Here is a 144,179-nt window from a genome sequence, read left to right on the forward strand (position 1 = left end):
CAACATCTGGTATACTATATCTATATCTTGAAACACCACATAATTCTCACCAAGTGCACCTGCAAATGCTATATATCAGGCTTTTCATCGTGCAACGTGTAATCATAGATCCAACAATATGCCTCAGAGGTAGAAACATATGGTGCATACAAATACTTTGAATCTCATCCACCTCGTGAACATTGCCACCATTTTGTGCCAAATCAACCCCAATAGAAAATTTGAAGGTTGCACGGTCATGCCCCTTGTACACATACTTATACAATACTTAACAACTGCTACTATCGAGCACACCTCCACATTTATGTGTGCATTGTATTTCTTACTCAAGTAAAGGTTATATGGAACAACCCATTGATTATTGATAAAATTACCAGTTATGATCACATAGTTTCCATTGTCTCATCTTCAATAGATGGGATAGCCACCAAAACTATCAACTGTTGTCATGCCCACTAATTTTCGCGGATAGTCTTTAGTACATCTACCCTTTTCCATGCAGGGTCTCTTGGGATTTAATCCTATGTAAGGGCCATGAATGTTGCATTTTGAAATTGTCTCAAATAAGGCTAGAAACTTAACTCTATTCTACAGCTCAGCACAAACTAGTCTATCGTAGTGACATGCTTCAGAAGGTTTAAAAGATCGCTCTAAAATTAGCAAAGTATGAGAATGTGGTAGCCCCCTCTTCTAGAATTCAATCACAGTAACATATAGCACGCAACCTTTCCAAAGAGGTCCTTCTACAATAACGTGTACATTAAATCAGCATGTTTTTTCTAAAACACGCGAGCAATCAAATCCAGATAGTCATAAGCACTCTATCTAGGCAACAAAGCATTAGTTATCTCCAACCACTTTGGATTGCATGTCATTGTTATAAAAAGGTAAAGTTTCCCCTTGCATCGCACTATAGCCATGGCATCCTGATATAATTGATACATGTGCCTTGGCCCACCTGTGAAAGACGATGGTAAAACTATCATGTTGCCAACAGAGGCACCAACAATCTGCATTGGCCCATTATCGTTTGTCCCCCACCATGTTTGTTAGGCCTTTGTAGGCCTCCAATTGCAACACTAACTGATTTTGGTGACACCAAGTTAGCCTACATTGCTCTGTACTACAATAAGCATCAACAATAAATTACTGCAATAGTCAACCACCACTGCACAATATGCACACCTTAGTATCTTCGCACACCTGAAGATGGAATGCATAAAATTACATTTAGGTGAAATAATTTTTATTGGACAATTCATATATGTTAATAGGAACACTGACATTACTTTAGGGAACCTTTATATGCCAACCATCATCTTCTATAGGAAAAAGGAGGACATATAGCATTGGCATATATGCTCTATGCAACTTTGAAATAGCAACACGTCGACCACTCTGAGTGTAAACATGAATATCTCTATGATCAAGAGTATTCTCGTCACCCTGCCCCAACATGATAGCTACAGCCTCAGTAGTAGCTCAGGAGCACAAAACTATATGTTGGTTCTTTAAATACAAAAAATACTCAGTATTAGTTCTTGCACAATATTATTTTGTAGTTTCATACCCATAGACCTAAAAGCCAGTGCATATATCTTGTGTCGATGCATTATACTTTGAAGCTTCCTAGCAAATCTAATAATAAATCATGCATAACCCCCAGTTGATTAAACAACTCATGCTCAGTATCATAAACATAGAGTTGTGCAAATCTTGGCCTTTGTTGACACAAACTACAGAATTTTCCACATTGTGATGATTTCCAATATCACAACCATTTGTTGATGTTAACATATATTGCACAACACGATCAGCATGCATTGCAACCAAATCTATATCAACATGATGTTCAACTGGCTCACTATCCCCATTTACAATTTCAGCATGGCGAGACACTCTCATAAATCACTCCATTATGATTTTTCCCATTTTGGTAGTTAGACATTGAAACATTATTAACATGTGACTCGATAATCACATGATCAAGGCCATTGCAACCACCTGCTGATGGCAATGCATTCGTCAAATCCACACCAAACCGTTGTCGAGCTAGTTCACTATCGCCACACTTGCAATCTCAGCATGAAAAGGCATACTCCGAACATTATGCATGATTCTCTCGGAGTTAAATGTCAAAACATTATTAACATGTGACTTACCAATCACATGATTCTCTACATCCATGTGATGGCAGCACTATAACTAACCGATGATGGCAAAGCATTAGCCATGTCTGATGACCACTTGGAATCTCTTAATGAAAAGGCAAGTTCTCAACATCCCAATGAATGGGTCTACCATGATTTAAAATCCCTTCCCGAGCCCTGAGCCTAGCAATATGCCATCGCTCATACCTTGTGGAAGTAAGCACTCGATGCGAAGATCCCATATTGATTGTGTGGCCATAGAATCTGATATCAACACATTCCATTGAAGGCATGACTCAGCATATGCGTACACGCACATTAAATATCAAGATACATAGTACCAAGTAAATGTATCTATTCCAACTAACAAACAAAACAAAGTAAACATGTAACTACAGAAATGGTTATTAACACGTTTTATCAAAGGCATAGTTTGGTTTCAAATTTAATTGTATTGGATATATTCAAATATCAAATATAAAATCTCAAATGTAAATATACCAACCATCACTGGATTATCAAAACTGCTCCATGTAAACCTCAAGAAAGAGACATCACATTGTATGTACTCAATACATTTTACTCAAACACAGTACAAAGTCAATATATCTAAGTCAATGTATCTATTCCAACAACTAACAAAAAAAACAAAGTAAACATGCAACCACAGGAAAGGTTATCAACACATGTTGTCAAAGGCATAATTTGGTTTCAATTTTAAATGTATTGAATATATTCAAATATCAAATATCGAATGTAAATATACCAACCATCATTGGATTATCAAAACTACTCCATGTAAACCTCGAGAAAGAGACATCACATTGTATGTACTCAATACATTTTACTCAAATATGCATTGTCATATCAAAAGCATTGCACATCTTAGCACACTACATGTAGGCTTCACAAAAGAGAAGCATATATTATCACAAAAAAGTGCTAGCCCAAGCACTTTAAAACGTGCAAGACAATCTAGACTTATAAGTTCCACCCAAGCAATTCTTTCTCCTTAGTTGTGACCATTCATTTGATGACTCAAATGTTGCAGCAATGCATTAAACCTACTAACATTCATTTGAAACTACAAGGACAACACAACTAACAACCCCTTTGGTGAATCACAGGCTCGTGTTCATCTCCAAGATCCCAAAATGATGCCCACATATTATTCACCGGTAGATTCATTAACTTGCTTGTCTCAGAAATAATTGTTGAAAATTCCCTTACTTCACCATCTAGATCAGTCGCCACTTGCTAAACAACGCTCTATGTGTGCTTTGTCTCACACACAACACTATACAAATCTTTAGCATGTTCGTGTAACTCCATTGAGTATAGGGCAAGTGCATGATCAACACGCTTGCATAAATCCATCTGCATTTCCATTAACTCATTCATCTTGGCCTCAAGATTTTTAAAGTCCAAAGAACTTGAAGTAGTCCTCACATTACTTTGAATCTTTGCAGTTCTTGTACATTTGGAAACATGCATCCCTTGTCCCCTTGCCACCTCTCTCATTTTTCGCACATTCATTCTATTCGAGCCCATACGTTGGTTGCAACAAAATATATAAATGATTGTCTCCATGTGTGTGTGTGTGTGTGTGTGTGTGTGTGTGTGTGTGTGTGTGTGTGAAGAAGAATGAGAGAGAGAGAGAGAGAGAGAGAGAGAGAGAGAGAGAGAGAGAGAGAGAGAGAGAGAGAGAGAGAGGCATATGTACCCTAATTACAAAACCAAACTATACAAAGTGTCCCAACATGTCTAAGCTTCAACCATTTTATGTATCTAATCTTATCTAAGTTACAAAAGCACTTTACAAAAATTGTATAGTAATCGAGAGAGAGATAGAGAGAAAGAGGGACTATTAAAATGGTTTAAAAATAGTTTTATAATTTGCAAGAGACAAACAATGTGTTTTAAAATGGGGATTTTCATCAAATAACTCATTTAAGAAGTCTTGTAGGGATTACATATAACAACCAAACCATGGCAAAGAAGCATGGATTAACATTACCAAAAACCTATTATGATAAACTTTCAAAGAAGCAAGCTGCATATCAAGGGCAATGTTCTCTAGTGTAAGAAAACAAGCCTGCACGGTGATTCATCTGCATTAACATTGTTGAAAATATATTAAGATTAAATTTCAAAGAAGTAAGTTACACATCAAGAGCAATGTTATCCAGTGCAACCAAGCTCTCGTTCTTGTGAGCAATTAACTCGCATACTCCATCCTCTATACGACCCGCACTATTAAGAAGGTCTTTAAACTTCTCTTCTTGATCATTTGAAGATCCAGCACACGTGGCCACCAATTTTTTTGAATATGTTCATAAATGTCACCTATATAACCCCTAATCTCTTCTAACTCGCCCTATATCATTACTCCATCGGCAATGTGCCCTACATATTTCTCTTCCAACATTCTCTCGATCCTCTATAGACGGTCACCAATGTTCTCACAAAGAGAAATCGAAGCTTTTTGACACCTAAACAATGCTTTCAATTGCCTTTCAATCTCATCCAAGTGACGAATGAACCTCAAGAAACCATTGGAACTATCATGTCCTCCAACATACTTGAGTGCACGACGAATTGCCTTCTTCTTTATGACCTCCTTCATTTTATGTATATTCATTTGCACATTAGGAGTGCATTGTATAATATCTTCTACGGACATATTGTTGTTTGCTGCAGAAGCCTCTATATACTGGACAAAAAGCACACATTAACCTTTAGGGATATATAAAATATTCTCAAAATTTAGAAATAGCGAAAACTCCTAGATCTAATACCAACAAAGGTCAACTAACCCTCTCTCTCTCTACACCTAACCAACCAACCAACATACTAACTAACCAACGTAACCAATCTACTCTCTCTCTCTCTCTCTCTCTCATTAACACAAAGAAGAATGAGAGAAGAGAGTGTGTGTATGTGTATGTGAGAGAGAAGAAGAATGAGAGAGAGAGAGAGAGACAGAGAGAGAGAGAGAGAGAGAGAGATCACCAACTTGAATAATAGTCGCAAAAAACTAGCCAAACAACCAACCCTCGCAAACAAACTGTAGCAAGAAAATCAAAACACCAACCTATCGTCTCTCTCTCTCTCACTCACATTACTAACCCATAACAAAATCTAATCTAATCTACATCCATAAACTAAAACCAAAAATAAAACTAACCCTAAACTATATCCATAAATAAAAAAGTAATATAACACACATAATCTAAAGTGACTAACTAACCAACTAACTAACTTACTATATCTATCATCAATCATTCATCAATTGATAAAAAATATCTCACTAAAGTAATCTAAGGTAAGTAACTAAAACAAAAAATTAAACTAACCCTAAACTATATCCACAAATTAAAAAATTAAAGTTTGAAGATACTTACTTACAAACCTACAAACCTATCTAACTAAACTATCTAATCTAATCTAATCTATCAATAAACTAAAACAAAAAATTAAACTAACTATTGTGACACGCTGCCATAATGACGTCACCCCCCCTTTTGGATTCCAACATCATCGCCATCATTTCCCTCCCATTTATTTACTAAATAAAAACGAATAATTTTTTTTCTAATCTTTCTCCCCCCTACCACTGCCGTTAGTAGGTGGCAGGAGAGGGAGTTAAACTACAAGAGGAAGAGGGAAGTCGATCTAAGGTTGACGAGGCAGGAGGCCGTTTTGATGATAACGAAAGGGAGGAGACAAACTCGAAAATAATGAAGGTGAGAGTAGAGGTGATAGGCATTCGCCAGCGGTAGAGGAGGAGATCACAATAAGTGGCATGGTAGCAGAGGAGGCCGGTGATCACCACACTAGACGATATTAACAAGAACCTCCCCCCATCCTTACCCACCTCACCCTTATAAAACCCCCCTCCCTGAGAGGGCGGACAATTTCCTCTCTTCCTTTCCTCCCTACCTATTGCCCTTCCTTCCTTGTAAATCTCCCCCTTCCTTCCCTACCACGAATACACTACTCTTCCCCTTCCCTTGCAGCCATCTTGTGAGAAAGAGAAAAGAGGGAGTGGTAGTGAAGGAGAGTAAGAGAGAGAGAGAGGGAGAGAGTAAGAGAGACAGGGAGAAGAGGCTCAAGAACAAACCCCTTCCTTGGGCAAAGGCTCGAGTACCATCTTTCCCCCATCACGAGCCTTGTAACCTCTCCATCAATTGCCTCAAATTGACAAGGAGACCACGAAAGGGAAGACAATGCGTAGGTAACTCCGGCACCAAGGAGCCCTTTGAAGGAAGTAAAGGCTGACTCCAACTACACAATGGCCCCAAAGCGTAAGCTCTCCTAGGAGACTGGAAAAGCCGTGACTATGGAGGAAGGGTCGGGAAAAGATGCCACTATCAACATGAACGGTTTATTAGGCAGAAATGCTAACTCGACTCTCCAAAACCAGGTACCGCTACCATGTTAGAAAACTGAAATCGAATATTTAAGCATAGGCATTATTAGAAATAAAGTCATGCCTTGCATCGGGTAGTTTGCATATTTTGAAAGGCAACCGAAAAGGGATTTAATAATCATGGAATGTCAAATAAATTGGGTATCTACAGGTATAGTGAAAACAAGTCAAGAAATAAGATCTAACTTCCGCAAATGCATCATAGATTATCAGGGTACATAAATATTTCGTCTAGGTCAATTGTACTCCATAGACCATCGTAGAGAATTAACTTGCATTTTCAATGGATGCATGTACACTCACATTTGAGTAATTAAGTCATGCCTTTTGAGTTGCATAAATGTACTGGAAGGGATTTCTACAAATAGGGACCTCGCATCGCATTAACAACTTAGGGGAGACTTGCATTGGGACTTGCATGGCATCATGAATAGCTTCAATTGCACCACATAATGGGGTATGCATCTAAAAATGTAGATTAGGATGCGCACATGAATTGTTGAGCTTGTTTGAAAGGAATAGTTTGGTAAATAAGGTCCTGACCGATAAGCGAAGCAAAGGTTTAGCTCGACCCACCTAGGACCTTAATCGCAAGATAAATCGGCTTGTCCTTACGACCATATTTTGAGTTGAAGCCAACACGCTCGTTGGTCTCTACCCCAATAGCCAACCGCGATAAGCCCAAAACACGCTCAGGTTATATCATTTTCGGAATATGAAACATCCCAAAACTAACACAAGGAAGCTCGAATGTAGTACCCAAAAGGAGAATGACTACTCGCCAAGCTACATTCGATGCTCGTATCTATCTCAGAATGGTAAGTAGACTTGGTTTACATTGTCTTGCAAAAAAAGAGTAAATATAAGTATCTGTTATCTTGAAGACGAGGAGAGCCTAGGGTGAACCTAGAACCCAATAGAGTTCTAAGATAGGAAAACATAATTACCAATTGACCCAACAAAAACCCTAGACCAATATCTTAAGATAGGGGGGATCAAAGGATAGTAACCCAGGGAAGCCATCATTTAAAACTATAATGAAATTACTCTACCCTAATACATAGTAGTGAGGTTGAGCAGAGGGTATTCCTCATCCCCCGAGAAATAATGGAAAATGATGCCAATGCAAGAATGATCAAGAAAGGCAACATTAACGTCAAAGATGAGGACTCCACCTTAGCGGATGTCTTGAGAGCACTCGCCTTCATTGTTTGTTTATGCTTGTAAATCTAGGTTCAATGTCTATGAAAGGAATGAATGACCCAAGCTCACAACGAGAAATTGAATAATGAATCAGGTTGAATTCAAGGAGGGTGGGCCAAGCTACCCTTCGCTAGCCGCCAACCCTAGCCAAGGGGGTTCCAAATAACCGTGACGGGAACGTGGACCGAACCCGCCACGAGAGGTCTCTCGGTAGATTAGTTTGAATGTAGGAGGACACTTGGATCCCAGGGGGGGCTCTAGCTATAAATTCCCTGCCTCTGGGTCCTACTCAAACAATCTACGTGACTCGGGATAGAATCTTGAGGCCCTGTTACTAGTGCAAGGGTGGATACTTGGAGGAAATAAGACACATCCTCACAGATCGCGGAATCCATCCCTTTTGGACAAGACTTGTATTTCAGTTAAGATGATATTATAAAGTTTACTACTAAAGAACTTGTCTGAATTGTTTTTGTGTCAGTGCCATAAGTTATGCAAACAAACCCTGTTTCTTAAAAGGCTTAATTAAGGAAGTTGTTTTTAAATGTCCCACATAAATGTGATAGGACCTAATTAGGTAACTAAAGAACACCCATTGAGGGAAGCGGGTGGGCGGAACCCCTGGCAGGTCCGTCCTACGAAAGGGTGGTCCCAAAGAGCTAGGAGGCTTCTCACAAGGTTCTATAGACGAACGATCTTTAGGTAATAGTAGATTAGAACCCAATTCATGCCATTTTAGGGGACCGGAATGGGACTGTGCCTTATGGACAAAGAGGTTGAGCGATGCATCCCTCTCGTTTTCCATTCTCTTTGAACCAAGTGCGGTATGGATTTGCTTCGGCTTGGGTATCCCGGCGTAAAGTAGGATGTCCAGGACCCGACGATAGAATGCAGTCAGGAGACCTTAACCCTTAGGAACCCAGATTTCAGGTTGATCCTAGTGGGTTCGGCCGCGAACGTTCTATTGTTGTGAGGTGGACTTGGGAGACCCTAAGTGACAAACGGCACGCTACAACTATATCTATAAACTCTGTAAATAAAAAATTAAAATAACATAAGAAATTAATTAACTAGCTAACTTACTAATCTAATCAAATAATACAAACCTACTAACTTACTAATCAATCTAACTAAACTATCTAAACATTAAAAACTTACTAATAATCAATCAATAAATAAAATAACTAATTAAGTAAACTAACTTACCATCCTCTAATCAATTTAGCTAACTAACTAAACTAATTTACAATTTAAAGTAAACTATCTAACTAAACTAATCTATTCTAATCTAAGGTAAGTAACTAAAACAAAAAAAGTTAACTAAAATAAACTAACTAACTAAACTAAGTAAACTAAATCAATAGATAATAAACTAAAATAAACTAATCTATTCCGATATAAGGTTAGTAACTAAAATAAAAAATTAAAATAACATAAGAAACTAATCTACTAACTTACTATATCTATAAATATTTAATCTATTAAAAAATAAAATAACCATTAAAATTAAAGTAAAAAAGTAATTAAAACCTAACCCTAAGAAAACTAAAACAATAAAATTAAACTAATCGTAAATAAAAGTTAAAAAATAACATAACATAAAAAACTTACTAATCTAAACTAACTCAACTAAACCAACTTACCCCTCTCTCTCTCTCTCTCTCTCTCTCTCTCTCTCTCTCTCTCTCTCTCTCTCTCTCTCTCTCTCTCTCTCTCTCTCTCTCTCTCTCTCTCTCTCTCTCTCTCTCTCTCTCTCTCTCTGTGCGTGCAAGTTGGGGAGGTGTCAACTTCCTCAACATCCTCTCAAGCTCCAATCGCCCTGATTCAATCACTCCCCCCCACCCCCCAAGTCCCTGAGTGGTGGCCCTTGGCCCACTGGCATTGGGCGGTGCCTCCTGGATGAAAGGTGAGAAGGATCAAAGCTTGCTTGGAAGTGAGGTATGGCGGAGAGCAAGAGCAAGAAGAGAGAGAGATACAAATGGGAACTCCAATAGTCACAATGTGTGACTGGGCCTTCCTTTATTCAATCTGTCACTAAAAGAATAAAGAATAAAGTGACAGTGATGGGTGCCCACCACCTGTAGTGTGCAATGGTTGGCGGGTACTGTTAGTGTAGTAATACACGAGTGGCTAGGCACAGGCACCTTTACCCCCAACAACCTCCCACTTAAAGGTGAATCTGTCCCAGTGAGAGGAGGGAAAAGAAAAAGAAAAGACAATACAATGTACACATGTACAATAGGATGAGGAAAAGCGTCATCTCATCCAATGCCCATCAATCTCCTGAGGAAGGCAAAGCGCTCAGTAGTGAGGCTTTTTGTGAGCAAATCTGCACAATTTTCGTCAGTGGAGATCTTGACAAGGTCAACAGACTTGTCCTCCACGATCCCACGTATGAAGTGATACCTCACCTCAATGTGTTTCATCTTCGCATGGAAGACCGAATTCTTGGCTAGCTGAATAGCACTCATAGAATCCGAATGTAGCATAAGTATAGTATCAATCCCAAGGTCATGAACCAAACGGCCCAACCATATGGCCTCCTTGCAAGCCTCACTGGCTGCAACATACTCAGCCTCAGTGGTAGAGAGAGCCATACACTTCTGAACCCTGGACATCCAAGAAATAGCACCTCCAGCATAGGTGAATACATAGCCAGAAGTGGACTTCCTATTATCTGCATGTCCTGCATAATCGGAGTCTATGTACCCCACAACTCCACTATCCTGGCTGCCATAGCAAATACACATATCTGCTGTGCCTTTTAGGTATCGCATGATACCCTTCACGGCATCCCAATGTTTCTTGCCAGGTGTAGCCATATAGTGTGCCACAACACCAATTGCAAAGGCAATATCTAGACGAGTGGCTATCATGGTATACATCAAACTGCCCACGGCTGATGCATAAGGGATCTTGGCCATCTCGGCCCTCTGCTCATCTATCTGCGGACAATCGGCCTGTGAAACCTTCACATAAGAAGGTAATGGACAACCAATAGGCTTTACATCCTACATGCAAAAGCGCTCAAGGACTTTATGAACGCACTCCCTCTATAAGAGGTAGAGTAGTCCCTGATGCCTATCGCGCTTAATGCACATACTAAGAATATGAGAGGCCTGTCCCAAATCCTTCATCTCAAAGCTCTTCTTCAACTCAAATTTAAGAGTATTCAGCTCATTATGAGCTTTTCCTGCTATCACATATCATCCACATAAAGTACCCAAATAAGCAAGGAGCCATCACGAGCTCTCTTTGTGTAAAGACACGGATCCATAGCACTCCTGTTGTAGCCATGTGACTGCATAAAGACATCAAACTTATGATACCACTCCCTAGGTGCCTCCTTCAAGCCATAAAGGCTTTTTTGCAACTTGCACACTAGGTGCTTCCTGCCAGGTTCTGCAAAGCCCTGAGGCTGCTCCATATATATCTCATCATGCAAATTCCCATGTAAGAATGCAGTCTTGACATCCATCTGATACATGTCCAAGTCAAGTTGTGCGACTAAGGCCAAAACCAAGCGTAGGGTGGTCATTTTGACCAGAGGAGAAAAGACTTCATCAAAGTCAACTCCATGCTCCTATTTAAAACCCTTAGTGACTAGTCTTGCCTTATAAGCCGGCTTGGGGTTTCCAGGGGTACTTTTCAGCTTGTACACCCATTTGCATGGCAAAGCCTTCTTGCCATGAGGCAATGCAATCAAATCCCAAGTCATATTCTTGTGCAAGGAGTCTATCTCACACTGCATAGCCCTCTCCCAAGAGTGACTATCACCCCTGCGCATAGCCTCATAATAGGTAAGAGACTCTCTTGCATCGGTAACCAAGACATAATGCATCGAGGGCTCAAATCTATCAAGTGGATGTCTATCTCTAGTAGACCCTCTCACGGTAGGCTCTGTTGCCTATCCAACACTCTGGTAGTGTGTACCAACTACTGCTGTGCAGCCTGTCCAACTGGTTGTGCAGGAGCTCGTGGCTCCTCCTGGAATATAACCCTGCGTATCTCTACCACCTTCTCAGGCTGCCTATGCATCTTGTCTTCATGGAAGACTACATCATGGCTACGGATGACTTTTCGCATCTGCGTATCCCAGAGGCAATAACCCATCTCGCCTACATCTCCATAGCCAAGAAAAATGCATTTGATACTCTTAGAATCCAGCTTAGTTTGCTTGTCCTTGGGCACATGGCAAAATGCCTCACATCCAAAGACATGTAGATGCGCATAAGACGGAGGTTTCCCAGTCCATACCTCCTCTGCAACCTAGAAATTCAAACCACTAGAAGGTGATCTATTTATGACATGCACAGCTGTATTGACTGCCTCAACCCAAAAGCTCTGTGGTAAGCCTGCATGGCTAAGCATATTGCGTACACACTCCTGGATGGTTCTATTCATCCGCTCAACCAAACCATTCAGGGGTGGGGTATAGGGGCAGTCAACTAACACTTAATACCCCTCTCATCACATAGTTGCTCAAAAGCATGTGACACATATTCTCCCCCATTGTCAATTCTAAGGCATTTCAGCCTATGCCTAGTCTGGTTCTCAATCAATGCAAACCATCTCTAAAACACAGCCAAGACTTCGGACTTAAGCTTAATAATCGTCAATGAACGTCACAATATACTTTGCACCACCCATAGACTAACATGGCATGGGTCCACAGACATCCGAATGTACCAATGTTAGGGGCTCACTCATCCGTGTCCTACCAGACTTCTGATGTGTATTCCTAGTCTGTCTGCCATAAAGACAATGCTCACATAAATCAAAACATGTGTAGTCAAGGGGCGGTAAAAATTGCAAACCAGAAAGCATCTTCATTCCCTTCAAGGACATATGGCCCAAAAACGGGCATGCCAAAGAGATACATGTGGGATGGAACCCACTGACAGAACATGGTTAAGAGAGGATCCATCAACTATAAGAGGATAGAGGCTACCAGCTTTGACACCTCTAGCAAGCACAAGTCTGCCATGGGTGATCTTCCAGGCAGAATCCCCAAATGAAACATGAAACCCAGCATCATCAAGCTGCCCTGCAGACATAAGACTACATGTAAGTTCAGGTACATGGTGTACATTCTATAACAGAAAAGTAATTCCAGTAGAGAACTGCAGTCGTACATCCCCAATGCCAACAATAGCAAGTCTGAGCGAATTGAACCAGAGACAGTGCGGTAGGAGTGGAACCACTCACGGCATGGTGTAACATGAAATGAAGCACCAAAATCCAAAAGCCAGCACTGCGCATACATAGAGTGAATATCGGTCAACGATGTAGCATCACAAGAACTAGCTGCAAGTATGTACTCTCCATCAGAGTCATCAACCTGCATGACATTTATCTCCTCGATTTTCACACTGGATATTGCATGCATAATGCTGCGATTAGAGGATTTTTCTTGTACTTTGTCTTTCCCCTTCTCTTTGTGCTTCTCATTGTGCAACTCATGACACTGTGGGCATATATGACCCTTTTTGCCGCAATGATGACATGTCACATTAGCATTTCTCCCACAAGACTTGTTGCGCGACTTACCACGCAACTTAGACCTAGACTTCTGCGAGTCTCTGCCAAGGCCATTCCCACGGTCATTCTTGCCATTACCATCTTTGCCTCTAACAATCAAAGCATGCGATACACGAGGTATCCAAGTTCTTACGGTTGATCTCTTCCTACAGAAGAGCACTCTCTACATCAGGCAAGTTCAAAATAGTAGTAGGGGCACATAAGGTAGTGCGAAATACATCCCATGACTCACTCTAAGTCCCAAGCAAAAACATAGAGTAACCTCATCATTAGAGGTAATACCCTGCGAAGTCAAGTTCTTGAGAATAGCATGGAACTGGCTCAAGTGAGCAGACATTGTCCGATTCTCCTTCATGCGGAGGTCCATAAGATGCTTCAGCCAATACATCTGACTTGCTAGACTTTTCTTATCATAGAGGTTTTTAATTTTATCCCAAAGCTACCAAGCACTCTGTGCTTCCTCAACCACATTGTAATGCACATGTTCAGTGAGAGATAAGATGAGGGTGGACTTGCATAACTCATCAAGCTCATCCCACTCGTCATCAATCATAGTTTCAGGCTGCCCGCCATGCATCCTTAGTGGCTTTATCTATCATTTTTGCACCAATACATGCCAAACTTAGCTCTTCCAAGGCATAATTCGTACCATCAAGCTTAGTGATGTTGAAGATAGCACTGTTAGTGGAAGAAGAACCCATAATGCAATCTAAAACAATGCAGACAATCCAAAAATGCTTGTTGTTTTCTACTGTAAGCAGCCAAAATACCACCAAAACCAAGGCAAAATGACCACAAACCGATAGCTAATGATACTGCCCACCAAGTACTATCAAAAGTACATAAAATCATGATGATTTAGCATGAAAATTCCACATTAGTCCATACATAATTGCTTACTGTAATAAATTACAGCCAGGTACAATGAGAGCAAACTGTAGGCAAAATCAATGCACCAAGTCAACCACTGACTGTCAAAGCATAACCAGCATTAAGCGGGCATAAATCAGCATATGATAGTCATATGGACATTAAACAAACACCCAAGCATGTCAAACGAATCCATCAGTAAGCCAGCACACCCCTTCTATAATAGGGCAAAGTGTACACAACACTGGCAAGACCTGACACAAAGAGGTGTATGCTCAATAAGTGCAAAGCCCAAATCAGCCCAAGTACATGTATGTGGACCATGGCATATCAACCATGCAACATTCAAGTGAAGAAGATCCCACTCTCAGAAGACTCAAAGCTCAATAGCATAAACCACCTACTCAATGTCTGTCAAACATCCAACGATGCTCCCACTAGCACAAAAGCAATATGGATCAAGCCAAGAAGATCAACAAAGGCTTATGAGAGCACCGGTGATGAAAGATCTAAGACCAAGCATCAATAAGACATCATGAGCATATAGGCTTTGTAGCCTCCAAGTATAGTATCCATAAATAGCAATTGTAGCCCAAATACTACTCTAGAAAGCCAAAAAATACCCCAAGTAAGCTATGGGAAGCCCAATGCATGCCAAGACAAGGCACTAGTAGCAGTTGGCTCCAAACAATGTAACAAGCATGTAATAGTGGCATAGGCCAAGCATGCCAAGATCGGTCAGACATAGGTAACATACATGCCATATTTACATCCAAGACGGAGTATCAAATGCATTCCAAATCCGAGCTCGAGTGCAAATAAATATCTGAAACCAAAGACAAGATCGATGTCGTACCCCGAAGGTCAACACTTCATTGCATATCCCAAAGACATAGCTCGAAACCAATAGGCATAACCAAATATGAGATAATAGGCTTTAGCCCACTGTGGTACAGCAGTGATTTAGTGTTCAAAACTGAGTATTTTTAGCAAGAAAATCAGTCCAAAATGATGGCATAACATGTGCCTTGCATCCCCCAAACATTCGAGCATCAATAGGTACCAAACCAGTTAAGTAGAAGTACCCAAACAAGCATAGCATTAGATACTAATGTTACTTCTACATAACATGACTGTGGGACTACTGTAAACAATCCTAGGAATGTACAGACCAGACCCAAAACCAATGCCAATGATCAAGGAGGCTTCAACTGAAGTTAGAGACCATTGCCAAGTGCATTGCCAAGCTCGAAGAAGCATGACATAGCCATCAATCAGGAGTAGGTGAGCTACTGTAGTGTGCTGTCCAGAACAACCAAAAAAATGGTGCAAATTAGTTAATCCCTTCTTCTACTCCTGTGCATCCACATGGCCTCAATGGTAGTGGTTGCAGACTCCAGGAGGTGCCCAGGGAGGCCCACAACAAGCTTCAAGTGGCCAAATGCAAGAGGGAGCTTGCAAGATCCAAGCTCCAAGGTTTTGAGCTATGGTTGCCCTGTTTGATTGCAATCTGAGAACTAAAGAAGAACACTAAAAGAACACTTCAATACCTCTATGGCAATGCTTGAGGGTGTCTCAATAGGCTAGGAAGGTGCTCGGGAAGTTGGGGAGTGACGGGAGCTCGGGAAGGTGTAATGAAGCATTCAACCAAGAAAAGAAATCTAACTAAAATTGGAATAGACATGAAATAACAAGAGAGCTATTGCACCAAGACATCTTGCCATGTATTAATGATGAGAGTTCCAAAAATACATGATAGCCATGGCTGATGCTTCATCTAGCAAGAAGGAAGCTAACATCAAGAAAGTGAACAGCCAAACTTAGTGAATGAGCCAAAAGATTTCTTCTCTTAGCCTCTTTCCTTCTTTATCCTAACCCCTCATCTCCAAAGTTAAAGACACATTTACATAGGCAAGGGCTGAATTTACAAGGGCTCGAAATTACAAGGTATGGAATTAGCATGATTCCAAAGTACAAAAATATCAATGTATTTTTCCTTCATGACAAACCATCTCGTCCTAAGATGGTTTTGTCCTCAAAACCAAGGATAAATGGACCAAAATCCATACCAAGGATGATGGTAATCATGCCCATGTAGCTCCAATATGATAGGAAAGCATTTTCCATGTAAGAGAGACCTTTATGTATACCAAACTGTGAGTATAAATTGGCTGTTGTCCAAACAGGGCTGATTTACAACAAAAATTGTCATAACTTTTGATAGAGTGGTCCAAATGACACATATGAGGTATAGAAATGAAGCATAAAATCCTTAGTATTACCCCGTAATATTAACCAAGGAAAATCATTCACATACGTGGATGGTTTCCAAGAAGATTCCTCTATAGGTAGGCTCTTCCACTTAATGAGGTACTCAATAAGAGTACGATTTCTGAGCACTTTTTCTCTCTTTCCAATAATGCTTTCAGGTTCATATATGACAAGTCCTGCTTCATCCATTGGTGGCAACTCTTCCAATACCTACACATCAGGTCCAACATACTTCTTAAGTTGTGAAACATGAAATACATCATGTATTCTAGTGGAAGAAGGTAGTTGGAGCTTATAAGCAAGCTCTGCAACTTTGTCCACTACCAAATATGGTCCATAAAATCTACGAGCAAGCTTAGTGTTCCTACTCTTCAATGAAGCATACTATGTCTTGGGCACTTTAAGAAACACCCAACCTCCAACTTTGAAGTCCAAATGTCTTCTCTTCTCATTGGCATAGACTTTCATTACTTCTTGTGCTTTTCTTATCCTGTCCTTGCATTGTCTCATGAGCATCTCCATCCTTTCCAACTCTTCCTTTGTTTGGAGGTTGATATCTTCATGAAACAAAACTGATGGGATTTGGACTTTGTACCCATAAAGTGCTTCAAATGGGGACATACCTATGCTCATGTGATACGTGTTGTTATAGCAAAATTCAGCAAGGTGGATCCAACGATCCCGTAAAGCTTGTGTGCCATGACAATAATGCCTAAGGTACACTTCCATGAAGTGATTGACTCTCTCCGTTTGCCCATCGGTTTGGGGGTGATAGACTGTACTAGGAGTGAGAAAAGTACCCATAGAAGAGAATAGACTTCTCCAAAAGTTGCCCATGAATTGTGTATCTCTATCTTTTACTATTCTCATTGGCATACCATGCAGCTTGAACACACCTTCCATAAATTGCTCAACCACTTGCCTTGCTGAATATTTTATTTTGGTTGGAATAAAGTGGGCTGATTTAGTCAATCTATCAACAACCACATAGATACTATTCCATCCATGACTAGTAGTAGGTAATCCCGTTATAAAGTCTATGGAAATGTAGATCCGTTTGCCCGTAGGAATAGGTAAAGGCTGAAGGAGTCCGGTTGGTGATAAGGTGGAGTCCTTATTTTGTTGGCACTCTAAACACTTGGATGCATGCTCCTTGACGTCCTTCCATAAACCCTTCTAATAAAAACTTTTATGGACCTTGACAAAGGTCTTGAAAAGACCCAAATGACCAGCCATTGGTGATGAGTGCATCTCATGGAGCACTTTCAGCTTGAATTTACTGTTAGGAACCAAGTACACTTTACCCTTAAACCATAAGAGTCCATTACGCACTTTGAAATTTGAAAATTCTTCATCATGTCCTTGCTGTAATTTTTGTAAAATTTGGACAGCATGCTTATCCAGCACATATTCTTCTTGGATGTCATTTATCCAACCCTTATAACTTGTAGACACTATAGATAAACTACATGCCCACATTCTAGATAATGCATCAGCCACAACATTATCCTTTCCAACCATGTATGCTATTTCAAAATCATATGACTGCAAGGTAGTCAGCCATCTCTTTTGCTTGGGAGAAAGGTTAGGCTGTGAGAGAAAATACCTCAACACCCTATGATCGCTTTTGACTTTAAAATGTGTTCCATAGAGATAATGATGCCATTTCTTGATCACATGTAGAATAGCAAGCATCTCTTGCTTGTACACATGCATCTCCCTCTCTTTATCATTGAATTTTCTGCTCTCAAATGCAATGACACCATGCTCCTAAACCAAAATAGCCCCTAAACCTCTACCACTAGCATCCGCGTAGATGGTAAAAGTCTTGGAAAAATCAGGGTAAACTAGTATTGGTGTTGAAACAAGCAATTGCTTCAGCTCATTAAAGCTCTTGTCGGCGATTTCGTCCCAAAAGGCCTTTTTTTTCAGCCGATCGGTAAGAGGAGCTGCAACATGAGCATAATTCTTCATAAACCTACGGTAAAAGGATGATAACCCAAGAAAGCCTCTTAAAGAAGTGGCATTAGTTGGAGTAGGCCATTCTTTGATGCATTGCACCTTCTTAGGATCCACTTTGATTCCATCTTCTCCCACTATATGACCCAAGTATTCAACTTACTTTGTCATGAATGAATACTTAGTTGCCTTGGCAAATAGTTTATGCTTCCTCAATATATCGAAGACCTCTTTTACATGCTGTAAATGGTCCTCTTTGTTCTTGCTATAGATCAAAATGTCATCAAAGAACACCAAAACTATCCGAAATAGCAAGGGCTGAAGTATCTTATTCATAAGAGATTGGAATGTGGCTGGAGCATTGGATAAACCAAAAGGCATAACCATGAATTGATACAGGCCTCTTTTCGTCCTAAAAGCTGTTTTAAACTCATCCCCTTCCTTCATGCGTATTTGATGATACCCCGATCTCAAGTCAATCTTGGAGAACACCTTAGCATCCTTCAATTCATCTAGGAGGTCATCTATTCTAGGTATTGGATACCTATTCTTGATAGTGATCTTGTTAAGATCGCGGTAGTTGATACACATGCGAAAAGAGCCATCTTTCTTCTTTATAAGAAGGACCAGAGAGGCAAAAGGCGATTGGCTTGCCTTGATGAGACCCATTTCTAATAGCTCTGCTGCAAAAGAAAGGTCCAATCAATGGAACTTTGCTGGAAAACCCTGTTCCAACTCTTTTATTACTGACCCAATTAACAAATGCCAACAATAGCATTCATAATGCTCAGCATAACTCTGTCCCCATTTGCCACTTGCATTGCATTATGTTGCCATACATTTGCCTTTGCATAATGTAACCCATGCCAAATATACCATGTTGAAGGCTGAATTTTTGTTCCCTTGAGTGGTACCTGTACCTGAACTTTAAATGTGTGGGATCCGAGACTTGAGGGGTGTGCAATTTTCCCTCTCAAGCCGGTTTGTGCTCCCCTTCAAGGTCCTTGTCAGTAGGGGAGGGTCACCTCTCTTTTGTCCTACCAACTCACTCGGCATCCACTTTTCCTTGTGGGTAGATACAACATGGCAGTTCAATGCTAGGCTCTAAAAATAAGCATGAAATGCATGGAATGAAAAGAATTTGATTGCCCTTTTATGATATGCAATAACTCGAATGGAATAGGCTGAAATTAAAATGGGGATGGGTAAGGGATAACCTCAGCAGTGACTCACTACTTAACAATTCTTATTCCACTTACCATTGGGTAAAATTTCACTCATGTCAATGAAACAAAAAAGGAAAAAAATTCAATATCAGGGTTAGGTAAATGAAATGAGAATTTGAGGCACTTGGAAGTGATTATTTCAGTGAATGAGAGTGATTATGCAATGATCAATCACTAAGATATCTCTATGGATTTCCCATGAAATGCATTTGATAGAATGGATGGGATTCTTTATCATTTAATCCCTCTTTCATCAATTGGACTTAGCTCAGTAAGAGGATTTAAAGAGAGATTAAAGATGATTAGAGTACCTCTTAAGCTTGTAGGAGAAGAGTGTTGTTGTTGATGAAGGAATCTCCCACAAATAAAGCTTGACTTCAGCTTCAAATCCATCCAAGAATTCCCAAATTTCAAGAATGCTCCATAAAGAAATAGGCCTCGACTTCATTGAGTTCCATGGTTGCTCCAATAGCTTCAAGAATGGTTGATGTAGGTAAAACTCTTCTTCTACTTGTTGTAGAGCTTGAAGGACCAATGAAAGAAGCTCCAATGTAGTGTGTACTCCAAAATTTGAAGAGAGAAGCCAAGATTTCAGTGACGTTGAAGATACATGCTGTCCATTACCTTTCCTTGATCAATGTTGGATCGACGTTGATGAAGGCTTGAGGGTAAATGCTTGAGGATGCTCCAGGGATGATGTACCACTAAAACCCCCTTCATTTGCTTCAAGAATTTAGAAATTCTTTGGTGCTGTCCCAAACAGTCATGTCTAGGGTTTCATGAGAGAAGGGAAAGATCAAAGATGGAAGAAAGGTTGTCAAGGCTTAAAGGAAAGCTTGGCCATTGGTACTTGAGCATTATTCATGGATGATTTGAGCTCCATAGCTCATCATTTGGACGAAATAGGCAAGAGGATGCTGCTAGCACAATTTACGCTGCTGCTGTCCACGTGTTGGAGAGAGGAAGAAGAAGGCTAATAAAGCCAAATAACCATTCTACTTGAAGCTCATGAGATGGATAAGAAGGCTATGGAGTCCTTTTGCATGATAGAAGTCATGGGCAAGAGATCTTGCTCAGCCTTTGGCCATGGATTCTTGAGGGAAGCTTGAAGGGAAAAGGGAAGAAACCCCTGTTCTTGAAAAGTAACTTAAGTTTGAACCAAACTAAGTCTTGTAACCTTCGTTTTGTCCAACTTACCCCAATTTTTGGTCCAAAACTTGGTCACGAGTTGCCAAATTGGTTGGAGCCCACCATTGTCCACTGGTTCATGCCAAGAACCTCCATCTTAGTCACGGTTTGTAAGAGATCTCCATGTCAGACCACGGTTATGGAAGAACTAACTCTTGTGAGACTGAATTTTAACTGCGGTTTTCACTCCCTAGTCACTACAACTAAATCTATTGCATGAAAATGACTTCTGACAGGATCTAAACTAATGCTCTGATACCAATGTAAAGAAGCATTCAACCATGAAAAGAAATCTAACTAAAATTGGAATAGATATGAAATAACAAGAGAACTATTGCACCAAGACATCTTGCCATGTATTAATGATGAGAGTTCCAAAAATACATGACAGCCATGACTGATGCTTCATCTAGCAAGAAGGAAGCTAACATCAAGAAAGTGAACAACCAAACTTAGTGAATGAGCCAAAAGATCTCTTCTCTTAGCCTCTTGCCTTCTTTAACCTAACCCCTCATCTCCAAAGTTAAGGGCACATTTACATATGCAAGGGCTAAATTTTCAAGGATTGGAAATTACAAGGTATGGAATTAGCATGATTCCAAAGTACAAATATATCAAGGTATTTTTCCTTCATGATAGAAGGTCAGCTATGGCTGCCGGGAAGGAGACCCAATGCTGTAGGTATTTGAATGGAAGCTAAGAATGCCACGAACCAAGCTTGGGAAGTTGAGAAGCCTTGCTCTGATACCAGTTGAAAGGTGAGAAGGATCGAAGCTTGCTTGGAAGTGAGCTATGGCGGAGAGCAAGAGCAAGAAGAGAGAGAGAGACACACAAATGGGAACTCCAACAGTCACAATGTGTGATCAGGCCTTCCTTTTTTCAAACTATCACTAAAAGAATAAAGAATAAAGTGACGATGATGGGTGTTCGCTACCTGCAGTGTGCAGTGGCAAGTACTATTAGTGTAGTAATACACGGGTGGCTAGGCAGAGGCACCTCCAAATTTGTGAAAAGTTGGCACACTCCAATCCTCTCATTAAGGCCTTTCCAATGATATTTACATGATATAGTTTTGAGGTACAATCGATATAATTATCAGTGGACCCCCTTTTTTAATAAGATGATGACATTGAAATTCTTACAAGGCCCAAAAGTTAGTCCAAATCTCCCCTAATGATCGCCTTGAGTCCCACAATAATCACATGGTCTTCCTTGTGTTTCTTGCTATTCCTCCCTTCTGCTCTAGGGTTAATGAGGGGAAAACCTCCTTGGTCCTAGAAATCCATATTGTTATCTACCATCACGAATCACCCAACTTACCCGAGTGAGTCCCTAGGTAGTAGCATGCTAGCTTCTTATGACCAACTCTCTCTCTCTCTCTCTCTCTCTCTCTCTCTCTCTCTCTCTCTCTCTCTCTCTAGCTTGATTTGTCCCTTTTCAAGGCACCCCATAGAGTAGGTTGAGAAAGAGAAACTAGACTCCACCGTTATTGGGTAGAAAGCCACCAAGAACGTCCCTTTGACTAAAGCTCAGACTGTGGTAAGTGTGGGGGTGAGCTTTGAGCCAAGGGGGATGATGTTGGCAACAACATGTAGATAAGTAGGCTACAACCTCTCTCTCTCTCTCTCTCTCTCTCTCTCTCTCTCTGTGTTGAGTAGGTTAGAGTATCCTTCCTCACACACTTACGCTCCTCCCTGTCAAGGAACATCTCAGTCATGGCGTCGCCAAGGGGATTGATGTGCAGGTTTTGCCACACATGCAACTGGATGTGCAAGTTCCGCTCACCTCTTTATGACAAGTAGAGAATACAAAATCGGGCGAGAGCACCATTGTGCAAAAGGGACCGCCGCCTAGTGGGATTTAGCGGCGGCCCTCCTGGCCCAGAGAGAGAGAGAGAGAGAGAGAGAGAGAGAGAGAGAGAGAGAGAGAGAGAGAGAGAGAGAGTCCACCAACTTTCTCATGATTGCCTTGGTTTTCACCACCCATCACTCTCACCAATTCAAATTTGCCTTGTTTTGAGAGTTGCAAGTTCGAGAGCTCTTTGGTGCTTTGATGCATCCCATACTTGTAGCTTAAACAACAAATTAGTATAGACGTTATGACTCTCATTTGTTTTTCACATAGTTTTTTGGTGTTGCTTTTTAATAATTGAATAAGGAGACGCGACCAAGTGCTTATGAATTAAAGAGCCCACATTATCAAATGATAATTCATATGGCAAGGCAAAATCATCTTACATTTCAAGTACTGAATCAATTGGTTGGTACATTTTAATTGGAAAGCAAATTTGTCATTTTTCCCATAAGATCCTTAGATCTTTAGAAAATTCCTATGCTAGAGCCAAAAAGATGATTGTGGTGGCCAAAAATTGCCAATTGGTTACTTAGAAAAAGTCAAAGCTAGGGTTCAAAAACTTGGAAGGTTTGAGAGTAAATTTTTGGAGAAGGATTTGAAAGAGGAGCATTGGAGAGTAGTGTGGTAGTGAAGTTAATTATTGAAAAGGAGAAGTTAAAGTTAAATACCAATCTCTTTATCAGATCACAATGTATTTGTTAGTGGTGTTGATTATTGGGCAACCCAATCCTTTCAAGCAAAGGCTATTGCGGATCCGGAAATGACAAAATAAGTGAAGGTGATCCGTCACACTAGTGCGGGTCACTACAGCACGGGCGTGCCCAAGGTTTAGGCCGTGACTTGCCTGTTAGTTCGGCAAGCAAACTGCTGACACACACACACACACACACACACACACACACACAGACAGAGAGCAACCATGTCGGTGCAGGAGTACCTAGAGAAGCACAAGTTGTCTCAGCGCATCGAGGATGCTGTGAATGCAGCGGTGCGTGCAAAGGCCCCCGATCCCGTCATCTTCATTGTAAGACCTACCCCCGTGACCCGTCTCGCAGCATCAATTCTTTTCATAGCCATTATTTCTTCTGCTATCATGGCGCTCTTCTTGGTTCGCTTTCTTCCATCGAGACTGAAAACTGTTCTTTTTCATGATCGTATATTAAAATCCTACGCAGATACATGGCACATGCATATGATCCCAGCGCAGCGCGCAGCGTGATAGTCAGGCAGGCTCGCTCCGCTGCATTTATTTTAGTTAGTTTTGAGTTCTTCTTTGCTTGGCACGCATTTCCGGCACTTCTATCATCAAGAAAAGAACAAGACTGCACTGCATTGCTGACTTGATCGGGTTACGGAGACGTGCATGTATACCGATCTCAAACTATGTGGTGGCTCAAAACTTGACACACAAACTGAGGGCCATATTTTTCTTGCTTCGAGGTAGCATAATTCAAATAGGTCCATTTTATAAGGTCCGGTTTTGAAATATGACATGTCCAACAGATCTCATATGCACTGTAGAGTGTTCACGAAAAACATTCTCCGCAACCCATGGATAAAAGGAGAGAACTGAGAAGAGATTGTCGTGGTATTTCTTATGAGACCTTTGCAAGTAGTCAGCTCGTATAACTAAAAGCACTAAAGAATGGTCGATTTTTCCTACAGAAGAAAAGGAAAATTTAGCTAGGATTCTCAAAACTTTGTATTTAGTGTTCTCGGCTATATAGACTGTACTAGATTCCGCAAAACAGCAAGCCAACAGTGACTTGGTTTGAGGTCGGCGATTTTAGCTTTTTTGCTTGCTTAAGTTAAGCCATTCAGCCTATGTTGTTTCTACTCCTAGAATCCCTCTAGCAGAATCCCAGTGTGTCAGAAGAAGGGCCGTGGGGAGAAGAAGATCATTGAAAGCCACCAATCGGTAACATGCACGGTCTTCTACCTTCGCAATTCTAAAAAGTGAAGGATTAGTGCTTCGTACGTGATTTTAAATGGAGCCACGATAGTAATCATCTTTTGGGGGGTAATAGGTTGCTGGCACGGCTATCCTAAAGGTTGGTTTCTACAAACGTTGGTGGTAGATCACATTTGGTAAAAGGTTGCTGACATGGCTACCCTAAAGGTTGGTTTCTGCCAACCTTGGCAGTAAATCACATTTGTTAGTCCGCTTGTTGAACCGTGAGATAAGAGTAAAAGGCTTGACCTGTAACAATCCTTTGGGGGACATAATATGTTCTTCCTTGCATTTCTTTGTTTATGTTGTAAGTTTGGACAGATGGAGTTAATGGTTTATCAAAAGAGGTCCCTTTAGAGACCTCAATGGTTTGTAAGAGAGTGATGCAGCCTTGATGCCAGCTGTTGCAAGCGTTGGGTTTAGACAATGTATCTCTTCACCTTTTTTAATTGACTTTGGAGGAGATTAGATGACAAACCTCAAACCTAGGATGCTCTCACTCTTCCATAGTTAGTAGCACAAATGAGCTTGCACATGGCTTGTGGCTTTGCTAAGCTTCTAGTAGATTGGGTTGATGCTAAGATCTATAGGAGAAATTGAGGCATTGCTTATGCGATTGCCCCAAGGTCAAGGAGGTTATGGAAAAGAGCCCTCAAGTTGGTCTTTTATGGTACATATAAGACTGATATTGATTTAGGGATCCTAGTTTCATCAACATATAGCCATGTGGATATTCAAGAGGGCTAGTTGGTTGTCATTTACAAATAGCAATCAAACATGATTCCAAGTCTTTCTTATAGAGTGGATTGAAGGACAAGTTGATTGCTTGTGTTAATTGCCCGGTTCATATTGATAGATAAATAGTTGTTGCTAATGATATGTTTCTATCGAAACAAGTGGAAATCCAAACAAAGAGCAATAAGCAGATCTCTCTTTTAGTGCTAAAACAAAGCTTAAGAAAAGAAGTCGCGAGGGCCCAATGCAAGCACAAGACTAGACCACAAGGTGTAAAGAAGTATGTGGATCAACTCAAAAGAGCATAGTATGTATAAGGCTGCCTTTATTTTTTTACCACATGCAATAATGAGTGTCCACTAAAAGTAGATCACTAAGCCAACATGTCCAAGTCGATTGAAAGGTTAGAATAGTACCAATGGTAGATAGATAGGCATGCAAGCTTGGTGCTGTCAATGTTTTGTAGAAATTACATGGTGTAGTGGACAAAATGTGAGCAAGGAATGGAGAATACACAACAAATATGAGAAGAAAAGAAATTGCTTTATTTCAAACGAATTGATACAAAGATGGCTTTGTTCACGTGTGCACTTCCATTGTGAAGCTTAGATGGCGATTGGGATAGATGATAGTTAAAGAGCTTAAGGCTAACTAGAAGAACTCTGACTGGGTGAAAGATAGATTAATGATGGCTTTGGAGGGGTTTTCCTTTTATAGCTTGGAAAGGTAGTCTTGTCAGCTTGTCCGACCATATTATGAAGATTTTCTAGTCAACCAGGGAATATTCCCTTTACTGTCGAGTTGGGGGCGTTGTCTTTGAACCCCCATCAAGGGGGCCATTGGCTCCCTTGAGATGCCCCCAAAATAGGGGTCCTTGATAACTCCCACACCATGCAACTCAATGCATTGTACCTCGAGTTGCTACTAGCATAACTACTCTATTTAACCCAAAGGCTAGATCCAGAAAGGTCACCTTTTTTTTTTGGCCATCTCGTCATATACAAGTCAGCAGGACCCAACCAATGTCTGGGCTCACATGTGGCTTCTCCTCATAATAGGTGCCTTACAACTTAAGAGTAGCATCGCTCATTGGTGGCACCTTACGAGGGTGGGACATTGAGCATATCTAATATGTTTGCAGATCATAGTTTTCAAGGAATGCATTTCTAATTAGTAGGAAACATGAAAAATGTTTATAGGCTTCTAAAATTGTGTGATGTGAAAATTCTAGAGTTGTGGTGTGTAGTCGGTTAGAAAACATAAAAATCCCCATCACCTATTAAATACAACAATTATCCTTTACACTATGCATTTTGATTTTAGGGATGACTTGAGAGAAATTGGGCTTTTGCAACAAAAGTAGCTTGAAGCTAGTCTTTTGCCTCCATGCAATAGTCAAAAGTATACACTACATTGAGTTATTGTCTCTTTTTGAATGTCTTATCTTTAAGTAATTGTCTCTTTTTTGCATCTTGTGTCTTTTGAGGCTTGAATTAATGTTGATCGCTCATAGGAACATGGATTATAATTCATAGCAACATGGAATGGGAAACAAGAATGGGGAATACCATGAATTGCCATTCCATGTGGCTATATAGTCACATCGAATAGGGAAGAATAGGGATGGGGAATGGGGGCGGGGGACTCAAAATTGGCCATTTCATGTTGGTTATGGGATTATTATTACTAAGAGTGTTATAATCTATTGCTTGAGTTGTTTTTCATCTATGGCATATGCTGCTTCTACATTTAAGGTTATCATTGGTCATGGATGGTGTAGGGTGGAACATGATGTATGTAAGTGGTCGGTCTCTTGAATATACAATTGTATTTTGTATGCAATGATGAATCGTGTCCAATATGTATTTGCTGTGGAACATAATGGTTTGCTTTGATACCATGTCAAGGAGCAGTATTTGTTGTAGAGCATATGGCAAACATTGTGACAATGAAAACTCACATAGTAGAAGAAGAATAAAGAACGATGAACATTGATTCATGGTAAATGAGTCATGCTATTACCATGAAAAGGAGCTTAGAGATGACTGCATTGTCTTGATTGAACAAGCAACATCATGTCGAAGGGGTTTGCATTGTGAAGGGAGTGAAACACAATCTCAAGCAGAGTTATTGATAATGAGGAAAATAGTTGCTCTATGGAGGGAGTGAAATGCAGTCCTCTAGGCAATGGAATGTTGGAATAGACATTGGAAGATGAAGGACATCGTAGAGGGAGCTAAATGCAGTCCTCTGAACTGTCAAAGAGGAAGGATATGCTGAAATCTCTTTGGGATCATGGCCATTGTCAAGGTAACTGCTGGGCAGCCCTTCAGGAGTGAAGAAAACACAAAAACGCAGGTATTTGATGTAGGGCTGATAAAAAGGGTGTAACCTGCTTTAGATGGCCTGAATTTGCTGTAAACAAAGCCTCCATAAAACGGCTAATGGCTTGCAACTGTCGTATGGGTGCTAGGGTGGCAATAGGAGCTGGAAACCCACAACAATGATGAAGAGAGGAGTGAACCAGCAAATGCAGCAATGGAAATGATGAAGAACAAGTTGCCAAGTGGAAAACACGGGTTGGGCAGCTCCTTTGACAAGGTGGTAGGCTGGGCAGCAGCCAACTGAATCAAGGTGGCAGCAAATCAGCTCTAGAAGGCAGCACACAAGCCACTCTTGCGGGGAGCATCCACCAAACATTGGAGAGGTGAAGGTAATCAACAATTGGTGAAGAGGGAGATTGACTAAAGAATGAGAGTGAAGTGTAAAGTGATGAATGCCCATGCCCTATTTATAGGCACATGAGTCACAGAATTGTCTATGGTGGTGCCTTGTCTCCCTTGGGTGGCACCCAGACACTAATAAATGATAGAAATAAAGCCGTTATGGGGATGTAAATGGAAATTAAACTTGAAATTATTGGAATAGAATAACTTAATGACTTTGATATCTCAATAGCTAAGTTGAAGAAACTCATCTTTGTTGGTTATAGGTGGTGATTTGGGATGTGATCTTGGATAAGGTTATGGCCCCCAAACCTACTGCCTATGGTGCTTCTATATCAAGTGGATCTTCTTCGACTCCACTTGCTCCTCCACTATTGGCTCCACCATTACCTTCTAGGATGACTCCTTTGCCTCCCACACCCTTGTTGGCTTCTCCTTCCCCGAGTATTTCTACTCCTTTCTCATCCCCTTACGTTTCTTTAGGGGGTGTTGAGCCACCAGAGGGGGAGCCTTCTTTCTTTGACTAGGGGAAACTATCTTTACCTAGTGAGTGGAAGTTCCATTCCTAGGTAGGTGCTTTATAGGTCTTGGAGGCCCCTAGGTTTCCTTTTGCAGTAGGATCAGCTCGTTGTTATTCCTTGGTGGTTTAGGCAGCTTATGTAGGATTTGGGAGTCACTCATTTCCTCGAGATGCTCGTGGGCCCAGAATGATCAGCTAGGCTACATGCCAAATAGGGGTGCTCACTTTGTGTGAACTATGCCCTTATGTCATGAATTTTAGAGGATAGAGAGTCTACCACTATTGAGGAGGCTCTTGCATAGGATGTTTGGCACCGAGCTATGCTAGAGGAGCTTAAGTCCATTGAGCTTCTCTTTCCTTGTTCATGTTCTCCTATTGTTGTGCACTCTCATACATTCTCTGGTTCCCTATCCCAATCCCATCCTGTCCCTAACCATCCTGGTCCCGCCCTCGTGTTAGAACCCCTTGTCTTGGTGGTAAGGGATGACAATTCGCATCCTTGTTCCCGTCCCCATCCGCATCCCCAAAACCCGTCCCATGTTACTATGGAATGAATTGCAGGATTGGTCATATGATTAGAAGCACCTGAGTCAACATACCATACATCACCATGTGCTCACTTTTCTGTAACAATACTTATCACAATGTTAGTCTATAAACTAAAATACGAACCTAGAACATAAGTACTAGAGGGACATCTAATGATCCAAATAGCTGTGCTACAATGAGTTGCTTTTGATCATGAATATAACGAATCAGCTGGAGAGACGGGAAAGTTCCCACTACCGGACGGTGGGCCAAGCTCAAGCTGTGAAAAAAGAGAGAGCAGGATCAAGAATATGCAACAAATTATGAAGGATATCCCTTTTATGAAAGAAAGTGGACTTGAGGCTTTTTAAATGCCGCACCATACCATCTTGTCACTTTCATGTGCATGACCACTATTTTAAGTTCTGCCATATAGGTGGCACTGCTGGGGTGTGGTACCTTGACAGGTGGGAATGTTTTACCTCTGAGTCCAACTGGTGGTCTCCATGTTAACAACAGGGTCCATGGAGGTCTATTTGTGCCAACTGCCTACACAACATCAACTTAACCATTGCAGGATGATCATTGAACTGATTTGATACCAAAGTGGGACTCATCTGTCCAAGTCATATTCTATTAGGTTTGTTGCACACGGATTAGTCATTAAATATTCAAGACTTGTCAGCAGATGTATCATTCAAGTCTGAACTTCATGGCCATTATGCTTGGTGTTATTGTGCACTTTATTTGCTTATCAAGGGCACGAGGCTTTTAGTATGAATTTTCTTTTTCTTTGTGTAGTTGCCATTTTTCTTACTGAATTTTGTCTTTAGGTTTGACACACGTACAAGTCATGTGCCTGATTATTAAAAGTCAAGATTTCACCTGTTTTAAGCTTCTTTTATGTTATTCAGTCCAATCATTTGAAAAGAGCCACGTCATCAAAGATTACAAAGATTTTTGCTCGCCAAATACTAGATAGTCGAGGAAATCCAACTGTGGAAGTTGATCTTCACACAGAGAAGGGATGGTTTCGAGCTGCTGTACCAAGTGGGGCATCAACTGGAGTGTACTTACTTTTTTCTGATCTTAGTGGTGTTTTATCATTCGATTGAGGTCATAAATTTGTAGTAAAGAGCTAGTGAAATTTTTCTTGCAATGTTTATAGACATGAAGCTGTGGAACTGCGTGATGGTGATAAAAGTAAATATCTTGGGAAGAGCGTGCACAAAGCTGTTGCCAATGTGAATGAAAGGATCGCAATGGCATTGATTGGGATGGATCCAACACAGCAGGCACAGATTGACAAATTAATGATTGATTTGGACAAGTCTGAGAACAAGGTTTGTAACTTTTCTGGCTAATTAATTACCTTATTTATGTCCAGTCTTGCTTTTGACTCTTAGCTTAATTTCTTGTCCATGTCCATGCAGCGTCAGCTAAATTTCTTTCACGTCTTCCTTTGTTTTTGGTCTGGGAGGGCAGGGAAATCTTGGTGCAAATTCAATCTTAGCAGTTTCTATGGCTGTTTGCAAAGCAGGTGCTGCAGAGAAAGAGGTTAGAGCATTCTAGCTTCAAGAGAATATTGAAATTGTGTGTTTTCAATGTGTGACAGTTGTTTGCATTGGCGATGAGCTTCATGACATGATTGACTGCTTTGCTTATTACATCTGAATGTGTTGCTGTATTAGCACGTTGGCTTACCATGGTAGATATGGGTTGTACTTGCATGTAGCTTGCTGGCTAACGTTACAGAGTTCCCAATATGCAAGCTAAGCCATTTGACTGCCAGTTAAGGTGCTGATTAGGGTTGGAAGGTGAGAACTGTTAGAAGTGGATGCAGCAATGGAAGTATAGAAAGATGCCGAACAAACTGCTGAACACAATATAGAAGAGAGAGAAAAGAGAAAACACAAGAACACTCCAAAAAAGAACTTAGAGATGTGCTCAAGAAATGAAATCCATATACCAAACACGAGAGAGTTGCGTATAACAATGAGTCATTGGTTGCAGGGCACTGGCACCGACTCCCTCTCTCCACAAGGCATGCATTGGATCTGCAAGTGACAAATGACAGAGTGTGGAGGAAGAGCTTGAATAAATGGGCCAAGAATAATGCAATAACTATATCAGGCTGGCTAGCCATAGTAATAGGGGACACCCGTCCCGGGCCCGTGGGACACTAGAACGCCGTCTCGAGACAGGACGCTTGTGCGGGATGCGGAGGTGGAACGGGGGATGTCCCCGTTTAGATTGATCACAAGGGGACGGCCATCCTTACGTCCTCAAGACGTCTTACCTGTCGGGGATGGGACTGTCGAGAGACGGACAGTCACCGTTTCCCGCTCCTTGCGCAACTCCTGCCCACCTGACTCGCAGTCGCGCATCTCCCGCTCCGACACCTACTCCTTCGACACCTCCTCCAGCTCCCCCTGTAGCCCGCCTTACCTGTTCCAACTTCCAACTCCTACTCCCCCCGCAGCCCGCCCTACTGCCCGCTATGCAGCCTGCCTTATTGCCCGCCTTGCAGCCCCTCCCCCCCCCCCCCCCCCCCCCCGCGCAGCCCTTCTTCATCATCTTCTTCTTCTTTCTCTCGTCTCCTCCCCATCTCCTCTTCTTCATTATTATCATCATCATCTTCTCTTCCTTCTTGCTCCTTGCAGTTTGGGCTCCTAGCCTCCCTACATCGGGCACCTGGGTCCCGCAGTTAGCAACAAAGGAACCAACATGGCTTCTTCACAATCGGCTTGTTGAGTCGGAGGGAGAGGCAAACGCTCCGACACATGGTCATGGTGGGATGAGGTAAATGCTGAATGCCCATCAAGTGGAGGCGGATCACGCCCTTGGTCATGCAAGCTGTGTCCATATTGGCGTACGAGTGGTGCAAGTAAAGTAAGGGTCCATTTATTGCATGAGCCAAGATTGAAAGTGCAATTTTGTCCCAATGTCACTCTGGAGAAGAGAAGGGAGCTTCTAGATCGTGTGGCTAGACAAGAGGCTCTATTGCATCGAGGCGTGCACGAGTGGCGGTCGATCTAGCTACACTTGCGGCAACGGCAGTAGTAGTAGCTGATAGGCGTAGAGCTTTATCTATAGTAGCGAGTGTGGCATCCACACCACATGGAGTTGCTGGATTGAGTTTATATTCACCATCAGTGTCTTCGTCCTCGACCATTAGACGTTGGACTACTCTCGAGGGAAATTGGGACCCAATAAAAAAAGAGGAGACAGATTTAGCAGTGGCTCGTTTCTTCTACCACGACCATATTGCCTTTCATACAGCTAGGTTTTGAGTCTTGACAAATTGATATGCTTGAATCTTTACTATTTATATTTTTTTCCCCTTAAATAATATAATTTTTAAATTTATAAATTGGGTATAACTTATATAATATAAACTTATAACTTGTTCTAAAATCACGTCATCATGATAATTATTGTGTTTATTATTTTATGTCCCCAAGTCGGAGTACTTTAGAGCCATGTTGAAGAAGGTTGGAGAGTATGGGCCTCACTATGTGCCCCCCTCTTCTGAGACTTTACGCACTACCTTGCTCGATAAGAAAAAGCGTGTTGTGGAGCAAGTTGTAGCAAACATAAAGAGAGATTGGGAGAAAAATGGTGTCACACTTATGGCTGATGGGTGGAGTGACACGAGGAAGAGTTCTATCCATGACATTGTAGCTTATTCTCAAGGGGAGATGTATTTATGTCATCCCATGATGCTTTAGGGACTGGGAAGTCTGCAGATCAGCTTGCAGCAGAGTGGATCTCTGCTATTGAGATTGTTGGGCCACATTTGGTGGTTGGTTTTGTGGCTGATGGTGAGCCCACAAATAGGCCAACAGGTGCCATTGTTCAGGGAGTGTATAAGCATATCATATTTTCTTATTGCATGACGCATTGGTTGAATAACCTTTTGAAGGATATTGGTGTGATACATGATGCAAATCAAATGGTTACTTTTATTTTAAATCACCAATATCTTCGCTATGAGTTTACAAAAATGTCAAAAAAGATGTTGTTGAAGTATTCAGACACACGGTTTGCCTATAACTTTTTGATATTGGGACACCTAGAGAATGTATGGGTGCAGTGAGACAGTTGTTTGTCAGTGATGAGTTTAGTATTTCTTCATTAGTAGTCACTCCTATGGACATAACATGCAGAGAAAATGCAAAGAGCAATGAATTTTGGGATAATGTAAAAAAAATTGATGCAATGGTTGTGCCAATTGTACAGTTGTTGAGACTCGTTGATGGTATGCAGCCATGTATTGGCAAAGTGTACGAGGCAATGGATAGGATGATTGAAAAGTTAAAAGATTAGTGCCTGATGCTGAGCAATATGAGGAGATAGATGATTTGTATATTGAGAGGCGGAATGCCTATAGCTCACCTTTGCATTTAGCTGCATTTGTTTTGGACCTTGAGTTTCAGGGTAAGGATCAAGAAAATGATGCCGAGGTCAATCTCCATTGGAGGCAAATTCTTGAGTGCATGGTGCTTGATATTGACACTAGGTGCAAAATTAGATATTAGCTTGCTCTCTATAGAAGAGCAAAAAACTCTTATGGCTGTGCGGATGCTCCACATGACTGATGTAGGTTTGGGGCACCTTTGTGGTGGGAGGATTTTGGATCAGATGGGCCGGAGTTGCAGAAGTTGGCTGTTTGTATCTTAAGTCAAGCAGTGAGGTCCTCTTGCTTGGAGCAATTATGGAGCAGCTACAGTCATATTGCTTCAAAGAAGAGGAATCGCCTTGGAGTAGAAAAAGCAAATGATTTGGTCTTTGTTAGTGCCAACTTGAGAATGCTTTGCAGAAGTGTTACATCACAGGCCGATCCATTTACCAAGTGGGAGATGGAGCAGGAGGAGGAGCATACTCGTTTTATGGAGACTATGCATAGCACCCATGATCATGAGGCTAGCACTTCAAGAGTTGCAAATGCGCATTTTGTTGGAGATGATGATGATTCCCTCTAGATTTGGCCTTATTCCTTGCTAGAGTTCATTTTGTATGTTGGCTTTAGGTTTATAGCTTGGTATCCAGTTGCCAACTGCCTATATGATGTCATGACCTATTGCCACATGGCACAGCTTTGTAGATGCTCATTTTGTTGCAGATGATGATAATTTCCTTTAGATTTGTTCTCCTTGGACATTTGCTTTTAGTTTCTATCTTTGAAGTTTGAAGTTTGAACTCTTTTGTAATACATTGATTGTTAAAGTTTATCCATACGGTTTGTATTTGTCATTTGCTCATCTCATGTTTGTTATGTGATTTTGATAAAATTCAATGAAAAATGATGTTTTTAAAGCTCAAATTGTGCTTGTTTACACATTTCATTGCAGTAGAGTCCATTGTGATGAGCTGAAAACTGTTTTATATGTGAAAATTCATTTTTTAATATGCCATTTCCCCCCGTCCCCGTTTCTTGGTTTTGGCCAACCCCTGTTACCGACCCCGTCCTCGACCCTGTTCCGGTCCCCCGTCCCTTGTTTCTATGTGGCCAGCTTAAAATGCATAAATCAGAATCAAAATGACCAATAAAAAATACCTAAAATAAATACCTAGTGCCCAGCCCACTCTAGCATGCACATACTCACATATGAGCTGACAATACTACTAACACACTCTCAGATCATGGGTGATTTGATACAATACAATGATGCAAAGATAATGAGTCATCTGTCAGAAGTGGAGCAGCGGTGGAAGCATAAACATGTGCTGAAATAAACTGCTGAAACACAAGACAAAAAGAGAAAAGAAAAGAACACGATACAGATGAGAACTCAGATGTATGCACGGGAAATGGAATCCATATATCTGAACACGAGACAGTCGCATACAACAGTGAGTCACTGGCTGCGTGGGCACTGGCACTGGCTCCTCTCTCCACAGAGTCTGCAGATGGTGAAAATGAAGTGACTGACTGAGGAGGAGCCACTGAGTATAAATAGGCTAAAAAAGTGGGGAGCAACAATGCTGGTCGGACAGCATTAATGCTGGCCAATTGGTGCATAAAATGTCCCACTAGCATAAAATGCCACACCAGAAAAATACCTAAAATACCTAATAAAAATGTCCAGCCCAGATCAAGCTCAGACTCACACATGAGCTGACAAATACTCTGCTAACACCCTCTCTCAGATCATGAGTGATCTGATACAATACAATAGTACAATGAAAAGGGATCATAAACTATACAACAGAGAACCACCAAGTAGAACCATGGATACCCAAGCAGTGGGTGATCAAGCCACCACCAAGGTGCCTCGGAGAGAACCTGATGTCGATGTCGATCGTACCAAACACTTGAAAATAGAGAAGATCATAGCATGTCTCTGTGTCCATCACCAATATCTTGCAGTAGCATACAAGACCATCCTGTCAAAAATGCCCCTGAACATAGGTGACCATGGATTCCCCGCCTTTGGCCAGACCGCCAAAGTGTCCCCTCATGTGAGCTCCAGACGAAAGCCTCCCGCTCTCTGTCAAATAACCAGCTCAGCATGAACCTAGATGTCAATCCCAGCTCCAGGATTTGATTCCGCCAGACTGAAGTCGATGCGTCAGGGACGTCCCTCTCTGGAACCTGTGCACCTGTATAAAAGTATAGATGAGGCGCGACTGCCCCATCTGAACACCCGCTCACACTCCCTCTCTGGCACAAGAGAGTCATGAGGGATGACCTCATCATCACCACTAGAAAGCAGCCGAGGAAGGGGCCACCAAGCCCTTCCTGCGATCCGAAGAAGAGGATCCCTTTCGCGCCTTGGACTTCACCTTGGTCGGAGGATCGGAGTCGGAGTCTGATGAAGGAGAGGACTCATCGGTAGAGTCAGCATCCCGCTTCGTCTTCTGCTCCTTCTTCCTGGAAGCCGCTAACTTCTTGCAGTCCTTTCGCAAATGTCCCTTCTTGCCACAGTGATAACACTGGGCCTTCAACTTCTTCTTCCCGTTACCCCTCTCTGAAGCTACATAAGCCTCACCTCCATAATGTGTCGGAAGCCGCCCCTGTAATCTCAAGGATGTCTCATGCTCAAGAAGCATCGAGGTCATATGTAACTTATCATCAGTGGAAGTGCACGGAGGAGCCATATGGAGAGGATAAGAAGAGAAGTAGAGAAGAGATGGAATTGAGAGAGGAAACACAGCCAAAACACAAGCACAGACTGCAGAAAATGAGAGTTCACATGCAAGATAACCCAAAATCTGATCAATAGAAGACAAAATCTGCTGCAGAAAGTCAAAAAATCAGTCAAAAACTGCCAAAAACAGCAAAAACGGCCTGAATTAACAGTCACCCAGCCACGAGAGACGCTGAATCAGCAAAACGCAGGCTGTAAACGGGAGAAAACAGGTAGAAAACTGTCGCCAGCAGCTGCAGATGAAAAACGCAGGCAGCAGAGGGTGCGTAGGCAGCAGAGGGTGCGGAGGCAGCAGGCGATGGCAAAACTGCAAAAAACGCAGGCTGAAAACAGCCCCAAAACAGGTCGCCTGGCTGCGACAGCAGTCGTCTGATCAGCAGGGGTACAAAACAGTCCTGAAATCAGCAAGAAAACACAGCAGAAACACAAATCTTGAAAACTGATACCATGTCAGAAGTGGAGCAGCGGTGGAAGCATAAACATGTTCTGAAATAAACTGCTGAAACACAAGACAAAAAGAGAAAAGAAAAGAACACGATACAGATGAGAACTCAGATGTATGCACGGGAAATGGAATCCATATATTTGAACACGAGACAGTCGCATACAACAGTGAGTCACTGGCTGCGTGGGCACTGGCACTGGCTCCTCTCTCCACAGAGTCTGCAGATGGTGAAAATGAAGTGACTGACTGAGGAGGAGCCACTGAGTATAAATAGGCTAAAAAAGTGGGGAGCAACAATGCTGGTCGGACAGCATTAATGCTGGCCGACTGGTGCATAAAATGTCCCACTAGCATAAAATGCCACACCAGAAAAATACCTAAAATACCTAATAAAAATGTCCAGCCCAGATCAAGCTCAGACTCACACATGAGCTGACAAATACTCTGCTAACATCATCATAGTCCATATAACAAAGACCACTAGAATAGGACTATGGATTCCCAAGCAGTGGGTGATCAAGCTACTACCAAGGTGCCTCGGAGAGAACTTAATGCTGATGTTGATCGTATCAAAATCTGAAAATAGAGAAAAATCATAGCACCTCTTTGTGTCTGTCACATCAATGCCTTGCAGTAGCATACATGGTCATCTTGTCAAAAATGCCTTTGAGCATATGTAAACATGGATTCCTGGCCTTTGGCCAAGACCTCCAAAGTGTCTCCTTATGTGAGCTTAGACTAGTAGCCAATCCTACTCTTTGTCAAGTAACAACCCATTATGAACCTGGAAGTAAAATTTAGCAAGGATTTCAAACCTTGCCAGACTTTGGTTGATGCGTTAGGAATCTATGCACTTGTATACTTGTATAGATGAGGCTCACTTGCCCCACCTCACCACTCTCTTACACTCCCTCTTTGTCATTGAAGAGTTGTGAAGGATGACCATTTCACCTATACTAGAAAGTAGAAGAAGGAGGGGCTGCCAAGTCCTTTTCTCGATTTGAAGATGATGGCCCTTTTTGCACCTTGGCCGAAGGATCCGAGTTGGAGTTAAAGGAGGCGAATGACTTGGTGGAGGAGTCTATATCTTGCTACTTCTTCTTCTCCTTTTTTCTCGAAGCTGCTCATTGTTTGCAATCCTTGCGCAAATGTCCATTCTTACCACAATGATAGCACTGGGCTGTCGATTTCTTCTTCTTGTCACCCCTCTCTAAAGCGATAAATACCTCGGTGGAGCCATCATATTGAGATGAATCCTCCCTTGTAACCGCAAAGACGGCTCATGCCCAAGTAGTATTGAGGACATATGTGTAAAACTCACTAGTGTCGATGATGCTGGACTGGCAAAGCATTGGCCACTCCATCAAACTCGGAGGTAGCTTATAGAGCATTCTTCACAAGAGCTTTTGAAAGGGCAGACTACATGTGTCGAAGCGGATCTTGTATCTATGTAGCAGGAAGTAAGAATGATTAAATAGTGCCCTTTAGCTCAAACTTCATCTGTTGGTGTCATGAGGACATGTATTTTTGAAACCTTACTTAACATGTGGATTAATTTTTAATCACATGGTTAAGTAAATGTTACACATGTGAGGTGTAATTGGGATTAGAGTAAATTTACGAGTCTGGGACTTGAGGAAATTAGGGGATGTCAAAGGCAAAACTTGCTATAAGTTATGCCGCTCAAGTACTTGGTGGTATTTGGTTCCAGTTGTTGGCCTAGGTCATTCATTTGACCATAAGTGTCAGTTGGTGACACTAGGGAAGTGATGTTTAATGGTACCTAATGCCAATCTGATGGTTAATGATGGTATAGAGATACTCGGGAATGGAAGTTGCCTAGCCAATTTAATTATTGGCTAGTTAGACTATTTTCAGGGCATCGAAATAATTATTAGATTAATTTTTAGTATTTAAAGACTGAAAATTAATATTTAATCATGGATAATGTTGGAAAAACCATTTGGAAAGGTGCCACTTGTCAGAAATGCCCATGTAAAACAAAAAAACGTCTTTAGAGACTGGAGAGAAGCATGTTTAGTATATTCAGCCTGCAAGAGAGAGGGAGGAGATGTTGTTGGTTTGATTTGCAGCCATTGGAGGACCTTTTGATGTAGCGAGGGGAGGAGAAGACCAATTAACAATAGGTGACAGCATCTACAAGCAGTTGAGACAGAACAACAGCAGTAAATGATAGATTTTTTTCAATTCTTTGCATCTACAAGCTGTTGAGACAAGGTAGCAGTAGTAATGACAGATTTTCTTCACGAAGAAAGTCTGAATTTTCTCTCTCCTTAGCATTCTCTCTCATCTCCCAACCTTTCTACAACCTTGCTCCAAAGATTACATCATTGAGATCACTAGAGACTGAGAAATTTTAGATTTCTTTGATATAAACCCTAATCTGCAGAGTAGAAATTAGGGTTTAGCAGTAGCCTCGGGAAGTGTGCTAGAAATTGGAAGCTCCAAGACTTGGATTCAATAGGGCTGAAGTTATTTAGCCTATTCAAGTGGAGGAACTAGCAAATCATTGAATTTGGGGCATTTTCCATCTCCATCAAAGCAAGTGAAGGCCACTTTATTGCCCAAATCAAGGGGCAAATCAGATTGAAGACTTGCTGGTCATTTTGGACAGCAAGGGGAGTTGGAATACTGAAAGGGATTGAGAGAATCCCATTGTATATCAACTTTTTCTTCAATTAAGTTAAATAAGTACCGAAAGGGCGCTAGTTTTGGGGCCCACAGGATGTCCAATGTCCAAGATTATATGGTAAAGTGTGCATTTGAATTTTGTGAATATGTTAATTGCTGTAAATAGTGCTCAATCAGGTTATTTACCACCCTATCATCTGAGGAGGAAGGCTAGTTATAGTTGGAGCTGTTCCTAAAGGGTAAATGCATGCATGGTTGAGGGAGCCTTGTAGAACATTTGAAGCTTCACGCATATCACTGAAGCAGTCCCACAAGAGGTGACTGTTAGAAAAACTTCTTTAGAGATGCAATGAAGAATAGCAGAATATGCGCAAACATCATACTTATCCCATGTGAGCACAACTTCTTCATTATTGTCCTCGTTGAAATCAGCTAGAAGAGTAGGATGCTCAAAAGTTGCAAAAACAATGTACCATAGCTGCTTCTGCACAAACCATGCTTTCATAACAACACTTCATATTAGGTAATTAGAGCCGTGAATTTTGTCATCAATAGAACAATAGGGGGGAGCCATTTGGAGAGGATAGAAAGAGAAAATAAAGGAAAGAAGAGTTGAGAGAGAGAAAACAACCAAAGCATAGCACAAATTGCACTAATTGGATTTCACACGCAATGTAGACTCTAGAGATAACTGATCACAAAATAACTGCTGCAAAAGGACAAAATCTAATCAAACGCAGCGATAAGGTGAATATTACAACCAACTGAACCTGAAAAGACAATCGCCCAGCCCGTAGGAGTCAAAACACGGAAAAAACAGGCACTAAATGCAGCAATACCACAATAAAATAATGTAGTCAAAGGAAGACCTCTAATAAGCGAAAAACAGCAGGAAGAGCATAGATCTTGAAATTTGATACCATATCAAAAGTGGATGCAGCAATGGATCTAATGCATTTTATGTTGGTTGACCAGAAATCTGATACCATGCATAAATGCATAAATGACTACCAAAATGACCTATAAAAATAACCTAAAATAAATATCCATTGCTCAGTCCACTCTAGCATGCATAGACTTACACATGAGTTGACAATATTGCCAGCAAGAATGCCTCCTAAAAGTATCAATGTGTGCAATAAAGCATGAGGGATCCTTCTTGCATCTAGAGTTAGTATTGGAGAATGTAAGGATTATCTTAATGGGTCCTGGCACAAGTTGTCCACAAAGGAACTAGATTCACAAGTATTTCATTTGGGTCTGATTGACAAGTATTTCATTTGGGTCTGATTAACAAGTATTTCATTTGGGTCTTCCATTTGTGTGAGCTCTGCATTTGTTTCTCATTAAGTGTAGGTTGTGTAACCTTTTTAGTGTTCTTTTCATTGCGAGTCTATAGGACTACTAGATTTGGTAAGTTTCAAATTAGTCATGATTCAGGACCATAGTTGTTCATGTCTAACGCATATCCATATCGTCGTGTGTGACATATCTGATGTTGTTAAGTGAAAAAATTTTGACCAAAAAGTTGCCATTCTGATTGCATGGGGGACTGTTGGTGACTATTTGGGGCAGCTTTTGGGCTGTTTTAGATGTCCTTTAGGCTCCCTTCCCCACAATATGCGCATGGGCGTATACACACACCCCCCTTTTTCTCACATACAAACTCGCTGTCATGAGGACATGTATTTTTGAAACCTCACTTAACATGTGGATTAATTTTTAATCACATGATTAAGTAAAACTGGGGTTAAGAGTAAATTTATGAGCCCAGGACTTGAGAAAATCACGGGCTGTCAAAGACAAAAGTCGCTATAAGTTATGTTGCATAGGCACTTGGTGGTATTTGGTGTCAATTGTTAGCCTAGGCCATTCATTTGGCCATAAGTGTCAGTTTGGTGACACTAGAGATGTGGTATTTAATGGTACCTAACGCCGATCTAATGGTGAAAGATGGCACAGAGAGACTTGGAAGTGGAAGATGCCTAGCCAATTTAATTATTGGCCAGTCAGATTATTTTTTTGGATACCAAAATAATTATTAGACTAATAATAGTAATTAAAGATTGAAAATTAATATTTAATGATGGATAATGTTGGAAAAACCATTTGGCAATGCTGCCACTTGGCAAACTTGCCCATACAAGTTGGTAAAAGGCTGAAGTAGAGGAAAAACGAGATCATTTCTTGTTGTAGCAAATGTGGGAGAGCTATGAGCAGCCATGGCCAGCCTATTTTCAGCCATTGCAGCCAGCCACGAGTGAGTTTTGAGGAGGTGATTGCAAATGCGGACCCTTCACAGCTGGGCGATTGCATCTAGGTACAAGGTGACGGCTGATTTGGATGTCTCAGTTGTAGGCGACAGTATTTAATGCTGTTGTGGTAGGGCAGCAGCTGCATTTGATTGATTTTCAGTAACTCTTCTTGACAAAACCCTGAATTTTCTCTCCCCACAGCTTTCTCTCTCATCTCCCAGCCATTTCACAGCGTTGCTCCGAAGATCTTAGGATTTGGACCCTTGGAGGTTGAGTAATTGTAAATTTCTCTGCTGTAAATCCTAATTCACAACAGAAATTAGGGTTTAGCAAGCAGCCTCGGGAAGTGTGCCAAAAATTAGAAGCTCCAAGACTTGGATTTTTTAGGGTTGAAGGTGAAATTCAGCTAAGTTTAGGTGGAGGACTAGCCAACCATTGAATTTGGGACATTTTCATTGTCTATGAAGTGGGTGAAGGCCAATTAAGTACTCGAATCAAGGGGCAAAGCAGATTGAAGATTTGTTGGATACTTTGGACAGCAAGGAGAGTTTGGATTGCGAAGGGGATCAGGAGAATCCCATTGTAAATCAACTTCTTCTTCAATAAAGCTAAAGAAGTACCGAAAGGGGCAAAATTTTTGGGGCCAATCGGGTGTGCATTGTCCAAGATCAGTAGGTAAATTTGTGTTTTCAGATTTGCATTCATTGTTTGCTGCTGTAATTAAGTTGTAATTAGGGATTTACCACCCATCCACGGAAGAAAGGCTGGTTTCATGTGCACCATTCTTCTCTCTCACACATACACGCTCGTACCAAAAACACCTATATAGAGAGTAGTAGTGACTTTGAGCCTTGTTTGGTTTCCACTCTACGTGCGAATCGCGATTCCCTATACCTAGTGGTGAACCCTCATATGTGCAGTGTCACGAGAGTGTAGTCTTGGAATGTGCCTATGTTGTACCGTTTCTTTCATTGAATAATATAAGAGTATACCTTGCTCTCACATATCATGTTATCTTTCTATGCCGTGTTGGGTGAGTGAACGAGCTCAGGTGTATCATACTTGATATCATAGCAACTTTTGCTTAGTGAAAGAGTGCTCATGGAAGCAGGAGAGGAGATCTAGTGCCCCAAAAAATCACGTCGAGACGATCCACGTTGTGACGCTCCACATCTCGACGCCCCACGTCGTGTTGACCCTGGTCGCGCCGGCCCCCATTGCAATGACCCTTGGCATGGTGATTTGGACACAAGTAAACATCTAAAGACATGACGTGGCTTCATCACGACACAACCACCATCCGAGGGTGAAACACGACTTTTGCGTATCGACAACACCAAAAGCCAAGGTGTAGCTTCCCACGACAATATGGAGGACGTTAGAGAGAATGCACCCATCCCAACGGTTGAAGAGAGGAAGAAGAGCCGAGGTTAAGAATGGAGAGTAGCTCAAGAGGAGAAAGTAGTCAGCCTAGAGAGGCAGTTGGAGGACATGTCAGGCTTGTTGGACTCAATCTAAAGGAACGTGCAAATGAAGGAGGAAGAAGAGGAAAAAAGAAGAAAACTAGAAGTAAAGCAGGGTTACATAGAGTGGGTGATACAACAACAGGAAGAGGAGAAAAGACACAAACTGCAAGAAGAGATGGATAGATTGGTACATAGGTTAGCTAGAGAGGAGACTTCTAGGAGAGCTCAGGATACAAGGAAAGACAAGGAGAAGGTAGTTGAAGTAGCCAGTAAGAAGAAGGACAGAAGAAAGACAAAAGACAAACCATAAGGAAGCTGAGGAGAGCGAGAGTTCAAAAGACGACTATGGCAAGTTCAAAATGCCCTAACCCACCAAGTACAAAGGAGAGAGAGACAGGTTGATTTTAAAGAAGTGGATTGTGAAAGTAGATAGATACTTAAAGTATGCTAGGATTACTGAAGAGAGGAAGGGAGAAGTGATAGCCATCTATTTAGAGGAGGATGCTGCTAGTTGGTACCTGTTGGAATAGGAGCAAGGACACACTATCTTTTTGTGGGAAGAACTCTAAGAAGAACTCAAAAGATTACTTCATCCCAAAGATGGAGAAATTCAAAGTTAGAGATGAATGGAGAAATCTTAAGAAAACGCAAGGAAAGATAGAGTATGTTAGCAAATATATGTAGTTGATGCTGTAGCTACCGCAACATGGACATTGATACCAAGTTACATGGATTTCTATTTGGAATGTAAGAATGGGCTAGAAGAGATGTGGAGAGACAGGAGCCAACTGGTTTAGTTGAGGCCACGAGGATTGTTGAAAGACTAGTTGATCTGGAAGGGAGAAGGATAGCCCAAGGGAGCTAGACTAGATTCAACACCAACCTCACCAACTCCTCTTGGATCTCGAGACCCAATACCCCTAGAGGCCTCTTCTCGAAGGTGCGGAGTCAAGTCTCAGGAATAACCCTTCCACGTCACAATTAGTCTTGGTGCCAAGAGGAGCAGTTGGAAAATGGGGAAACAACCACTACAGATCAACTGTGAGTGCATCATATGGGCCTGTGGGATAAAATATATCATGGTGAAGACCCCAAGCCTAACCCACAGGGATTAGATGTTTTAAGTGCGGGGGACCCCACTATCAAAATTGATGCCCCATGGATGACACATCCTCATTGAGTGGGTCTAGGGTTAGCAATTACCAGTGCATATGTAGGAGAGGATCTACAACCCTCCTGCATCTAGGAAATCCCTAGTTGAAGCGAAGAGAGCCTAGACCACCCAAGGGTGGGGACAATTAGTGCTCGTGCCCAATGCACGGCGGCCTGCGTAGCAGCAGTCCAAGACTTATACCTCAAAGACAGAGTGAGTGAAGGGGATCAAGCCATCATGGTAGACATAGGAGCCACCCACAACTTCATCACCCTAGATTATGCAGCCAAATATGGACTCAAATTGTCTAAGGTCCTAGAAGGGTTAAGAGTAATCCTTTCACAAGGAGAAGCCAAGGAAGTCAAATAGGTCTTTGTAGTGCAAGTATAAGGAGGAAAATGGGAGGCCAAACTCAACTTCTTAGTCATTTCCATGGACGATTTTGAAGTCATTTTAGGCCTGGAGTTCTATGACAAGTATGCCATTGCAATGTTTGGGAAAGGAGTTAATGAAATGATGTTGGATATGCAAGGAGAGGTCATTAGAGCATCTTATGAAAGAATGCAACTTTCAGGCAAGACATCGATCAAAGTCCAGATGAAGGAGAACAAGCATGGAGTCTCATGCCAAATGATGAAACCGGTATCTAACAAACTAGGAGCACCAACCCAAGCACCGCCTCAACAAGCTACTCATATTAGGCGCCTCACATCAAAACTTATAGCGCCTAAGAAGTGGAGAAATCAGTAAAGTAGGGAGACATTCTGTATTTATGCATGATTCGGTCCATTGAGCAGGAGGTCACCAAGAAGCCCAAACCACAAGTTGGCAATAGAGAAGTGAAAGTAATACTTGAGGAATATGAGGATGTGATGCTAGTTGAACTACCCAAAGGCCTACCACCCAAAAGAGAAGTAGACCACAAGATTGAGCTAATCCTAGGGGCAGTCCCACCGGCTAAAGCCCCCTATCATATGAATCACACTGAACTTGAAGAAAGAGTTACATGAATTGGAAGAGCAAGGGTCCGTCTGACCTAGCAAGTCCCCGTTCGGTGCCCCAATGTTGTTTGTCAAGAAGAAGGATGGGGGATTGCGACTATGTGTAGACTATAGGGCTCTTAATAAGATCACCATAAGAACAAGTGTCCAATGCCGATCACTGTAAGAACAAGTGTCCCATGCCCTCTGTGCCGGTTCTATCTCGACAACCAATGGAGGCGGCACGTTCCATTGCTTCTCTCCAATGGCCCCTTCGAAGTAGAAGCCTTCCTTTGGTATCGAGAACACAAAGGTTACCCCGAGTACCTAACCAAGTGGAAAGTGCGCCCTCTCAAAAAAGCCACTTGGATTTCGGAAGCGGAGGCTCGTGAATGTGGCAATGAAGCCTTCGCTACCTAGCTCAAGGAGAATCGTGAAAATTCTTCCAATATCCCTTGAGTCATCACTTGACTTATCATAGGCCTAGTAACGCCTCCACTCCTCAAATGCGATTGAGTCGAGGGTGGATCCGCATGGTAGCAAGAATAAACCAAGCAACAAAGCAATTTGGATAGGTAGACACTAACCAACTTGATAGAAAAAGTGGTGTTAAGACTCCCAAGTTGTAGTGTGGCAGACACTGACCAGTGTCAAGTCCTAGATCGGCAGACACTGGCCAGCTTATTGAAGTTGTGTCAAGAGTGAAACTAGCCTTCCTTCCATGGATGGGCGGTAAGTCCCTGATTACAACTTAATTACAACAGCATATAATAAATGCAAATCTGAAAATACAAATTTACCTATTGATCTTGGACAATGCACACCCGATTGGTCCCAAAATTGGCGCCCCTATCAGTATTTCTTTAGCTTTATTGAAGAAAAAGTTGATTTACAATGGGATTCTCCCAATCCCTTTCAATATTTCAACTCCCCTTGCTGTCCAAAGTGACCCGCAAGTCTTCAATCTATTTTGCCCCTTGATTTGGGCACTCAATTGGCCTTCACCCGCTTTTATGGAGATGGAAAATTTCCCAAATTCAATTATTTGCTGGACCCTCCGTTTGAATAGGCTAAAAACAGTTTCAGCCTTGTTCAATCCAAGTCTTGGAGCTTCCAATTTTTGGCACGATTCTCGAGGTTACTGCTAAACCCTAATTTCTGCCGCTATTAGGGTTTACAGCAGAGAAATTTGAAATTTCTCAGCCTTCAAGGGTCCAAATGCTGAGATCTTCAGAGCAAGGCTGTGAAATGGTTGTGAGATGAGAGGGAAAGCTATAGAGAGAGAAAATTCAGAGTTTTGTCACGAAGAATGACTAAAAATCAGTCAAATGCAGCTGCTGCCCTACCACACCAGCTTATAGATGCAAAGAACTGTTGCCCTACCACACCAGCTTGTAGATGCAAAGAACTGAAGAAAATCAGTCATTTACAGCTGCTGCCTTGTCTCAATAGCTTGTAGATGTTGCCTCTTGTTGTTGATTGGTCTTCTCTTGCCCTTGGCAGCCTCAGAAGATCCTCCAATGGCTGCAAATCAGACCAGTAGCCTCTCCTCTCTCTCTCTTGCAGGCTGAATTTATAGAAATGCCTCTCTCCAGCCTCTAAATACGTTTTTTAGTCTTCCATGGGCATTTTCCACAAATGGCAGCCTTTCCAAATGGTTTTTTCAGCATTTTTCATAATTAAATATTAATTTTCAGTCTTGAAATACTGAAAATTAATCTAATAATTATTTCGGTGCCCAAGAAAATAATATGACTGACCAATAATTAAATTGGCTAGGCAACTTCCATTCTTGAGTGTCTCTGCGCCATCTTTGACCATCAGATTGGCGTTCTGTACCATTAAACGCCACTTCTCTAGTGTTACCAACTGACACTTATGGCCAAATGGATGACCTAGGTCAACAATTGGTACCAGATACCACTAAGTATCTGTGCGGCATAACTTATAGCAGCTTTTGCCTTTGACATCCCGTGATTTCTTCGGGTCCCGGGCTCGTAAATTTACTTTAACCCCAGTTGCACCTCACGTGTGCATCATTTACTTAATCATGTGATTAAAATTTAATTCACATGTTAAGTGAGTTTTCAAAAATACATGTCCTCATGATAGCCCTCCCCCTTGAAATCCTTGCAATCGTCCTTGATTGCATTGCCAAATGCATCAAAAGCAAAGTACTACATTGGAATTTTGCATAGGGCATCATAGTCAAGACAACATTGCACACTACTGTTGAAGCATTTCTATGCCCAACATATGCTGAAAATTACCAGCTAACATAACATAGCATAAGACTCACAAAGAATCTCAAAAACATTGCCAGACTATCATGTGACATGTCCATTTCTCATGAGCTCAACTCATCTAGCAAAACCAAACCATAGCATAGCATAACCAAGCATAAACCATGGCTAAAACATCAATGACATCATAACATATGTTGTTGTCCATGGAACTAGATATAAACCATTGAAAATTGAACATAATCTGATCATAAACTGATCACTTGCTGATCTGAGAACTGATCACAAACTGCTACAAATGTGACCCCAAACTGGTCACAAACTCATTGCAAAAACTGACCAGCAATCAATGCAAAAACTGATGCACAGTTGATCCAAAAAGTGACTATAAACGGCTCTCAAGTTGATAAAAAATTGAGCTGAATACCATTGAATATTAATGATCATACATTGAAAACCAACATTCGATAATCAACCCCTGATGATCATTAACTGATGCTACACCAAGCATAACCAATGCCATACCAAGCATAACTGATTACAACCTGAGCATAAGGGATGCAAATGTAAAGTTTCAGAGCTACAGTGAAAACCTAACCGATCTGCATGCCAAACATAGTGACTAGTACACTAAATAGTGATCTCCTGGCAAACATACTACTCAGCTACAGTACCCTGAATGTATGCTGAATACATTCGAGATCCACTACATACGAGAGCTGTCCATAATTGGAGGAGTGGAAGTGCTACCTTCCCCTTCAGCAACAGGCAATACTCCGGACCCTTGCTCTGTTGAACTTGACGGAGCCCGAACTAAAGTTGGCTCTAACTGAAAAGCATCTAGGTAAAGTTGCAACAACTGAGGATGGTCTGCCAAGTCATCCTCTTCCATCCATTTGGCATCCATTGGTGAATAATTTTGAAACTTCACCAAGTATCTCTTGGAAACTTTACTTTTAACATTTCTTTCCTTGTGTGCCAAAATCTGCTCAGGTACCAAAATCTCATCTAGCTCCTTAACCTCAAGCTAAATTTCAGCAGACATATCCTTTGGCATATTACCATGAAAAGGCCTCAACAAATTGGCATGAAAGGCATTGTGTATCCGCCAATGTGGAGGTAATTTAGCTGATATGCCAGATCACCGATCTTCTCCAACACCTGGAAGGGCCCATAGTATCTCATACTCAACTTCAGATACAATCTTTCTCTTCCTTTCATCTTTTTCAGCCGTGCCTTTTTAAAACACAACAATACATAATTACCCTCTGTAATCTGCAAAGCACGTCTGTGGCGATCAGCTGCCCTCTTTTGCTTATCGTGTGATCTTTGAAGTGCATACTTAACCTTTTGATAAGCTACATCCATGCTTTCCACATAGCGATCAAACTCAAAGGTCGTATCTTTTATGTGCAAAATAGAGGGTACTTTCTTACCACCCTCTACTATCTCAAATGGAGCTTTGCCCGTAGAACTATGCATTGTGTTGTTGTAAGCAAACTCAACCAAGGGCAAATACTGCTTCCACTGTGTCTTGTGGTCTAGAACATAACACCTCAAAAGATCTAACACTGTGAAATTTGCTTTCTCAGACTGACCATCTGTCTACGGATGGAAGGATGATGAGAATTTCAGCGTGGTACCCATATTCTCAAACAAGCTCTTCCAAAATAAACTGGTCATTTGGGGGTCTCGATCACTAATGATTAACTCTAGCATACCATGATACTTAAAGATGTGGTGCAAAAACAATCGTGCCATATGATTAGCCTTTATTTTCTTCCTCACCAGAATGAAATGGGCTTGTTTGCTAAACCTGCAAATGATAGTCCATATCCCATCATTCCCTGTAGGTGTCTTAGGAAGCTCAAAAATAAAGTCCATTGCAATGCTCTACCAAGGCCTATCTGGAATAGGCAAGGGCTGCAACAACTTGGCATCTTTTGCCTATCATGCTTTACCTTCTGGCATACGATGCATGTCTTAACAAACTGTTCTACATCATGCCTCAAAACTGGCCAATAAAAGAAATGCTTCACTGCCTTGACCGTTGTAGGTCCTTTGTGTAGTTGGCAATATTTGGTGCAGAGGAATTAATTCAATTTAAACAACCTAAAAATTGTTGTAATTGTTTTACAGTTGTGAGAGTATCTGGCATATCTACGAGTTTTTTCAAGACATGGTCTTGAAGTCTGATTTGTCCCTGTGAAATTTCTATACCAAGAAAATCAATAGAGGATTGAAACATTAGGGACTAAGTTGGTGATAATACCATTCCGGCGGCTTTGACTGCACTGGCAACCTGGGATAGATGATCTAGATGATCTTCAATAGTTTCAGAGAATATTAGAATATCATCTATGTATGTGAGACAAAAATGAAATTTTCCAAAAATTCCATTAGTCTACTCCTGAAATTTAGTGGGTGCAACTTTAATGCCGAAAGGAAGGACTGTCCATTGGTAGTGTCCATGAGGAACACAGAAAGCTGTGGCATACCTGTCTTCCTGTTTTAAGGGTAATTGCCAGAAACCAGATTTAAGATCAAACTTGCTAAATGCATTAGCCTTTTTTATCCTTTTTAGCAGAAGATCCTTCAGGGGAATGGGATGACCATGGCCAATGAGATATTTGTTCAATGGTTTGTAATTAATAACCATTCGTTTCTTGCCACGTTTCTGTTCTGAGTGCTTGTTGACATAGAAAGCTTGACAAGCCCAAGGAGAAGTTGTGGGTTCGATCAATCCTTTTTACAGCAGGAATTGTATCTCTTCTTTACGGAGAATCAAATCCTCTTCTTTCATCCCTTGGTGTACGGCCTTTGTAGGGATAGCATTTGGCTGTATAGGTAGAGAAATAGCATATTTCTGTCTTTTCTCCTTGTACATCATGGGATCTTCATGCATAAACTGTTGAAGCCTGTTTTTCATGTGTGTGATTTGCTCTTCATGCCTTTTCATTTCTTTCTATAGCCAAGATTCTCTGGCAATTGTTTTGTCATGACCAGTGAGTTCTGTGATTGAGTAGATTGTTCTACCAACCCTAGGGAGTAATGGAAGTTCTGCTGTCCGATGTTTGTATGTGATGCCAAATTTGTTGGACCAAAAGGTATATGCGACCAGATGCTGTAGGATATCCGTGCCAATGAGAAGATCATACCTCATTTGCCGCATAAGCTGAATTTCAATAGGTACTTTGATTTTATCAAAGTGAAGATAAGCCTGGGTTACATGGATGAGTGTAATCTTCTTATTGTTGGAGAGTTCTACTATAATAGGTGTGAAAACCTTTATACATTTTCTAGGAAAGAGCTCAAATGGGGCAATAGTAAGACTAGATCCTGTGTCTAGTAGAGCATCAACATGTAAAGAGAATTGTGGCATATTTTTTAGTTGCACACATACCATTGGGATGGGTCCACCAGTATCTAAGGCATTGACCTTGAATGTTCGTGCCTTTTGTGTTCTGATCTGGTTGACTGGGATTGTAGAAATAGGTCCTTCTTGAGAAGTAGAAGGCATTTCTTGCAGTTCCTTTAGGATACTAGTTGTACTTTCAGCTAGATCTTTCTGGTTAGAGAGAATCCTTCTGTACACTTTGCATAAGGACTTGACTTCTTGTTGCATTTGGAAAAATGCAGTGAGCATTTCTTCACCTGTATTTCTAGTGGCGTTAGTTGTTGGTGTTAAGGATTGTAGCAACTGAGATGTAGTCCTTGGTTGATGTAGACTTTTCAATTTATGTGGTATGAACATATTTGCTTGAGTTTTTGTTTCTGGGGCCAAAGTTCCTGGTTTAGGCAAATCATAAGGGTTAGAGAAAAATTCTTTTCTTACTTTTTCCTTAGTCTTTTTGGTTTTGGAAGACGATGTCTCAGTATCAGAAGTATCTGATGATTCAGAAGAATCATACTTTTTTTGTTTGCCTTTGATATCTTTTGGATATGAATTAAATGCTGAAGCCATAAATTTTTGTTTTCTTTGTCCTGGGAAATAAGACTTGTGCGCATTTACTGGATGAAAATTATGTGGCATGATTGTGTCTTCATCCGTGACTTCTGTTGCATCAGAAACAGTGTCTCTGTCGACTTTTTCTTCTTCTTGATCTATTTCTTCTTCCTCAACAGTGTGCTAAGAGTTAGAAGAGTCTGTGGTAGCAGAAGTTTCTGAGCTGTAAGATTCTGTACCATCATTGTCATACTCAATGTTAGTACCAGTATCATACTTACCAGTGTCATACTCACTATCATAGGAGTATTCAATGTCAGAGTAGCTGTCATATGAGTAACAACTGTCATAGTCAATGTGATGTTGCATCATATTGACTTTGGCTGCATTTGCTTTTGCCTGTTCTTTCTTTTTTGGACATTTGTTTGCCAGATGAGACGAACTTCCGCATATGAAACATTTCAATTTCTTTTTCTTTGTTTCATTCATATGTTCTTGTGTGTACTGTGATTTTTCTTTTGAAGATTTGTATGATTTTCTTGTGTTTCTTGAGTATCTTGAATACTTTGGATACCTATCATCTTGTTTGTTGAAAAAAGACTTACTATGAGAATAGTTTCTATGATACCTGGGGAGATGGTGATGTCTATGGTGACGATGTCTGAACTTTGATATATTGCCACATGAGCATTTGTCACATCCGAATTTCATGTCGAATTTGTGTGCTTGCTTGCATATAGATTGAGGAAACCTTTGGTTTAGCTGTGTCATCTTCTGATGCTGACAAACTTCTTTGACTGTTTGTTCTATAGTCTGGATAATCTGTCCGACACTGTTTGTGAAATCTCTGTTTTCAGTCTTCATTTTCTGTTTACAGTAAAATGGAATAGGTTCTGGAAAAGAACACACAAGATGTTCTTTCATGGTGTTATCATGGGCTCCTAAACCTTTATACAATAGATCCCTCATATATATCAAGTATTCTTTATACAAGCGAGGGTCGCAAAGCTTAGATTTGAAGAATGCTTCACGAGCTTCTAGAACATCATTAAGTTTGTTGCCTACTAGTTCTCTTAGTAGTAACTCAAAGAATATCTGTACAGGGTCTGGACTCTGTGCTATTGCAGCTTTTACCTGTGGATGTATCGATGTCCACCAATGCTTAATGCTACCGACAAATCCATGTGTAATGGCATTTAGGATGTCAATCCTGCTAGTTTGGGGTTTGTCCACTATTTTCTGTCCTGCATATGCATATATCATGTAGATTAATAGTTTTATCTCTTTAGGTGTTTTCCCATCTATAGACCATATAGGGAATGAACCAACTTTCTTTGGAACACCAATCTTAGTGTAGAAAGTGGTATGGGATGGTTTTGATGTAGACCCAGATGTAGTTGCATTCAAGGAAGCAGTTTGAGTAACAGAATGATGTGCATTCATTTGTGCTCGGAGAATACTAGTGGGAGATTTAGACCTGTGAGGATTAATGGGTGTGAACTCTTCTTCAATCACACTATTACCATCTTCGTCTGAAGATGTGAGGGTGTAGGCTAGTCTTTCTTCAAAATAAGCCTGATCCCTAGCATACCATGTAGGTGTTTCTACCGTAGGTAGATCCGGTGGTGTCTGTTGAATACTTTTACCCATATATCTGGAGTTCAATCTGTTATGAACATTCCTGGTAAGGTCTTCATCATCTTGTTGCTGAGGGTCAATGCACAAGGGCATATTTTCAAGAACTAGATTTTCTTCTCGTACTCTTTTGATCTTTTCCAGGTCAAGATCAATATCATCAAAGGCTAATTTGTAATCAGAGTCTGACCAGCCAGGAAACATCAATTTCAAATACTTTGATAGTTCTACTGCTGTAGAGCCTGGTTGTATTGTCTTTTGAAGTAGTGGGGGTTCTGTGGTGGTCTGCGACCATGAACCAATGGGTTGACAATATATGTCTTGGATTTGTTGTAAGAGATCTTCAGAATCATATTCATCTTGTAGATTTTCATAGCAAAACAAATCATTTTCATCAAGTGTATGGGCTTTAGGACTTTCAGTAGAGGTAGAAGTAGAAGTACCTTCACCTGTAGGTATAATCTCTTTTTCCTTGCCTTTGCTTGAGATATGCATATTTAATGAACCAGTTGCTGGCGAAGAAAAGTGTGAAGTCCATCCTTTATGTAGCCTTTTGTTTGAGAAAGTAGACCAATCTGTAGCCATATTTGGTGTATGTACTATTGCTGAAGATACATTAGTAGCTTGCTTTACAATAATATTTTTCTGTGTATGTTGACATAAGATAAGTAATTGATCTGCGGTTTGCTGAAGAGAATCCATTTTTTCCATAAGTCCTGAAAGAGCCAAATGTGTCCAATTGGCTGCCTGTAATTCTGGTGTCCAAGAATGACCATTTTAAGGACATAAATAAGGAGCAGCTTTATAGTTGTTCTCTTCATACTCAAAAGTCTGGATGACATTGAGAACAGATGAAGAAGCTTTTTCTATAAGCTTTTGGCAATGCTGGCAAACTCCATGGATGACTTGATCATGAGAGCAAGGCTGTGTGTGGAACTTTAGAAGATTGGTTCTCTGTGAAGGAGAAACCTTTAGTTGTGGTTGAACCACTGCCTTCGGATGTTCTGGAGTGTTCTGTCTCTATGGAAGTAGCAACGTTTTTCCTTTTATATTTTGGACTTTGATAATTTTTGGAGGAAGTAATTCCTTTTTCCTAATAGAGCTAATATCAAGGTTCCATTCTGTAGGTAATTCTATTTCTGACCAATTAACACAGTCAGGTAAGAACCTCTGAGTAACTTCATTAGATTTCATAATAATAGTCTGTCCTTTATCGGTTGAAGAATTGACTCCTTCAATCACCCTAGGTATGGCTAAAGACACACAACGAAATACCATTCTGTATTGGATGGCTAAATGTGCAGAAGATGCTTTCATTTGTAATCCTATAGTTCTAATGTGTAACATTAGAAGGTTTGAAAGATAAGGATCATCAACTGCTATGAGAGCTCACACATAGTCGTCCATGCATCATCAGAAATCCATCTCTTACACAAAGTGTCCACGCCTTTGGCCATTGCAAAACTGATCATAAACATTAGCAAAGTTCGAATCAGCAACATATTGCTCTTTCATGGCATCCAACTCAATGCGATAAACCATATTGACTGTCGATAATTGAGGTTTACGTGACAGTGCATCACTTTTCCCACTCTTTCTCTGCGATGTGTTCCTCTTTCCAGCCCTATTTTTTAGATCTGCCCTGATTTTCAGCTTTATTTCGAGATTTACCCTTTTTCTCAGCCTTTGTCTCTTTGACATGTGACTTGGTATCATCATCGTGGAATCCTGCATCCTTTCACGTATCAATGTGTCAGCTGTAGTAGCATTTTCTATAAGCTGAGACATGTTGGAAACAATGGACTTAATGCAAACATCCTTGATTCCTTTGGCAAACCACAAATGTACTCCTCCACCTGCTCATGGAGGGATACTGTGCGATAAGAAGTAAATGGCAACAATGCATCCCAAAACTTCTTATTATACTGATCCAAGTTCTTGCAGTCTTTGGAATTCAACTGATTCCAAGCTGTCATAATGTCTACTTCAAAGGTACTTGTCAACCAATTTGAAGCAAACATTTGCTTGAATTGGACCCAAGTGGTAGGTGACTTCCCTTGAATAAGGAGTGTAGACCACCACTGCAATGCATTTCCCGTAAAAAATGTGGCTGCCTTGCGTATCTTAGATGCCTTTGTGAAGTTGCCTCCAGAATATGTTGCATCAAATTGCTGAATAAAAACAAGTGCTTTCAGCCTATCTTGTGCACCACTGAAAGGCTCAAACTTCACACTTTTGCTACCTTCATCATAGTCCTTCGACGACGTCAAGTTATCATAAATGGGCTGCTGCAAAAAGGGTGCATTGGCTGTATTTGCATGAAAACCAACATTATCTGAAGCACCTATATGACCACCACCAAAGTATCCTTGCACTCCAACAGTCCCTGGTGGTGTTGATACATATCCATATGGCCCGCTTTGTGCCCCAAGCATCATACTTATGCTGCCATACATGGGATTAGGCATTCCACTTGCATTACCCGGATACATTGGGTGTTGTGAGCCATGCATTGGCTGCTGAATACCATAGGGATTTGTACCATATATTCCCATATGTGGTGCTTGTCCAACCATAGTATGAAAAATGGTACTACCACCAAAGTATTCTTGCTGTCCCATGCTTGCATGTGCATAATTGCCTTGCTATCCATGTTCCCATGTATTGGCACTACTAAGTTTGGCCATGCATTTGCACTTGCTGCCCCACGGATACCAACTGTTTGTGCTCATCAGGCATTTTGGGCTCTTCTAAAGAAGGTTAGGCGTTTCCTTCGGTTCTTGTCGCTGTCCCGAAGTTGTAGAAGGTGTCTTCTTCTCTTTGCCTTTGCTGTCCTTCTTTGGGGCATTCAAGAATTGAGTAAACTGGGGATCCTTTGCCAATTCAACGAAAAGATTTGCTGCTGTACGCATTTGATCCTTGAAGCTATCATCAAATTCTTCAGCCCCTTGCTGGTCATCAGCCTCTTAATGCATTGAAGTGCCAACATTTGGGTCATTTCCCACATTTTCAGCATGCTGTCCATGCTGAGAACCGTACCCAACATTAGTCATTGCATTTTCCCCTTCACCATGTGATTGACCAAGGAGTGATGCATCCCCTCCACTCGATCCCATATCACCATGTGAAGACATGCTTGCTGTAATTCACTGCTGAGAACAATTTCAGCAATATTGCAATAGTCCCAAGTTGCAATTAAGTACCACGGGCCCACCAATTCAAAGGATTTGATGGTATCCCGGCAATGGAACCATGAAACCAGCCTTCCTTCCGTGGATGGGTGGTAAGTCCCTGATTACAACTTAATTACAGCAGCAAATAATAAATGCAAATCTGAAAATATAAATTTACCTATTGATCTTGGACAATGCACACCCGATTGGCCCAAAATTGGCGTTCCTTTTGGTATTTCTTTAGCTTTATTGAAGAAAAAGTTGATTTTACAATGGGATTCTCCCAATCCCTTTCGATATTTCAACTCCCCTTGCTGTCCAAAGTGACTTGCAAGTCTTCAATCTATTTTGCCCCTTGATTTGGGCACTCAATTGGCCTTCATCCGCTTTGATGGAGATGGAAAATTTTCCAAATTCAATTATTTGCTGGACTCTTCATTTGAATAGGCTAAAAACAGCTTCAGCCCTGTTCAATCTAAGTCTTGGAGCTTCCAATTTCTGGCACAATTCTCGAGGTTATCGCTAAACCCTAATTTTTGATGCATATTAGGGTTTACAATAGAGAAATCTTAAATTTCTCAACCTCCAAGGGCCCAAATATTGAGATCTTCAGAGCAAGGTTGTGAAATGGCTGTGAGATGAGAGGAAAAGCTGTAGAGAGAGAAAATTCAGAGTTTTGTCGCGAAGAATGACTAAAAATTAGTCAAATGCAGTTGCTGCCCTACCACACCAGCTTGTAGATGCAAAGAATTGAAGAAAATCAGTCATTTACAGCTGCTGCCCTATCTCAACAGCCTGTAGATGATGCCTCTTGCTGTTGATTGGTTTTCTCCTGCCGTTGTCAGCCTCAGAAGATCCTCCAATGGCTGCAAATCAGACCAGTAGCCTCTCCTCCCTCTCTCTTGCAAGCTGAATTTATAGAAATGCCTCTCTCCAGCCTCTAAAGACGTTTTTTAGTCTTGCATGGGCATTTTTCACAAGTGGCAGCCTTTCCAAATGGTTTTTCCAGCATTTTTCACAATTAAATATTAATTTTCAATCTTGAAATACTGAAAATTAATCTAATAATTATTTTGATGCCTTGAAAAATAATCTGATTGGCCAATAATTAAATTGGCTGGGCAACTTCCATTCTTGAGTGTCTCTACGCCATCTTTGACGACCAGATTGTCGTTCTGTACCATTAAACGCCACTTCTCTAGTGTTACGAACTGACACTTATGGCCAAATGGATGACCTAGGCCAACAACTGGTATCGGATACCACCAAGTACTTGTGCGGCATAACGTATAACAACTTTTGCCTTTGACATCCCGTGATTTCTTCGGGTCTTGGGCTTGTAAATTTACTTTAACCCTAGTTGCACCTCACATGTGCATCATTTACTTAATCATGTGATTAAAAATTAATCCACATTTTAAGTGAGGTTTCAAAAATACATGTCCTCATGATAAAGACCCCAGATAAGTCAATAAACTCTACTCTTAGATGGTTGAGGACAACAATCCAGTAAGTAAGGGTGAGTGTAAGAGCTTTGTAGCTATACCATGGCGTTTTTACCAGAAATAGCTATATAGGGAGTAATAGTGACTCTGAGGCTTGAGCCCTGCTTGGTTTCCACTCATGTGATTTCCCATACCCAGTGGTGAAGCCTCATATATGCGGCGTCACGAGGGTATAGTCCTGGGATGTGCCTATGTTGTATTGTTTCTTTCATTGAATAATATAAGAGTACACCTTGCTCTTACATATCGTGTTACCTTTTTGTGTCGTGTTGAGTGAGTGAATGAGTGTAGTTGCATCACCCTCATATGTGCTCATCGAAGGGTTGACCGTGGGAAGCCTTAGCTAGTTTGACAATGGGATCTAAAGGAATAGCCACAAGCCATGTCTGATTAGTGCAAAATTGTTCAACTACTGAAGCACATACTTATGGTAAGAGACAAAAATGGAAACCCAAAATCTAACTATCTCCATCCACGAAAAATAAGAAATCTGATTGAGGTCAGTCATCTTAGATGTAGAACTAAGATGGACTTCAATATCTGCAATGGTAGCAAAATCTAATGTTGTAATGAGTAAATAATCAACCTACAGTAAGATATGCCCCTTTGAAGTAGATCGGTGAGGCTTACTGACTCAGTGCCTTTGCTTAGTTAGTTCAGTGCCTTTGCTTAGTTAGTATTTCAAGTACCTAAAATGCCACATTGGACTACTCGTTTGCATGTATGGAGATATGTTCGGTGTACCTATTCTTATGGACTCACTTATGGTCATGGTTTGGTTTTGTAGAGTTATACTGATTTCGATTGGGCAAGAGATCTGGATACCCAACAATTCCATGGTGGCTACATCTACTCTTTGTGCATGGTTCTCATTTCATGGTCAAAGCCGTTAGTAGGAGATAGTGGCTACTTCCACCGTTGAGGTAGAGTATTGGGCACTCTTCGATGGCACCATAGAGGCTAGGTACTTGAGAAGGTAGCTTGCAGTACTTCATTTTCCATATGCGACACCGACCGGTTTCTTTTGCGACAGCCAAAGTGTTATCGCATTAGTTGGTAAACCCATCATTAGTCTCAATGGATGAGGCATGTTGGCATGTGTTATCACTTCACCAAAGAGCAAGTTGAGCTAGGCACTATCCACCAAACTTTGTGCCATTATCAGATAAATTTGCAGATATCATGACCAAGTTGATTAATAGACCGATTTTATAGTATCTTCTACCATGGATCGGTGTGGTTGCTTGCTTTCCTTCTAGTTTAGATTAATGGGGAGAGGGACTTTACTCTGTCTTTTTCTTCACTTTAAGAGGGGGCGGCCTTATTCTCTTGGTGGTGATAGGATTTTGATTGTAGATTGCGTCATTGACTTTATTATTTTTGGTATTGTTCTATCATCATCCACATCATGAGAATGACCATGATTGTAAATGGACACTTGGCCAAGTGAACGATTCCCTTGTGAGGGCATTGTCCAAGTGGCATCGTCCCATAGCATTTTGCATGAGCATGATGTTTTGTATAGCTCTTTGCATTATCCCATGCATTGGCATTCTATTCTTGTAAACACGCATTTATGTGTATTTATTCCTTTTTAATTAGAGAGTGGTCGACTCTAGATCCACCATATTCATCAGAGCTCCCGTGGTAGTCTTCTAGGGTAGTCCCCCTTCTTGCTTTTTCACATACCCCCCAATCGCTTCCTTTATCGAGACCTAGAGGTGGTGGGGATAGCTTATCCATTTTGTGATGTGTTGGGTCTAATCATTCCTTTTGTTTTTCCCTAGAAGCACAGATTACTCGATAGGGCAAAAACTATCATTCAAATCACTTGGAAAAAAAAGAAAAGAAATTCAATGTGGTTCTGTTCGCCTTTGCAGATCTTGGTAGGCCACTAGGTATGTGACAAGCACCCTTTGTCCGAAGCCTTGGCTTCTTTGGAGTGATCACTTGGTCTCCCTTGGTTAGACTTGATAAGTCACTAGGCAGTGGATGAGCACCCTTTGCCCAATGCCTTGGCTTGGCTGCTTTGGGATGGGATCCCTTGGGTTAAAAGAAAAATTGGGCTTGAGTTATCTTAACTATCACTTATTGGCTCTAGTTTTGGGCATGAGAGGGGGTGTTGAACTAAAAATGCATAAACTTGATTAGCTCTTAATAATATCCTTAAAAACTTAAAATTACTAAAATTTATTAAAAAGAAACGCGATCCTAGAGAGTGTTTGTGTCCCATAAGCCAAACCCTAATTTGGGAGGACCCATCCATCTATATATAGATAACGTGACCACCACTCAACCTCAATCTGGTTTTACAGATTGTTAGTACTTGTATGTGCTGTTCATAACCCTTTCGCAAAGGATATTAGTTCGAGCTACTGTTCAACTTCTCTTTATAGAACTCTACTATTTCCTATCTGTTTGTTATTGATCTAGCTCTCTACTGTTGTGTTTGTTGTTGCCAGACATTTAAGAGGTTGTTTGTTGCATTTCAAGATCCATCAGAGTACGACACACTCTCCAACTCATACTCTTTACCTTAGTCCTTGAGACATGGGTGTTCCGGGGTTTATATTTCACCTTTATATAGTGTGTTTGCTGAATTGAACGTCGTATATATTCAGCATTCATTATTCATTCATTATCTTTTTAGTGTTCATTGTCTCTAAGTTATCCTAACCCTAATTGGGTTCTTTATCAGTCTTGTACTTTGTCTTATGATTGTGTTTGTTATTTGTGGATGATTATTTCTTTACATGGCTATAGTTATTTAGCACAACAATAGGATCTACCCTCAAATTGGATGCTGCTAAATAATTAATGCCAATTCTCTAATGTCACCACTAACACTTGGGGCCAATTAAATGGTCTAGGCCAAAATTTGACACCGTGTAACACCTAATACTTGTCCAATATAACTTGTTACAACTTTTTCCTTTGGCATCAAGTGATATCTCAAATCTGACACTGTGTAAACACTAATACCTGTCCAATATAACTGGTTAAACTTTTGCCTTTGGCATCAATTGATATCTCGGGGTCCAAGGTCCCATGTTGTGAAATAACTAACCTGTATCTCACATGTGCAGGTCACATTTGCACATTCGATTAACTCTTCAGTCAAATGCTGAGTTAAGCATCAAAATTTCACGTCCTCGTGATAGACCTTCCCCTTGAAATCCTTGCAATCGTCCTTGATTGCATTGCAATGTGCCAAAGCAAAACATATTGCACTGAAACTTTCCAAAAGGCATCATAATCAAAATAACATTGGCCATTGTTGCTTAACCATGCTAGTGCCAGACATTTGCTGAAAATTTTCCAGCTAGCAAAATCATAATATAGAACTCATAAAGAATCCAAAATTGCTGCCCAAAACCCATAGAATGCATTTCTCATTAGCATATCACAATTGTTTTGGTCAGACAACCATAGCAAAGATGAAACTGAGCAGAAACCATGGCTGAACTGTCAATGGCATTCATAAAATACATTGTTGTCCATAAAACTAGCTAAATACCACTGACAATCGATGATCATCCATTGAAATATCTGATTATCATACATGGATGCAAATTGATTCAAATGTATAGTTTTAGAGCTGCAATGAAAACCATACCAATTTGCATACCAAACTATAGTGACTAGTACAATCGAATAGTAACCTCATGGCAGATATATTGTCAATTTAGTACCTCGTATGTATACTGAATGCTTTCAAGATTCCCTATACATGAGAGCTATTTATCATTGGAGGAGTGGAAATGCTATCTCCCCGTTCAGCACTAGGGAATGCTTTGGAATCTTGCTTTGTTGAACTTGACTGAGCCCGAATTCAAAGTTGGCTCTAACTGATTCTAATTGAAAAGCCTTGAGGTAAAGTTGTAACAATTGAGGATGATCGACCAAGTCATCCTCTTCCATCCACTTAGCATCCATTGGTGAATAATTGTGAATCTTCACCAAATACCTTTTGGAAACTTTACCTTTGATCTTTCTCTCTTTATATGTCAAGATTTGCTCGGGTATCAATATCTCATGTAACTCCTCAACCTTTGATTGAATTTCAATAGATACATCCTTAGGCACATCACCATGAAAAGCCCTCAACAAGCTCACATGAAGGGCATTGTGTATCGCTAGTGTGGAGGCAATTTCAGCCTATGAGTAAAATTGCTATTCCTTTCTAACACTTGGAAAGGCCCATACTATCTCATACTCAACTTTGAATACAACCTCTCTCTATCTGTCATCTTTTTTAGCCTTGCCTTTTCTAAACGCATCAACACATAATCGTCCTTTGCAAATTGCAAAGCACGTCTATGGCAATCAATGGCCTTCTTTTGCTTCTCTTAAGACTTTGAAGAGCATACTTAACCTTTCCATAGGCTACATCTATGTTTTTCATGTACCAATCAGTCTCAAATGCTTTGCTACCTTAATCGTAGCATCAATATATCTATGCTGTGCATAAGGAGGAGTATGACTCTCAATGATACTTTAAGCCTCATTGCTTTGTGACACACATTCGCCCATGCATCATCAGGAAACCATCTTTGAGCACAAACCGCTCGTGAATTTGGCCATTGCAAAGTTGATCATATACATTCGCAAAATTTGAATGAGTAGCATGTTTATCTTTCATAGCATCCAATTCAGTACGATATACCACTGTGAGAGCCGAAATCTGAGGCTTTTGTGACAATGCATTAGCCACCACATTCTTTTTCCTATCTATCTGCATGATCTAAAAGTGAAAAATAGACGAGAAGTTGGTCTATCTCATGTGCTTCTCTAACAACTCAGTCTAAGTAAAAAAGTAGTGCAATATTTGATGGTTTGTGTGTATTGTGAAATCAGCTCCTAAGAGAGAGTGTTTCCATGTCAAAAGTGCATGAATTACAGTTGTAAACCTGTAAATTCCTCTTTGCACCATGGAGAACACGACTCTCATATGTCACAACTCGGTTATCTTGCATTAAAGCAACTCTACGCTGTTCCCACATGCTTCACAGTGAACAACAAATGACTTTCTTAGATTAGGCTACACAAGCATAGGATCTAAAGTCATCTCATATTTTAACTTCGCAAATGTTGAAATTTCCACTGTTGTCCACTTTAAAGGCACACCCTTTTTCTATAAAGCGTGTGGAGATGCAATTTTAGGAAAGTTGCGCACATACTTTCTATAATAGGGACATAGACCCAAAAAATTGTGGATATTGTGCACATTTTTCAAAGGTGGCCATGAGCATATTAATTCAACCTTTGCAGGATCCATATAACTGTCATAAGTCGACACAATGTGTCCCAAAAAGTGGATCTCATGTAATTAAAACTCACTCTTATTGTCATTCATAACTAGCTTGTACTTAAATAACTCATTGAACACAATGTTTAAATGCTGGCTATACTCTACCTCATTCTTTAAATAGACAATTGTGTCATCAAAGAAAGTGTCCACAAGTGCCCTATGTGACTTGAAGATGCAATCCATTGTGTGATTAAATGTGGTAGGAGCATTTATAAGTCCAAAAGGCATGACAAGGAACTCATACAATTCAAAAGATGTCTTGAAAGTTTTCTTAGAAACATCATTTGGTCTAATATAAATTTGATGATATCCATTTTTCCATCAATACGGTTGAATATGACTTCTCCTTGCAATCTATCCATAACATCATGGATCCAAGGGATTGGAAATCGGTTTTTTTATAATGATTTTATTTAAAGCACAATAGTCAATGCACATACACTATGATCCATCATTTTTCTGAACCAAAAGCATCGGATAACAAAAGGGAGATGAGATGGGTTGAATCGGTCCTTTTTCTAACAGCTCATTCACATGACTCGTTATCTTCTCTTTCTTGGTTGCACTTACCCTATGGGGTGGCTTATTAGGAGGCCTATTTCTAGGTATAAGATCTATACCATGATCTTTCAATCTTTCAGGCGGCAGCTGCCTCGAAGGTGATTGAGAAAGGCAATTGGTATTCATAAAAAATGACATGCGATTCTTTTCTAACTTAGACATATTTCCAATATTTTCATTATCAACGTTATCATTGGTGATAACCAAGTACGTTGAAAGGTGATTTTTCATTACTTTAGAAATGGGAGCAACCGATACAAGAGGGATAGATTCACCTTTCAATCTTAAATCCAAAGTATAGGCCTTGCCCTTATGTTAAATAGTGATCAATTTAGCATGTGAATCAATCACTACATGCACACTATGGCACCAAGGCATATCGAGCAAGACATCACAACCCTCAAGTGATGCAATGAAAAACACTTTGCTGTCCATATATCCTTATGAGTGGTGTGACAAGCTTTGCATGGCCCTTGTATACTATATCAACTTCTCCCATGGGTTCCATCTCATCCTCTTCGGTGCCTAGACTAGACGGGCTACTATATCTGTGGAGATAAAGTTGGCTCATGTCCTAAATACATGTTGATCTTTGATTTTGCCCCATGCTTTGCATAATTTAGTAGCTTCATCATTGGATTGATCACAAACAACATTGGGCACCAAATCAATGGACGTTTTGGGCTTATTTTCCTTGGGATCTTCTCAATTTTCTGATTTTCTAGCTTGCTGCCTATTGGGAGAATCCTTAGCCATGTGATCCTCCTATCCACAAACAAAGCATTTATTTGCAACCCTTAATTCCCTTCATTGTGCAACTATTTTTCAGCCCTTGTTGTTTTGGCCTCTTTTTCTCCCGATTTTTTGATCTGCTCCTTTTCTAAGCACTTTAAAACTTCTTACTTAGTCTTCTATCCATGTCTTGAAAACCCAAATCTTTCCCATGCAGCAAAGCATCAGCTATATTAGTTGTTTCTATGAGTTGAGACATACTAGGTATGGTGGATTTAATGAAAAAATCCTTGATTCGTTTAGATAACCCACATATATACTTTTCGACTTGCTCATGAAGAGGAACTAGATGATAAGAATTCACTGGTAGCAAGGCATGTCCATTTCTAAGACTTAATATTATATTGTTTTGAATTCTTGCATCGCATTGCATTAAACCTTTCCAAGCTATCATAATGTACACCTCAAATGTACTAGTCAACCAATTTGAAGTAAACATTTGTTTGAATTGTATTCACGTTGATGGTGCTCTTGGTGCCCTACCTTGCATCAAGAGTGTTGACTACCATTGAAATGCATTCCTCTTCAAGAAGGTGGTTGCCTTTTGAATCTTTGAGGATTTGATGAAGTTGCCTTCCGAATAGGTCACATCAAATTGTTGAATAAAAGTCAAAGCTTTCAACCTATCTTGTGCCCTATTGAAGGCCTCAAACTTCACCGCTTTCCCCCCCTTATCATAGTCCTTTGCTGCCCCTTTGGGAGTCAAATTGTCATACACTAGTTGTTGCAAAAAGGGTGTATTTTCTGTATTTACATCATGAACAATACCATATGAGGCATTGCATGACCAACACTCATTCCTTGAGCCCAAAAGCAAGGGGTGTAGATGTATTACCATACATGCCACTTTGTGCCCTAAGCATCATACCAGTGCTACCATGCATGGGATTATGCATATTATTAGCCATACATGGCTACATTGGGTTTTGCATAATATGCATTGGTTGCTGCATATAATAAGGAGTTGGGCCATACATTTCCATATGCAGTCCTTGACCCACCATATTCCAGCAGCTACACAACCTCTAGCCACTGCCTAGAGAGCTGATGTCATCTTGTCAGTCTACATTCCTGCCATCTTCATCAGAGCAGCTTCTCTTCATCAACGACAGCTCTTGGGAATTCCTTGTACTGCTGTACTTCATCATCTAGTGTCTTCTTTGACATTTCCCCTGCTTGAAGGACTGCCTTTCGCTACCTTCATAGAGCATTCCTTCACATGTGCTGCTACCTGATGAAACAGGATAGTGCAGTCATCTTCGAGCTCTGATCAGCATCATTAACATGACTTTGCTTGCCTCAGTACCAGTCCTAGAGGCACAGCCACCCTAAGGCTCACTTCAGTCTATTAGTATTCAGCATGATTCAGTGTTTTTAACTCATTACTTCATTCTTTCTAAGATTTATGTTACATGTTCGCCGTTCACTCTATGTTCCTCTCGGCAAACCCTACCATTTCTTGACACGGCTGGTTATTGGACACAAGTTCTTAAAGCTTGGGAGCAGAGGCCCTGTCATACTGCTTACTGAATGGGTCAAGGGCTTGCGGTTGAGTCAATTGCAGTCCTGTGCATTGAGAGCTTTGTTTGTCAGCTCTCATGCTAGATTCTTTGCAGGCAGCTGATGAGTCCTTTGGATCATCAAAATAACTCCTAGGGTCATCTTTAAGGTCTAGGTGACTTGTAGCCCACCTTGGTGGATTGATTGAACTGAACCATGCATTGTTTTTTTTGCTTTGGTGAGAAAAGGTGTGGCTAATTATATTTCTCGGAAGTAAATAACTAAGTACAAATGCTTGATGGCCTAGTTGGAGCTGCCTACAAATGACAACATATTGTTAATGCATTGCAATGAAAGGAAAAATGGAATGATTTAGAACTTATTATGCACGAATCTTCCAAGTAGAAAGAGGTAAGTGCTAAAACAGTCTTAAGCAGCAGCACTAATTTATTTTATTGATGTGATACTTTTGTATAGATAGAGTAATGTAGGGTGCTAATCATGATTTAGCAAGAGGTGTCCAAAATTTCTTCTTCTCCTCTACAATCTCTTCATTTTCTTTTCCACCTCTTCAAGAATGCCTTTTGGGGTGACTGTGTGCTTCAGCTTAATCCAAACCCACCCAAATCATTACAATGGGGAGACTGAAAATGTGGTATATGGTGCTGGTCCTTCCAGGTATGATGGTTTCATATGTTAAGCATATCTAGCATACCATGATGCGTAAAATCCAGCACATGTGTAGAATAGAACATGGTGTAGTAAAACAATCGTTTTGCTTTAATGTTATTTTCTGAAGAAGACTGGTTGAGTGGGGGTCTCTTGCTTCTGTTCTCAGCTTGTTTGGATGGTTGTAATGATTCTTGGGCTGCTATTACAGCCATGCCTTGGGTAGACAACCAATGCATTCAAAGTATCTTGGCTGTGGTTCTATCACATGCATCACACTGATTTGTTTGCTAACCGCATTTATCCTTAGCTTGGTGAATTAAGCAAACAACCTTCTGTCAACCTTCTGTCTAGCAATGTTTGTAATCAACTTGTATGATTGTACTCCTTAGAAATGTTTGTTTTCAGCAAATAAGATTTTTTTAGAAAACTGGTCTCTCAGAAGTTTCCAGGATTCATTGTTGAGTGTGTCAAGGTCTATTGGTTGTAGTATATATTCTACTAGCAATCTCTATGTAACAGAGGACATTATAATGGAGTAAGGCTCAACTGCAGTAAAAATTCTACAAGCCATATGTACATACCAGAGGTTATTATAGTGTAACATGGCTCAAGTTTGGTTTACATCTCTAGCATGAACCCGATGTTGAGTTTGGAAGAACCTTTTTATGATTTGTTTTCTTTTTCTATAACCATTGCTTTTTGAAGTCTGGAACAGCCCACATACTTACCTTTATGATTCTTTGCCCATCTATTTGTTTGGCACAATGTTTCATAAGAATATGAGTATGTATTGTTTGGTCCAGAATTACTTTTCAGATGTAAGTTTTTAAGTTTTTGTGTTTTAAAATGAATAGGAATGCAAGGCTCTAATGATTATGTTTCTGTAGGTTCCTCTCTATCAACACCTGGCAGATCTTGCAGGGAATGCAAGGCTTGTTTTACCTGTGCCTGCCTTCAACATCATAAATGGTGGAAGTCATGCTGGAAATAAGCTAGTTATGCAGGTGACAATGCTTCCTATATACTGAAACTTATTTTATTGATAGAATAGGGGATGCTCACAAAAAGAGGAGAATGATTGCTCTATGCAGACCTGGATAATGACTCACTCTAGAACTCTCTGTAGCATTATATACATTGATTATGCTATATGTTGCTCATGTTTTGTTTTACCCTCCTATCTCATAATCGACACTTGTTAGTTTTTTGTTCAATTGTACTCTAATTTTCAAGCTGCTTGTCGATTTTTGCTTTCCAATGGTCTTGGGTACACTATGCACATATCGACAATTGGGCACAATTCCATTGTTAATTGAACATATGACAAGAAAGGAAGAAATGTGAGGTGCCTCCTCCAACAGACCCGGAGGAGTCCTCTTAGTAGTTGACCGAAATTCATATCCATGCACATCACCATCCAGTCTCCCCCCTATGGGAAAGCTAGGACTTAGTTGAATATGGGAATCTCAGTTCTACTTCACAGGGGAAACGTGGACAAGTCACCCCTAACAACAATCTAACACTCATCTAAGAAAGACCACTTTGTAATCAATCCAAGGTAGGAGTGAGATTAACACCGCACTTGGTTTTAAGAGAGTGAGAGACGAGGGAGAGTGTAACTTGATTTCCCTACCCATAAGGTAAAATCTTAGCTCTGGCCCTTTAAAATGGTGTTAAACATGGTAACTAATCCTACCGATATTAGGAGGGTTACGATTTAATTAGCTTTATCTAGTGTTGGAAAGTTACTCGACTTATCGGGTCCATCCAGCTATAGGCGTTCGATCGTCAGGATCGAAGTCTCTCACTTTCCTCGATTGGGTTTGCTTTAGTTTTCTATTAGCAAAGCATACTACCACACTGTTTGGATATATAAAAAACAGCTTCCTTTTATTACTCTGTTAAACTGGGTTCGTTAAACTCAATCTTTAGCACATAATAAACAATTTGGAAATCAAATACTTTATTTCATAATAACAAGCAGAACCATCACTCTGCAGAGTGGTACAAAATCCATCTTTCCGCAGAAAGGCACTGTCCAGTCTAGGATAGGACCTTCCAATTCCTTGGGATTGGGCTATATGTGATCGCACTCTGTTCGCGGTTAAGAGGGAATTTATTGGCTCAGAGCCCCTCTAAGCTTCCCTGAGCCTCAGGAGCCGTCCTACTACATAGTAGGGGCACTTATCACTCGGCCCTTTGCTCTCTCAAGTGCTTGAGTGATCTAAAACCAAAAACACCTATCTCCCTCGGGAGCATAGGACCCTTACCCGTAGGTGAGTTTTTACATACTCCACAGAGTGTTAGGGAGCATTGGATTGGGGACCCTAATGTCCCGAACCACCACAATTCACAAGTCGTCCGGCTGTGCAAGCACGGAATCATAAGAGACATAATTCATCATTCACAAATCCAAAAGTAGTCATAACCATAAAACATTTTTAACACACTTGTCAATGTATGCGATGTATAGAATCTCTCTCTCTCTTATCAATTCTTACGTTCTTTCCTAAAAAAATACTAATATGTTTTTGCAAGATTAAGTACATTCTAACTAATCGTAATCTATGTAACAAACTTATTCTATGGGCTTTTCTAGCAATATAAAACTTAGAAAATTGTAGAGTTAATAGCTTAAAAGCAATCATTTTCTTATGTACTAAACGTGATTATCTCTGTTTGGCCATCCATCGTGATTATGGGGTATGATCGCAACCTTGGTCCTCGGTTGTTGTGGAATAGCCAGTTCTTTGGGTTGAATGGATTCGGGGGTAACTTCCGCTTGCCCTTTAGCTTCGTGTTGAGTTTCCTCAGCAACGACTACTTGCTCGTGTTGGGGAGCTCTCTGAGCTAGCATGAGCTCGCCTAGCATCTTGACGTCTTTTGGGAGCCATGGAAGAAGCTTAATGGATTTGAGCAACGCTCTTGCGTAGGTGTGGAGAGAGAGGCTCGGCTGATTGCAACATAGCTTTGTCACGTCAACAACAGAGAGATTTTTGCATAGATTGTTGTTTTGACGTGACACTTTACCCCTATTTATATAGTAATCGAGGGGGGTAAAGAAAGAACGCTTGCTTTTTAACGTTTTCGATGATGGGGGGGGGGGGGGGGTAAAAGAGAGAACACTTGCTTTTAGTGTTTTTGATGACATCATCGATGATGTCAGAGAGGGGCTCCGTTTTTGGAATGGAGCGTGGAGATAAAGATACGGCAAGCACCGCACGTCGCGTCGTCGGACACGTGTTACTCCAAGGCTTACGACTAAGGTGGTAACCAAGGCAGACCTTGGCATCTTGGCCTTGGTATACTTGGCAATGGGCTACGAAGGTTTCGTTGGCGGTGTTAACTTCTCGCGAGAAGCTCCCACTAGCTTATAGGAAAAGCTTCCTAGGAGGTCACCCATCTCAGCAATGTTGTCACCCAAGTGCATTTAACTGCCAAGTGACTATTCAGTAGGCTAGTTCTTTTTGTTGTTCTACACTACAAACATAGTTTTAATAAGCTTGCCTTCCTTCTATGAATTGGCATATAATACCTCATCAATTATCTTCATAGTTGGAGCTAGTTTTAAAAATCTGCAATCTTTACCATTTTGTTTTCAACATAAATCAATTTTTGGAATGTATACGCACATTGTTTATTAAAATAAACTAAATAATGGGGACATTACAAGAAAGATGTAGTATAGTTTCTGAGGGAGGCAGTAGGGGTGCTAAGGAGGTAAGTTGGGGAAGGAGCAGAGGGGGGAGTATGTGTGGGTCTATTCTACTTGCATATTGATTTCATGATATGCTAGGTGTACGAGTGCCTTGCCCCTCTATATTGTCTCTGTTTCTAGGAAGCCTTTTGCCCCTCATGATATTTCCTCCAATTGTGTAAATGTACACAAGGTTATACTCGGCCATCTTTCAGGCTATTGGTCTCTATGGGAGTTGTCCCAAATTCTACCTGCTCATTCTTATTTACTACGCATAATGGGGCTCCATGCATTGCTTCATGCTTTCAAACAGTTGTTGCATGGCTTCTGGAAATGAGCTCGAACATGCTACCTTTCCAGGACTAAGATTGCATATCATTTAATCACCTTTGCCTTTGCATTTCAAATTTGGGCCTGTATAAGGTGGTCCAAATAGAATAATACTCCTAGGGCTTGCCATTCACGTGTTGCTTCAAACAATTAGTCATTTTACTAATTCTGCAGTTGGTTTGCTTCACATACCCTTGAGTAAATACATTTTACTAATTCTGCTGTTGGTTTGCTTCACATATCCTTGAGTAAAGACATAACTATCACCGAGTTGAATTGTGCTATCATCACCTTGCTGGGGCTTGATACAGCAATTTCACATTTGTTGGGGACACAGGATTGCCATGAAGTGGAATGACTCAGGTGGTCCTTGTTGTCAATTCAACTGCTGGATTGACTTGCATATATTCACTCACCCAGCGAAATGATATTGCTCGCATAAACAAAATAATCACGAACAATTAGTTTTTGTGATCACAGTAGCTGTGACCGAAGTCCAGGTGGTGTCTCCAGCCAATTGTGCAGCTCATGTTCTGTGTCATACACATAACTGGGCAAACATAGGTCTATCCCCTCCCATGCAGATTTTACATTGTGTACGTAGTGACCCTTTTCTTGGTCAGAGCAGGTACGGACTTCATGCTAGCAAACGTGAAGCTGGTATTCCAATTCAGTTTTGGGAAGCAATGCATGTTTATTGATTTTTCTTTTTTTGTGTTTTTTCTTGTTTTGGGGGGAGGGGGTTGGGTTTGAAACTGCCCAAGTTTGAGAAGTTCCAATTTTTGCTGTTTGCATCTGTTTGAATCGTGTTGGGCTAGCATGTCTTATTTGATGGAGGAGTAAGCAATTTGAAACTGCCTAATAATATACTTTGTATGTACTCTGAAACTTGGGAATGACCTATGCAAGTTTTAGCATTTGCATTTTTCAGCCTGCTTTTCCTTCTGAATATGATGCATGAAGGCTTTCAGAACCTTTTTGGGACTGAGTTTTTGCCCTTCAGTGAGTGGAGACTGATGTTTGGCATCTCTTTCTCAGGAATTTATGATCCTTCCAATTGGAGCAGATAGTTTCTCTGAAGCATTGCGTTATGGGGCTGAAACTTACCACCATCTAAAGGTATGCCTGCAGTGCCTTTTCTCATTGTAACTTGATAGGGTGTGTCACTATGCTATTGATTTGGAATGCACAAGTTTTCACTTGATATTCTTAAATAAAAATAAATTTTAATCATTGTGAATCTTGCTGTTATTTTCTCCTTTAGATTCTAACATATTTATGTACTTATTCTCTCTTTTATATTCTAAAATAATGATGGACTAAAATAAAGGGAAACCTCTTTTATGGGGATGATACAGTTGATGATGTCTGATTTTTCAGGGGTTCATACAATGAAATCATGAATTGAATTGTGAATCTGATACAAAATAAATTGCTACGAACAATCAAGGTGTCACATGTGGAGTACAACATTGTACTTACTTGATCTGATCATGTAGCCACAAATTCCTGATTGGATCAATTGGCACTGAAATCCATTTGTAGTGTCTAACTTGTGTAGCCTTTAATGACACTGTTTTACCTCTTAAGCACCTATGGTTTAGACTGTGGAAGTGTAGGACGGCCCCTTATCATCAACATGATAAACTTAATTATTTTGATGGCATCGTGATTGCACGTACATATTAAACATTGTGATGTATTTCATCTCATCTCAACCATTGAAAACTTACTGAAAGCCATTTTATAAAAGTCAAAAGCTAAGCTGGTTGGATAGAACTGCTGAATTACAAGCTATTTGGAAGTAGTACTATATTTATGATCATAGATGGTATAGTTGATTTTTCAAACGTTTTTTTGGAGATGTAACGATGTCTTATTGTGAGATTTCAGTGGGTCATGTTTCTTGTCCAATTCCTTGGTTGGGCTTATTCATCCCCAATGTGGTTTACTGAATGTGCTGATCATAAGCAGCATTTGTAATAAGAACAATATGTGGAGAAGGCATTATGAAGATACGCTAGGTAGTCAGGTTTGTAGAGAAAACACAGTGTACAAACAACCACATAACAAGAAAATGAACTCAGAGGGGAATCAAAATGAAGAGCTGAATGAACGAACTGAGTATGTGAGATATGGTACAAGGGGATGCTTAATGAGCACAGGGCTGTCCAGCAGTCACTATCTCTTGATGGAGCAGGTTTAGGGATGCTGAAGGAGGGTGTTGTAATTCTGAGGGATCCTGAGGTCGAGCAGTCAGCCTAAAAATTGATGCAAATGATGATGATAATGCCGATCAGCTGGAGGTAGGATGGAACAGCCAAAGCATACCTGTCTCAGGCTCCTCGGAGAGAGTGTAGGCTATGTCTTGATGAAGATAGTGGATGATGATCCTGGGCAGCAAAATGCAGGAGACCGCAGTCGTGGTTGCCCCTGGGCCTGTCAACAGGTGACAGCAGCAGTGTGACTGAAAAATGCAGCAGTTGATGGCATTTGGCACAGCTGATGGCAGTAAACGGGTTGCCTATGTGGTACAACAGCATGAGGATGGATAACAGAAAATGCAGTTGCAGGGGTATCTCTGGAGTAGTTGCCGAGCCTCCAGTCTTCCAGGTTTGGAGCATTAGAGGCAGGGTGAACAGCAGAGACAGACACTTTGCAGCAGGAGCATTTGCTTGATCTCCTGGGGCTTTCATGAGACAGAGGATGAAAACACAGGCTCCAAGGATAACGATGATGGCTGCAGGCAGAGGGAGAGAAATGGGCAATGACTATGCTGAGGGAAATGATGATAACAGTGATAATGCTGGAGGAAAGAGCGGCCTGCCCTTTATAGAAGCATTTTGAACCAGTTTTTCTCTAAAATTCTTAAAATCTCGTTTGTTGGATTAATTATCTGGGGTTTCAGTTTGGGCCTGTATGAGAGCCGAAGAAATTAGCAAGTAATTATGAGAATAACTTGAGTGAAGTTTTTTATCAGCTTGACAAGCATGTTTAGTTGGTAGATATATTCATGTACTCCCTCAGTTTGAGAACTCCATTTTGTCCACTAAAGTAATTTCAAACAGAACAATTTGATCAAATGAGACAACTGTGCGTGTACTTGGTATGAGTGAAGCAGCTATTTCATCTGTTCTTAGCCTGCGAATTATGGAGCCAAGTGGTTAATATTCAGGCTAACATATGTGATGATGAGTGTTTGGACTGCAACTCAATGAGGGTGGAGGTAGTCAGTTATCAGGATGTTCATTCATCGTATCGATTATGCTTATGATCTTGGAAACTTCTATAATGGTGTGTTTTTAGTTCGACAATGGGATAATGATTTCAAACAATGTGACCTTTCCAATCACTCTCTTCTCATAGAATTCTCCACCTTTCACTCATAGAGGTGGGAATTATCTTTGGTGGAGCTAATGGCGATTCTGGTGGATTGGTTGCTGATGAAGAAATGGGCCATGAAATCCATATACCAGAGCATGAAAAGATGCATATAGACCACACGGGCTATGGCAACCACCTGAGTGCCTCTAGTCTCCCTCTCTCCAATAGATGCAGATTGCAATGAATGAAGGGGATTGGAGAGAAGCCACCTATAAATAGGCCAAGGAATGAGGGCCGAGACAACTGAGGCCATTCTGATATAGGGAACTGCTGGTTGGAGGCAAAGCTACTGTAATTTCAGGAATTTACAGCAGATCTTAAAGAGATTGCTCGTCTACAATTTGGTGGACCTGCATGCAAGTGTTCTCGGTCCAATTTATGCCCAATTGAATTTGAAAGCAAGGGGCAAATTAAGTCTTGATGGTCACTTTTGACAGCTCATAGCTCCAAAATTTGTAGAGAGATTAGATAGAATCTCTGCGTTCTACAGATTTGGTGGAATACAAGTTAAAGAAACACCACAAGGGGTGCCAATTTTGGGTCCAATTGGGTTTCGGCTCTCTCCAATCTAAGTGGAAAGTATTTATTTCAGATTTTGTAAATTTATTGCTTGCTGTAATTGCTGATTAATCAGGTTAATCATCAGCCTATTTGAGAAGGAAGGCTGCTGGTTTCAAGAGCCATGGAATGATGGAATGAAGAATAAAGATAGAACTGAAGAAAAGGGTATTTGAGAGTACCTAGGGCACTGCTGGTATGCGGCCAAAAATCAAAGTTTCAATAGTTTAAGCAAAAAAGGTTCAATGTGCATGATAGAGGAACAAAGTGAAGGGAGTGTAGTGCGAATCATGACAAGCAGCTTGTGATCCCTCTCTTAAGCACAAAGGAAAAGAAAATAAGATGTACCACCAGCCTTAGAATTTAATGTTGATGACTGATGATTGGAAGAGAGAAAACATAAGGTCAAAGGATGACCTGGATGAAGTTGACAGAAGATGCAGCATATGCTGTTAAGCTATAAAAGGTGCATCACACATTAAACCTTCATTACTACTGAACGGTGAAAGAGATGAAGAAAGGAAGAACATAAGGGCACAAGAACTATATGAGGGATTGATCCCTCTCATTCCCAAGGATATTTAGGATAGATTGGAAAATACAAGTGGAGACTAATCACTAGCTTGGAATTGCTTACAAGATCTTTGCAAAGGGGACCGGTCTTAGATTGCCCCCCTTGATGCTAGAGACATCATTCACTCCAGATAGAACTTGGACAACATCTTCACTTGTGGGAGTTGACCGCTCTTGCCCTAGCACCTCATCATACCTCTTCTCAATTTTGAGAAGGCATATAAATGTATAGATGGGGAGTTCTTGGAGGGCACCATATACAGGATAAGATTTTTAAAGTAGTGTGTTAGAGTAGTTGCAAACCCTCTATTTGTCAGCCATAGCCATTTCCTTATTAGTGGGGCTAGAGGGAAGAGATCTAGCATTCGGAGATCAATGAGATAGGGATGTCCATTAACTCCCTTCTTGTTTCCATTTGTAGAAGCAATGAGTTCTTTTTTGGCAGACAAATCTACTCATATCTTGAGTCATTAGGCTACCCACCATTAAGTTCAAGAATCTCCTTAATGTGGAGTTTGTAGATGACAAGAGTACTTATTTAGATGGGGATGAGAGCAACCTTAGGGCCTTTGTTGCAGCCATGGATCAAGTGATTTACTAAACAAGTGGTATGACTTTTGGTTACATCACACTAGACAATTAGATTGGAGAATGAGGACATCATGTGGCTTCCATGTGGGATCATGATGAGATATCTTATGTCATGTGAAGATAGACATTACTTTAGGGGAGTAGTTGACACCTCTTCTCTTGAGTATACATCAACATTCCATTGGACATCCTCTAGGTCAGGCATTGGCTAGGTGAAACACCTCATCACTAACTTTATTTGGTCAGGAGTAGATAAGATTTTGGCTAGGGCAAAGGTGGCTTGGGATTCTATTATTCCTCCTAGATCTAGAGGAGGCTTGGGGATCATAGACCCTCATAGCTAGAGGAGAGTCTTATTGGTTAAGCTCATTATTGAAGGCTGTCTTCTAGGTGAGGCTTCTTGAAAGAAACTTTTGCTAGGGAAGCTATTATCTGTTACACCTACACTAAGAGGACCATGGCATCCCAAGATCAGAGATTTGGGATGAGCTTTGAAGTTAGATTTGCAGATGCTATCATCAAACACGAAGATTTGTTTCATATGTCCTTCAACAATTACCACTGACCATAGTTGAAGAGAAGAAGATGCAGCCTCTAATTAGGCCACACTCTTGGATAGAAGACTTATCTTCGTTTGGGGGGGGGATGCTTTCTCAATGGGTGATTGGTTTGATTTTCAAGAGCTACTGTAGGAGATCTAGGGGCAAAGACTATAAGGTCTTAGAGGTGGCAAGAGATAGTATTTGAGGGTGTCAATGAGGAGTGGAGGATAGATACAACCACTTCTCTTCTTTAGAGGGGACATTTTTCTTGGGGTGATTGCGACCAGTAAAGACATGATCTTCACTTTCGTGGTGGAGGATGACAACCGCCTTCAAAGAGAGGACTTGGATTAGGTAGAGTTCATTGGTCGCTCTAGACAAAGGATCAGAATAGTGACACATTATGAGATATGGTATGTTGACTTGAACCTAGGTCTTAGTTGCTTGATTGATGAATGGAGACCTTTGGCTTATTAGAGGAGACTTCTTTAGAGTTTACGGTGGGATCTAGGACAGTGGGTTTGGTGAGACCCAATCCACCATGAGATGTAGCTCTTTTAGCTACATCACCAGGCTAGGGAGGAGGATTCAAATGAGTAGGATTAGAGCAGTTCTAGTAGCTGTTCCTCATTGGCACATATAGAGTATCTTAGATCCCTTCTTGTTAGAGTTTTGGAGGAAGCTGCACAATATGGCTAGTAGCTCACAAAAGTTTCACTATTTATCTATGGGATTGTCCCAGAGCTTAAGAGATGTGGAGAGCCTTTGGATGGTCTTTTATGGCATATTTGGGACTATATTTGTGACTTGGGGGGCAGTAGCTTGTGGCACAAATAGAGGCCTGACATGTGGATATGAGGATGTTTAAGGGATCTGCTCTTTTCTCATTGTTGGCGAACATTCGTGCTAGATCAACCCTCCAGATTACTTGTAGGCATAGTGGACTTAGGGACATTGCTAGTATCATTGTTTGATACATTTGGATATTGAGGTGTAGCCATGCTATAGACCTCCACGATGTTTCTTCTGCAGAGACTCTTTCTAGGATTTGGATGGAAATTATCCATACTCTCCATAGGAGATGGGAGAGGCTGTAGGGTGGTCCTGAGAGGATGAGGAGGAGAGATGCTTCTAGGTAGACATGGGATTTTGGCACTTTCTTTCACCTAGCCCCTCATATGGTCTAGCATTATAGCCCACTAGATTGGTTACTCACACAACATTGTATTTTGGATTTACTCAATTGCTTTCTACAAGGCCTTCTTTGTACTTAGTCTTTTACCTTAGGGGGAATTTCCATGAGGTGTCATTAGTAACATTTTCTTTTCTCTGAAATAATAAGTCTTTTACCTTAGGGGGAATTTCCACAAGGTGTCATTAGTAACATTTTCTTTTCTCTGAAATAATAATAAAGGATACTTCTTTTGATAGTTAAAGTGTGGGTCCTTGTATATTATCCAGTGCATGATCATTTGCTGCAGTGATGGCTCTACTACTGCCTATTTTTGTTGAGGGTCATAGGGGTCATAGATCTATGTATTACAGCTGATTGCTTTGCCTAAATTTAAAAGGATACCTTATGTATGATTCAAAACTGAGGATCAATTACCGAACGGGTTTGAACCAATTGAACTCACGGAAGATTCGAACACATGATATGATTGATTTGAGGAGCATGAAGTGGGCTTGTTACAAATTCTTATCAATTTTGTTTCATTTTTTGCTTGTAACCTACATGAAGGAACTGACATTATCCTCTCTAATTTAAAAAATGTGTTTGTGACTGTGTCAGCTCTAGATCTGAAATCATTGGAACTTGGGTCTCTTTTGGAGTCTGGAATGGGTTAAATTTTGTATATTAATGTGTGCTGTTTTGACAGGCAGTTATAAAGGAGAAATATGGGATAGATGCTTGCAATGTTGGTGATGAGGGCGGTTTTGCTCCCAGCATTTCCAGGCAAGTACACTTTGTGCTTGGTTATAGGATGTGCCTGAGTGTGTGGAATGATGCTCTGATATTGAACTCTTTTGAACTTTCATGCTTATCAGCTGATCTGAGATTTTCCATTGCCAAGTCCTCATATTCATCTGATTGAATTTATGATTATTAACTCCAACTTTCTTTAGTTTTCAACATGATTGTGTAGACAAGCATGAAATACAACATCCTTTTTTAACACACTTCGATGTGCTTTACAATTGAGCAAGTAAAAATTTTATTCCAAGCTACCTACCGGTTTTACTCTTGGAAGCAATATTTTTTCCCCATGTTGTGGCAGGTCACATATACCCCATGTTGTAGTAGGTCACATATTTCCGATTTTGCGTGTGTAATTTTTACCAGAAGTTCTGGTATATGATCAAACCATTCTTATAAAAACCCTTGCTGCTGATGACATACTTTTCTCTTTTTAGAAATCTTCCTCATCAAATGAGGAAACAATAAACATACTTTTCCTCATCAATTCATGAGTGGATGCATGCTAAAAGAACCCCTCAAGATACACTGACGTTGAGGTCCTAGCACCCTAGTTTCACAAGTTTGGCCTTGATATGATGCTAACGTTATAGATGACTCCATTTTGGCCTTGATACCATGCTATAGTTGTAGAGGGTCCAACTTTGGCCTTGATACCATGCTAAAATTGTAGAGGGTCCAAGATGGTAAATCCCATTTCCAAAGTCCACTTTTTTCCAATGTCTTCATGTGGTTACACCTTTATTGAACAAATGTTCGGATTATTGGAACCCCATTATTTGACTTTGTGTATAGTTTGAACTTCAGAAACAATAGTTTCCATTGGATGATGTGGTAGATATATGATTTGCACATGCATGGAGTTTATATGCATGTATAATGTATGTGCAAGTTATGCAAATACTAGTATTTATTCATCAACATACATTTGTGCATTTATTGAAAGAGACATATCATGGTTAATTTGAGTGACTACAAGGGGTACGAGCTTTAGTCAAAGTTTACATATTGTGCCAAAAGAAGAGCTAAATATGATATTCCACTCAGAAGGATATGTACCATGGGGCTATCTGTGCAAGTAGGCGATCAAGCAATCACTTCATGCACTCCCCTTCCCCATCTATCTGTATTTGGGAGGTCAATGTGTCCTTTATGGTTTATGCTTGGTGTGAGTCTTGTTGTATATATTGAGAGTGTCTTCCTCAGTTCTCCTGCATAGTGTTGAATTGTCAAGGTTGTTTAGGAAAAGTTTATTGATACTTCATTGGGGGATATAAGCTTGCTAGGGACCCACAAGTTGAGGTTTTCCAAATGACCATCTAGTCATAGGTCCATTGAAGTGGTTGAGCTTGGGGATTGTATATCTCAAGGGCTATTGAATGGATGCCACATCCTCGGTCTTGCTAAATCACTCTATCTAACAATTTTGCTTAAGTTTCAAATTTCTTGTTAAATATGCTATGATGAAAGACATTGTATAAAGAAGATGCATTTTATGCCAACAAAGAGAATCTTTGAGACCTTAAAAATCATAAATACACAAATGGATTCATTGCAAGAATCCAAAACTCATTGCAAGAATCCAAAACTTTTCAATACTAGTCCCAAGTATGCTTAGCTGCCAAACTGATAGATCCCACAAAGTCTAAGCATTGTTTCTTGAATGGATGGTTTGAGAGGAGTTGGAATCAATGACATTTTGTCAAACTTGTGTGGCACATTGAAGTGCTGGTAGAAATCACAACTTTTAAGGATAGAGTTGGCCACCACTTGTTGGACTCGCAAGGTGTATGTTCTACTGCAAAATTCTTATCAGCAGTGCTATTGTGACTCTATTTTCAAACAGCAATTACTTTGTATTCTCTCATGCACCATCCAAGAATTTTATCCTTGCCCTAGTTCTACAATTGGTTTGCAGTCAATTGAGAATATGCTACGAGTTTGATAGCTCCTAGCGAAGCCAGATCCGAACTCTTGTCAGTGGCAAAACTGACGCAACCTTGAGCGTGAATCTTGACAGAGGAGTTGTTTCCTACGTGGACCCGCCCGGCTGCAGGGGCTCGGGTATGGAAGATGTCCTCCATAGGAGTCATGTGATGGGTAGCTCCAGTGTCCACAATCCAAACAGGAGCTGAAGTGCTCGGTTGTGACGAGTGGGCCTGTGCGGTAACCTCGTTGGGAGGCAACTCATAGATATAAACGAGACACGTATCTGATGTCTCTACGGAGATGATGTGGGCCTGTGCAGACCAATCAAACAAGCCCTTTGGAGTTGAGAATGTTGTCGACCGAGATGGCTGAGCGGTGATAGTATGAGTTTGACCTTTAAACTGCTCCTTGCCATCACCCTATCTCCTCTGTTGGGGGTTGCCCGATTGAGGGGTGGGAGTCTGAGACTTAGGTTTTGGTGCGGTGCCTCTTGCCTTTGATCAACACTCGTCGTCAAAATGGCCAACCTTTTGACAATGTTGACAATACCTATTCTTTTTAGGTACATTTTGCCACTCGGGTTTGAGTTGTGATTGGGATTTCCTTATGAATCCTCGGACTGATTTTTTTTTTGAGTGAAAGTCTGATTTTGTTTACCCTTCCCTTGTTGCCCCTTCTGAGAATGAGCAATAAGAGCCCCCTGTAAGGTAGTATTCATATGAGATTGATTGAATAACCGTGCATAACACAACAATTGATATTCAAATTCATAGAAAGTAGACATGGTGGGCTTGGAAACTATACTTTCCACAAAATTGAAGAATTTCATGGGGAATTTGTTTAGTAATAGTGTGACTTGATCGGCAGAGGACTTTTGGAGTCCTCGTAGTGGAGAACTCGGCAAGAAGACGCTAATACTCAGCCAACTTGACTTTCAAGTCATCCTAGTTAGAGATTTTGAAATTTTGAAGCTCATGGTGAAGATTGATACGACGGGTCCTATTCCAAGCCACATAGCGGTTAGTCAAGTGTGCCCATTACTCTAACGCTAGGTCAAAATGCTAAAGTTGAGAATAAAACTCAATCAATAAGCCCTGCATCAACTCGACAATAGCGGAGGCATTCCTAGCCTTCCATGAGCGGAGGCCTCATATGGAACAAGTGCGGGATCGGGATGGGGTTCTAATCCCTGCACAAGATCCCATAGGCTTTGTGAGTCAAGGACATGTCTTATCAGATTGGACCAAGTGGTAAAGTTTGACCCGTTGAAATGAGTCTTGTCATTGAATGCATGCTTGGTTGAAGATGAGGTAGAACCATGAGGCGTCGGGAAAGTGGGGTAAGATGGATGGGGAGGGTAAGAGGGTGGTAGTGGAGTTGGCTGATAGGAAGAAGGGGGAAGAGGTGGGTAGGCAGAAATGGGATGTGAATGTCCAATGAGTACCGATTGAGGCGGAGGCACTACAACATAGATGTTTCCATAAGGTGCCAATGGAGGTGGAGGCACTAGGACACGGAAGCCCTGTCCAAAGTTTAGCTGGGGCACAATAGAATGACCGGAAAGTCCACCAGGTACCAACTGATCCACACGTGGGAGAGAGTGGGGGGGATACCTAGGCTGCAATGATCCCCAAAGTGTGTGAGAAGGTGGAACACCACCCAGTTGAGGAAAGGATGAGGTCCTAAATGTGGTGCCTATGTTTCCATAACCCCCTAGTGTAATGTGCGGTACAACATAATGTGTTTGAAAAGGGAATGTAAATGGTGTAAATGGAAGTGTAGAAGCAATGGAAGAATGTGATGGGATGGGTGGGTTTTGAATCTGTGGTGTGAAAGGTGAAGATGCATTTTGTTTCTTTTTTCCATTTAATGAATGAAAATGAAAAGATGATGACGAAGATGCACCATGTAATGAAGGAATAAGAACACCAAATTCAATTTGAGTTTGAGAAGTAAACTGAAAAAGAAGGAAGGGTAGAAGAAGAAGTGCCTAGCTTTTTCTTATAATCCCCACGATGTGTGCTAACATATAAGAATTGGTCCTCAAGAAAACCTTTCCATAGTCAACAGACTGTACTCTTTCTTCCTTATGATTTCTACCAGTATATTGCAAAGCAGCAGAAGTAAAAGAAGAAGGAATAAAAGACGAATCTAAAGTACCTTGCATTGGAGTGGACAGAAGAGGATGAAATAATGGAATATACTTCGGATCTCTTTCTCCAACAAAGAGGCCCATCCCTGATGGAGGTCTCAACGGCCCTACAATATCATCAAATTTATGCACAACATCTAAAGAGAGAAATTCATGTATACCTTCGTTGAGTAGCTTCTCTTGAAGGACAATCCTTCGATCGAGCTCCTTAATCTTCTTTTGTCTATAAGCCATAATCACATGATATTCTTTAGTGGACAACTTGTATGGTTTTTCTTCTGTGTGGTCAGACGTGTCTTCCACCATGTCGGAACTTTATGGAGCAAGCTGATCTACCCACTCTCTCTTGGCTCTCGGCATAGTTGGTTCTAGAGGTTGAATTGGTGTCGTTGTGTTTGAAGTCATTTGAACCTACTGTTGTTCTTGCTTCTTCAAAGAGCTTTCAGATCAAAGGCCTAGGTTTCTCCGAGAGTACCAAGCTCTGATACTATGTAAAGAAATACCCTAACACAGAAACACAAATAACAATCGTACGACAAAGTACAAACTGATAAAAGAACACAGTTAGTGTTAGGGGTAACTCAGGGATAATGAATAAATGAAATGATATGATTATTGAATATACAATGCTCATGCAGTAAATACACTATGCATTGAATGAATACTAAACCTCGAACTCCGGTATCTCTAGGATCAGGGCAAGGGTAATGAACTAGAGAGTGTGTTGTACTTTGAACGGATCCCGAATTGCAACAAGGCAGCCTCTGGATGTTGAACAGTAGCAAATGCAGCCAAGGAAGGCTGGATTTGATGCAGATGGCAGTGTAGGAGAGAGAAATACTAAAAATGTAGGTTGCAACAGAGAGAGACTAAAAACGCAGGAAAAACCAGCAGCAACAGTCAGTATGCTGAAATCAGCTCCGATTAGTGTGTGGTAGGTTGGAAACAGGCATCGGATTGTTATAGACAGCAATAGCCAGCTTGGACCGTGATGTCCTTTGCATCCGGGGTGTGGGTAGCAAGCTGAAATACCCGAAATCTGCAAAAACGAGATTATTTTCTGAATGGAGAGTGATTAGCAACAATCGCTTTGCTGTAAACAGTTGCAAACTGCCGGTGGAAGGCTAGAAACAGGCGCTAGACCGTAGATGACAGCAAGGGACAGCTTAGACTGCAATGTCCTCCGCGAAAGGGGTGTGGGCAGCAAGCTGAAAACACTTGAAACTTGCAAAAACGAGATTAAGGGCTGAATGGAGGGCAGCATACTTATCTATAGAAAGTTTGGGCCCTCCCAAGTGGGTTTGTGCTTATGGGACACAGACACTCTAGGAACACATTCTTTTAAATAAACAAGGTTTCTTCATTAATTAAGCATGTTTTGGAGCTGTTTTAGTAAACCTAATGCATTTTTAGCTCAACAAGACCCTCTGTACTATGAGGAGCCCATTGCAGCTCCCGGTCCTAGCTTTGCTGCCCCCTCCGCCCTCTTCTCTCTCTCTCTCTTTCTCTCTCTCTCTCTCTCTCTCTCTCGTGTGTTTGCATACACATTATGACGCATAAGAAAAGTGTTCCATATGGATGGGAGCTACATTACCTTAAGAGAATTCTCTTTGTGTGTGTGTGTGTGATGAATGGGAATTAATATGAGAGAGTTATGTTTTTGTTTCGCACACACACAGAAATTGTACAAGAAAAGTGCTCCATATGGGTGGGATTACCTTAAGAGGGTCCTCCCTCTTTATATGAGAGAGAGAGAGAGAGAGAGAGAGAGAGAGAGAGAGAGAGAGAGAGATTTACGAAAAAAAAAAGAGAGAGAGAGATGGGAAATATTTTATGAAAAAACAAGAGATGGGAAATAATCTTAGAGAGTTATGTATTTGTCACGCTTGCACACGCACGTGTGTGCACACACATTTTATGGCTTATCAAGAAAAGTATTTCGTATGGGTGAGTTACATTACCTTGAGGTTCACTCCCTTTATGAGAGAGAGAGAGAGAGAGAGAGAGAGAGAGAGAGAGAGAGAGAGAGATTTTGTGCAGGTAGGTATATCTTGGATATCATGGAGTCATGTTTGCAACCCAAAATCCATGGGAGGTAGAGCTGTTTTGGATGCGGGGATCCATATGACAGCCCTCGGTTGGTCACTATTTCAAGCGTTGTGTATTAGTCAACAACCTTGGGCACTTATTGCCCACACTTTCCTTGAGAATCCGGGCCTTTGGTATGGCAATACAAAGATTTAGGATTTGTGGTGGCATGTGCTTTGTGCTTAATGTTGAGGGTCACTTTTCTATGTTTGCCTCAGTTCTTCTTAACCATTTGGTACTGTTATGGAAAATGATCCTTTCCAAGGCTTGTTGGCATTCGGCAAAGGACAGATAGGCGGTTAATTCATTGTTGATGGAAATTCTAGTGGTGTCTCCTATTTTTTCTTGGGAAGGCAAATCCAAGGAGAGACCTAAGTTTAACTGCATGGCTTATCTTGGATTGTGGCTGATGCCACTCTCTTGCCCTGAGGCACTATTATGTCCTTTCACACCACCGGATGAGTCTTTCGGGTACCTTGTGGCTACGGTGATCTTTGAGGTAGAGTCTTCAATCTCTTGCAAGGCTAGCAACCCTTTGCAGACTTGGATTCTGATTGTCCTTGGTAAGATTGGGATCTTGTAGGTGTTTGACCCTTCAGTCCTCTTTGGTTAACCCGATTTATCATTTCATGATCAGAGAGAGCGCATGGTTGACCACCAAAGCCAATACTCTTTGGGGATTGCGCAAATCTAAAGCCCGGTGGAATTTGAAGATAATGGAGGGGTAGATCAATAAGATGCCTTTCAAATGCAAGGTTTTCATTTGGTGAATGTTGGTGGGTCTTGCGTCGGCCCTTCACCGCATATGTATTTCTAATGGTAATTGTTTCTTCTGTACCACTATGGTTGAGTCTTATTGTCACAAATTCATCTTCTACCCTTTTGCTCGAAAGATTTGGGCTCTTCTCTTGGACATTTGGCATGTTGTGGTGGAGACAAGGATATATCCTTTAGATTGGGTTTCTGGTAAAGCTAAATATCATGGCCTACCACAATCTCATATGAAGACCTTGTTCCACTTTTTCAGATTTTGGGATTTTTGGCATATTCAGGTCACTTGCAATGCATTCATTTTTTATTTTGCCTTCGGCATTCAACGTTATGTTGCAAAGCTTAAGGGACTTCTCAAGTGGTAGCTTGACCTTCTATAGCATGTTTATATCTTGGTTAGAGATGATTTAGTTCCTTGGCATACGACAATCTTCTCTATTCCTTTGCTGTGACTTTATATCTTTTTATGCATGATGGCCTAGACTCATCTTGTATCTTGTAATCTTGTGGCTTTACCTAGAGGGTTTTCAGCTAGAGCCGACTTTAGATTGGGCTCTTTCAAGTTCAGCTGAGCAGGAGGTCCAAAGTACTGCTAGATACTCAAGGGGGAGGTAGTACTTCCACTCATCTAGTGATGGACAGCTCACGTATTCAGTGCATCTCGGATGTATTCAGCATGAATACCAAGTACTGTTGCTGACAATATGTTTGCCATGGGGTCACTATTTAGTGTACTAGTCACTGTACTTGGTACGTGGATGGATATAGCTTTTACCATGGCTTTGAAACTATACATTTGCATCGGATTATGATCATTAGAGATTGATTATCAGTTCATGGTATTCCATAGATGATAATTAGTAATCAATGATATTCAGCTGGTTTGATGGATAGCGGACTGTTATTGGATGTCATTGATAGTTCAGCCATGATTTATGCTCAATTTATGCTTTACTATGGTTGCTTGGTTAGAACACTTGCTTTAGAGTTAATGGATGCATCCCATGTGTTTGACAACAATTCTCATTCCTTTTTTGCTAGATGAGCTTTGAGATGGGGGATAGCTGATTGCGTAATCCGCCTCAGTGAGAGGTGGTGATAGAGGAGGAGGGCTTGCTAGTGGCACTTAGCTTTCCCCCCCTTTTGAAGTTGTTGGCACCATTAGAATTACCATTGGAGCTATTACTCCTTTCAGCTGATTTTCTCTCCCATCCTCTTAACATTCCCTAAGCAGTTCTCAGCCATTTCCAGCTTTGGGTGAATGGCAATTGAAACAATTGCTGCTGAAACCCTAATTTACATCTACAAATTAGGGTTTCCACAGCCAGCTCAAGATGGATGCCCAATTATTGAAGACCTCATACTCGGTGTAGTAGCTGAAGGCAAGAAATTTGCAACTGATCCAAGCTGTAGCTGATTTTCATTGTGGCCCACGTGCAAGAGATTGAAGACCCAATTGTGCCTGAATTTTAGTACAATTAAGGGGCAGATTGATTTTGTGAATTGCTCATCATTTTTGACAACAGTTGTATTGAGGATTGAAGGAGATCATTCTGTATCTCAGTGCATTTCAACCTTCTAGTAATACAAGATAAAGAAATACCGCAAGGGGCATGAGATGTTGGGCCAATCTAGTGTCAGCTGTCCAAGATTAAGTGGTAAATTTGCACTTTCAGATTTGTGTATTTATTGCTCGTTGTAATTTGTGGTAAATCAGGTCATTCACCACCCTTGCCAAGAAGGAAGGCTGGTTGCAAGAAGAGTCACTTAATTCCTGATGTATATCCTATCAACAAGGGCTATTCTAATTTGTATAAACGAGTCACACTATAAGAGGGGCTATGAATGAAAACTGCACATAGCATACCACCAAGTTCTTTTGAGACTATTGTACCCAGGCATAGATGTCATCTTGAGACTATGTAGATGTGTCACCTACGTAATATGCGATAAGATGTTTTCAACTTTCTGATGACAGTTTGGAAATATTGAGTTGGTCCTATTCTATATTGAGGGGAGTAACAATGGCATGCTTTACAGATGGCCTGATAGTATAATTCTATATAGCCTTTGGAATAATTCGAAAGACATTGTATTGATGACATAATAAATTATGCATGGCAACATCAGCACTACTAGAGCAGTGGAAATGTGGATGGACACTGAAGAAGCGATTGTGTGAAAACCTTGCCGGCTGATGTCTGATTTTGTTAGTGACAGTGATATATAAGCTGATTGCTAAAATGAGAATTTAATGATGCCCTGGTGTTTAGGTAGATCAATCAGGTAGAATGCTGATCAAGTAATTGTTGTATGCCATTGCCATTCTCCCATTGTTGCTATGTATGACATGCTTGAGTCTGTGGGAATGCCATATGGGCTGCAATCACTTGCGCAAAGCTTTTTCTTGACCCAAGCCCGCAGTAGGATTGCATATTAACTTCATGAAACCCAAGTTGTTACCTTCAAAACATTGTGATTGCCATGCTATGCTTTGGCCAGGATATATTTTGCAATTGCATGAAGTTGTTAGGCACTTTGGTTATCCTATTGGATGAAATGTCTTTATTAAGCAACAAATGGATTGGATCTCACAAACAAGCGTGGAGATATTGGATGGTCTCCATTTGGCCCTTGCATTTCTGTTTTTGCATAGTCCAAGTGATTATTATGGCCTATGTGCAATTTTATCTGCCACTCTTGATTTGGAGAAAAAAGTATATTAATAAGTCAAAATCTTCGGCAATGAATCTTCTTTGGAAGATTCATGTTTTTTTTTCAAGTCAAATGTGGCTTATTATATTACTAAAAAAAACTGATTACAACGGAGTGCTCATGCTCGACAGACTAGCTAGAGCTGATGCAAAGTCATAAGTACATCATGTATACAAGCCTCTCAAGGTGGTTTGGGGGGGATGGGGGCAAGAAGCCATGGAGGGGGTGTATCGCCATTCGGGGCTGCCTGCCTACATCATGAAGAACAGGTCCGGGCCGCCCCAGGTGCGCAGGTAGTGAAAACGGAGCTCTTGACGAGCTTGAGACTCGCCTTGCACCTTGTCCCACTGGCCGTGGAGGGAGTGGATGATGGAGGTCCAGAGTTGTGCCAAAGTCGCCTGTACTGAAAGGCTCTCCCCACCAAAAACCTCTTGGCAATGCGCCTTCCACATGTGCCATCCAATAAGACTTCCACCAAAAACCTTGTCCCACTGGCCGTGGAGGGAGTGGATGATGGAGGTCCAGAGTTGTGCCAAAGTCGCTTGTACTGAAAGGCTCTCCCCACCAAAAACCTCTTGATAGTGCGCCTTCCACATGTGCCATCCAATAAGACTTCCTACGATTTCCCATACCTCAGAGCGGTTTGCTGTGGGCTCTAGTACTTGGCGGCTGGGTAAAGCCTCCAAGCTGGTCACTGCGCACGACCCAGCCTCAATGATGAAGATCGTGTCCTGCATCCCGGCCTTATACAAAAGGTGACAACCCTGGCTGAGTGCCTGTCAGTAGAAAGCTCCCCACGAGATATATCCAAGGTTGGGTGCCAGATGGCGGAGAATGTGGCATGCTCCTCTCCACACGAGCTATACCACCTCGCACGACCAAAGGCAATGCTTTGGAGTTTCCAGAAACTGCTGTATGCAACGTTTATACCCTCCATCGTACTGCATTTGGGCTAGCCAACTCCCCATCGCTAGACTTCCATGTGCCAAAAGCCATAAGAAATAAGATACCCTCTTCGGCCTCTAGCTATTCCATAGGCAGCACCATAAAGTTCGACGGAAGGCATTCATGATGCTATGCTCTGCCCAATATATGCTATGCAAAGACACCCAATCCATGTCCTCTTGCATCAGTACACGTTTGCCAATCCTGGCCGAGTACTCTAAGAATCTCAGTGGCTTCTTGGCGACCGCAGTGGCCGGCCATAGCCACTCTCTAGGGTTCCACTCCAGCTCATCAAGTGGCCTACTCTCTCATATCTAGAGGGGCTACTCTCGGAACTCTTCCTAGAACACATAAGGGTCCAGACGCTAGGTCTTCCCCTGAAGACCAACCACATGAATCCTCCTCCATGGAAGGACAACGATCTCCTCATCTTGTTGCCCTCTGTCAAGGACCAAACGCCTCTCCTCCTGCACGGTGAAGAAAGTCCCATATGGGGCGCCGCCCACTCTACCTGTCACCTGTAGGGGGCTACTTGCTGGTGAAAATCTAGTGGCCCATACCTCGCCAGGCTCTACCGGCTCTCATATTAGGGGGTCAAGCCACTCTTGAGGTATCGTTGCGTCAATCTCCCTTCTCCTCAGCTCAACTCCTCTCTGATAACCTGATGCCTGCTGCAACATCTCCTGGTCTACCATCCTGTACACCTCTCGCCATCATGTCCTAATGGTACAAGTAGGGCCAGCCTCCCAACCAGCCCATTGGATGTGGGAGCGCTTGCCAATTTGTATCTCGTCTCCATCTCTGACCTGAGGGTTCCAGATCACTGACTCGCAGTCTATCTCCTCCTGGCAACCTAAGGGGCTTTGAATTAGGGCCTTACAGAGGCCCTGCCGCACGAAGTAGGCTACGGAGGAAGGAAGATTTGGAGGGGCATGATCTGGGCCGTCGTGAAGATCCATCTCAAGGACAACCTCCTATCACCACTAAGCCTCGGTCTACACTCTTGGAGACCCTCTTGTAGTAGAACCTTCCATGCTTGCCCTCTTGTTGTGAGCTCGCAGACTACTAGCTTGCTCAAAAGAGCTAGGCTCTAGTACTCTGGATCTATGATCCCAAGCCCTCCCTTTGAGTGATGCCGGAGGATGGTCGCCCACACTACCTTGGCTCAAGAGTTTCTAGAACCATTTGACTTGGCCCAGAGAAAGTTTCGCGCTAGGTGGCGAAGCTGAACTACACAGGATGAGGAAACGCACCAACATGAGGCGATGTACCAAGCTGTCACAAGGAGGATCTTGTTGACCACTAAGGCTCGGTCCGCTAAGAAAAGGTGGACAATACTCTAGTAGGTCAGCTTCCGCTTGATAGAATCGAGGACTAGAAGAAACTGTTGGGCATGAGTGATGTCGAGTCCAACTTGGAACCCTAGGTAACGGATGGTCTGCCCTCTGCACACCCATCTGAATCCCAAGTGGACTCCCCATTCTGTGCTAAAGTCCGGGTCTGTAAGGAAACCAACCGACTTTTGCCAATTGATTTTCGCTCCTGCTGCAGTGCAAAACACCTTCAAAGCTAGTCTCCCTCTCTCCAACATCAGCTTATCATCCTCTATATAAAATGTAGTATCATCTGCATACTCTGAGTCTAACAACTTCATCTCCTCTCTCACCGGAAGTTGGAGGCCACGTAGCTTGCTCACACGTGACTTGAGGAAGTAAGACATCGCCTTTGCAAAGAGTAGGAATAGATATGGGGCCAGAGGATAGCCCTTCTGGACCAATCTCTCCAGTCGAAACTCCTTTCCCCTCTTGCTACCTATGAGAACCCTACTGGTAGCCGATCTGTAAAGTGCAGAGGCCCGGCGGATCCATGCCTGTAGGGAGCCCAACCTTACCATGGTGCCCTCTAAGATGTCCTAGTCAACCTTGTCATAGGCTTTCTCGAAGTCCAGGAGCACAGTCAATCCTTGACCACTGTGTTGGGCCAACTCAATCATCTCAAAGAAAGTGAAGACATCGTTGAGGATGCTCCTATCCTGGACAAAACGTGTATGTGTGTCATGAATGATGTCTGGAAGCATGGGGCCGAGTCGCACCTACCGATCATCTTAGCTAGTGCACTTTTTCATTCATGATGTCGTTCTGCTTTTTATAGCAGTCTTTAGCCATATGACCCATTTTACCACAGTAGTAGCATTCAACATTACTGTTGGCATTTTGGCTTCTTTGCCATCCACCACGACCTCTTTGGCTGCCCCTGCCTCTAGAGTTACCACGTCCTCCTCCATAGGACTGGTTTTCTTGAGTTTGCTGCATATTCTGATTTCTACCACGGCCTCCAGATCGGCCTCCTCTACCTCTGTCTCTACCTCTTCCAGCATTTGAGTAGAAGGCAACTTCTTTTGAAGTTCCTTCCTATGCATGGAAAGCCTCCTCTAATTCCTTCTCTGTGAAGGGGTCTAGAAGGGAGCGTCCCATCTCCTTTGTGACAAGGGATGGATGTGGTCCCAGACATGTTGTCTATAGCTTTGTCCTTTGGCTGAGATTGTCTCTTGTTGGAAAAGGTGTCTGCAGTAGTCAGTGGCAATCTCCATCACCTCATCTGGGCTAGAGCGAATCCTCCCATATTGATCCTGGAGGCTGCGTATCTGCTCTCTTGAGGTGCGGGGCTGATGCACCTGGAAAAACTCCCTGCACATCGTGTCCCCCTTCCGCGCCCAAAGGGCTAGTGAGGTACAGAAGAAAATCTTCGAGCGTCTGTCCTTGAGGCGGGCAAGGTGTGCACCTCTTGTACGTGGAGAGTGGGATCCATCGGTGCCTCCTGGAGTGGTCTTTGTGTGGTTGCTATGTCGCTCTCTCCTCCTCCGAGCTCTGTTGCTAGGCATGTAGGGTTGTCTCCTGGCAGATCCTACTCAACTCGGCTAGGACCTCTACAACCTCCTCTACGATCTGGTCCCTCTTATCCCACTCCCTAGTCCAGAGCTGCTCAATTTGCCTCTTCACCTCCTCCCTCCTGTAGATCGAGTCAGGGATCCGATAGGATCGTGTGTCTAAAGCTGAGGCTAGGGCATCAAGTATCAGGAGAACTAGGCAGTGAGCAGACAAAGTGGTACCGACTAATTGCCCTACCTAGCCTCTGCCAGAGCATTCCCACTCTCCCACATAAAACTTGTCTAGCCGCTCCAGCAAAACTCCGCCCAGCCGCTTGTATCCCCAAGAGAAGTCCAACGACCTCTCCCTCCTGTGGAAAGTTGGGTATCTCCAAGCATCATGTGCTTCTATTGCGAGGAGGAAAACCTCCCATGCCTCTTGCTCCTCCCTAGCCATACCCTGCTGGTCCTCCCAAAGGTGGACTCCAACAATCCAGGAGTCCACCTTTTGGGAGTCCTGCTGCGATCTCCCTCCAGAACTTGTTGCGTGCCCTAACCTCAGTATGGGCATAGATATTGAGGACTCAAAGACACAAGTTTCCAATATCCAATCTGATCCATAGAACCCTCCCTGCCACAATCGTTCCGTGATCACGTACACAGGTAGTGAGGCTCAGGCCAATAGAGGTGCATATGCCTCCACTCTTGCCATGGACACCGATGGCGTACTTCTAGTAAGTGTACGAATTGCTTGGGAGTACCTTTCCTACCCGATGGGCTTGGGCGGGGGTGAGCTTGTGCTCCTGTAGAAGTAAAATGTCGATCCATCCGGTGAGGGCAGGCTGCAACTCCTGCCGAACAATCAACTTCTTGGAACCACGTGTCCCACTATAGTGGAGGCTATTCACATTCTAGGACGCTAGATGTAAACTCATAGGGAAACCCGTGACTAACCAAACAGGTATCTATTCTGTGTTGAAGCTGCTGATGAAGAAGAAGAGCTATGGTGCATGTGGATACGTTTTGCTGCAGGCTTTGACGGTGAACTCCATTTCCCCATGGTAGCCCTTGGACGCGGACCATGGGGGTGGTACCACACTAGGGCATCTATCAGCCAGGCTGAGAGGTGTGACTTTGTACATTGGTAGAACTGGGCCGCTTGTGCCAAGGGCCAACCGGATCACATCCATCGGTGCTCTCCACTGTGAAGGGGCTCAGATGTGGGACCTCGGCACCAGTCCACTAGTTAATGTCCATCATGCAACCTGGCCATTGTTGGGAAAAGAGTGCTAGTCCTCCTCCTCCCATCCACTGGGAAATGTGGTCTGCTACCTGACTCTTCACCTCCTCTATCTGTGTCATTGTCTAGTCTCCTGTGTGAGAGGTCTGAAGGAAGAAAGCATAGTTTGGTTCATCCAATGGTGCTAGTAAATGGACCTTGCTGCTCCTTGACTTGCGTACCACGAAGATCCCCACCTCTAGAGGTAGTGGGAACTCTCTGCGCTCCACAACTCTCAGGTAGGACCACTGATCATTGCGAAAGAACTCCAGTGGTAGCAGCTGCACCTATCTCGGAAAAGTGTGATAGGCGGTAGGGACAAATGAGCTGGTGGCTGTGTGGGGAGGGGGGGGGGGGGACTAGGCTGCTGGTGAGTGGAGGATGTTGGCGTATGGGGCTTCTCACCTCTTGTGGGAAGGGGGGGAGGAGATGGGCGAGGGGGGGGGGGGTCACCTGTACTGGGTGGGGATCAGGGGGACTGATTGGCAGGGGAGATGGTGGGGAGGAGGAAGATTGAGGGATGGTGGGGTGGTCAGAGATACAAGGCGGGTGTTGGGGGGCGGGGGGGGGGAGCGGTGGTTGTGGAGGAGGGGGGCTATGGGTTAGGGTTGGGGGGGGGGGGGGACCGTGGGGAGGAGAGGGGGGGTGGGTGTGGGGGCTGTGGGCTCTCGGGTGAGGTAGCCTGTGACGCCTCCCTAGGTGGTGGATGTGGAGGCCTGTGGTCTTGCTGGGTGGGACAAGCAGGGGGTGCTGCGGGGTGCTTTGCCCGGGGTTGATGCTTGCCCTCCTACTCCCTGTTACCGTGGTTGTGTATGAGGGGCTGATTGCGGCCCCCCTGCTGTCTACCTCTCTGTTGTCTCTAGACCCATGTAAAACCGTCCACGTCCACCTACGGGCTTGTCGGCAGAGCCGGCTTGGCTCCAAAGGACGTGCAATTTACTGCCTGATGCCCAAAGTTATGGCAACGCAGGCACTGCCTTGGCTGCCCAATCACAATAACCTGCTGCCTGAAGGAATGTCCGCTTGCTTCAATCTCCATAAACTTTGGTATATTCTTTGTATCTTTCATTGCCACCCGTACCTTTGGGACTCCTGCGGCTATCATTGCATTCGCGAAGGAGGCAAGGAGTGTGCCGAAGAGCCGTCCAAAGTCCTCCACCAACTGGCGATACTCTACCGCCAGTCCGGGGAAGAGTAAGGTGACTAGATGTCTAAGAAACCTGTTATGGAGTGCGAATGTCTCCACTATGAAGCCACTGTACTAGGGAACCATGTAAATGATCCCCTTCGTAGAAGCATAGGGTGAGCTATCCACTAGCTCACGCACTGCGTCTGCAGAAGTGAGTCAAACCATGAAGATCCCTTGACCCATGAGAACTGCCTCTGTGATTTGCGTTGTGCCAATGTGCAGCGTGGAGTGAAGCCAATTCCGAAGTTGGGCCCTAGATGGAGAGTGTCGTACGACATGACCAAAGATCGCTGTTTCTTTCAGCTCTAGCTCTGTGGCACAGATGGTTAAGAGATGTTCCTCAGAGAGGACGATGCCCAAGCTGTTTAACTAGGGGGCACTCGCAAAGTGCACCGGCGTTTGACTGGAGGTTCCCATTGCACGTCCCTACTGAGAAACTACCAATCACGTTGTTGTGCTACCGGGGGGGGTGAGTTGCTGTAAAGGGAGGGAGCAACTGGAGGGGAGGAGGGGGGGCGATGGCAAGGAGGGGGGAAATGCTGTTTTTTGACGGTGGGGGAGGTGTTGGACACCACTAGAGGCTGGCTCACCACGGGCATAGCGCGGGTGGTGGGTCTGCCGGACGGGGCTGAGGCCGCAGGGCAGAAGAGGCGGGGGGAAGAGTTGGTGCCAAGCAGTGGTGGGGGATTGACAGCAGGCGGGGGTGGATGAGGCGGGGCAGCACGGGGGGGGGACTAGGCGGGGGAGCAGCGTGCCGCGGGGCAGTAGGCGGGGGGCGCTGGTACGATGGCCGGGATGCAGGAGCAGCACAGCGTGACGGCAGGAGCGTTAAGTATTTGAAGATTGATGTTGTGTAAACGCCCCGAACAACGTAGTATGCTTAACAATTATGATATTCGCTTGTTTTCGAGATTTAATATAAAAGAGAATGAACACTTAAAGCTGAAAATGAAAATTGCTCACAAAATTACAGCCATGAAAATGTAAAAGTAATGGAGACAAAATTGAGGGTTGAAGATGGGCAACCCCCCCCGAAGGAATGTATTTCTGCTCAACCCAAGTCCCTTAGGGAAGAGCTCAGTTACAATCAACCTGAGAGTGAGAAGAAGTAATTCTCACTCTCACAAGATCATGCAAAGATGTACAAACACACATGCATTATCTATTATGCAATGATAAGAACTGATTTCTTTACAATATGAGAGAAGAAAAAGGGAAATTCAGCCTTTCTCCATCGTTGATCAACAGTACATGGATAGGGCTTACTTCTTGTAGCTAAAATGGAAGAAAGAGCTCGAGAAGGAGGTGCTGTAATGAATTTACAGGCTTGCTGTCTTGTAAAAAAAAAACAGTGATAGAAGAGGGAATATGGAGGAATTTGATAATGGAGAAGTGGGGGATGATGATGGGGATGGATGGGGCCAGTTTCTGGCTATCTGTGGGTGCTGTTCATGAGTTTACAGCAAAGAAAAATGATGATGAATGAAGAAAAACGAGCTCTTATTTATAGGAGAGGGGAGAGCTAGTACAAAAGGGAAAAGTGGAGTAGCACAAGACAAGTGTCCAGCCACATATCATGAGATGTGACAAGTGGTGGGACACTTGGAAACTTGTGTGACAAGTGTCTTGACACTTGTCTCTTCTCTATGGCCTTCCTTTTTGGGTTGAATACTGTCAAGAATAGAAACAACCAAATTTAGTAAGCACAGTCAGAGTACAGAACTTACTATTTTTAGAATGACATCCCTATTTTTTAGGACTAGCATTTTTAGGCTAATTCGGAGCTCCTAAAATTTAGGGACCTCCTAAAATTTAGGGATCTCCTAAAATTTAGGGACCCCCCCAATATGGGTATCATATGAAAGCTTTTTCCGTGTACATCGCAAAAATGGTATCCGAATCTTCATGTGACTTTCCTATGCAAAGAAATGTGCATTTCAAGCTTTCAGCCCACACATGCACATTATACAAGCATTTCATGATCATGCCATCTTGTTGATTATAACTGTCTGTTCTGGTGGATCTAGCCCACACTTCAAGGCATCAATCCTTTCTGTGTGCGAGTCTAACCCTGATATGCGTGAGTTCTAGTCACAGGCGCCCAATCGGGTCATATAGGTGGAAGTGTGAACTATCTTTTCTCTAACCCACCGCGTGGGTCCACCATAACCTGTGACCACTCATCAGTGGCCAGCTCCAATGCACTTTTCTTTATATCTAATTAGTGCAAAGGAAATAAATTTAATAAATCATTATATAGAGAAATTAATGCAAAAGGATACAAATTCTGTTTCTATAGAGTTGTGACAGCCCTCTGGCTTTTATTCAGTTGTCCTCAGCTGAAAAGCTTCTTGATATTGCTGTAGAATATTTGGGTAATCCTTCATGAATTTTTCATCTACCCACTGTGCATCTGTTGTGGGTAGATTCTTGAATTTTAGTAAGAATTTTCGTGTCACAAGGCCACTTCTCGTGGTTCGATCCTTGAGAAACAAAATCTTTTCAGGTTCCAAGAGTTGCTCTGTTTCTTCAACTTCTGGGGGATCTTCAGTAATGGGTTCCTTTGGTTCTGGTCCTATGTAAGGTTTTAGCAAACTTACATGAAAAGCATTGTGTATTTTCCAATGAGTAGGAAGCTCAAGTCGATAAGAAACTTCATTTATTTTCTCAATCACTTTGAAGGGTCCAAAGTATCTACTGGAGAGCTTTGGAAAAGATGAATTTTGACCAGAACCTTGTTTGAGCCTTCTTTTATCAAACTTTAGCAAGACATATTGACCTTTTTCAAAAGCCAAATGTCTTCTTCGTTTATTTGCTTGCTTCTTTTGTCGCTCTTGGGCCACTTTGATAGTGGCTCGAACTTGATCCATTGTTGTTTTTAAATCTGAAGCAAACTCATCAGCAACAAAAATCTTATCTTTAGTGCGAATAATTGGAGGAGGAATCACTTTACCCTGTACTTTTTCATTTGGAGCTTTCCCTGTGGATGAGTGCACTGTATTGTTGTAAGCAAACTCCAATAATGGAAGATATTTCTCCCATTGTGACTTATGTTCACTAACATAAGCTTTCAACATATCCAAAAGAGTGAGATTCATCACCTCTGTTTGGCCGTCAGTTTGAGGATGAAAAGCTGAAGAGAACTTTAAAGTGGTTCCCAAATTCTCAAATAAAGCATGCCAAAAGTTACTTGTGAATTTGGAGTCTCTATCTGAAATGATCTCAGAAGGCATACCATGTAATCTGAAGATATGTTGAATGAAAAGTCTTGCAGCTTGTGCGGATTTCAATGTTTTATGACATGGAATAAAATGTGATTGTTTGCTGAATCTATCAATTATGACCCAAATCATATCATGACCTTGAGGTGTTCTTGGAATACCTGAGATGAAATCCATTGTGATAGATTCCCATGGATCTTTGGGCACTGGAAGAGGTTATAACAATCCTGGAATCTTCTGTCTATCATATTTGAATTTTTGGCATACCAGACAAGCCTCAATGAAGTTATGTGTATCTTTTCGTAATGTTGGCCAATAAAAGTAGCGCTCAATTGCACTTAGAGTGGTTGCCCTCCCTCTATGCCCTGCATAAGGGGGTTCATGACTTTCTTTAAGCACCTTTTGTCGAACAGGAAGAGTGACACAGAGGCGATTGTTTATGAGAAGGTAACCGTCTTTGATGGAATAATCTGGATGAGAATCTCCTTGCTGTAAATTTGACCAAATTGCTGCAAAATTAGTATCTTCATCATAAGTATTCTTCATCGTTTGAAAATCTTCATGATGAGCCACTGTAATAGTTGCAATGCGAGGCACTCTAGAAAGTGCATCAGCAACTACATTTTGTTTCCCTGGAGTGTACATAATTTGAAAATGAAACATAGACAAGAAATTTTCCCATCTTGCATGTTTCTCCTGCAAATGCTTTTGAGTCTTGAAATACTTCAAGCTTTGATGATCGGTTTTAATAAGGAATTCATTGCCTAAAAGATAATGTTTCCATATCTTTAAAGCATGAACCACTGCTAAGAGCTCATTTTCATAAATGTCATACCTTTTCTCCACATCATTTAGACGGCGGCTTTCAAAGGCTACGGCATGGCCTTCTTGATTTAGCACTGCACCAATACAATCACCGCAAGCATCTGCTTCCACCACAAATGGTTTTACCAGATCTAGAATGATAAGAACAGGTCCAGAAGTAAGAGCTGCTTTCAGCCTTGTGAAGGCTGCCTTCTCTTTTTACTTCCATTGGAAAGAGATCTTCTTCTTTGTAAGGTCATGAAGTGGAGAAGCCATATGTGCAAAATGCTTGATGAAGCGGCGGTAATAAGAACATAAGCCAAGAAACGATCGCACCTCATGTACATCACGAAGATGAGGCCATTCTTGGATTATCCTGATCTTTTCAGGATCCATCTGAATCCCTTCAGAAGAGATGACATGCCCAAGGTAATTTATTTTATGCATGAAAAATTCACTCTTTTTACCATTTACCAAGAGTTGATTTTGTTGTAGTAATTGTAAAACAATTTCCAAGTGTTGATGATGCTCCTCTTCATTCTTGCTAAAGACAAGAATATCATCAAAGAAAGTACCGACATATTGTCGATGCTCTCTAAAGATGCGCTCCATCATTCGATTAAAGGTGGCTGGTGCATTGGTTAATCCGAAAGGAACCACCAAGAATTCATAAAGACCGTATGAAGTGCGGAAAGCAGTTTTGTGTACATCTTGTGGTATTACCCTAATTTGATGATAACCACTCTTTAGATCAATGCGGCTGAAAACCTTTGAGCCTCCTAGACGATCCAAAATGTCGTCAATTCTAGGAATAGGAAACCGATTCTTCACAATGATTTTGTTGAGGGCTCGATAATCAATGCACATCCTGAATGTGCCATCTTTCTTTTGAACAAGAAGAACTGGTGCTCAAAATGGTGAGCTACTTGGCCTAATTAGCCCACGGTTGAGTAGGACTTTGACTTGCTTTCTGATTTCTTCTTGTTGAGGACGGCTCACACGGTATGGTGCTATATTAGGAGGAGAACTGCCCGGGATAATATCAATATGATGGTCTTCTGGCCTTTCTGGGGAAAGCTGATAAGGAAGATCTTCCGAAAAACAATCTTTATACTTTTCCAAGAGCTAAAGTTGCTCTTGGTTTTCAGCATTCATATTATCTTTTACATCAGCGACATAAAGCAGACAACATTGAACACAATCCTTAATTGCTCTAGAGACTTGCATATGGCTTACCATAGGTATGGTGTCTCCAGAAACTCCAGCTTGGATCTCGTACTTCTTGCCTTTGTTGGTGAGTTCTACCTTCTTTTTCTAAGAGAAGATGGTTGAATCTACTCTATGATTCCAGGGCATGCCAAGAATCACATCGCAACCATCAAGGTCTCCGATACAGAAGGTATCTTCGTCACTGTAGCCTTGAATTTGAAACTTGAGCTTGCCAATGTAGGGTATCACAGTCTTCACTGTGTCACCTTCATCAGCATTTAAAGCTTGGCGAACTTCTGCCGGAGTGTCCATCTCTTCATTCTTTAATCCAAGCTCTTTAGCTAATTGCAAGGAAATGATATTTTCATTCACCCCAAGATCTATCAAGAATAGTGCTTGCTTACCTTGTAACTGTCCCCAAGCTTTTAATAATTTGCGCGTCTCTGGAGTGTGAGTTGTGTTTGCAACTACATCACTGATAGCATTGATTTTCACTGGCGACTTAGGCTTGTTGTCAGAAACCTTGCTTTGTCCCTTGTTTGGACATTGCTTCGCTATGTGGCCTGTTTGTCCACATTTAAAGCACTTTCCTTCTTTCATGAAGCGTTGCTTTTCTTCTTCGGAAAGTTGCTTTGCTTGTGGGTATAGATTGGAGCGAAATTGAGGAGCATTAGGAGGTGCATAGGGCTTCATCTTCTTTTGATTTGATGGCTGCTTTTGCGACTGTTTTTATCCTTCATTTGGGGCTGAATACTCCTCATCATCAACTACTCTCTTCTTATCATTCTTTTGGAATGATTTGTTGCCATTGTGCTCCATTTTCCATGTCTCAGCATGGTCAATGAGTTCCCTGAGACTAGAACAATGATAATGATTAAGAGCAGTACGAAGTTTAAAATGCAAACCTCCTTGAAACTTCCTAAGCTTTTCCGAACTGCTAATCTTCTTGAAATGTTGGACCTTTAAAAGTAGCTCCCAAAATCTCTTGGTATAGTCACCAAGTGACTCATTTTTCCTTTGCCAAAGCCGATCCCATTCCATTTTTACATCTCTTTTGAAATGAACAGGAAGAAATTGGCTTTGTATTAGGCGAACAAAGGACCGCCATGATTTTGGGGCAGCATGATCATATTCCAACCCCGTCCACCAAGTATGGGCTAAGTCGGTTAAATGTAAAGCTGCAAACTTAATCTTTTCTTTTTCTTTATACTTGTCACGACCATACAAAATTTGAAATTGATGAATAAACTTCAGAAGAAGATCAGGATTTCGGGAACCATTATACATACTGAACTTGATCTTCTTTTCAAGTTGAGATAGTGACTTAGTCTTCTTCTTCTTCTTATGCCTTCGTCCATGCTCGGATCTTGAGGTTGAAGATGATGAAGTGCTTGATGGGGATGGAGATGGAGACGAGGGTGAAGAATGTCGACGCCTTTGACGATGATGAGGTCTTCCACGAGAAGGGTGTGACTCTTCATTACTAGAAGAGGATCCATCAGAATAGGGGCCAGATGACTTTGAAGAAGAGGATGAGCTTCGACGCGATCTCTTTCTTTGTCTTGAAGTAGAATGGGACTGCCTCTTAGAAGTAGTTGGACTTCTTGATCGGCTCCTTTCATTGGTATGGCTTTGTCTCCTTGAAGTAGAGGGGCTTCTTTCCTTGAATTCTTTGGGATTCTCAACTTTTTCTAGTTTGAGAAGTTGCTCACGAATTTGCTGATTCTCCTCTCTAAGACTTTGAATGGCTTGAAGGATAGCACTCGATTGATCCATTGAGACTAAAGAAAAAAAATATATGCTCAAGCTCTCAATGCAAGGGCTGAAAACAAACAAACTTATAGTTGTAAGCACTATCAGTGTTGGGGGTGAGGACCGAGCCAAAGCTCTGATACCATTGTAAACGCCCCGAACAACGTAGTATGCTTAACAATTATGATATTCGCTTGTTTTCGAGATTTAATATAAAAGAGAATGAACACTTAAAGCTGAAAATGAAAATTGCTCACAAAATTACAGCCATGAAAATGTAAAAGTAATGGAGACAAAATTGAGGGTTGAAGATGGGCAACCCCCCCCGAAGGAATGTATTTCTGCTCAACCCAAGTCCCTTAGGGAAGAGCTCAGTTACAATCAACCTGAGAGTGAGAAGAAGTAATTCTCACTCTCACAAGATCATGCAAAGATGTACAAACACACATGCATTATCTATTATGCAATGATAAGAACTGATTTCTTTACAATATGAGAGAAGAAAAAGGGAAATTCAGCCTTTCTCCATCGTTGATCAGCAGTACATGGATAGGGCTTACTTCTTGTAGCTAAAATGGAAGAAAGAGCTCGAGAAGGAGGTGCTGTAATGAATTTACAGGCTTGCTGTCTTGTAAAAAAAAACAGTGATAGAAGAGGGAATATGGAGGAATTTGATAATGGAGAAGTGGGGGATGATGATGGGGATGGATGGGGCCAGTTTCTGGCTATCTGTGGGTGCTGTTCATGAATTTACAGCAAAGAAAAATGATGATGAATGAAGAAAAACGAGCTCTTATTTATAGGAGAGGGGAGAGCTAGTACAAAAGGGGAAAGTGGAGTAGCACAAGACAAGTGTCCAGCCACATGTCATGAGATGTGACAAGTGGTGGGACACTTGGAAACTTGTGTGACAAGTGTCTTGACACTTGTCTCTTCTCTATGGCCTTCCTTTTTGGGTTGAATACTGTTAAGAATAGAAACAACCAAATTTAGTAAGCACAGTCAGAGTGCAGAACTTACTATTTTTAGAATGACATCCCTATTTTTTAGGACTAGCATTTTTAGGCTAATTCGAGGCTCCTAAAATTTAGGGACCTCCTAAAATTTAGGGATCTCCTAAAATTTAGAGACCCCCCCAATATGGGTATCATATGAAAGCTTTTTCCGTTCCGTGTACATCGCAAAAATGGTATCCGAATCTTCATGTGACTTTCCTATGCAAAGAAATGTGCATTTCAAGCTTTCAGCCCACACATGCACATTATACAAGCATTTCATGATCATGCCATCTTGTTGATTGTAACTGTCTGTTCTGGTGGATCTAGCCCACACTTCAAGGCATCAATTCTTTCTGTGTGCGAGTCTAACCCTGATATGCGTGAGTTCCAGTCACAGGCGCCCAATCGGGTCATATAGGTGGAAGTGTGAACTATCTTTTCTCTAACCCACCGCGTGGGTCCACCATAACCTGTGACCACTCATCAGTGGCCAGCTCCAATGCACTTTTCTTTATATCTAATTAGTGCAAAGGAAATAAATTTAATAAATCATTATATAGACAAATTAATGCAAAAGGATACAAATTCTGTTTCTATAGAGTTGTGACATGTTGATTGTAAGGCACTGCAATTGCTGAAAGTGAATTTTGATATGTTCTTTGGTGATACATGGGGATCTGAATATACAGTATATTCACTGTCATATGCTAACAAAGAAAGCTAGTTGACTGTCTTCTTTAAGGAAAAACAGGCACGAACATGTTGGATCCCATCAATGTTCACATGAAAATTAAGACTTATGGACATTGGATATGGACCATTAGAAAGTGGTTCTCTTCTATCTCAAGAAGAAAATTCTAGGCTTTTCACACTCCTTGTGTGAAATTAGATTTGAGGAAAGTGTTGTCTCATATTGGATGATTGGGTAGGCCACCACAACAGGGTAACTCTTAGGGGAAGAAAGTTGTTGAATGGAGCTCATAATCTCCTGAAGTTCATCACAGACCCATTCAGAGAAAGTTTAGCATTGTTCTCTAGTGCTGATCCTTTCAATGGTCCATATTGACAATGCTTGCAGATTGTTGGCTTAAACACAATACCCTTGGTTGTTCTCCTATTTCTTTGCTATTCATGTTGTCCAAGACAAGTATTACCTCCTCTGTGTGCATGTTGTCCATGACAAGTATTACCTCCTCTGTGGATTGACAAGCATGGCAATGCACTATGGCACTTGGACAAATCCTGAAAATGGCGGAAATGCACTATGGCACTTGGACAAATTCATGCTTGAGGCAAAGGGTGTTTTTCTAGAGATGTCTGTTGGAATTGTTGCCTGTGGAAGAAAAGTTGGTGAATGTTGCATGGCCTCAACTCCATGTTTAAGATGTTTGCATGCAACTGAGACAATATTGTAGAAAACTTAGATTTCTTTTTTCCAGGGAAAAGAAATTTCTGTTTTTAACACAGAGAAATCTACCCTGAGGTAAATAACAAAGTACAAAGAAGGCCAGCTTTGATGTTTTCGGATAGCCTTTCTCAACAATTTCGTGTTTGATTTCTAAGTCAAAGGTTTGGGAAATTTTCTAGAGGTTTGGAAGGTTTTCTCAAAGACTTTTTCAGTATTTTGTCTTCTTTCATTAGGTTGGTGGACTGTTTAGACTCAAAAGGATCCATGCTTTTGTGAGCACTTACTCATTTCAGCCTAATGCCTACTTCTTACTCTGCAATTACTGCCATGCTAGTGATCTAGATGCTTCTTTTGTGGATGAGTTTTAACACAGTTTCAATTTATGGAATAGACTTTTCTATGGAGTCTATTCTCCTTGTACAATATTGACTTAATGAGATAATGACCAGTGGTTTGACATTGATTAAAAAAGTTTGCACGCATGTCTGAACTGATATGCTTTCTTTTGATTGGGAAGATTTTGCAACTCCATGAGATTTTCCAACATTTGGGATATGGAAAGCTGCTCTTAAGTAATAAATGGATTGCATATCATAGCAATTGTGATAAAAATTGGAGTAATGGAAGTTATCAGCCTGGCCATTGCATGTTTGGCTTCGAATAGTCTAGTCAATTGTTATGGCTTATGTGCAGGTTTTTTTGCCTCTTTTGGTTTACACCAGAAAATATCATAAAGCAATTTAAATCTCAAGCAATGAAGCTTTTGTGGAAGACTTGATCTGCATCCCAAAGATGGATGGAGTTGTTAATTTGTTGAATATTCATTAGCATGTGCTATCCAAGAAGGCAACGTTTCTGACTTTTTTTCTTTGAGCAAAAACAGCCATGGACAGTCATGTTGGTTGCCATGTGCATTGATATGAGTGCAAATGCATATGGTAATGGGATTACAAATTATTGGGAAGTGGTTTTGGGTACTTGTAAAGGGAAAATGACAGGCTTCCTAAATTTAAGGTGATGGATACAACCATCATTGGGAAATTCTCTTCATGAACCTGTCAAAACTAATAGTTTTTTGAAGCTAGGCATCAAATATACTGTTGATGTGGTTGAAGATGTTGGTGATGTGCTTTCTTTTCTGCATGCATGTCACCACATGGATTCAATATGCATCGTGGGGTTGTTTGGATGAAATTATGGAATCTTTTGGAGCATATAGAACACATCTCTTCATTAAATGAAGTCGATAAACTTTTGGATGTGATCATCAAGATGAACACTCCAGGGTGTCGTTCTCTTACTCTTACCAAATATGTCATCAATGAAAATTTAAAGTCATATTTTACTTCAAGTGTGGACAGACAAGCATGGCAACGCACTTTGTGGATTGGCTAAATCCCCACAATGGTGAAAAACAAATCTTGCTAAACGTTGGAAAATAATTTGCATTGAAACAATGGTTGTTCCTTTGGAGATGTATAACACTGTTGCTGGTGAAGCGGAAATTGGCAAAATGCTTCATTGCATCTTCCCAATGTATGAGATGCTTGCATGCTAGTGAGACCTTTCCCCACCTATTTGGCATTGCCTACTCATGAGAGGTATTCTCGACCATTGGTATCAGTTTTCTTGTCCATAGATTTGGGAAATTCTTCTATTTAGTTGGCAGGTTGTTGCCTTGATGCTTCAAACATTGTGTTCTTCGACTGGGTCACATTCCAGGCTTTGTCCACCTTCTGGACTTGAAGGAATCATGGATCAATGGATGTTCAGTTGTTTCAGATCTACAACTACTTTCATCACTTGCTGCAGCAATCTTTATATGATTCGTTGCCATGTAGGTGATTTAGGTTTGTCTTATATGGATGCCATGGAAGCGGGAAACGCCCCTTAATAGGACCTGAAATGCCCAAACGTGTGGAGGACGACCCGAAATATGTTTCCCTGCCCGAAACATTTGCCCTTTGGGGAAACGGCTGCCATGTGGCGTTTCCCCTTGGGGAAACATTTCTGTTCGCCCCGTTTCCCAAAAAGCCTGAAATGTTTCTAGCAAAATGTAGTATATTCTTTAGGCTTTAAACATATCATTATTAATTGTCACGTTCTTTACGCTTGTTTACACATAGCATTATTAATTGTCATGTTCTTTATGCTTTAAATGTAGCATTCAAAGTGTTATTAATCTCATATTCTTTACACTTTTTCATTGTCATGCTCTTTAAGCATTATTAATGTCTTATTGTTAAATGTGTAACGTTTTAATGTAGCGTTTTTTTAAAAACTCATAACATTAATTTAATAGTCTTTTAATATTTAATGTTTAAATGTTAAATGTTTCATTAATTAAGCTTAAATTGTTAAATGTTTAATCATTTAAAATGATAGAGTCGTCTCGATCCATTTCAACCTTCTTCGTTAATGAGGATGATAATGATAATGAAGAGGATTTGTCTACAGCGACCGAAGGCGATGACATGGATGAGGAAGAGGGGGACAGAGAGGAAGAGAAACTAATAGATCATAATTAGTTTTCACTCGCTCTCTTGTATGGTTTTGCTCTTATTTACAATTGTTCCTTCTTTGCAATCAACATATTAATTATGTCCAAAATCCTTGTATGCATTAGAAAGCTCCTTTGAGCTTACACCTTTTGTAGAACTCTTTTAAAGCTTGGAAATTAGAAAGCCTTGATTTTGAGTATGAAACTTGTATTCTAAGTTTTAGCTAGGAGATTTGATGTTTCTGTTTCCATTCCCGTTTCCCTTGACTATGATGGATGTGCTTTTGCCACTATTGATTCTTTGGGGTAAGATTTTGTCATGAAGTTTCTGTGATCGAACATTTATGAGATGAACTGTGGTTTGAATTTTTTTTGAAAAGGTGTGCTTGGCCACACACACAAAGAGATATATACCCTGCGCTTTGTAATGTTGTTATCCTGTACTCTTTCTGTAATTAATATAAATACCCATTGAGAGAGAGAGAGAGAGAGAGAGAGAGAGAGAGAGAGAGAGATTAAGCTGTTTCCACCTGATAGCACAGTGCTAGAGAAGGCTTGGATCTCATTATGGAAGCGATAAATAAGGCAGGTTATTCTGGAAAGATAAAGATTGGAATCGACGTTGCTGCAAGTGAATTCTTCACAGGTTAAGAGCTTTTGAGTTAAGTCAGTTCTAATCATGCTCTCTGAGTTCTAGATTTTATCAAATTTTTACTGCACTAACACTACATGAAGGTTGATTGGCGTGGTTTTTATTGTCTACAGATGACAAAAAGTATGATCTGGATTTCAAAACACCAAATAATACTGATTCTGCAAAGAAAACTGGTGCTGAGATGATAAATCTATACAAAGAGTTGTGTGCAGGTAGCTCATCTTTTAGTATGTGTGGAAAGCTATCTTATGTTTTGTTTGGTGGGATCTTCTTCTCATGCGAAGTGCTAACCTTGTTATTCTCTTGAAGATTACCCGATTGTGTCAATAGAAGATCCGTTTGATCAAGATGACTGGGAGAGTACTAAAACATTAACGTCTTCAGGGGCCTGCCAGGTTGGTAGTTTCTCTCAATAATGCTTATTGTAGACGTTTTTGTCCATCATATGTACTCTGACAGAAGGTTTTCCTGCTCGAAAGGTGGTTGGTGATGATTTGCTTGTTACAAACCCTAAACGTGTTGCCAAAGCAATAGAACAGAAAGCTTGCAATGCGCTACTGTTAAAGGTAATTATTCGTTGCTTCAAGAACAAACACTGCAGAAAATCAAGCTGTATCACCATTAAACACTGCATACTTGTGTACGAGAATCTTTCTTTTCCTGTCTTTGAACTGAAGCTTCCACCTGGCACTGCACAATCAGTAGTCTTTTGCCTATTAGACTACACCTCTTTGCTGCCCACTTCTTTGTGCATGGGAACTGTGCAAAGAAGGGATATTCGAAAATTGCTAAGTTGTCATTGAGCTAGAGCTATTGGACTTGGCGATTGAATGTGTTAGTTAATGCAATCTTCCATTTGTGAAACTTTGTTATATTTGTGTAAGGTAGTTTTGAGTCACATGTATCTTTTTTATAAAACCATTCTGCAGAGTAAAAAAGAATTTATATACTTGTGCAGTAATTTCAGGGCCATAGTCCAGGGATACTGGTGCAGCAAAGGAAAAACCTATGCATTACATGCCGCTGTCATAACAAGTTGTAGCTGTGTCTATTCATTAAAATGTAAAACTTCCATGTTCAATGATTTTGTCAGGTTAATCAAATCGGAACAGTTACTGAAGCTATTGAAGCAGTAAAAATGGCAAAGGATGCAAATTGGGGAGTTATGGCATCTCACCGGAGTGGTGAAACTGAGGACTCCTTTATAGCAGACCTGGCAGTAGGGTTGGCAACTGGGCAGATAAAAACAGGAGCCCCGTGCAGAAGTGAGCGCCTTGCTAAATATAACCAGGTACATACTCATCATATATCCCAGCATATGATATAACACGTGAATGTGAGTTCTAATCTGTCTTTTGAGACACATAACCTAATCTGTCTTCTGAGACACATAACCTGACCTTTTGACTTTTTGGAAATGGGTATTGAGTTGGTCGTTAATCAAGAAGCTCAGTTCTGACAATGGCAACTGAAATGCTTTGTTTATGTTTGACACCCTCTGTTACAGTCGATAGTTAAAGAGTGTGAGTTTCTCATTACCGCACTTACAGTGGAATGGTCTGTCCCAGAAATGTAGTCTTAAACGTTCTTAGAACCATCTAGGGCTGTCCCTCACATGTCCCACCAAGACAGATAATGATTTGAAAGCTAAAAGGAGTTTCTGGGTTGTGGATGTGCGCTTCAGTGTTCGAAGCCCCTAACTTCTAAGCATCTCATATGTACTTTCTGCCAACCGATGTTTAAAGTTATATCTTGGAAGTGCCAGTTGAAGCATCTTATGTTCTGACTTCAATCACCATTCCATTGGATGCAGCTCTTGCGGATTGAAGAGGCTCTTGGAGAAAATGCAATTTATGCAGGAGAAAAGTGGCGTCCATCTGACTAATTTTACGGACGTACAATTTTGATGAGGCACAGAAATGCAAACTATTTTAGTGAAGGTGGGATATGATAGATATTCGCTCCGTGAATTATCAAGCCCAGAAGACGAGGATATCTTTAAACATGCACCCAACATGGGCTCAATACTGTAGCATTATCATTTGAGATTTAGCAAACATGCGATAATAAGCAGAAGGTGAGCTAATTGCATAAAGCACGCCATTTTCAAGAAATCATGCGAGAGTGAACAGGATGTACAGCCGGATTTACAGCCAATGATTTGCAATGGACTTTTTTAGGGATGTTCGCATGCTATATTTGTCTGTGCGGACGAGTTATCATATTAGAATGTCACGATCTCTTGGAATTATGTGTAGAATTAAGACATTTTAATCAGTAGTCGACTGCAATTGTTGATCCTCTTGCAAGAAGTGAGAGAAGTTAGCTGTACGCCATCCAATTAAACTCTCCATTACAAGATCACAAGGATTGCTTGCTGCAACGCTGTTTACGCACTAAATTAACTGCAGTTTTTCCGGGAAACAATGATCAGCTAACAAATGAGCTTTACTTTTGTTTAAATCACAATTTTGGCTCGCATGTGCGATGGTTTGCCTCCAAGTCATTCTTTCTCACCTTCTTTTGCATTCCGCATGCCTTTTTGCACAAGCTAACTTTGAGGATCTTATGCTTCAGATACCCAATTGCATCAGCATTGGTAACGGGGCTTTGATATGCATGTCTTGGCAATTGGTATTTTGTCATCACGTAGTAACCTGATTACGGTGCAGATTTACTCTTTTGATCATTGCTCGTTCCTCCATACATGTAGAGGCCATTGCGCAATGCGGAGCCTATTCCTATGAAAGGCCCGATCCTAATTCAAGTAGACATGTCAAAAAGGTCGTCATGCACTTTAACCTCGCTAAAGCTGCATTCAAATAAATTTCATATACCGTAACCCACGTTCCTTTTGCCCAAAACGTGACCTTTATAACTCCAAGTGAGTGGTTTTGGGTAACCAAAGTTGACACGATCAAGCATAAAGATGGAAAGCAGCAGCTAATGCCATATCCACATGCAACGCAAGGTACGTCATTTCAAAAGCCTTAAGAAAATTGGTAAAAATCATCATATAACTTGTTTGGTCTTTCCCTTTGTATGCCACATGGCAAGTTAAGAGGGCTTTAAAAGGCCTTTCTCTTACCTTGTTTTTGGATTGCCCTCCTCTTCCAATGGCAAGGGGAATTCATTGTCCATTATTTGTGCATTCTATGCCATGCTATACCACATGGTAATTAAAGAGGGCTTCAAAAGACCTCTTATTCTATTCTTGGATTGCCCTCACCTTTTGATAGCAAGGGTGAATCATTGTATATGTTATTCGGTTGTCCTTATTGTACAAAATGGCAACTAAAGAGGACTTTGGAAGAGCCACTTAGCGTGTCATAAAATTGCCCTCTCATACAAGTGGCCAATGGAAGAAACATGTTTTAGCATACTTTTTAGGGCAAGCAAGAGACATTTTATACTCGTGAAAATAACAAAATGGCTATAGCATATGTGAAGCATGAATTAGTAAAAGCTTAATATTAATGGATAATAGCTTTAATGCCTTATTAATTGATTCAATTTATGGTTAAACCAAAAGTACATGATTGTTGACAAGACCATGTTAAAACTATGAGACTTTGATTCGTTACTCACATTTTTTGTTGAAACCATGTGAATGAATTATACTAATGTTGAAAAGGTGTTAGGTTCAATGTGAGAATAACACATAAAAAAGAAAAGAGCAAATATTGTTATTGGTCTATCACATCAACATACATGCAATCAAATAAATGTTACTATATTGATCTTTGGGCAATTGTATATGTATTAATAGAAGGATCTCGAAAGACAAATAAACATCATCATTGTGATCTTTGGGGAAAAAATACATGTATCTGGTAGAATGAACTCCAATGATAGTAAGATTTCGAGAGCCCACATTGTGAACTCCAATGGTAGTAAGATTTCAAGATTCGATAATGCTTAATATTGTACCCAATCAAAGAAATATAGGTAGGATCTCTAGATAGATGGAACAATGTCATATGTCCAAAACTATTTTCCAATTTTGTAGTGGGAAAATTGAGCTTGCAAAAAAATTGAGAATGAGTGAAGCAAGCTGAGTAGTGGAAGCAACCCTAACCAACATTTAGAGATGTTTCCGGAGGGTCCAACAAGCAAAAATTTGAATAGCACGAGGAACAAAAGATACTACTACTACATAGAAAATGTCTACACAGATCATGTGACAAAAAATGAAGGGTGTGTGAGCTCCAGGGATCCAAGGGCGAGCTATAGATCATCGCCATCCGAAACCTCATCCCGCCGTAAAGGAGCATCAAATGGACTCTTCAAATAAAGAAACAACTACACATCAGTCCACCATACAATAATGCATTCTAATTAAACATGGTAACTACGGACAAGAAAGATGAGTGACTTGCAGGGCTTCCGTGTCCATACAATCAGTCGATCAATGCAGTGAGACCGTGCATCTTTCCATATCGAGTCTCAAGGCCGACGGGATCACGATTTGTAATGAAGTGCTGGAAAGAAAACAAAATATAACTGTTAGTGTCGCTATTATCATCGCAAATTTACTGCAGGTATCGCTATTAGTGTCGCAAAATGCGTCACAAAGTATCGTTATCAGTGTCGCTATTTGCATCGGTATCAGTGTCGCATTTTGCGACACTGATACCGACGCAATTAGTCACGTTGATAACGACGCTAATACCGACTGTTCTATGGCGTCGCCAATAACGATGTTTTTTGCAACAACGGGGGAAAATTTCTTTATGAACATTCTCTTCGCTTTTAACGTCGGTATAAGGCCTATATCTTGTAGTGATAGCCTTCAAAATGAAATCTTTTGATAGAGTATTTGACATTGCTAGCATGCGTACCATTGGATCACTTAATGGAGCCTTTACATTATTATGTGCTCTTTGTACACATGCCCTCTTCCAGACTATGTTGCAAAACTTGAAAATGAAAAAGAATTTTAGAAGACATAATATCAAATTTATCAATTTCGTACAATAAAGCATTTATGAAGAAAATGAGTAAGTATTATCTAGGGGCATGTGGGACGAACCTCTAATATTCGCAAAGCAATTAGCAGAGTTTGGATGGAACTAGTGCAAAGTAACGAAATATGGCAAATCTTGGAACTCCCCACTTGCTCCAATCATTTGGTATCCGGCTAGTGTGGGAGCGGGATATGAAGTAATCATCATTTGTTTGTTTAACATAACAGCATTGAAAGTATCCAAAATATAGAATTTCTATATACAAAGAAGTATTTCCATTAGTAAATCCATCATCTGGTAGTCTTTCAATTACTCTAGCTAGAGTTCTACGGATTATGTCATCTATAGCCACAATGTGTAATACCTCTTGAATTTTGATTTGGTAAGGTGATGCATGATAATAATCAAAAACTGTTTGAGCCATCTAACAAAAAAAGAAAGAAAATACTATAAATTAGAAAAGTTTAATAAAGCTCGAGCCACAAACTCAATCCTCGAGACCTACGTATCGCTTATTGGTCAAGCATTTCAAGCCGAGCGGCCATGACTACCTCTCACATAGCCGACGCGCCCTCCCTACCTATGGGGTGTAGTGAGCTTACCTTGATGCCTGATCAAGTACCCTCCTCTCCCGTGCTGCACACCGGTAGCTCCACGATCCTTGAGGCAAGCTCAAGTAACCTCAATCCCTCTCCAAAAAGCTCCATCCTCCATAGCCGCGAGAGACAAGAGAAGAGTAGAGAAGAGAAGAAGATGAAGAGAGGAGACGGGGAGCTTCTTCTCCTCGATCCCTCACACTCACTCACTCCCTCCCTCAAGCATAAGCAAGAAGGAAAGAAAAAGAGAAGAAGAAGAAGAAGCTTTTTGCCACACACAAGAATGAGTTTCTCATTCACTTTTCAAGTTTATATACATACCCTACTTTCCACGGGGGGTCATCCTCAATTTTTACATGGCCAGCCATGGACTAGGCCCTTTTTCTCCATTCTTTCACTTCCTAGCTAGTTCTACCGCCCTTCTAAGTTCACAATTTGCACAAGAGGGAGCCTGGTGCTCTTTTACAAGGATTTGAGAGCACCCTTGCATTTAAAGGTGTGCTTTCTTGCTTTTAACTCCTCCAAACTTCAGTGGCTGCAACTTGGACTTTTGACAGTTGTTTCCATGCTTTTGGATTTTTTCCGGACTTATTATTCTTCTGGGCGCCTTCTCCATGCCTGCCCTACGCATTTTCCTACTTCTCAGATTTTTCTATTTTTCTGCTTTTTCCTGTTGTTGGCGTTGCAGTAAACATTATCCCCCTCCTAGTCGAGTGCCACTCCCATGGCAATGTTGGATGGTAGCTTGAGAGCACCCTTGCATTTAAAGGTGTGCTTTCTTGCTTTTAACTCCTTCAAACTTCGGTGGTTGCGACTTGGACTTTTGACAGTTGTTTCCATGCTTTTGGATTTTTTTTGGACTTATTATTCTTTTGGGCGCCTTCTCCATGCCTGCCCTACGCCTTTTCCTACTTCTCAGATATTTCTATTTTCCCGCTTTTTCTTGTTGTTGGTGTTGCAGTAAACATTACCCCCCTCCTAGTCGAGTGCCACTCCCATGGCAATGTTGGATGGTAGCTTGGAAGGTGGTAGTGTTGGTGGCCGGGTGGCCTTTTGAGTTTGTATACATGCCCTTGTCTAGGATGGTGTTGGAGGAATTTATCCTTGAAATTGAAAATGGTGTTGAATTGGGTCCTTCCGGAAAGGTGTCTTGACAAAGATCTGCCCTTGAAATTGAAAATGGTGTTGGGGCGGATCCATTGGTTGATGTGCTTTCTCCTTGATACAGCCCGATCTTAACCTGCAAGGTAAAGTTGTGCACTTCCTAAGGGGTGTGTCTGCCTCTCCGTGGTGCGTGCAGTGCATGTGGCGGTAGAACTAGGAGTTGGGTCGAAGCTTGGGCAAGCCCATGGTGTTGTCCCACACTTGAGGACCCAGTTCGTGCATTGTCATGGGTGCGATGCAGAGCTTAGGGTGACATGTCTGGTAGTCATGTGCCCTAAGCGTGAGGTGGGAAAGGGGCTAGGTGAAAACCCTAGGTGCAGTGAATGTGGCACTCAAGATGTTTCATGGGGAGCTCAAACCTTTGATTTTCTCTTTCTTGTACCTTTTTATCCTCTAGTGCCCTCTTTCTTTTCATTCCTAGTACTGGCCTCTTTATTTTTTCTTTTTTCTCTTTCTTTCTCTCTCTCTCTCTCTCTCTCTCTCTCTCTCTCTCTCTCTCTCTCTTTTTCGTTTTCTCTCTTTTTTTTTTTGGATGACTCATTGATCATGGCTACAACTTGGAATACAAAAGAGTTCTTATGTTGTATTCCTATCATCCTCGGATGGTCCACGAGGTGGCTTCAGGCACTTAGTCAAAAATGTGCGGCTTTGCATATATTCTTTGATGCTAGCTCTTACCTTCAAAGGTGTTGATGACAAAAAGGGATGGTTACACCTCGTGAAGCGGTTTTGCTCATATCTTCTAGGATTTCCGTGCAGGAGGGGAGTAAGGTCACCCTCATCATGAGCCTAGCCATGGCACGACTATCGATGCCTAAGTTGATATAAAAAAAGAGCGGGCGAATGTGGGCTTCCTCAACTGCAGGCTTTTTCTTAAGCAAGAACTTAATGAGCCTAAGGTAATTACATGTTACTATAAATGCTGGGTCTGGACATGAGGAGAAATCCTCGAGGAAGCAGTTGGTGGATGGGAGGATATCCTCCAATCTAAAAACCAAGCATCCCTCAGAAGTCCGTGCATTGACATTGTAGATTGTTGGAAAGTCTAGGGGCCCATGCAGGTTCGTGTCATGGTTGACTCCATGTCTGCGGGGGTAAGGCATGTAGGTGGGGTCGTTCCGCTCTTCAGGCAATGAGCTACAAAAAGCAGTCCATGCATTAGACTTGGTATCCCAAATCATCCTCCTCCACTTCGGCTGCGCCTCGTAGCCTTGGACGGTCTTGGGAACCCAGTTCACCTTGTCCTGCCAATAATCTGCTAGTTCCTGCCTCCATTTGGTAACCGCAATGTTTCTCTCCTCTATCCATATGTTGGCGAGGTCATTAGCCATTCTGTTGATTCTTGCCACTGTCTCCAGGGGTAGAACACGGTCCAAAGATCGTGGATAAGAAAAGGACAGCTCAAACGGTCTTGTTTGGAACTCCCGTTGTCACCATATAGTCAACTCCTGAGACCAGTTGACAGTATAGGGATCCTTGTGTATCGGCATGGGCTCTTCAGGGAGTTGCTGTGGCTGTACTCTCACTCTCCTCTGGGCTTGCTCCACAAGCTCTTGCCTTCTTCTTCAGGCTGCTATCATGTGTTCAGGAATTTGTGCCCATTCTGGCTCTTCCGGTGGCAATTCAGGCAGTGGCGGACTAGGCTCTTTGTGCTGTTCTTTGTCGAATTCTTGCTCAAAGTCTGGCCCCTCTTCCGTGGCTTGCTCTATAGCCGACTGGTCTTTAGGTGGTGGCTGTTGCACTTGTCCTTCAAACCCTAGTTCCCTGAGCTCGTCAACGAAAAGGTCGGCTTGCCATCGGTAACTATATTGTTGTGCCATAGTAATACTTGTGCCGATTGGAAGGGTGTGGGAGCTTTCACTCAACTGCCAAGACCCTCGAACCGCTCATTGTTTCAAGCGTTCCAAGCCGAGCACTAATGGCTACCTCTCACATAGCCGACGCGCCATCCATATCTACAGGTGTAGTGAGCTTACCTTGATGCCGTTCGAGTTACCTCCTCTCCCGCGCACTCCGGTAGCTCCACGATCCAAGTGCAAGCTTCAAGCAAGCTCCATCCTCAAGCTCCACGCTCCAAGCTCCATTGCCGCGAGCAAGAGAAGAGAAGAGAAGAGAAGAGGAGAAGAGAGGAGACGATGGAGAGCTTCTTTTCCTCAGTCCCTCACCCTCACACACTCACTCCCTCACACACTCACACTCCCTCTCTCAAGCACAAGCTCAAGCAAGCAAGAAGAAGAAGAAGAGGAGAGCTACTTTTGGCCACACACAAGAATGAGCTTTTCATTCACTTTTCAACTTTATATACAAAACCCTAAATCCCTTTTGGGCGGTCATCCCCTTTTCCCCTTTTTACATGGCCGGCCATAGCCTAGGCCCTTTTTCCCATTGTCCTTCTATCTTCCTAGCTTCCTTTCCACCGCCCGTCTACATTTACAAATCGCACGGGTGAGAGCCCGGTATCTTTTACAAGATTTCAGGGTGCGCCTTTTTATTTTAAAATGCGCCTTTCCCCTTTTGCCTTTGGACTTTTAAGGTTGCCCTTGTGCTTTTGGCCTTTTCTCCTTTTCTTTCTTCAGTCGGGCTACCTTTTTTCCGCCTTTGCCCTGCGTCTTTTCCACTTCCTTTTGCTTTCTTCGTGTTGGGGTTAACATTACCCCCCTCCTAGACGATTGCCAGTCCCATGGCACTCACCGTCGTAGGTAGCAGGCTGTAGCATGCACCGAAGACGTGGGTGACAAGGATGCCTGTGGTTTCCGTGGAGGAGTGTTGGTGGTGGTGCGGCAGAAGGTCTTGGGGGCCTGTTGGTGGCCAAGGTGGTTGGTGGAAGGTTGTTGGAGTTGGTGGTAGGGCATGCTGTGTTGGGGATTGCATGGATGGCCAGCACAAGTGTTGGTTTGTTGGGGATTCTGCGCATGACGATTCCTTGTGGGCTTGTCAGATGGTAAGGGACAAGCATTCAAAGTTGAGTGTTGATAAGGAGCGATTGGAATTTCGTTGGAGGCTTCAATACTTGCAATTTGAAAACCTCTCGTGTGATCTCTCCCTAAGGGGTAGTGCTAGTCTTCTTATCGTGCACAAGACATATTTGATTAGTTTGGGAGACAGGTCGAACTCTAAGCAAGCTGAGAGTATTGTCCTGCACTTGAGGACCCAAACTGTGCATATACTTTGGTGCAGATATTATGTAAGTGCTCGTGCATACTTAGATATTACATAGTTAGAAGACCGTGGGCTAGTTTCTCATAACAATTCGTGGATGAAGCAAAGTTGTCCGTGTTGAGAAGAAGTACAAGTGAAGGTATATGAAACATCCTTTGCATTGTGATTGCACGACGGAGCATAATTGAATACAGGGACACCGCACTTTCAGGAGCTGGAAACCATTGGACTTGCTTGATGAGTGCGGTGTACTTTTCATGGCCAATCATGCGGTGCTTATCACCACTGATTGCAATGGTACTAAGGCAGAGTGCAAAAGAAAATTGTGCAAGTGGGTCAGGGTGACAGGTCTAACCCTAGGCGAGACCACCTTCCCAGGTATGTCTTGCCCTTGATGTGCCCTGAACAATTGTGGGTGATTGTAGGGGGCTAGGGGACTAGGGACGAAGCCGGTCGACCAAGGTCACCAGACGTACCTAATTTGAGGACCCCTAGGTGCTGTGCTGTGATCATGGGTGCTCTTTATTTTTCCATTCAATTCTTTTTCTTTTCTTTTCTTCTTCTTTTTTTTTCCATTTTTCTCTCTTTTTTTTTTTTGCCTGAGTACAATCATTACAATATGTTGAGGCTATCAGCCTTTCAATGGGTTGGAAAATGTCAAGCTTCGAAGGCTCAAAAAATGAGTAGTACAATGATGATGGTGCCCTAGCCTCGCTATTAGAGAAGCATTTGGTGAAAGGGGGAGATACACTTGAGATATTGCAACCCTCCTTGCGGCACATGCGATGCTGGTACAATTGAGGTAACGACTGCCGTGAGCCAACTATAGAGCCTGACTCAGAAAGGGGGCGTGGCAATGTGGGCGATTGGCAAGGTGCTTTCGGCAGCATGGCTTTGTCGCGGCTTGCTATGGGGTTGTGGGTGTTGCGGTGATTGGCATTGAGCATTTTCGCACAGGGACCTGTATTATCCTGCATCCACTTGTCGCTTCATGAGAGTATATGCATTGTGTATGCCGCAACTATAATAACCCAGTGCAATGCAAGGAGACATCACTTATTTGAATTCTATGGTGTTGACTAGATATTTATCACCTGCGCTTGATTAGCTTTTTCTTTTGCTAAAGACGTAGCATATATTAAATGCAGATATAATAAGTTCATCCAAGTCAGGAACATGTCAACACTTAACAAGTCGGGAACACTTAACCATTAAAAACCAAAAGTCCTGGCCAGTTATCATTTGATAAGCCCTTTATGCATTATGGGCTACTCGATTTGTACGAGGCGGGGCGAGTCTGGATGGCCGGGTGATTGGGGCTCTGCTGGTGTGGGGCTCCCGTGGGGGTGAGCAGGGAACATGTCGGTCGGGACATGAATGGTGTAATCCCGGCCCGCTACCGTCTCCAGAATATCTTTAAATAATTCATTAAATTCTTCTCTTTCCCGAGCTGCCCTTTTTGCCTTTGAGCATCTGGGGCCCGAGCGGGAGCTGGGAGTTCGTACCACTAGTGCTGCCACCTGTTGCACGTTTCGAGTCTCGACTTTCTTGACTCGAGGATTCTTGGGCCTTCGCCCTGGGCAGTGTCGCTTAGGGCCTCGCTTCTTGGCATACCTTTTGATGGTGGGCACATAGCGCTCCGGTGGAGGGGCGCGTGCCACATGCTCCCGTCTTTTGTGAAGAGCGTCTTTGCATGCTAGCTCTCCATGATCCTCCATGCGTTCCACCACAAGGGGAGCCTGCAAGATGCAATCCAAAGGTCAGACCTGGATATAGGATACAACTGTTTGAATGGAAGGGATTTTAATGTGGTTTATCAAGCGCATGTGACAAAAAGGGGAGGGGTGAGGCATGCAGTGTTTTGTCGTAACGGAATGGCCCCCATGATGATGTTCGTTTTGCCTCCAGCCATTAGCCAACATTGGCTTATGCTAAGTTGTGTGGACTGGTTGTCATGGAGTGGGATAGGGCACATCCTCGGAAGGATAGACCAAAAAGGGAAGAAGGTGTATAGAGAGGGGCTGCACCCTGTCTACACCATCATTGTTGTTGGTCAAGGCTTCCTATGGCGGTAACGTGGGTTGCATGCTGTTCACTTGGAGGTGGGAGCGGTCACACGGCTTTTAAATGTGTGATGAGAAGAGGACTTGAGGAGGTTAGCCTGTTAGAACCAACTCTTCTCCCTGTGCTTGACTATCATTACTTGTGTGTGTTGATATTGTTTATACAAGGTGACACAAAAATCAGTGTTTATTTATATACATATCTATGAATCCATGTCACATCATGAGGATAAGACCCAAGTGTAGAACTCGGGGTTGTACCGGAGCATGGCACACGCATCTAGTATTCGTGGCAGCTGACTTAATACTGATAGATATTTTGCCACATCGAGTAGCATGGAACCTTGACCGAGTCTACTGGCAATATGTAACTCCTCTTCGGTGAGAACCTTATCAATCAAAGGGCCCTGTAGCCTAATCCCAGCCAAGTCCGCACCTCGAATGTCAGTGAGCACTCGAAGGGAAGTTGGTGCCACGTAGGTTGGGTCCCTTTGGGATCGCCATTTGGCCAATCTCTCTTCTGAGACCGTCATGATCTAAGCCCCTAGTTTGGCCATTACGACGCGGCTTTCGCACCAACGCCGCTCAAATTGACTCTGGCCTGCTGACAGTCGCTTTAGTAGCTCTAGGTCTATGAGATTCGGTCGGCAGAGCACTTCATTGAACATGACGGTTAAGCGTAGTTCGTCAGCCTCCTCGTCAGGGATGAGTCGCATCTGTTGATGCAGGAGCCTGTCATAGTGCCCGTTAAGATGTTCTTGTTCTTCCCATGATAGAGGAAAGGTCAAGTACTCTCCAAGCTGCTCCTTGGGGATCGTGCCCACGTCCGCAAGGACGTAGACACGTGCGACCACTTTGAGCTTAGCCTCTAACTCAGTTAAGCATTCTGCGACATTTCTATGTTCAACGAGGGCTTGCTCGGTTGCTATCTCACGCAAAGTTCTAAGAGTTTCCTTAGGCTTTAGCATGGCTGGGGGCTCAGGCCTAGATGAGCAAGATTGGTCAACGCTAGGATTCCTTGTGCTCTTGGGGTTCTCACGTTTCTCCTGAGGTTTTGTTGTTATTTCGTCATGGTTCTTCTCGGATGTGACTGGTATAGATTTGTCACCCTGTTGTGACAGCGTTGTATCCACTCTTGATTGATCAATGTGAGTTCTATTGTTAGTGGATAGAGTGTTGCAAGCAACTGTTGATGGCAACGGTTGCTTTGGTTTTTCAGAACACACGGATGTGTCTGAGGTTTCACCGCTATTAGGAGAGGTATCGATGAGTTCATTGGTGGGTGGACTCGATGCTTCATTCATCAACTCTCCAGTGCCCTTCGTCTCAATGTTCTTGGAGTCCACCACCACCTACATCTGTTGTTGTTTTCTCTGCTTTCTCCTCTTTTTCTTGGTCAATGAAGGTGCCTCGCTCAACGACTCATGACCCTGGGCTATATCGACCGTTGATGTGCCCGGTCGGGCCTCAGCATTTCCCTTATCTAGTGTGTCCTTATGGGACATAGTCGTGGTTTGCTGAATAGCCTTGCCCGATTGTGAGGGCACAACTGCTGCTCTTTTTGGAGAGTCTAGCTTTTCAACCAACTCCCTTGCGTTTGACTCCTCCGTCCTAGGCTTTAGGCACTTTGAAAGCGCTGGAGTTGTTGAGGGATTTGGTTGCGACACCTCCTTCACAGGTAAACTACTAAGGACACGTTCCACAAGGGGCATTGTCACGGCCAAGGGCTGTGACTGCTGTGATCCCGGATTGGAAGTAGTAGCAACCAGTTCAGTGGGCTGGTTACCCTTGGTGGATTGTGGTGTCAAGTCCCTAGGGCAATCAGAAGTGGTTGTGTCTTTCGTTGGCCTTTGAGCACTCATTTGTGTAGATCGAACATGAGTTGATTTAGTCACATTAGGTTGCTCATGCATATCCTTGAGTCGAGAGCTACAGATGGCATCATCCCCCACCTCTTTGACGTTTGGAAGCTTAGATGGAGATAGAGATTGGAATTGAGCAGTCGCCCTTGACAACTGCTGTAGTGCTTCTTGTGTCTGTTTGGGAGAAGAGGGCGTAGGAGATCTAGGACTCCTAGGTGGATGTGGCACTAGCTGAATGATTTTCTCAAGGCTATTAGATGATTGTGCTTTTTGCTTTGTTAAGCAAATAGCCTTGCCATGAGCAATGTTGTGCCTATGATATTTGTTCTCCCCTTGGGAAATCAAAGGCTCCTTGGGCACTAATGATTTTTGTGCACGCTCAGTGGCTGCATCTAGTGTCTGTTTGTCAAGCACACTAGGCTGAGGATCTACTTTTTGATAGGCCATGTTTGGTTTCTTGATTTCAGTAGTGATGGGCTCAATCACTCCAATATTTTTGGTTTGAAACTTGGCCGTTCGTTTAGTTTTCCTCCTACGCCTCTTTGCTTTGGACATAGTTTGGGCTTCTGATAGAGGTGGCCTAGCAGGGAGTTTGGGCACCCAAATCCATTGGTTACGTGCGTATTATCCTTGAGCACGTAGCAACGCTTTGGATATCCATCGCGGTGTTGTGCTGACTCTCCATCGACGCCTCCATCTATAAGGCTTGGGCTTCTTTCGTGGTCTTCTACAATATTTGTGAGTCCAAACCCTGTCCTTGGCCTTGTCTCTTGACCTTCTTGTTTCCGGCATGGCCTCACTCACTAGTTCTTGTTGTTCGACCTGTGCTTGTATCAACTCTTCCAACAAGTCCTTGCCCTCGTTTGTAGGCGTGACTGTTATGTCATCACCTTCCTTGCCTTTCCCTTGAGGTTCGATGAGGTCACCCTTGCTAAATGTGGTGACTATCCTCACACCCGGTAGTGTCAGGTGTATCCTCTGTGCTACATAGTCAGCCTCACATTTGGTCGCCCTTTTGAAGGGTCTTCCTAGGAGGGTTTCTTTCTTGCAGCTAGCACTTTTTGGAGGAACATGAAATAGGATAGGGAAGCTTTCTGTTTCAATTGTCGCAAGGATTTTGCACTTCCCTATTAGTGCTTGTGGTTGTCCCCCATAAGGGCTAAGAGTTGCACTAGTCGGTGTGAGCTCTGGTTGGCCTAGTCGGGTCCATGATTCATAGGTCAAGATGTTAAAATCTGCTCCTTCATCAATCAGAGCATCAATAGTATGCTCTCTTTTTGCGGTGAGTTTGACCCTAAGATAAGCACGTGGTACTATGTCTTCATCTTCCGGGTCATGGCTTGTAAATTTAAGCCTTCTAACAGACGCCCTTGAGTTCTCGACTGCACGACCAGATGTGGATTTTCCACTGCTGTCTTGGATCGTCAGTGCAGTGCTATTCAAGGTACATCTCTCGTCAAGAGTGTCATGTCTAGTCATATTGGCATTTGCAGCTTGCTGATGTTGCATTTCACTCTGACTAGACATGGTATGAACACAATGTCTTTGTGTTCTCGTGGCATGGCCTTTTTGCCCTTGATGGCTAGATTGGCCCTTTGAGGTTCTAGGGTCTCTGTTTGTCTCTATTCGGGTATGGGCTTTTGGCTGCTCTTTTGCAAGTGAGAATCCATGCTTGTGTAGAGCCATCACTTCACTAGGGTCCAATTTGGAAGACCTGTCACACGGCGCGTGTTTTCTCTCCAACCTACTCGGGGGAGGTGCGGAGGGGGCAAGCCCCCTCTGCGGGGGTTCGGGGGGGGCAGTCCCCCCGGCCCGCAGGGCCGTTACGGTAGACACCATATGCAATTTGGAGAACCTTTTATAGCCAAATTTTGAACTGCGTGCTCTAAATTTTAGCCCGGTTATGGATATGTGATGTGCCTTCAGCTCTACGTAGCCTCTGGGGTCAATTTCGAGGTTTAGATGCGTCAGAATTTGAGATCTGGATACCTGTCCGATTTTGACAGTTTTTGGTCCGATTCTCAGATGTCCGATTTTTAGGAGTCCGATTATCAGAATCGAACGCCCGATTTTGGGTGGGTCCGATCGGACCAATGGTCCGATTTTGGTCACGTCCGATTCTGGGACTCCGATCAAAAAGTGGTCTGATTTTCAAGTGGTCCGATTCTGGGAATCCGATCGGACAGGGTGGTCCGATTTTGATTGGTTCGATTCTGACTGGTCCGATTGTGAGTGGTCCGATTATGGACTCGTCCGAGTGTCCGACTCGGACGAGTTGGTCCGAGCGTCCGATTCTAAAAATCAGACGGGTTGGTCCGAGTGCCACGTGGCACGTCCGATCGGGCTGAGTGGTCCCATTTTGGGAATCGGATGGTCTGACTCCCGAACTCCGGTGGTCCGATTCTGCGAATCAGACGGTCTGACTCCCGAACTCGGGTGGTCCGATTCTGGGAATCGGACCACAGCGAGTTGGTCCGAGTGCGTCGACGGGCTGACGCGATTCCCGCGCGTTTGTCCCCTCCTCACTGTCTGGTGCACAAAATCACCACAGACTTTCTGAATCTGATCAGGGCACGTGTTGGAAGACATCAGACTCACCTGGAACAGCACGAATCACCGATGCCTAGGAATCGGGGCAACGCTTCCTCATCCTGTGAACCAGAAGTTCTCTCTCTCTCTCTCTCTCTCTCTCTCACAAGGCAAACCAAGGAACTGAGGTCTGTCCTGGCCTCCCAGGCCTCTTAAGGTCCTTTCCCAGCACTGCAGAACCTCACAGCTAGTTCCCTGTCCCTGTCTCACCCAGAACTTGAATCTGGTCCCCTGTTTCCCTGTTTTAGCCTGTTATACAACAACAGAAAACCCTACTGTTTGCCTGTTTTTTTCTTCTTTTTCTTTGTTTTTTCCTACCCTAAATGCATCCAAATCACAAAATAAATACCTATACTACTCCATTCCACAACATAAATCTCAGAAAGCAGCAAACCTACTTGCCAAGGAGATCGAATACCATCTTCAACCCCCTCGCTTCCTATCTATCTACCTCAAGCACCAGTTCGGGTAAAACCCTACTCCAATGCTCGATTTGAAGCGCGCAAGCGCTCAAGGCTTGAATCCGTTGGTCTCGGCAATGGAACCAAAATATGGAAGCTTTCACTCAACCGCCAAGACCCTCGGACCGCTTATTGTTTCAAGCGTTCCAAGCCGAGCACTAATGGCTACCTCTCACATAGCCAACGCACCATCCATATCTACGGGTGTAGTGAGCTTACCTTGATGTCGTTCGAGTTACCTCCTCTCCTGCGCACTCCGGTAGCTCCACGATCCAAGTGCAAGCTTCAAGCAAGCTCCATCCTCAAGCTCCAGGCTCCAAGCTCCATTGCCGCGAGCAAGACAAGAGAAGAGAAGAGAAGAGGAGAAGAGAGGAGACGATGGAGAGCTTCTCCTCCTCGGTCCCTCACCCTCACACACTCACTCCCTCACACACTCACACTCCCTCTCTCAAGCACAAGCTCAAGCAAGCAAGAACAAGAAGAATAAGAAGAAGAGGAGAGCTACTTTTGGCCACACACAAGAATGAGCTTTTCATTCACTTTTCAACTTTATATACAAAACCCTAAATCCCTTTTGGGCGGTCATCCCCTTTTCCCCTTTTTACATGGCCGGCCATAGCCTAGGCCCTTTTTCCCATTGTCCTTCTATCTTCCTAGCTTCCTTTCCACCGCCCGTCTACATTTACAAATCGCACGGGTGAGAGCCCGGTATCCTTTTACAAGATTTCAGGGTGCGCCTTTTTATTTTAAAATGCGCCTTTCCCCTTTTGCCTTTGGACTTTTAAGGTTGCCCTTGTGCTTTTGGCATTTTCTCATTTTCTTTCTTTAGTCGGGCTACCTTTTTTCCGCCTTTGCCCTGCATCTTTTCCACTTCCTTTTGCTTTCTTCGTGTTGGGGTTAACAAAGGGTGTGTTCTTGAAGGCCGTATCTCAAGGCACGAGATGTCAATTCTAACTTCCTCTTCATCCTTTCCATTGAGTCCTCGCCTTCAACTTGGGTGACATTCAGCACCATGCTCAAGAAGGCTTGTCGGATGCCCAATAAGTCATATGCACCCGTCATGCTATCTTCTATGAGACGCAGACACCTCTCAGACCTCTTGATAAGCGTTCAGTATGCTTTATGGATGATTTTACAGCAGATATATTGCCATTACAACAAGTTGTTTATGTTGAAAATGAGGCACTTATTGGCCCAGATGATATAGATATGCATAGCAGTCAGGGTCAGGATGTTGATGGTCAATTGCTAGACCCCTTGCTGGCTCATGAGAGCCGTTTTCTTGTAGTTTTACAAGCTGGACAGCTAGCCATATGTCAGAGTCTTCCACTTCACTAAGGCCACATGTAGTCTTGAGACCCTGTTGGACGAGTATCCGGGATGTTGGCTCTCTTTCAATGATTAACTTTGGAGAGTTTGACTGCTCTCCACTGTCTTGTATGCGCTTGGTGATGCTATGCGCGACTTTGATGCTTTACAGTCGTGCACTGATGAGTCGTGCTCGCTTCATGAGAAGCATTCTTGGATTGCTCCATTGTATGGAACTGTGGGATCACTTATCTCTTGGATGTCATGGACTCGAGGATGCTTGACTCTTCTTCTGCTAAGGTTCTCGACACTTCTTGCACAGCTCGCTTTTCGATTGGGCATTGGGTGAGATGTCATGATTCCTCACCTTGTCTTTTTTTTTCTTTTATTTGTTTTCACTCCCTAGCCACATTGGCCTTTTAATGAGAGGTTGTTGGGATGAAAGGCCTCTGGCCTGCCCGTGTACACTGTGACCGCCCATTCTTTATTCATATATAATATGATAGTGCAATAAGGCTGTCAGTTCAGTTGGACAGCGCCTATATTGTATGTGCTCTTCTCTCTTGCATCTTCCTCTTCTCCTTCTCCACTTCCATTGCATCCCCTTCAAGAAGAAGGAGTTGTCGCTCAAAGTGATCTCATAGACAAAGAAGACCATCAAAGCACTAGAGACGACCCATAAAGGAATAGATGTGATGTGCAACTTGGAAGAGAAGGTTGAAGAGCTAGAAGGAGACCTAAAGGAGATTGACTACCAACTACTTATGGTGAGAGAGAGAGCCAAGCTATGGCAAGTGAAGATGTTCTGAGATGTGGACACGAAGCTACAAGGAAAAATTATGTTGAGGTGGGAGTGGGAGATTGCCTCTAGATGTGAAGAAGCAAAGGAGCGAGTTGAACCATACTTGAAGTAGATGAGAGCCAAAATAGTCCAAGAGGTGAAGAATGGAGTGAAGCTAGCCAAAGAATAAAGAGCCAGGAAAAAAAGAAATAGGTGATAGAAGAAGAAAGATTCAAAAGATTCAAGTCAAACGAAGCTAAAGAGGAAGACAAGGGAGAGGATAAGCTCTACCTTGATCTTTGAACACCTTATTCCCAACAAGAGTTGACTACTACTACTACCCCAACCACTACTCTAAAGACTACTACCAAGAAGGCTATCCTGAAGATCAATACCTATATAGCAAATACCCTCCTGAAGAATATAGATACTACTATCCCAAAGATTTTCCCATCAGCTACCCGAAAGGAGATTATCTCGACACCTACTACCCCTATCCCAAAGAATACCAACTTGAAGGTGGTCAAGAAGAAGAAGAAGAAGAAGAAGAAGAAGAAAAGATAGAGTATTATGTGAAGGGAGAAGGATGGAGACAAGTGAGTTCAAAGGTAGAAAATATTATGATGGAGTTAGGATACAAGAAAGATGATGACGATGATGGACATGTCAAAAGGATGAGCCCTTGTATCCACAAGTGGTAGCCTAGTTGGAAGAAGAACCAAATTTGAAAGAAATAGAGTTTGAGAAGGGGGAGGATGAGCTTAATCATCCTGATCTTGGAACACCTCAACCCGTTGAGATTGAGGGTGAGGCCCAGTTGGCACCCTTGCGTGAGGCATGGGATGACTTTGATGAAGATAATGATGAGGAAGTAGATGAGGAGATAGACTTAGAAGATGAGAATGGAAGAGTGAAAGCACCTTAGGTAGGGCATCAACTACATGGAGCCAATAGTTCAACTTTAGATGATGAGATAGTTGATGAAGAAGAGAAAAAGAAAGAGTTGGAAGAAAAAGAAAAAAGGGGAGAGGAGTCACTCAGCCTAGATCTTGGAACATCTCTACCCCAACAACCTGAAGTAGAAGAGAAGGGCAAGGATGAGCTCAACCTAGATCCTAGAACACCTCAATCCCAACAACCAACCAACCCCATGAATTTCAATGATGATAGGTTAGAAAAAGAGCTGAAGGAGAGAATCATCAGAATATGGGATGAGATAAAAGAGGATGATAGGAAAGAAGGATTAAAAAACTTGTTCGATGGATCCATAAAGAAGATCAAGGAAAAGATGAGACAAGAAAGGACAAAAAAAGAGATAGAAGAACAAGTAGAGTTAGCTAGGAAGAGACTAAAAGAGAAAGAAAAGATAGAGCAAAGTGAGAGGAAGCAAGTAGAAGAAAACAAGAAGAAGAAAGTTAGGAAGAAGAATGAGCAAGTAGAAAGAGGCAGAGAAGCCAAGCTAGAAGAAAGATTGTGGAGAGCTAGAAAGCTAATATGCTAGAGCAAAAAGAGTAAGAAAAGAAAAACCCAGGCATCAAAGCCAAAGAGGAAAAGATAGAAGTTGAATTAGACTTAGGAAAGAAAGACAAGGAAAGAGAGAAACCAAAAATAGATCGAGATGAAGAAGGCCAAAAAGAAGAAGGAAAGATAGAGAAAGAAGAGAATGAGGATGAGAAGAAGAAGAAGGTGAAACCCAATGCCAAGAAATAGAGGTAGGCTACTAGAGCCAAGATGAGAGATGAGAACAAGAATGCCTCCAAAACCCCCCAAGCTAAACTCGTGGCTAAGGATGAAGCAAACCCAACTTTCTACCCAAAGCCACATCCCATCCTAGCCAACTCAGATCGAAGTAGGAACCAAGTGCACTTCAGCAATGGAGTCATTGGCTATACATGTTTGAACCTGAAGAGGTGAACCCTTATGAGCTTGGATAGAATGAGTCAAAGGATGAAGCCTCAAATAAGGGAGAGCATAAGGTAGTGCTCACAATATGGTTCGGACCAAGGTAACTTAGTGCCATGAAAGGGAACCTTTCTAATTGAGCCTTGGAGAACTCTCACTTACTCTTAAGGTGAATATCTTTGAACTATGGAACCCATTAGGACCATACTCAATGCTGGTAAAGATTGAGATATTGGCATTTAGGCCACAAGCAATGCAAGGAGTTGTCATCCTGATCCTGTGGATCCGTGACACACCAAGCACTCCAAACATGGGTGTCACTCCAAGAATTTTAATGATACCTCTACTTCCACAACCCCAATCCTGGGCTACGTGTAACAACTTAGTCCCTACCCCCCAAAGAACTTTAACTCCAAATGAGGCTAAGGAGAGCCAAAGAGGTGGCATGCACCAAGACCACACCTTCCATACAAAAAGGCAAGATGAACCCACCAGTTTGTCCAAGTTCAAGGTAAACAAGAAAGATTCGACAAAGAGGCCAAGGACAATAGCCCAAGTACTTAACTTGGAGATGAGGGCAAACAAAGCCTATTGGCAAATGAACCAAGAGACCCAAGTCCCCAAGGCTCATGGTAAAATCAAGAGGAAAGGAAGAAACTGCACAAGAAGCAACCCAATGGACTACCTCCCTCAAGGTGTGGCACAACATGGCACCAACCATGCCACCACGCCTTGACCCCAATAGTGTGACAAATTGGGATTGTGCCTACAAATCTTGGCATGCAAAGCCATAAGCACCAAGTTAGATAAAGTTACGATTATGAAGCCTCCACTCCTCAAATGTAATTGAGTTGAGGATGGACTAGGAATGAAAAAGAATAAAAGAATTGAGTCTAGATGGGCTAGCCAACTTGATAGAAGAAGATGTGTTAAGACCCCCAAGTTGTAGTGCAACAGATACTAACCAACTTGATAGAAAAGATTGCATTAAAACCCGCTCATGAGTCAAGTCCTAGATTGGTAGACATTGACCATAGATTGATAGAATGAGCTATGTTAAGACCCCAGAATGAGTTAGGAAAATTACCCTTAGATTGATGAGGAAAGCAATCTATTAAGCGGGGGTAACTGTAAGGGCTTTGTAGGTATGCCATGGTATTGGTGCCAGAAACACCTATATGGGGAGTAGTAGTCACTCAAGCCTTGCTTGGGATTGGGCTTCTACATGTGATTCCTTATGCCCAATGGTTGAATCCTCGCATGTCCGCCGGCATCACGAGGGTATAGTCCTAAGATGGGGAGTAGTAGTCACTCAAGCCTTGCTTGGGATTGGGCTTCTACATGTGATTCCTTATGCTCAATGGTTGAATCCTCACATGTCCGCTAGCATCACGAGGGTATAGTCCTAAGATGTGCCTTAATGTTGTATCTTTCTATATCATGAATACAAAGGATTCCTTATTGATATATGTTGTGTACCTTTCCATTGCGCCATTTCTAAGCCTCATGATAGGTTATGCCTCAATGTCCTTAGAAGGTTCATTACAAGGGGGGCTTGCAGGAAAGTAAGTAAAATATTGTTTGTGCACACCAACTAGTAGGGACGAGGGAGGCAGAGTAGCGAGGAGGAAAACATATGCACACAAAATAAGGACTTTCATTTTAACATAAAAATAAATTGAATCTTAATCTACAATAGAAAGTAGTAAGTCACATGCGCAATAGGGGAATCAAACCTCGGTCACAATTAGCAAAATATTTATTTTATGAAATTTGACAGCTTCTTATAACAAAAGTCAAATAAGCTTTTCCTATGGATATCTTAGATGAATGCTGAGTTGTTAACTTTCCTTTGGGTATCCAAAATGAATGTCAAGTTATTAACTTTCTCAATGAAAAGCAATTGGTATGTAGTCACATTGTGTGTGATACGAAAGAGTTCCCTACACATCCCTTTGTACATAGGTTATATCTCCAAAGATTTCCCACATTCCAAATGTTACCTATTATAAATTGTGTCTTATTGTTTTCTCAGGTGAAGAGTGACTATAAGATCCAACGATGTTTTAGATGCAACTGCCGTAGTGTAGAGATATACGGTAACGGTTGATCTACAATGCCTCTCTAGTATTATTGGTCATGGAGTTGTACAAAAATATTTAGAGGGCTTTTACACTGTGGGTCTTCAAAATGCACCAAACAGGATCTACCATTTTTAGCCTCACATTTCCACACAATGGTGTTCCATGGATGGGTTGTGACCTATTTTATGGATATGGCACCAAGTGACAATTGGGAGCTAGAGACCTAGAGCATTAGTATAAACAATCGCCTATCACCATCAAACAACACACACACATACACACAAAACACCACAACACGAAAGTTTGGTTTGACTTTTGAGAAAAGAGCCATCAATAGTCAAGCAACTACACACAACAATGTTTGGTTAAACTTTTGAGAAAAGTCAATGACCTATGGACAAAATGGCAAGATACCTATTCTTGTAATTTCCTTCCCACGAGGGGTTTGAGAGGACAATATTACAAGAATATACCCCTAGCCCATGTCAAATTCATTGTAAGAAAGCCCACATGATAAATTCTTTTTGGCATGGTAGGTGCAAACACCAAGTGACATTATGATGTCAACAATGCAAAGGGCAACAATGCACATGTACACATTGCCCTTTTGATTATTTTCTTGTAGCTTTGATGTTGTTGCTAAAAGTAGTTTGGTTGCGCTCATAGGCGCTTATAGGCAAGGTTCTTTCAAACTTTATTGTGCTTATGCTGTATTTTTTGATACGTGTGTAAAATTAGGTTTGTATTGTAATGATTACTAGATATGTAAGTAAGTTCATTGAGCTGGAAATGAGAGGCCTTTCAAACTATTATCAAATATTACGTTTTGGCACAACTGGCTTATAACAGTTGATAGTTATACTATCTTTGTCGTCTTACATCTAGTTAGAGTGTCTATTACTTGTCTTCTATTGACACGTTATTCAATGTTCAAGCTAGCTCTTGCACTTAAGCCTTAATACATGCATTTGACTGTGTCTACATGTATTGCATCAAGCGCTTATGCACAATGTGCAACAATTGGACGTTTTTAGAATACCTCTTCCCTCTCAAGTCTCCATAGCCTCTCCATGAATAGGCTCTTATAAATGTAGACGACAAACTTATACATGGGCTTAGTAAGCCTATGGTTTGGCACCAGTCACCATCTCTTCATGTTGCAACCCCTTTGATATGCTAACATGAGCACTTGGTAACATCCATCTATTCATTCAATATATGACACAAGAAAAGCTCAAGCAATCAATATGAGAGAGAGAGAGAGAGAGAGAGAGAGAGAGGATTAGATATGACACTTAATGTTTGTCATATCAATATATTGATAGTTTTATCAACATATTAATAGTAATGTTATTAAAACTTAATGAGGTATTTCACTTTTACATGGGGGAGGGAAAAGAGGGAGCAATGATAGAAAGAAAGACATGCTTGCACATGCATATGTAGCCCCACACATAGAGTGTAAAGCATCAACCTAGGTGCACACACGCACACATGTATACATGTACACAATGTGACATAATAATCTATACCATCATCATTGATGCAAAGTACTAGCCTAAGTGTTGGGAACTATGGTGTGTGAAGTGTGATGTTAATACACAGGCACATGCACATACATATGATAGAAGATTGAGTAAAAAGTGGGGATAAAGACACCCGTTAACATAGTTTATTAGAGGTGATCCATTTAAAATTCAAGGAGCTACCGTCCTGGATGCACCAATTTTAGATACTTGTATTGGGAGGACATTATCTTTAGAACAATTGATTTCAAAAAATGAATCTATTCTATATATTATTTACAACTTTGGTTAGGGATCACAAACCAATGAGAAAGCTCCCAAGCTTATGTGGCCCAAGGAGGAGAGCTTTGGTATCCAAGAAGTAGGTCTCTCTTTAAACAACGTGTCATCATCATGGCAATCTCTCTCTCTCTCTCTCTCTCTCTCTCTCTCTCTCTCTCTCTCTCTCTCTCTCTCTCTCTCTCTCTCTCTCTCTCTCTCTCTCTCTCTCTCTCTCTCTCTCTCCACATCTTGAAGGGCATCCTTGCTAATGGCAAGACTATATGGAGCAAGAATGTAGCTTGAATAGAAGTTACAAATAAAGAAACAAATGCAAATGTTTTCCTCTCTCTCTCTCTCTCTCAAATCTTTTGTTGAGTGAGATGAAGAGGTGATGACCAAACTAAAAATGAAGGGAGGAAGTTGATGGGGAAGAGATGAAACTTCTACATTGGAGCTCAAGGAAAAACAACTATGGGAAGAAGGAGCTCAAACTTTGCCTTGGATCTATAGGGTAAAGGGGCCAATAGTGGAACACTCAACTTATCATACACCATTGGCCCCCTACCCAAGGTATGTGGCCCACCGAACATCATGGACCCATGTGCTCCATCATCCTCACATGGGGGAAAATGGCATTAGGTACGTTGAAGGTGAAATACTTAGGAAAAAAATGTTTTTTAAAAACGTGTAGTGTTTGGTGGGGCTTAATAGAAAATAGGCCCTCCCTTGCCACATGTCGACATTGCCCCAATTGTAGCATAGGCAAGGCCGGTCATGAGACACTTCTGCATGGTTGCATGTCAGGGTGTCTTTGAATCTCTCTCTCTCTTTGTGCGTGCATGCACGTGCCGACCATCCACATGTCCACGCCACACCACAAATGCCAGTAGGCTCTAGCTCTCCTGCGGAGTTGATCAGTCGCAATAGAAGGCTGCGCTAAGAAGGAGCTCTGGCAGGCTACACCACCCCTCCTTCAATTAGAGTCCCTTTCTTGCTACCATTTTGTTTGGTGATGCGAACGATTGGGTGATACTGGCTACCCCCAATCGAATATAGTAGGCACCATCAATTTGGGTTCATGACTCTGCTACATTGAGGACATTGGGCACCTTCAATCCGAGACCTAACTGATATAAATTTCCTGAACTCTTCAAGGTGGCCAATGGTGGAACATATCAGTTAGGGCAATACGTTGGTAAACGATTTGAGGTATTGCAAATTGCAAGTTGCAAATTTGAGGTACAATAGGACTACTCGAAGTTGTGCCTCGGCTACTAGTTGTTCAGCTTTCCATGCCCTTCTTGCTATTTGCTCATCTCTTAGTGTTGCATCACGTCTAGGCTTTGACTATAAGCCTTATCTCAACTAAATTGTCAAATGATAATAGGTATCATGTATCTTTTAGCAATATTGCATGGAAGATTACACGTGATAATCTCATTTTTGCTAGAGGTGTCCAAGTTGGAAGCATGTATCACCTGCTTGTATCCACTTTTTTTATCATGTTTTGACCATGATGGCTGATTTTCCAAATGTATATCTTTGGCACCACAATCTTGGGCAAACATCTCTTGAAGGAATGAAAGACTTGACTTGTTTATAGTACTTACTGCCTCTTGACTACTCGTATTTTGATTCATGTGATCATTGCTTATATAGTAGATAGACTTGCAACTCACATAAAAAGTCTTGTCCTATGTGCGTGGGTGAGCAATTGGCTCTTGTGCATTTAGATATTTGTGGTTCCATGCCATGTCATTCACTAGGTGGTGCAACATTCATTGGTGATTATTCGTTTAAGATATAGGCCTATCCCTTAAAGCAAAAGTCACAAGTTATACCCAAATCCGCCTATTATACAATATCATGATGTTAGATAGAGAGGACATGTAGTACATGCCTTGTTGGGGTAAAAGATCTCTGAGCCTGCCCATGAACATTGTGACTTTAATTAATTAGTGCTAGTCTAAGAGGCAACAAAGGTTGGAAACCACTCCAAGTTGCAAATGGCCTAGCCAATTTTATTCCAGATAGGCATGTTTAATTTTGGACAGGGTTAAAAGGGCTAAAATTAATATTCAAAATTAATTAAATCTAAAAAATTAATTTAATGATTGAAAATACATTAGGAAGGTTGTCACTTGGCAAAACTTTCCCATGCAACTAGGGAGAAGGCTGTTGGAGGGTGGTGGAAGCTAAATGACAGTCATTCAGAGCTTGGTAGAGAGAAAGGAGGTGATCAGATTTGACCATGAGAGGCGACGACAACTGATCGCGCTCCGCGACAAGACAGGGGGCAACAGGATTTCTCTTCCGTCTCTAGAGACACAGCGGTAGAAGAGGGGGGTTGTTTTATCCCCCTTTTGAAGTTGGTGCCATCAAATTTGTCATCAAAGCTACAAGTCAAAAGATATATTTCAGCTGATTTTCTCTCTTTCTACAACATTCTCTCGTCTCCTCCGGCCTATATTCAAGTATTCTCAACAATTCTTAGCCATGGGTAGCAAAGTAGCCAAATTTAGAGGACAACAAAGATTTTACTATTGTAAATCCTAAATTATCATGGTAATTAAGATTTAGCAACCACCTGGGAATCTATGCCATCAGTCAAAGGAATGGTTCACTGAAATCAACACCGACAATTCGTGAAATTGTGAGGATTTCAAACACCATCTTATCGATTGTGAATTTGGGGCAACATTTGACCAGTTGGAGTATAGCAAGTCCTAGGTGAATATTAAGGGGCAAGGGGCAATTTGTTCGAATGCTTTGCTAAATATTGGAACAACAATGGGGCTCTTGAATCAGCTAAGGAGAATGTGAAATTTTGGCTTGGAATTTATCCATTAGCAATTGAAATTAAAGAAATACCGAAAGGGGCGCTAGTTTTAGAGCCAACAAGGTGTTGACTGTCTAAGTTTATGAAGATAAAGTGAGTATTTCAATTCATGTTCATTTGCTAATTGTTGCAATTAAGTGTTTAATCAGGGTAAATCACCCTGTCCAAAAAGGAAAGCTAGTTTCAAAAAGACGAGTTTAAGAATGCACGAACTTTGAAGTAGGTCAAACCCGCTCAAAAAAATGCAATCAATTGCCTTCAACTCATATGTAGTCCAGCTTATGTGTAAGGTATGGAATGTATGAGTGAAGTCAACAATGCTGCCTTGAAAAATGGTTGAGGGGGCCTAATTCAAGCAGATAGAATAGAGCAGCGGTTTGCACATGTTTAATCAGCAAGTCAAGGGTTGCTGTGAGGTGTGTTGTAAGGGAGAGCAAAAGGGAATTGCGGAATTAATGTATTAAATGAATGATGCAACTATCAACATCCTTCTGTTGTTGTGCAAGGCTCTGAGATAATTCATGACATGTTTATTGATTAGCAATCCGTGATACAATGGCATCATTCTGCTCGTTGTGCAAGGTTCTGAAATGATCCATGGCATTTTTCTGATTGGCAATTCTCAATGCGATGGCATGGATTAGGTACATGGCCTACTCTAATTGGTTTGAGGTACGCAAACATGATTTAAGATTTTTAGGTAAAAGAAAAAAATAGGTTAGCCATGATGCCTTGCTTAGTTACATGATAACGCAGCTGATTGCTGACAGGAATAACTTTTCCGGTTTTTGTATGGAGTAATATCACTATGAGGCCAGTGCAGTGACATAGAGAAAGGCACTCAGCAGATGCACATTCAATATATTCTGCTTTTTTGTATTACTGTATGATATGTACAACAGGTGTAGTTCTACCGTGTCTTATCCTACAAATAGCGATTTCTTCGATCAAAACTAAATTAATAAAGAATCATGTGGTTCAATCAGGCTAAAAAAGGATGCTATGATTGGGCTCCGGCAATTGCCCGTTTCAGTAGAATTACTGGCGCTAGTTCACCAATTAGACCCTTTACCCTTCATGATCTGAAATGGATGGGACATCTAACTAAGTGGGCAGACATCGACAGTAAGCGCTGATTGGGCCTGTAGTATGTCAGTGCCAAGGGACAGGCGCGATAGTTGAGGTGATAAAACACCATTCGGCTCTAGCGATTGAGTTATGAGAACACTCAGAATGCCCATGCCAGCTGATCGACTACAATGGTGTCTATCTAGCTTCAACAAGACAGCAACTCGCATTGAAACCTGATCGACGCTCAAAATTTCTACCAATGTTATGAGACTATTCTATACACCATGTCAAAAGACTCTAGTTAAACTCCACTGCTGCAAGCAGCTTCAACTATACGCTTGGTAACTGAAACGGAGGAGTGAAATTAGATTCTGGAGCATATGTGGCACGTTGGCAACGCTCACAAAATGATTGAATGACGTACTGAAGTCTAAGCAATGATACATACTTCAGAATTTATATTTGTTTACGTTTTAAAAATCAATGTACCATATGTTCACTGTAGTCTTCCAGTTTCTTGAGAACATTATCCTATACACTTCACATTTCACATTAGCCTCGGCCAGTCTTTTTTTCCGTGAAATATTGACCTACAAGTTGGTGTGCTTTACTCATTGTGACCTGCAACAGGGTCACAGGAAATACGTATTTGTTAGACAAGATCTTTTATGGAACTATAGGCTGGAAATCTATTGTAACTGCCCAGATATTGCTTAAACCGTTGAATGGTGTTTAAAGTTCGCAGTGTATACGACTGACAATACATGGTATACAAAGGTCAAATAGATATCTGAGAAACGAATGATAGGTTTATCTAGAAGTAAGAAAGCTTGACAGCATAAATTGAGTTCATTTTGAAACTAAAGTAAATGCCCAATGGTGCAAGATCCACAGGGCATTTTCCTACCAAGGCATGTCTTCACAAACTGTAGTAAATTTACATACTTAGTGCCCATAGTAAATAATTCTACTTAGATACATGTTTGCAGTCTGTAGTAAATAATTTTACTTAGATACCTGATTGCAGCCTGTAATAATGCTAGAGAGACTGCGAAACAACAAAATAGCACTCAAATTTCCAGTCTGCGACTTTACTGCTGTTAATGCAACATACTTGAGGTGCGTTAGAGGAATGAAGGATTTAAAGGTTCCATGCTCTTGATATTCTCATCACTTTACATTAAACAAACCATCAAGAGATGATTCCTCGAGACAACATACAGGTAATAGAATCTACAAGTTGGAAGCACGATCAGTCTTGAATGAATGACTGTCCAACATATCAGGCAGAGCAGCGGTGGCAAATCACTGATTTGTGAAAGCCTGCAACATGCAAACAAAAGAGCGTCACCTTACTTGAGAGACAATGTAAAAATTTCTTAAGTTGCCTCACGTGTCTCACAAGAGATGTATTCTCAAGTCACACGTTTCTGATGAGCAGCGTGTAAAAAGTCCATGAGAAAGCACGTATCTCTTCAAACACATTAGTAACCCATTCAAGAGAATTAACTAGCAAATACTAATACTATCACAACTCCATGAAGCTGGATCATGACATATTCGTTGAAGTGATCAAAAGGAAACCAGATTGATATAGAATGAATAATCCTTTGATATGCAGGCAATACATAAAACAGTGAAGTATCAGGTCATGAGAAAGAAGGTATACATTTGACCACACACATGCACACTGCAAGTGATCAAAAGGAAACCAGATTGACATAGAATGAATGATCCTTTGGCATGCAGGCAATACATTCAACATGAAGTCGCAGGTCATGAAAAAAGGTATACAGTTCGACCACACGTGCACACTGTGATCCATGATACATGGCATGATAGATTGTACGTTAAGTGCACTACGAACATAACCTGAAGAAATAAAGAATGTTACGATAATTCCTGAAGCGAGAGGTAGGAAAAAAAGACTTACGGCAAATACTGTGTTGTGTCCCGGGTCAGCAAGGTGGGCAGCTAGGTTGTCAATGGGACCAGTGCCAGTGTAAATGGCCTGGAACCAGGCACCCATGACGGCGAGCATGGCAAGTCTGCCATTCTTGATCTCTTTTGTCCTCAGCTCCTTCACCTTCTCTGGAGATCCAGATCCCCAGCCTAAGGGGTCAAACCAGAAGCCACCGGGGTAGCCCACATCCGTCCCTGTGAGCTTATTGTTCGGGAAGACGGGATCAGTGTTCACCGAGCCAGGCTTCAGGATGTCAGCCCATCTCCGACCCTCTGCCCATCCCATGAAAATGAGCTCTACTACGAAGAGGGTTGTCTGGTCAGTGAAGTACTGTGCCTCACCGGCCGTGTACCACGATGGGGTATTGAGAACTCCTGCCTTTGTCAAAGCTTCTGGGATGAAGATGCCTGCAGCGCCAAGCATTGCCCATCTGCAGTGCACAATCTCAGCCTGCACAAACCATTTCAGCAGCTCTGGCTCAGAACCTGTGGCAGAGGGCCAAGATACATGGTTAGAAGTAGCGGCCTGCTTGGATTAATCACGCTGAAGATCTAAAGATAAACTCACATGGAGATTGCAGCTACATTTAAGGCAAACAAACAAAACTAGTCCAAAATCGGAATACAAATATTCTCTCTCTGCCTCTTCTGTAACTTTTCTGACACTACTTTAAACTCGCTTAGACATATCACATACCAAGGCCGAGCGGATCGAAGCCAAAGTCTCCTGGGAGGCTGCATTTCAAAAACACACGAGCGTAATGAGTAAATTTGGCTCAGAGTTTAATATGGCTTCCAAGAGAACTAAGGCGTCGCAGAATCTAACCTTCCATCTAGCCATGCAGGAGGGGTGCTTCCTGGGAACCAGAGAGGCCTCTCACTGGCTGCGGCTGCTGACACAGACAGAGCTCTCTTGCCAACATTAACGGCGGGCAATGCGGGGGAGGCCCGGAGAGCCTTGCCGGATAGAAAGGAGCTCTTCTTGCTCATAGCGCTGTATCACAAGCCCCAGGACGGAGATGGGAGTGAAAACTTGTTGTATCACATTGCTCCGGGGGGGGGGTCCACAGAGAGAGAGGAGAAAGAGAGAGCACTATACCTCGAAGCAGCGGCTATGGCTGTCACGTTGCTGGAAGTGCATACTGCGGACGCCATCTTCAAAGGTGTAGAAGCAGGCGCCTCGCAGTGCTGAAGAAGATTGTTAGTGAGTGAGCGTGCTGTAGACTGAACTAGAGCGGGCGCCGAGAAGCTTACACGAGGCAAGGCTGTCTTTCTGTTCCTCGAATACAATACTTGTTGATAGACTTGGTTGTGAGAGGAAAGACTAGTAGTAGTAGTAGTAGTAGCAGTAGAAGACAATTGAGATAAAGAAAGAAGGCTTAGTGGATAGGGTACATCTCCCCATTGGCTGCTGCCCTCTCTCCTTCATTCACCCACTCAACCCTCACCACACACGCACGCGCACACAATATATTGCTTTCCATCTGCTTTTACGTCCCCTTGAGATATCATCCTTTTAATGTTTGTATTTGAAACCCAATTGCAATCTCAACAAATTACTTTCACCTCAACTTGCCCTATCAAAGGGACATTGATATTTCAAACCTCACACTACAACAATATAGTAAACATTTTGATTCATTCAATAAAGGAGTCAAGTCCAACCTTTTTTTTTAATGTGAAAAATAATTGATATAGGTGCCACAGGACAACCAAAATATTGTTGAAATGGTACCCAACACAAGATTACACTTTAGCCTTTGTGAGGAGTTTGTGAGCCATACCTTGAAGACATGACCCTTCTTTCTAATCATCTTGAGAAACAAAGTACATTCCTAGCATTCTCTATAGTAGCTAGAGGAGAGAATGGCGGGAAACGAGCCTTAAGTGTTGTCCTATTAACTTGATGTCATCATACCTCTAGTGACCTACATGAATGCCAAGCGTAGTGGAGAAGACACCATAGTAGAACCATCCAAAGCCCAATGATCTTGTGGTGATGGAGGCATGGAGGTAGACTCATATATGCTTCCCATGCAAAAGACAAGGGTCTGAATGACCTACAAGCCATGGCCATACCTTTACCTCTGATATGATAAGGTAAGCAATGCAAGGAGAATAGTGATATCCCCTGATGCTAAGAAGATATACAAAGTGGAAATGAAGCTTCCTATGGAGAACCTCTACCAACATTATAACAACTTTTATTGTTCTAGCCTCTACCTCTACTTCATAGGGCATGTTCCCACAAATGATTTCTCCAAATAGTTTCTTAGCACTAGCAAGCTCATTACTGTCTGGTCTATTTTAGGTTTATTGGCAAAGGTCTCTATTGATTTCTTGTCAGCTCCCCTACTGAAAGGAATTGGATCTTTACCTACTGTATTGGTTTTCATGGTAATCTTGTGCATTTTTTACCCCCTTTCATACCTCTAAAGAATGGCATCAAAGGCTTGGCTTATTTTTAAGCCATATGGATACATCGAGATCAATTTTTCTCCTCTAGCTCTATGATAGAGCTCGACAATCAATATTATTAAGTTGATTCCCAAGTGTACTAAATGTAGAAAATTGGGTCATTGGTGTTCCTCGACTATGCTTAATGTTCCCTATAAGGTAATGGCAAATGCTTTAGCCCTTCAGATCAAACATATTTTGAGTGAGGAGTGAGGACTTGCATATAGTAGATAACATAGCTCAGTACATGGCAGGCATATTCATGATGCGCCATTTTCAACATTATTTTTGGCATCAATTATGCCCTTACCCAAAAGGAGGACATCACCTTACTTAACATGGACCTTGGAGGAGGCCTATGATACAATCTATTGGTAGTTTGTGATTGTTGTCCTCCAAAAGGCTAGCTTAGGTGAGCAATTCTATGGGATGATCCAAGCACTATTCTCTAATGCATCTGTTATTGTGTCTATTAATGGATATGCATCTAGTGGCTTCAGCATGCAACATAGCATTCGTTAGGGACATCATATCATTCCCCTCATTTTTGTAGTGGCCATGCATCCACTACTTTATTGCATTGATTAGGCTATTCATGTTGGCACAATCAAACCATTGATGTTCAATGACAGTCAACATCTCTCCACACAAATATTTGTTGATGACAGCTTTAACATAATATAGGCTAATCGTAGTCATCCCTTGCTAACAAATCTATGATGAGTTCTCTTTTCTCTCAAGTTCTAAAGTGAGTCATCAAAAATCTAAGTTGCTATTTCTATCTTGGGAGGATAGCCCCCCAATGGATAGCTCAAATTTGTTTCAAGGAGATCCCCAAAGGCCAAGTAAAACACTATCTTGATGTGTTTATTAGTGTTGGGGTTAACCTCAAAAGTTTTTTTGAATAGTTTCACAACAAAATGCAATCCAAGGTAGCCAGTGGGCTTCCCTTTATCTTTTGCTTTATTGAGCAGTTGGCCTTTTAAAGATGATTTTGCCACCTATGACCATATTTACTGTCTCTCTATTCCCCTTTGCCAAAACCAATTGGGCGAACATTGAACCCTTACTCAATGTTACCTTGTGGTCCTATGGGGATGCTAAAGGCTAGTTGTTATCCCATGGGAGCAAATCACTTCTTTGATTTGTCAAAGGGAATGCCAATCTTGAGCCTATTTATGAGAAAGCAATTAGACTATGTGCCTCTTTGCTTAAGAGAATGTGGGAAGGGTAGCCTTGGACTATTATGATCTTTGAGTGGATAGCAAAGGCTAAAGTCTTTGGTTAGTGTGATGTTTCATTTTTCGGGTCAACCAAGGTTAACATTCAATACTTTAAAGTTGCCCAACATATCATTAATGCCTAGCAATAACTTATTTCACATTTCCATTGGCCAAGGCATTGCTAGGGGCAAGGTGGATGTCAATGGATGCTTCCTTGACATTATCACCCTATACCTATGACAATGGCTATGCACCTACAAGTACCAAAGTATTTGTGATGGCCAAGAAGAGAGTTGACTTTCAAGAGCCTAACTCTAGATGGTGTGTATGAGCTTTTGAATCTTGCTCGGGGAGGTGCACCTTATAAAACATGTAAGAAACCACATGAATTCAAAAGAAATGGCATTTTATTTAATAAATTTTACAAGATTATATTTACAAAATAGATTTTTTAATTCTAATTTGAAAAAATTAGTAAGTTTGGTAAAGTAAAAAGGATCATTTTATGGCCTTTTAACATGTAAGAAAGGTTATTTCTTAACACCCTTTGAACACACATTATAGATGATTCCTTATAGGTGTGCCCCTTGAGGAATCTTGGCACAAAGCTGAGCCAAGAGATACTCTTAAAACTTGGAAGAGGCACCTTAAGAAGGTGTGGAAGCCCACACCATCCTACAAAATTAATGCCCTCCTTTGGAGGATAGCAGCCAACAAGCTTGCCACACATGACAAGGTCTCTACGTTTCTTCACGTATCACCACTTTGTGTCTTTTGCAAGAGGCAAAACAAATCCACCAATCACTTTTCTTGGGAGTGCTATGAGACACAGGCATTATGAGGATTACAACTTCTATAGACACTGTTAATATTTATTAGTCAATCGACTAGAAATAAATCTTGCTAAGCAATTGTGGGAACTTTAATGAAATCTCTAAGAAGAACAAGGATAGTTTGTGGCATTACCTGGTTTAACCTGCGGACTCTTAGGAACAACATTATATTTGGGTGACTTAAGCCTATGCATGTTTTGCTTATTAACCTTGTTTTGCTTATTTACCTCAATGGTGCTATTGTCTCAGAAAACTACTATATGTTAAATAAGCTTGCTAAGAAGGATAATGATTTGAAGCTAATATCTAGGTTTTTTTAAACCTTGATATAGGCCAACCTATTATCCCTATGTGGAAATGCACATATTTATTACCTTTTTGAATCAATATGTTCTACACATTTTACAAAAATCCTCACCACTCTCACATATGCACACACAATATTGCTTTCCATTTTCTTTTACCTCCCCCTAAGATATCATCCTTTTAAGGTTTGTATTTCAAACCCCAATTGCAATCTCAACAAATTACTTTCACCTCAACTTACCCTATCAAAGGGTCGATAATTCAAACCTCACAAAAAGTTTCAATTACAAAAAATAGTGAACATTTTGATTCATTCAATCTAGGTGTCAATACCAATGTTTTTTTTAATGCAAAAAATAATTGATATTGTTATTATAAATATTTATAATGCATCCTTATAGGCGCCACAAGATAACCCAAAGCATTGTTGAAATGGTGCCTAATACAATATTACACTTTAGCCTTCTCATGGAATTTGTACGCTACCTTGAAGACATGACCCTTCTTTCTAACAATCTAACCAAGCAAAACCAAGTACATTCCTAACAACAAAAGCAAAAGGAGACTTTGTTTTGACCCTAACATTCTTGTCCATGGCTACCCTATTCCTGTTATACTAGATGGCTTTGTTATACTAGATGGCTTTGGTGACTACAACTATGATGACATTCCAAATCTTCAAATGTTTGACATCAATCTTGCCTCTCTTCTAAACAATTCTATTTTTATTTTTATTTTTATTGCAGCACTAAGGCTGGCTGCATATGGGCCCATTTATTCATCCTCCTCTAGATTGCTTGCACTACTCAGCAATCCCACAGCACATGAGGGATTGTCTCCTTAGCCTTAAGGACATAGGACACCAAGGAGACACCTTAAGGAATTTCCCTATTTGGTCCTTGGAGTTGAATTTCTTCACGCACACCTTCTAAAGTAACATGTTAAGCTTGTTGGAGGGGATACTCCTTACTTTCCTAATTCGATATCACCAAGCCTTCCAATGGTCCCTAGGAAAGATGGTTTTTCAAGCTACTTGATTTGCAAGAAGCTATCACTCTTCTTTGGCTCAAAGTCCCTCCTATTCTTAGTTATGCTCAATGGTTTTCCCTTTCCAGTGAGTAAAGTCCTAGCGACATACTTCTTTAATGACAACAAAGCTATTGGCCACCCACCCTTCTTATTCTCCAAGGTTTGATTGAGAAAGTTGCATTCAATATGGTTTGGGTTGAATTTCTCCTGCAACTTGTCAACCTCCATGAAGCTAGAGGCCCTTTTTTCCAAAATATTTGGACATCTCCTTATTCCCTTCATGTCTAAGACAAGACACTAGGGCAAGAGCCACAATGGTTGGTTGAGAGATGCATTTCCTCATCATGCCCTTCCCTCAAGTCACTTCAGTCCTTTATGTATGTCTTCTAGATTTCAATAAGAATTTGATGCTAATGACTCATGGATTCTGTAGTCCATGTCTACTATTAGAACATCCTCCCACTATAGACCTTTCCATCTTCCCTTTGTAGGGATGGATAAATGCATCCAACGGGTGATAATATGGACCTAGAGGATGTCCAAATCTAGCCTACACCAATTTGAGACCATCCTAGAAGCCTAGCTAGAAATAGCTTCCACCCCTAGTCCATCACTCACTTTGCCATGGGTAGAGTTTGTAGAGCCACACACAAAGTCCCTCATTAGCTATTCTAGAGCACCCTAGCATGCTCTAGAGAATGAACTTGCCATTGCCACAAAGCTAGTTGCAAGATTGATGACGGCATTAATAAGAGAAATTCTTCTGCATAAGCCAATTAGGAGATGCCTCACACGGCTATTTTGAATTCCACTTTGGCCTTCAACCATTCTAACTTCTATTTTCAGTGAGGGGAACACCCACCGGAAAACCCAAGTACCAAAAGACTTGTCCTAGGCCTATGATCTTGAAACCATTTTCTTTCATCCACTCCTCACTTCTTAAAACTGAAAGAGGGAGCACTTCAAACTTCCTGGCACTAATTTCATGATAGAAAATATTATAGA

General features: G+C 41.8%; 2 protein-coding genes across 2 annotated transcripts; one reads left to right on the forward strand and one right to left on the reverse strand.

Moving 5' to 3' along the window:
* The first annotated feature begins 23,522 nt into the window (after positions 1-23,522).
* On the forward strand, positions 23,523-109,160 carry ENOC (cytosolic enolase). The gene is made up of 13 exons (XM_087699507.1): positions 23,523-23,718; positions 30,069-30,223; positions 30,323-30,497; positions 30,640-30,711; positions 67,485-67,601; positions 71,663-71,743; positions 78,153-78,229; positions 106,619-106,722; positions 106,842-106,943; positions 107,041-107,126; positions 107,211-107,297; positions 107,825-108,022; positions 108,545-109,160. The coding sequence occupies exons 1-13, from the start codon at positions 23,614-23,616 to the stop codon at positions 108,614-108,616; spliced, it is 1,431 nt and encodes a 476-aa protein (XP_087555633.1). The 5' UTR covers positions 23,523-23,613; the 3' UTR covers positions 108,617-109,160.
* Positions 109,161-136,497: 27,337 nt separating this feature from the next.
* Positions 136,498-138,655, reverse strand: LOC148019542 (photosystem I chlorophyll a/b-binding protein 2, chloroplastic-like). Its single transcript, XM_087699508.1, has 5 exons — positions 138,426-138,655; positions 138,153-138,320; positions 138,024-138,061; positions 137,298-137,812; positions 136,498-136,687 (listed from the first exon to the last, which is right to left on the reverse strand). The coding sequence occupies exons 1-5, from the start codon at positions 138,479-138,481 to the stop codon at positions 136,670-136,672; spliced, it is 795 nt and encodes a 264-aa protein (XP_087555634.1). The 5' UTR covers positions 138,482-138,655; the 3' UTR covers positions 136,498-136,669.
* Between the last annotated feature and the right edge of the window lie 5,524 nt (positions 138,656-144,179).

Source organism: Lygodium microphyllum, chromosome 19, assembly GCF_053477565.2.
Source record: "Lygodium microphyllum isolate KBCC chromosome 19, Lygodium_microphyllum_v1.1.10, whole genome shotgun sequence".
Lineage (NCBI taxonomy): Eukaryota > Viridiplantae > Streptophyta > Polypodiopsida > Schizaeales > Lygodiaceae > Lygodium > Lygodium microphyllum.

Coding starts and splice junctions, on each gene's coding strand:
- ENOC (XM_087699507.1), top strand. CDS start 23,614: ATGTCGGTGCAGGAGTACCTAGAGAAGCACAAGTTGTCTCAGCGCATC. Junction 23,719..30,068: donor CCGATCCCGTCATCTTCATT/GTAAGACCTACC, acceptor TATGTTATTCAG/TCCAATCATTTGAAAAGAGC. Junction 108,023..108,544: donor GCCTTGCTAAATATAACCAG/GTACATACTCAT, acceptor CATTGGATGCAG/CTCTTGCGGATTGAAGAGGC.
- LOC148019542 (XM_087699508.1), bottom strand. CDS start 138,481: ATGGCGTCCGCAGTATGCACTTCCAGCAACGTGACAGCCATAGCCGCT. Junction 138,062..138,152: donor CCTGCATGGCTAGATGGAAG/GTTAGATTCTGC, acceptor TTTGAAATGCAG/CCTCCCAGGAGACTTTGGCT. Junction 137,813..138,023: donor CTTCGATCCGCTCGGCCTTG/GTATGTGATATG, acceptor CCTCTGCCACAG/GTTCTGAGCCAGAGCTGCTG.